At 31.8% G+C, this 135962-nt stretch overlaps 2 protein-coding genes across 2 annotated transcripts; one reads left to right on the top strand and one right to left on the bottom strand.

The window, feature by feature from the left end:
• Positions 1–20512: 20512 nt before the first annotated feature.
• On the bottom strand, positions 20513–107436 carry LOC129234121 (cullin-3-like). Its single transcript, XM_054868012.1, has 19 exons — positions 107284–107436; positions 103908–104105; positions 103116–103229; positions 97770–97930; positions 91221–91335; positions 78936–79115; positions 78306–78354; positions 73747–73895; positions 68027–68203; positions 66820–66990; positions 64125–64232; positions 57063–57187; positions 49976–50216; positions 47996–48113; positions 42282–42350; positions 36627–36699; positions 27242–27311; positions 26871–26977; positions 20513–21257 (listed from the first exon to the last, which is right to left on the bottom strand). The coding sequence occupies exons 1-19, from the start codon at positions 107335–107337 to the stop codon at positions 21233–21235; spliced, it is 2304 nt and encodes a 767-aa protein (XP_054723987.1). The 5' UTR covers positions 107338–107436; the 3' UTR covers positions 20513–21232.
• A 777-nt stretch (positions 107437–108213) lies between these two features.
• On the top strand, positions 108214–120355 carry LOC129234122 (transport and Golgi organization 2 homolog). Its single transcript, XM_054868013.1, has 7 exons — positions 108214–108454; positions 109976–110101; positions 112442–112556; positions 117016–117086; positions 117576–117735; positions 118514–118624; positions 119998–120355. The coding sequence occupies exons 1-7, from the start codon at positions 108313–108315 to the stop codon at positions 120134–120136; spliced, it is 864 nt and encodes a 287-aa protein (XP_054723988.1). The 5' UTR covers positions 108214–108312; the 3' UTR covers positions 120137–120355.
• Positions 120356–135962: the final 15607 nt, after the last annotated feature.

Below are 135962 nucleotides of genomic sequence, written 5' to 3'. Positions count from 1 at the left end.
CACGTCACTTGCTGTAAAGCTGGCGCTTGCCTACGTGTTGAAAATATAAAATATTAAACTAATAATCTTCTCAGAGATTTCAAGATGGTTAACAGCCAACGAATGCGAATTGCGAACGAAAAGGCTAGTAAAAATGTCACCCAGCGTGGAAATGTGCCAAAAACATCGGTATTTATTCATTATTTACTTTGATTTCAAAAACATACGTTTCATGTTTACATGCAAACAATACTTCATTGCAGTTTTATTTGATTCTGTTTACGAAATTACTGCAAGATCATAGTTGCGGTATACAAATCATATTTAGTACCCGAAAATTTCTTTTTCACTACTTAACCTTGATTTGTTATAGTTTCTCTGGTTTAGGAATTTTGTTTTACGTTAACATCAGGGGGAAGATTAGTTAAAATGGAATTCTTGGCGAAGTTTCCAACTGTTAGTTTCTTTTTTATTTTTATTTTTTTTTATCACAGAGACTGAGAGCTAATAGGATTAAAGCGATTGTAGTTCCCAAAATTTGACGATCCCGATTAACCCCCAATTTTCGTAATATTCCCAAAGTAAGCAGAATAATACAAAGAAAAACTAAAAAACGTGTTAACAATAAATTGTGATTTAATACCATGTGCTTTAAGATACTGATTTTTTCATTCATAATATAAGATTTTGAATAAACACCATTGAAATGTACTCTTTTATCAGATAAGCAATTATGTTAAGTATTTAAGAAACAAGGCTCATTGTTGAGAGTATTCAAACTTTATTCATCAGGATAATCTTTGCCCGAATTCTCTACTGGGTCACAAAAGTATTGAAAAACTTATAGAGAAATTTCAGTGCATCTAAACAAATGTGAATTGCTCGGGAACTCTGGAAATGTCTGGGGACAGTGCTAGCAGAGAAGGAAAATAAGAACAAATAAATAAGGAAAAAATAAATGAGATGTAATCAGTCCCATCATTTCAAAATTTATCCGGGGGAGAGGTGGGCAAGGGGTTGTATTCAATGCATCTTCTAGGACAGGGGGGGGGGGGGGACAAAATACATACAAAAATGCCTAGTAAAATTTTGAACACACAAGCAGCCACTAAATGACACCAATCAAAAGAGTACCAGTATGGGAAGTATTTCCTTTTGGGAAGCACCTTTTGAGAAGAAGTACCTATGGCTCCTCGAATTCTGATATTGAGGAGCTGGTTTACGACATTAGCTAAATTAAATTTTCAACAAGAAAATGTTATATCTAATGTGAATTTCGAAAGTTTTGAACAATGACTTCACTTCCAAATTTTTATCACTTATCTGTATATATAAAATAGCTTGTCCTCAGGGCCGGATTTAGGGGAGGGCAGGTGGGGCTACTGCCCCGGGGCCTCCACAACAAAGGGGCCCCACAATAAAATTTTTACAAAATATCTTAACTTTCACGAGTCGAAAATATCGGATATATACATATATCAAATTATTCGGATATATATCAATGTATTGGATATTTTCAAAAATATGATGATCTTTTCAAACGTTGATTAGGGGCCTCCACTCCTTCATTGCCCTGGGGCCTCCACACTTCCAAATCCGGCCCTGCTTGTCCTGACAGACAATCAGCGCACAACCAAAACTACTGAGGCTAGAAAGCAGAAATTTGGAACATAGGTTAGTTTCATAACATAAGCGCATGCTAAGAAAAGATTTTTGGAAATTTCAATTTTAAGGGGGTTAAACGGGATGGGGAACGTTCCACACTCATATCAGGGTTTCTGCTACGGTCGCATTTTTCGCAAAATGTGAAAAACACTATCTAAATTGCGAAAATTAAGCAATGCATTTTCTCTTTTTTGCTCAAATAAAAAATAAATTAGTTTTTTTAAATGAAGAAGAAATGTATGATCCTAGACAGGAAGCATGCATGGCGATAATCAACTTAATCTTTTTGAAATCTTAGCTAAGATGTTTAAACTACAATTAAGTTCAATAACTATTAGTCTTATCCAGCATTATGTCCCCCCAAAAACTGCTTTATTAGGAAGAGGGGACTGCAACGTTCTAAACACCAATCCTGTTTTCTTTTTTTATTTTATGTTTAAAAAAAATTGCTGTTGTACTTATTTCTTCAAGGATGTCACAAATGAAATATGAATTTTATTTTCAACTGGAGATGAAACACACTGAGGCATATATAAATATATGAGAATGTGTAACATTTTAGCATTTTGCTAACATTTTTCCATCAATTTTAGCTTTTATGCTAAAGAACTTTTGAACCCAGCTTAAACCCTGACTCATATGCAAAATTCTCAAGAACAGGGTCGAATCAGGTATTTAAAAACTCGAAATTCAACGGGGTTACGAATATTTCAGCCTCTCTCCGTAGGATGCTAATTAATGGAGATATTAATTAAAAACTCAATTTTACGACCACTTAAACATACGTCTATGCCAAGAAATGGTCCGATTTTTTCAGTTTTTGTACCGTTAGAAAGCTTGAAAAAAATAAACGTTTCAAAAATATTTGCAAGGACTAGAGCTGCGGACATCGAAAAATGACTACAAAAAAGGTTATAAGCATTTAAAGTAAAAATTAATTTATTTCAAAAAGAAATTTCTTCCTCCATGTTTTGCGCGAGATTAATTTTAGCTTGAAGAAAAAATGAACAATATTATTTGTCACCATATCTTGCTTGAGTATCAAGAAGTAAAATTTCTTGTAATTGATTTTTAACGCATTGGGGCTTTGTCTGTCGGGGCATTTAAAATAAATTCCCTTTTGATTAGTTTTCGCAAGTCGATGTTTTCATGTGTGATTTAATAGATGTCTTCAAAAAAAACCTGACTCTTACTGGTTTTGTCAGACTTATAATAAGAGTAAGCTGAGCTCATTCTTGCTGATGAAGAAAATTGGTTCAAACATGTATCATGTGACTGGTGTGGGGGATTGGCGAATACTTTGGCGGCATGGTTGCTAGATGGCGGTATTAAAAAAGTTTGGCACTCGACATTCATTTTAAGACGGAATCGTCTTTCATTAGTTTCTTTTTTCTTTCCCTGGTGCAGAGATTGAACTGTTTTTCTTTTAGTTATGAATTATTTTGACATTAGTAATTAGTTTTAGATAATAGTTTTCAGTAACTTTTATTTCATCTGGAACTGATCGTTTTAAGTGTAATGTTATCTGTTGACTTCAAGTATTCGGCGCAAACAAGTTGAAACAAGTTGCTGTGTATATTTTGCTGAAACATACTGCCTATACTACATTTCTTGCAATAGTGAAAGAAATTAGAGGATACTACGTTTCTAATGAATGCAGAAGGAATTTAGAATTTCAAAAAGTTGCTGTCTATGGAAGTTGTCCGCTGTAAGCTATACTAGATAGTAGCCAATTTAGAAATCTGCCACTGTGGTAAACTAAACACTGAATTATTTTCTCAGTTTACATTCTTAAATCAATATGATAGAAATAAGTTGACTTCTCAAAACGAGTTTGGTATTTCAAACTGTCTAAGTAGCGTCAAAGCATTATTAAACGGATGTCACCACAAACTAAGAGGAATCAAATTTGACAATCCTGAAAATTTTAAAATTTCATCATTGAAATAAGAGTTATTTAGAGATAGTATGTGTACCAGGGCCCAATACAGGCTGATTTTGCTACCGTTTTTCGGTACCTTCACAAAAAGCTTGTTTTGAAATCGGTACTTTCACAAAAATCAAGTAATAAAATCAGGATCTTCACGAAAACATTGAAAATTTCACAAAAATTCACATTTAAAAATTTAGAATTTGTTTCTCTGTTTAGAACAAAATTTACTCATAAAATAAAATTCTAAGCAGGTTTATATGAACAATCGCTTAAATAGTAACCTTTTTGTAGTATTTTAACTAATTTTTAGTTGTTTCTCGCCTAAGTGTATTTATTCAATATTATCGCAATCTTTTAACATCTGTTTTGGGGAACCGTTTTTCTCATAATTTCCTATATTGTACACATTACATAGCCCAATAAGCTGAAATTGTGATGGTATTTTTTGCACTGCTTAGGTTTTTAGCCCCCCCCCCCCCCTTCCCAAAAAACGAAACCTGTTAAAAATAATACTAAATGACATTTACACTTTTGGAACTAAAATTTCACTTATTCTACTTCTTTTTTACAAAACTTAAGATGCCTCTAAAAATTCACAAAATGCTGATAAAAAAAAAACTTTTACAAAAATAAAATGATGCAATACTTTTACAAAAATAGGTAGCGAGAAAAAAATCCTGGATTGGCCCCTGTGTACATAAAAGAGAACTAAAAATCAAGATTGTTTTCATTTTAAAATTGGGATCTTTCAAATTAACGGAAAAAAATTGTCGCCAACATTAAGACTAACTTGCTAACACTTAAAAACCTTTTTAAAATGCATATGACTTCTCTGAGGATAAAAAAATACTTCCAGAAGCTAGCAAAATAGTGTATAAAATGTATTCCTATGAGTTTCACTGATATAACTTAGTATTTAATAGAAATATTTATGAACTTCATATCGAAATACAGTTCGGAAAAGAATAATTGCAAGAAATGAAATAAAATGTAATAATGTTACTGCATACTTGTTAAATGTTACAGGTAATTCTTTTACATATTTTTCTATGCAAGGAAATGGGCAGCAGCAGTGAAGCATTTTTCTTGCACTTGGGTGTTATGAATAAGAAAATTAACTTAGTGCTTGGCAAACATGATTTCTTTAGATGTGAAAGACCGTCGTCTGCTACGATCAACGTTCGCCGTTGCCAGGATACCCACTAGTCACATGGTTTGGTTTGCGAGCAGCAAAAGGGTTGCCATAGCTCGGTCTACTCTTATTATTGGTCTATGGGTTTTGTTAATGTTATTTTTAAGGGTGACTGGTATGTTTTGTTTTAATGGCGATATTGAGGAATATTTCTCTTATTTCAAAGGGTGTTTTTAATGCTCTTAGACCTATTCTGATAAATATTTACGAAACTATTCTAAACGAGGAGGATTTTAAAGAGTTGTCTCTCTTTCAAAGCTGTTACCTTTATTATATCGGAGACATGTTTTTTTTTTCATTATACTGCCCTGCAAAGCACAGATGTGGTATCTGCACATATTATCAAAATTGAGTTATTGTCACCAGGTGGTCGTTAGTAATTTAATTTACCTAAATCTCAAGTTTTTTGGCGATTTGTAAACGCGAAATATTAACAAAAGCTTTAAGAAAAAAGTCGTAACTACAAATTTGCTTAGTTTGCTAAGGCAATTTGAACGTAAGTGACAAATACTAAGCCTTTAATGTGGTATCTGTGCAGTTACCACTTTTTTCCTTAGTAATTTGTGGATACGACTTTTATACCTTAGTAAAGCAGCAAATTTAATAATGTAGCAGTTTATTGTAACAGAGAATATTAAAATTAGTTTATCGTTGAATAGTTGATACAGGTTGATAATAAAAACTAATACAACTTTGCATAATTGTTAAAGTAAATATTCAGCTTTTTCTATTTAAATGGTTATTTAAAATGCAAATTCTAAAGATGAAATGCATGTAAAATATTCACTAATTCTTTCATGCAAAAAAAAACTCATTTCATTCTACGGCCAGTAACATTTTTATTTAAGTATCGTCTGCTGCCAAAATTATCTTCATGCTCGGTAAAAATGAATCTAGAAAATAAAACATTATTAAAAAAACACATTCTTTGAATATAAAAAACAGAAAATTGTTATGGATTACAGTTTTAACTGTTTGGAGTTTTGAAAATGGTATCTTTCAGAAGATAGATTCTGTTAGATTTGTATTACCAAATAAAGCGAAACAGCTAAGTCCAAAGAAAGCAGATGTTTTCAGTATTATTTAATGATACATTGAGCACGTTTTTCTAAGCTACTTTTGTCGTATCTGTGCAGATACCCCTAAAAATGCCTAGTAATTGTCACTTACGGTGCAAATAGCTTAATATATGGAAAGGTTTGAAAAGAAAATTTGTCGTAACTACATTTATTAATTTTAAATTAAGATTTTTACAAAAATACTCTCTTACAGTTTTTAGATAAGTTATTTACGAAACAACTACCGCAAGTTGAGCATTTAATTAAGTCACAAATCAAAGAAACGAGTTGTAAAACTTTTAATCATCAATTTCTCATTTTGCGCTCTACTGCAGATACCACATCTGTGCTTAGCATGGCAGTATAGGTACTTTACAGCACATTATTAATCTTGGCGAGTGTATTTGCTTAGCTTATTGTTTGCATGATTGATAAAACCTATGTAGAAACTACTTATTTATCAAAACCATGCATTATTTTATGATTGTACTTTTTTTTTGCAACAAAAAAAAAAAAAAAAAAAATCTTAGAATATAAAAGAAAATATAGATCTTAGAAAATATCTAAGAAACAAACAGGGCCGATCCTAGGGTGTCGGCCGCCCGTGTGCAAAGACCTACTGTGCCGCCCTTCAAGAGTAATTTGCATATTTTGACTAATCTTTGACGCCCATATAAATATTTCTTCAAATTTCAAAACCAAGTTCTAATTAAAAAAAGAAAAATAAATAAAAAGAAACAGAAGGTTGAACTTATAAAAATGAAGAAAAATTTTCTAGTAAGAAACTTCTTAGGTACAATTTATATTTTTGAAGAAAATAATAGATGCCAAAATTTACTAGTCGTAAAAACGCATTTTATAGTCTTTCTTCGGTGACATCAGTGAAAGGATGGAGGAGGGAGATCAGGGGAGGTGGGATTGCTCCCAGAAAATTATTGAAATTGGCGAATGAAAAATAGTTTTAGTAATCTTTGGTTGTGTTTGGTTGCAAGGAGAAAAGAGTCGGGTATATTCAAGGTGCATGGAGACATTTTCGAAATTGACGTTAAATATCGCTATTTCTGGAACTTTTTCGAGATTTCAGGGGAAAAGTAATGTTGGAGTTCTCTCCTAAAATTCTTTCAAAATTGAAATCAATTCGAAGCTATTTTTTGTGACCGTAGCTTAGGAAAAATCGCCGCTCTTCCCGAAAATTTTCCGAAACTGAAGCTTTAAATAAGCAGTTTTGGGTTATCTTTGTTGACGTTGCTAGAGGGAGGGAGATTCAATCATCTCCCATTGAAAGTTTTCGAAATTGAAGTTTAAAACGCAAATTTAGGCTGTCTTTGGTGACGGTAAGGGATCTGGCGGCTTTTTTCCGGTAATTTCTTGGCACTATTGTTTCAAAAACCCATTTCTGGCTATATTTGAAAACGATAGGGAAAACGTGAAAAAATTCCGAACCGAAATATTTTTCGAAACTAAAATCCATTTTAGGCTATTTTTGGGAAGGAAGGGCTTTGGGGCTCCCAAGCGGATATTTCTAAAAGCGCAATTTTATGCTATCTTTGGTGACGTTTACAAAACTGGGAAGCTTCGGCGGATCTTTCGGATATTTTTCGATATTAATACCTGAAAAACACAACTATAGACTTTTGTCCACCTCACTTCGACGATAGATGGGTATATGCCCTAGCGCCGTAAAAAGTCACATAAGCCAGGCAGTTCTCTTCTAGAGTTTTTTAAGAATTGAATTTCCAAAATCGTATTTTAGGCATTGTTTGATTACGATGGGACAAAGAGCGGGCAGGGGTTCAGTGTATCCTCACGAACTGTTTTTTGAAACCGAAGTCAATTTCAAACTGAGGGGGTGGGATTAGGGGCCTCTCTAAAGACGCTAATTGAGACTATCTTTAATAGTAATGTTTGGGAATGGATTTCGGGGCCCTACATCACAAAAATTTCGAAAAAGAATTAGGAAAAAAAAAATTAACCAATTTTTTGATGACATTAAGAAGGGCTGTCCTCTGAAAACACATTTTGGATTTTAAAGCCAGCATTTTCAGGCTATGTTTGATTAAGTTAAGTTGGAAGGGGTGAATCAGAGATTTAATTGGGTCCTTAAGATCGGTGGTTCAATCAGCAAAATTTTCCGAAATTAAAGTCCTAAAAACGCCATTTTAAGTCTTCTTTAGTCTCGTCAAGAAGGTCATGGCATCCTTTTGGATCTTCGTTTTGAAGCCACGTTTAAATTTACTACCCGGGGCAAGAGCCCTGATCTGAAACCGGGCAGTTCATGAGTGATTTTAATTCGAAAAAAATGCTGTAAAGGGGAAAAAATACAAAATTTTAGTTCATTCATATATATTTGACTCTCAGGGGAATCGCAATTTTCCAGTCTCTCCACGCAGCCGCGATTGTTGAAAACAGAATTTGTTGTTTGAAATGCTTGTGAGAGTATCTAATCAGTATAGCTTTTTTTTAAATATAATATATAAAATATGTCTTCATTGTTTAGGTCTATAAAAGCTTGGAGGGTAAAATTAGTGGCCCTGAGTGCTCCTTTTAGAAGGCACCCTTTCATGCTTCAGGAGGGGGCATTTCCCTCATCTCCCCTCCCCTGTATCCATGCCTGATTACCGGTTCTGTCATAAATTTTGCAACCAAATGAAGCATGTGTGTAAAGAGTAGATATTAATGGACAATGAACCAGCACAATGTTCCCTAACAATCTATTTTTCTTAAACTATGCTATGCTGTTGGGAAATCGGCACTTACTTTGATAATTGAACATTTAAAATTTAGCACATTTATTTGACTTATTATAAGTTATCTTTTGAGAAATTCTTGAGGAATTTTGCTTGATTAAAATAACTTTTTGATGCGGCCTGCGGCCGCCCCTTGCTTTGGCCACCCTTGTGCGGTGCACACTCTGCACACCTGCTAGGATCGGCCCTGGAAACAAAACTAATAAAATGAAAAGTAATTTTCCAAATAATTAAACCAAGCCATTTAAAGTAAAAACGTCCGCCAAATGAGAAACCCCAGTAATTCGCCAAATAAACTTTAAATGATCCATTAACATGTAAAATTATTTTCTAAATGAATATATCGAGTTATAAATAAATGCAAACGTTCCATTAAAATAGAAATTAGAAAAGACGGAGCCAACATGACGACAATGTAAGACTATTTTTTGAATTTTCTTTCATTTTAGTGGGTACGGGATACAGAATTTCCTTTTCGTCCTAGATATACTGTGTTTTTTAATTACGTTGTTTTTCTGCAGGGTAGTTTTCGTTTCAACATTTTCGCTAAAAATATTGGATCGCTAATTGGGGTGGGTTAGTGTAGCGCAGTTGTTTCGCGAGTTTGGCAATAAACAATAGAGTTGCGGGATTATTTTACAATCTAAAAGATATTGTAACTGTTGGTGAAATTTTGATAACTTCAATTAAATTTTTCGCAGGGCATCGCTGTGCGGGTACTGCTAGTCTATATATATAAAAGGATGTTGGTAAATTTGTTCCCTAAGATCTCAGAAACTACCCGGCAGATTTGGCTTAAACTTTCACCGTTTGTTCTTTTTGGTACTGGGGAGGTTTGTAGACCAGTTCGAAAAAAATCCGATTGATAGTTCCTTTTTTATTCTAATTTGTCCAAATTTTTGCATAACCCAATATGACGGTGAAAAAATACGTGCAAATATTAAAATTATGTGTCTATCTAAAGCGCTTTTTTTTCTGCTGAAGATGGCATCTGTTAGAAAGCTCTAAGTTGTATGAAAAAAGAGTTATGAGCTTTTTTGTTCCATGTTCGAAGGCTTTCCTCAATCCAATTCATTATTTAGTGCATCATCTCAACTCCCAGTTCATAGTTAGAATTGTTGAATGTTTTTGTGTTTCGTCTGCCTGTTTGAGGCTTTTCTCAAGTCAAATCTTAAAGTAAAGTTTTTTCCAGAAGATTGGCTAATAATAACTAGATTTGGTTGATTATTTTCCATTTAAACGGAACTTTAGTGTAATTAATGGTTTTTTTTATTATTTGTGCTTATTGGATTTTTTAATCATTATCCAATCTAACAGCAGAAACCTCGCCAAAATTTATGCAGAAAGATTTCAGTAGCGGATGCATTTGGCAGTTTTTTCAACCGTCAAGGTTTTTGAAGTCAAAGACTACGTAATAATGTTTGTCACCTTTCACCATGTAAACAAAATATCGTCAAAGAATTTTTTTACTGTAAAATAATCCAGCAACTAAATTAGGCAAATCCATAAACAGCACAAAAACTTCCATTATTGTGACTTAGTGCACAAATTCAAACCATCGCCAAATTTACTACTTATTTTGGAAACATTTTGGATGAAATTGTTTAGCGCCATTTTATGGTGATCAAAAGTATATTAGCATATGGATAAGAGATCTTAGCAATATCTCTTTCACAAAAATTAGTAACATACCGTTTTACAAAGTAAGGAAGGGGAGCATTATCCAAGGTATCCCAAAACGATTCCCACAAATTCGGTAACATTTTTAATCGCACCAAGAACTCACAATAATTGAAATTTTCCAAAATAACTAAAGCAAGTTTAAGGGGAACACGGGCGTGCAGCTACATTATTTTAAACAGTTCGTTCTTCAATAGACATACAGAGAAGGTAAGACTCCATTAAAAAAAAATAAGTATTAACTGATAAATCTTTTTAAGCATGTGAAGTTTAATTTCATATTTCGGAAATTCTTCAAATTTGTATATGCTTTCATGTTTTCGTTTCTAAATGAATTCTATTTTGCTCTTTTTACTTACTGCTACTTTAGTTTTATGAGTAAGGAAGAAGCTAGATTTTAAATCAGGTCAAAAAGTTTGTTTTAAGTTCTTTCACTTAAAGCAGAGGACAAATACAAGTAACGATTGTTTCTCATAATTATTGCTAACCCAGGCAATGCCGAGTATTTTTGCTAGTCTATTATAAAATAGAACTGGTGTAAATGAGTCGTTCTACAAATGCAAAAATAGTCGAGGTATAAAAATTTCAAAAAAATAAATTTTTATTATTAAAATATGAAAGTCATCTGCACCCGGTTTATTAATAAAAATAAGCATCTGAAGTCATTAGATACACTGCATCAACATCTAGTTTTGCTATTCATACTTTAAAAATGTTCAGTTTTTTTCTTTTTTGTATTGCAGAATTTTTGATGCAATAATCAATATTTTCATACGTTTTTAATCACAAATTGTGATGGGATACCACTTATTTCCTAAGCTTATCAATTAAAGTTGAATAAATATCCTTGTAAATAAAATAAAATGTAACAACATTATACAGTACAAAAATTGCAGATTACTGCCTACACATGTTTTGGGATTACAAGGAACCTCTATTTCATTGCAAAATTAAGTGAGCTTATACATGAAAAGATAGTTTGTAAGTTTACTTACTTTGCATTGAAAGTAATGAGCTATTAAATGTCGTTAAATCTTGTTTTGAAGTACCAATTGTAGGGATAAGTGTAGCACATTGAGTTATTGATTGTAGTAGATGTTTGATAGTCTGCAAAAATTTTATGCATTTGTTGTAACGCCGAGAACTATTCATCTAGAATGCCAACTGTAGTAATTTTGTCTAATAAATATTTCCCTTTAATCATTGTCATGTGTCCTTCGAGATTTTTTACTGCTGCTAAATACTTCCTTCTGATTGTTACAATTAAGTTCCAGTCAAAAATTTTGTTTTTTGCACTAAAACTTGAAAAAATTCAAGATGTCCCCCCCTCCCTCCCTCCACATATAACCAAAGGTGGTCTGAACTTTCGTTTTTAGGCTTCAATACCAAAAAAAAATTTCTGTTGAAGCATCACCGAAAATTACCGAAGGAGTACTCAAATCTCTCCTGTCACTAACATTACCAAAGATGTTCCAAAACCTGCGTTTTAAAGCTAACTTCAAAGTTTTTTGGAGGGATATCTCTGCTGCCCCCATGTGTCTCACCTAAATCATTCAAAATTGTCTTAAATTTAGGTTTTATGGCTTAAATTTGGAAAATTTTCCGAGCTTCCGAAAACTCCTCCCACTAACATCATTGAAAGTCTACCAATATTATGTTTCTGGAGCTTCCATTGGGAAAGATTTTCCTTCCCCTTAACGTTAGCAAAGGTGGTCTTACAATCATATTCTAGAGATTTAAGTTTCAAAAAAAATCCCGGGGATTGACATTGAATCTCTCTTTTCCCTGACATTGCCTAAGATCATTTAAAACTGTTTTAGCAACTATGATTTCTTAAAAATTTGGGGGGAAAAAATTTCCGAACCCCCCCCCCCCTTCCCATAGCGTAATAGGTGATAGGCAACAATTGCATTTTAAAAGATGCAATTTCAAAAAAGGACTGGGGGGAGCACGCTTGAACCTCTTTAGATACCAAAAGTTGTTTAAAAATCATTTTTAAAATTACAAATTAAGAAAATTTGCGGGATCATGGTCAGGCCCCGTGGAATCTCTCTTCCCCTTAGAATCACCAAAAATGTTCTAAAATTGCGATTTAAGAGCTGTAATTAAAAAATATTTCGTTGGGGAGCTCCCGAACCGCCCTTTTGTTAACATAATTCCTAGATATAACAATTGCGGTTTTACAATTACCCTCATACCTCTTCTCCCTCTAACATTACCCAAGATCGTCAAAGATGCATTTTCAAGACTACAATCCTTAAACATTCTGGGGCAGAAGCCCCTGTATTGAAAGACATTTGATATAAAAAAGAGGCCTTCAATTTCCTACACCTCCTATTTATATTTTGATTTCGGAATAGCCCTGAGAGCCAGATCATGCCACGGCAGCCAGGGTTTGATTTTTACCGGGAAAAACTGGTTTTTACCAGAACATGGGAAAAACTAGGTATTTATCAGTAAACCTAGGAAATACTATTAGCCCTTATTTATTTTCTGGAAGGCTGTGCTTTATTATGTTTACTAACAAGCATCTATCTACATATGTTATAGTTAATCATTTATTATTTTGTAAAAATATTAATTAGCAAATAACTATTAGACCATTAGAAAAATAATAATATGGCAGCTATCTATGAGTTTCAGGCCTAGATTTTTTCTTTTAATAAGGAGAAAGAGAGAGAGGGACAAGTTTTGTGCGATTAAAAACTTAAACTGATAATTCCATTAAATTTTCGAAATTTGTCTGTAGATTTTAATTTAATGTTAAAATAATTCATTTGTGCTGCATCTGTTATAGCAATGTAGATTAAAGTCTTACTGGACACACATCACACACTAAATTTTAATTTTTTAGACTGTTAAGAGGATACAATGCTGTAGATTGAAAATTTCATCTTTTGCCTTTTGTTTAACTACCTATGTTAGCTTAAAATAGACAAATTCATGTTTGTTTTGTTAAAAAAATTGAGCTTAGTCAGAAGATATTTTTTTCTCTCCAAGATGGTAAAAACCATGGAGAAAACAGGTTTTTCCAAAGGCAGTACGAACCACGATAAAATTGGTAAACACCACAGATGGTAAAAATCGAGCCAACCCTGACAGCAGCAACTTCTGACTTTAACCACTGATCCTAAAAGAGGGTTTAACCTTTTGACAGGAACAAAGACAGTCTAAAATAAGGTTTTTAGGCTATTGATCTTGGAAAATTTTCGGATCAGAGTTCCTAATCCCTGCTATTCTCCCTAATATCACTAAAAGTAACTTAAAATTGCATTTTCAGAATTTTGATTTCGAAAATTTACGGGAGGACAAAAGCTGCTTACCTGCCCCTTATGCCATTGTACCAAATAATCGAAAACCATATTTCTTGAACTTCAATTGCAAACAACTTTCCTCTTCATTGCATGAGGAACCTCTTATCTACCATTACCAAAGAGAACTTTAGAATGTGTTTTAAGAAAGGAAAGCTACTAAATTTCCATCTCCTTCCTATAAACTTGCCCAAAGAAAATTTGTAATAGCGTTTTTAAAGTCTCATAGTCAAAAATTTGAGAGCCTTCCGAACCTCTCCCAGCGTCATCAATCATAGACCTTATAACTTCCAAAAATTATGAAATACGTTTTACACTCTTTACGGTAACATAAAAGGTAATAAGTGTTGTCAACAGGGGGATCAATGGAACTCAATTGAATAACAACCCTTACTCAATGGGATAAAATTATACAGATAGATTGAGCGATGCTGTTAAGAAAAGGTATCTCTTCCCCTAGTTCATGAGTTAGGGTCACTTTTTAAAAATGTAGGCATAGTCTTACCTCCAATTTTACATTTCTCCGCTTGGTATGTCTTTTATCACTAGTCCAACAGAATTCGTGTAATCCGGGTTCCACTGTTCATATACTTTATGAATAACACGTCAATGTTAGCCGTAATCTTTAAATTGTTAATTGTTTAAGTATATAGTTGAAACAATACTTCCTGTTTCATTGTTTTCTTCAGCATCATCTCCCCCTTCCCCGCCATTAAAATGCTGGTCTGTATCTGCCCCTGGACTAAATCTTACAACTCAAGGATTCTGAAATTCAAAGTATAAAATTTTTAGTAAAGTAGCTACATGACACACTCAAAAGCTTTATTTAACAATGTCTGTATCTTACATAGAAATATGGATTTATACAGCATAAGACTTATTTAGAATGCAAAATAGTATTTATATTATCTTCATTGACATCTGAGTGTATATCATTCTTTTATTTTAGAAAGCACAAGATGAAAAGTATGCAGTTGGGCCCTGGCTTTTAGGCTTATTTATATTTGTGGTGTGTGGGTCTGGTAAGTTTTTAAGATTAGTATGAGATTATTTTACAATGTTGAGAGAGAATTTTTGTTGTACCATACATGGTCCGCATTCTGGCTAAAGTCTTCAAGTTCTCACAAAGAATTTGATGAACCAGTGATTAAGACTTCAGTTAGTTTTAAAACAATATTTGCTATTTTTCATTACCATTTAAAAGTTTAAATTGACAATGTCTTTTCTAAAATCTTTAAGATGATAGGTATCTTTTATTAAATGTTCCAGTTTTTTAAATCTCAATTAAACCAACTGGCAACAGCTTGCAATTTTATCAAGTGCAATATTTTTTCTTCAAAATTCCCTTCCCATTTTATATGAGCGATGCTTCAATGAGATGCATCGGACTTTTTGAAAGCTCACTTTTGCGTACCAAACAATAGCAGCTAAATGGGAAGTGACTTTGTAGTTTTCAGCAATGTGTACGGAATTCGAAAAAAAAAAAGAAAAATGTTGCTGAATCAGTTATGCAGCAACAACTATTATAATAACATAAACAAAAAATATTACTAATTGCAAAAACACATTTGAAATACATAATTAACCGAAACTGGTGTCGAAAATAGACCATCTTCAAATATCGTCCTTTTTAGAAACAAATACGAGGATTTTATACTTTATTGACAAATGAATTCTGTTTTTTGTACATTTGCAACAAAATAGTTGCAATAACAAAAAAAAAAAAGGATCTCTCTTTCAAAGCATTTAAAAACTTCTCATTCAATAGAAGTCAGTCCAAGATTCAAAAGCAAATTACTACTTTGTCTTTTTCCCCCAAGTACCAAACTGTCGGCTTGGATTGGCACCGTAAAACGCATTTCCTTGGCAGTCGCTCGATACAAGCTAGGGTGACGTGGGTTGTCATGGCAACAACCGTTCATTACTGTTTCTGCATGGATTATGACTTGTTGAATTCTCATGGTTTACTGTTTGCCAGATGGGAGAAATGTGCACAGGGAATCTTGGTCGAACTTGCACAGGTTTTACTAGTTTTGAAGATAGAAAATATTTACCAAATTCATATTTTGTGTCCTTAATGAGCGTAAAAATAACAAGTTATTATTTTTTAAATTTCTCTGCAGGAGCGCCCAAGCATTGCTTGGTTTGCTTAGGCGGACCACACGTCACTAGAATTCAGTACAGGATTGGTAGGATAGTGCTATTTGTTAGTCATGAAATAAAACAGAAAATATTAACGGTATTAAAATAACCGAGACCGGTTCAACGTGCCCAATCTCCCCCTACTATCAGAAAGAACATCTGAATTTTTCTGCAGCAATAAAGTTCATCTAAGCAACAATAATGAAACAAAATAGAAAATAAAATAGAAATATTCTATTTCATATTTTTCTGCAGCTATTTTTTAAATCTGTTGTTTGCCAAATTTATCTTTTATTTAATCTTCATATCATTTTCTTACAATGTATTGGAAACAAAATAATTTTCATAGTTTTGTTTTTAGAACTTTTCTTAAGAATCTGAATTTTTAGAACCAGTTCTGAAACTTTCTAAAAAATCCTATATTTCATACCTAATATAGAGTTGGTTTCCATAAAATATTTTTATGTACATTTTGTATTAACTTATGCAACCCAAGCACCGAACTGTAATAGTTCATTTTCAACAATAACTACAATGCATATTTATAGTTTGAAATTTGCTTTCATTTTTAGCGGTGTTCCAGCTCATACAAAGCATCAGGTTTGGATGAGGAGATAATGCTGGGCCAAATTTCTATTCCATGAAGAGAATGGACCAGTAATCTTTATACAAATATTTACATACATATATATATATTTTCAACCAGTTTCAATAAAATATTGTTTTCCGAATTTGAACCTTATTTTAATGACACTAAAATTCTTTTGTATGGAACGTTCAATTTTGTCGTCATAACTATTCCTGTGATTATTTCACTGTTAATTGTAATTATCTGATAGACAAATGTTTTTATGGTATTTTTTGTTAATAAAATGTTAAAAGTGACTTATCAGAAAGCGAATCACATCAAAATTTATATTCTTTCGAAACCTTTTATAATCTTTTCTTGCAATAATATGTATAGCCAGTCATATTAATCAGACCACTCCCTACTTTTGAAGTCTACATTAAATAACCAATTACAAAAGGCATGTGCCATCTGCAAATTTGGTAAATACATAAAGTATGCTGTAGGAATTCAGAACGCATTTCAGTTCTTGCAGTCATGCAAAGAACGGTTGTTATCTTTCAGTTTTGTCTTTTACTCTATGACAGGGGTTCCCAGCCCTGTGCCTGCAGATTGTCTTACGTGTGTGTCTGTCGCAGTATGACGACCAATAAAAAAAAGCCTATGAACTATTTTCTACATGTTCAATTAAAATGTTTTTCTTTGAAAAAACGAGTGAATTCATGACTGAATGAATAAATAAACATGGGTTTAAGAATTTATTAATAAAAGAATCAATCAATGACTATGTAAATAGATTTATAACAGAGTGAATGGATAAATGAAATCTGATCCTGTTTGCACTTGTCAAGTAGATATGTGAAACAACTGTTTTATTTTTGCTGTACAAAAGCAGAAATGGCATCCAAAGCTAAAAGAAAGCAAAATCTGACATATCTCTCCCTTTCATGCAAATCTTAGTCAATTTAATTTCTATATGGTTTTGATACTTCTATCGTATCATCGCTGATCTTCAGAATGTTTACTTCTTAATGGGCAGCCCAATAAGAAGGGTTATTAACCCTGATATACGTTGGGCTACCTTTACATTGATGGTGCAAATTAATTTCATGGAAATGACACCTGCCCTTGACAAATGGATAATTATGTTCACAAGGAAAATTCATATGGTTTTGAAGCAAAATAAAAAGAGGGGAGGGAGGAACCAATTTTTGGAGGGAAAGAAACCCGAACTTTTAGAGATTTGTGACAAAAACTTAAAATTTTACCCAAAACGGTGACTGCTAAGGAGCGGTAGGAGCATGAAATAAATAAGTGCAAAATATGGGGAGATACTTACTTTCAGAAAATCACTGTAGAAAATTGTTATAAATAAAATAATGAAGACTTGTGAATATCATATACAACTTAAAAACAATTATTGTAACACTTAACAGGCATAAACACATTACTCATTGAATAACAATCTTCCTCCACCAGATGATCCAAGAAGTGAACTTGACTGTAACAAAGCTATTAATGTAAGCCTAAACTACAAAATAATGTATTTGAAACTGAAACAACTCATTACAGATTTAAATGTAGCTAAAAAAAAGTTTTATTGCAAACATGGTAAAAGTAAGAAAGAGGAATTAAAACATTCACAAAAGCCTTTCAAATCAATAGTTTTATTAGTTTTTTTTACAATGAGTATCTAAAAGGATAATTTTAACATCTGAAATAATTAAAAAAAACTATACAGCTATCTATTTAAAACTGAATTAAATATTTATTATACAAGGTATAATCAACAAATATAAATGTAACATTATTAAAGTTTCATTTATTTTTGAGGGAAAATGAAGTTTTAAATCACAGAAAGAAATGACTACTTAAGAGGAGTTATTTCCCAAGTTATATTTCAAAGCAAAACAATCATAAGTAACTAAACTTAAACATTCATATGTCTGATATTAGTTTTTTTTTTTGTGTTGCAATATGTATTTTAAAAATTTTATTTACATTTAATGTTTAATTTATTTAAACAAGTCATATTGACTTTGGGGGGAAAAAAAGAAAAACTTTTTGTAACATTTTACATGAGTCAATACTTTTCTTAAAATAAAATAACATACAAAATAAAATACAAGATAAAACGTTTTAATTTCACAGTATATAAACCATTACAAGTAAATGTAGACATAAAAGCATTGTTTAAAAAAAAAGTTGTAACAGTGACTTGGAAAATTTCCCCTAAAAGTTTTTAATTACATAACAGAAGGGAGTCATTCCATGTCAAGTGACCTAGGAGTCCCCACTCGACCGTCTCCGATTTGGATGAAATTTAATAGAGGTGTAGAGATGTCTTGGAAACTAGCCTATACCAATTTTCAGCTTCCTAGTTCCAAATCCTGAGGATCTAGGATTCCTGAAAAATGAGATCCAAAATGGCGGATCAGCTTTCTGTGTCAACTTGCCAAGTTCAGATAAAGTTTGCAGAAATTTTTATCATGCTGGAAGCCTGAAATTTTAGGCACCTAAAGTACAATTGGCCGTTAATAAATTCAAGTATTTTTTTGAATTTGAGCTTGTTAGATTTTGTGCAGCATGTGCGTAAACTTGTGAAAAAGCACAATATGGAAAATTTTTCCTGGATTTTAGGTTGTCATAAAACCTGAACAAAAAGAATTCAAATGCTCGAGCTTTGTGATTCTATTGTAAAAATACTTGTTTTTAATGGGTTACAGTTACAGTGCTTAAATATTTATTTTCTAAAAGATATTGTCCTCCAAAGTGACTCTCAAAACCGTTCAAGTGAAAAATAGCCTATTTTCAAAGCGCTTTAGCTCAAGTTAGTCACCTCGCATCTTTTTTTCATTAAAACCATTAGAAAGAACAGATCTTTTCCTTTCAAAATAAGTTTTTTTTCCGATGGTATTCTTTCATTTAAGGATGAAAAATTGAGCTCGAATGTCTCTCTAAACGAACTGCCTTATTTAAGAGCAGGTTGTGGAAAATGTTATTACACTGGAAGCCTGAAATTTTAGAGGCTTAAAGTACTTTTGGTTGTTAACATGTTTTAGTATTTTTATGAATTTGAGTTCATTAACTTTCGTGTAGCACCCGTGCAAAGTCGCAAGACAAACGCAGTGGAGAAACTTTTCCCGGATTTTAGAATGTCATAAATTCCGAGCAAAAGTGATTCAAAAGCTCTTACTTTGTGATTATATCGTCAATATACATTTTTTAAGTGGCTTTAACTGGAGAGGGTAAATATTGATTTTCTAACAAATATTGGCAGATAAAGTGACTGTCAAAATCGTGCACATGAAAAATAGCCTATTTTTAAGGCGCTGTAGCTCAAGTTTGTCACCTTGCATCTTCTTTTCGTTGGTACCATTAGAACATATTTTTTCCCCATAAAAAGTTTTTCTTTCCGATGGTGTTCTTTCAGATAAGCGTAAAATAAAAAGCTTATAATACTGTTTGTCCGTATGAGTATTTTTACAATAGAATCACAAAACACGAGCTTTTGAATTATTTTTGTTCAGATTTTATGACAACCTAAAATCCAGGAAAAATTCTCCATATTGTGCTTTTTCACAAGTTTACGTGCATGCTACACAAAATCTAACGAGCTTAAATTCACAAAAATACTTGAATATATTAACGGCTAATTGTACTTTAGGTGCCTAAAATTTCAGGCTTCCCGCGTAATAAAATTTTCTGCAAACTTTGTCTCAACTTGGCAAATTGACACTGAAAGCTGATCCACCCTTTTGGATCACATTTTTCGGAGATCCCAGATCCTCAGGATTTTGAGATAGGAAGCTGAAGATTTGCATAGGTTAGTTTCAAAAACATCTCTACACCTCCATAAAGTGTCATCCAAATCCAAGATGGTCGAGTGGGGACGATTTGAAAAATTAGGTCAAGTTGACGTGGAATGACTCAAGGGGGAAAAAATGGCAAAACTATAAATCATGCTGACTGATATTTAAATAACATTTTATATATGTTTATTTACAATATAATACACTATGCAGAGCTGCTAAAAGCAGATTTCAATGTAATGCAATGTGTCTCAACAGCATCATGATTTTATATTAAATAGGTAAATTAAAATTTGAAACATTTTTTCAGTCCATGTAGTTCTTAATGGAATTAAATTGTTCTCATATAAAATCATGTTTGAAGTGTCAGTATAAATAGCAAAATGCTTGCCCCCCCCCCCCCCCCCCCCCCCCATCGACACAACTCTATAATTTACATAAAAAGGCTAAGGTCTACAAATTAGAAGCAACAGGATTAAATGTTTAATATCGGGGCCGATGCATTGCGAACTGCATTTCACTTATGATGTGTAGATTGCAATTACTTGTTGATAACTTTTTTGTTGCAATATACTACTTGTAATGAAGATATGTCATTACAGCCATTTTTTTCATTTTACTTTAAGATAAAAAAATAAAATGTTGCAGTAGCATTATTTAAATATAAAATGATATAGGAAAAATAGTTTTCTATATTGTAAAAAATTAAAATTGAAAAAATTGGCTAGATATTTTCAGTTCAAGGAAAAAACCAGAAGTTCATTACCAATTGCATCAACTTTATTTTTCAGGATGTCATAGAAGGCTATATTCTTTAGTTAACAATGCTTTATTTTAAGCAACCGATCTTCATGGATTGATTCGGTGAAAACTACATGTTGCCATTTCAGGTCCATAGTTCATGAGCAAAAAGGAAATATGCGTGTAATGTCAAAAAGAAAAAATACATATGCTTCCTTCTTCACATGGTTGAATCGATGCCAAATGCATGTAGTACATGAAGATTCAAGAAAACTTCCATATGCTTCTTAATTTACAAAGTTCAAAGTGAGCATATGAAAAAATTTTAAAGGATAACTTGTATCCCCATGATCATAAAAAGTTTATAACATTACAAATACCTAAGAATTTCTTCATTCCAGTTCTCATGCTACATAAGTATAAATTTTCCTAAAAGAAAATTAAAATTTTAAAATATATTTTGTAATAAAATAAAATTTCAGAGAATCATAATTATATACTAGTTAAGTTACATTTGATAAGCATATACAATAAATATATCACAGGAACATTGAAATTTAAAAAATACTGTTTTTCTTTAAAACAGTTAAAATTCATTCAAAATAACTTTTATTCAGGCATAACTAATCTAAAAAATAGTATCGTGAAATACTATTAATATGAAATATCTGTTTCAACCAAGAACATTTTCAGTCCCATTTTATTTTTCATTCCATTGCAGAAATTCCATTATAACAAAATTCTTGTTGCAACAAACAAAGATTTCAGTCCATTGAAGTTCGTTGTAACGGGATTTCACTGCATATGATTTTGGTATGCATTTTGATGTTATTTACTTTTGGATGCCAAACTGTTAGTCAAAATATATACACCAAACTATATAGGAGATAACTGCCATGTGCAGATAAAGGGCAGTAATGGCAAATTTTTCATTTTTTTGCATTTTTGTCATCTATTGTATGTTATCTTTATTGTACAAGCCTTTCAAAATAAGTATTCTTTCATTTAAGGATAAAAAATTGAGCTTGAAATTCTGTCTATCGTAACGAACTGCCATGTTTAAGAGCAGGTTGTGGAAAATGTTATTACACTGGAAGCCTGAAATTTTAGAGGCTTAAAGTACTTTTGGTTGTTAAGATGTTTTAATATTTTTATGAATTTGAGTTCATTAACTTTCGTGTAGCACCCATGCAAAGTCGCAAGACAAACGCAGTGGAGAAACTTTTCCCAGATTTTAGAATGTCATAAATTCCGAGCAAAAGTGATTCAAAAGCTCTTACTTTGTGATTATATCGTCAATATACATTTTTTTAAGTGGCTATAACTGCATAGGGTAAATATTGATTTTCTAACAAATATTGGCATCCAAAGTGACTGTCAAAATGGTTCACATGAAAAATAGCCTATTTTTAAGGCGCTGTAGCTCAAGTTTGTCACCTTGCATCTTCTTTTCGTTGGTACCATTCGAAAGAACATATTTTTTCCTATAAAAAGTTTTTCTTTCCGATGGTGTTCTTTCAGATAAATGTAAAAAAAAAAGAGCTTATAATACTGTTTGTCTGTACGAGTATTTTTACAATTGAATCACAAAACACGAGCTTTGGAATTATTTTTGTTCAGATTTTATGACAACTTAAAATCCAGGAAAAAGTTTCTATATCGCGCTTTTTCACAAGTTTACGCACATGCTACACAAAATCTAATGAGCTCAAATTCACAAAAATACTTGAATATATTAACGGCTAATTGTACTTTAGGTGCAAATTTGCAGTACAAACGGCTAATTGTACTGAAAATTTTCATTTTTTGGCATTTTTGTCATCTATTGTATGTTATCTTTATTGTACAAGCTCGCTTATTTGGTTTCCGCTGAAAAAAAAGCAAGAAAAAAGTCTAATTCCAACATCTTCCTATTGTTAGTATTGAACCCACCACACATTTCTGCAGATACTTCCGTTTACCTGCACAAGGCAGATAACTTCTCCGGAGCGACCACTCTCCATTCCTCAACAAAGTGATCGTTAATGGAGGATGGTCGCTCTAAAGCCGTTGTTTTTGAAAATGCAAAAAACAATAACAGAAATAGTGTATGTACCATTTACTGTATGTAAAGAACATTATGATGAAAATATAATTATATAGAGAAACTAAAATCTTTCTTGTATACTGCTTACATCACTTTTCCATTTAGGAACTGATTTGCTTAAAAGGTGAGAAGAGAGATGTCTGCTTTGAATGTTTTGTGTTTCTGAAACAACTTTTGTTTCTAGTTCAGTGTTAGTCTCAAATATTAATTATTTATGCTGTTACCGTTGATGTGATCTGAGTATAACATCAGCCTATCTATTTATCACATGTTTAAAAGAACTAAAAATAGATTCTAATTGCTGAAGTGACGAAGAAATTCCCTACTGCTATTCGTTAGCAACATTTGAATTCCACGAACAACCTTTTGAAAAATTATTTATCCTTATCAACCTTTAACAATGACAGACGCCTGACCTGCCACAAGATTTGCTAGTGTCACCTTTGCTTCCCAAAGGTGAGAAAAACTACTCCTCCTTTTTGTAATTTTTTGAGGCTCTGAACAGAGGAGAACAAAATGAATCTATTTGAAACGCCTAGATCAAGTTTTTCGTTATTCTGGTTTATTTCCACTTTTGTAAGCAAGAGAAAGCAGATATGTGTGCCCAGACTAAAATGTTATATTGCTTTCTTTTTGGTATCTCTCTTCTGGTTTTCTCTTACAGAAAATTCCTTCCTTTTTTAGAGCTGATTTTTTCAATTTGCTGGACATTAGGATAGGTTTGGATGGTCTCCTCCAGAGGGAGGGGGGGGGGGGGGAGAGACATTGCTTTAACTTGACTTGCCCTCGTACAATGCCCTAACCTAACACGCAGTTGCCGCCCCCTCTCCCTCTTTATGTTTCATCTAACACATCACCAGGGGCACCAAGAGGAAAAGGGAAAATCCACAGGTTCAACTTATGGGAGCCCAGAAAAGATTGCCAAGAGGAGAGATATCTGGGTTTGGGACCAGCAGCAGCATTATGCTTGAAGCTATTGCATTTTAAGTATTATTGAGAAAAATCTCAGTTATAGCATAAAGATATAAGCTCGTACAAATTTGTCAGGTTTATAAAAGGTTTGATCAAAGAGCATTACTCAACTTTGAGCAACCCTAAACAGGGCCGGATTTAGGGGAGGGCAGGCGGGGCTACTGCCCCAGGGCCTCCACAACAAAGGGGTCCCCACAATAAAATGTGTACAAAATATCCTAACTTTTACGGGTCAAAAATATCGGATTTATATATGTGTATCAAAATATTCGGATATGTATCAAAGTATCGGGTATTTTCAAAAATATGATGATCTTTTCGAACCCTGATTAGGGGCCTCCACTCCTTCGTTGCCCCGGGGCCTCCACACTTCCAAATCCGGCTCTGACCCTACAAGTAATCCTTTGCCCACGTAATTGATTTATCTTGCCAAAAGTAATTTTTTTAGTTCCACTTTTGTCTTTCAACACTTTCAAAAGACTGATTTTCAGCAAATAGATGGGGGACGTTCACTACTACAATTAACAAGAAAATTTTTTATTTTACCAATTGATTGCCACCAAAATAGAATTAGCGCATGTTCTTTCTGAGGTCCACCAATGGACTAATTCTCTCCCCTGAATCCTTGCACTGTTTTGAGTTATAGCAGTTATGCTTAAAACAGGGTTGCCACGGAAGTTCAAGAATGAAATTCCCTGACATTTCCAGGTTTTCCAGGTGGTTTTGAAAAAAATTCCAGGTTATCGATCTCCACCTTCATTTTTCAATATTAATATATACATCTCAAATTTTGATAAAACTTACCTCATTTTCAAACTTTACAAACAATGGTTAAAAAATTTAATTTACTCAAGCTGGAATAATCAAAAATATGTACTAGGGTGGTTCAAATTTTTTTTTTCTCTCAGGTCGAGTCTAAGACACCCCTTATCTTTTTTAAACTTACTAATAGTATTGTTCTGTAAAAGTTTTAGCTTCTTACTCAAATTTTAAGAGGTTGCTCAATGACCCCTTAATTTAACATTAGCCCTAGAATAGAAAAAGTCACAAATTTAGAAACATTTAATTTCCCCAGCTGTTTTTTTTTTTATGTAAGTAATTATTTTATTGCAATGAATATGCATATAACTCGTGTAAATTATAGTGTGTAACATTGTTTTTTCAGTTCAATGTATTTTTTTTAACCCCCTCCCCATATTTATGAAGTTTGGGGACGGGGGGTCGAGCACCGGCTTTCAGTTGGAATAGGAAGTTAAAATTCTTCCAGCATTTTACTATCCACAAGTCTAAAAACATTGAGTGGTGTCCTGTTTTCTAGGAGACCTTTTTTTTAAAGTGTTTTTTTGAACTACCCTAATGTACTAACACAAGTGAAGCAAATAACTGTAATAAAGAATTAATGTAAATGTAGCATATCTAATTTTCAATAGCGAGGAGCCACTGCCTTACATCAAGTGAAAGAACTGCGAAATTAACAATTGTGACATCTGTATCACAAAAATAAAGTTAATTGCTAAAATAATCTGAACTAAAAAAATATGAAACCTAAACTTTTTCAATTATTGCCTTCCACCCCTCCAATCCATTGAATTTACAGAGCTTTTAGACTTTGGCCTGTAAAAAAAAAATCAAGCATCTTTTAGCTTCACATATTTCTACTGTTTGTTGCTCATAAAACAGGGGTGCTCCCCCCTTCCAAGTTCAATGGCACAACCCCCCCCCCCCCCAATATTTCTGAACGCCTTAGCACTTTATTTTTAACCCTCATTTTTTATTTTTTTTAACCTATTTATTTTTAATTATTATTGTTTTGAAAGAAAAGTGTGCTCGCTCCTCCGCAATAAAATACACACACACAGATGAAAATAATAAAGTAAAATAATATGAGTAAATAATTTGAATAAAAATAAAGTAAAATAAATAATTAAAAATTCCCCCCTCCCCCCAAAAAATTGATGGCGCAACTTGCGCCATAATCACTTTTTTGGGCACCCTGTCATAAAGTTAAATTTTGAGCAATGATCAGAAACTTCTCTGATGTGCAGATTTTTTTTTAATCGGATTTCTTTTATTTTGAAAAAAAGAAGGGCATTGAAAGTCTTTAAAGATCACTACTAAAATACTAAAAGATTAGCCATACTTCTGTAAAAAAAGAAACTTTCTAAGTTTAAAATTGTCTAATGAACTAAATTTACAGAACAAAATTGTTTAGAAGAATACGATTTCATTAATCAATTAAAAAAAATAATATAAAATATGAAAGGATTATTGCAGCTCATTAAGAACTTCAGTCGCAGACAAAACAATGTGCTGTGTATCATAACAACTTCAGAACTGCTGACGTAAACAAGAAGCATTTAAACAGAGCCCGCTCAAACATGGAAGAAAAGAACCTTCTGAGCATGTCCGCTGCCCACTGCTATGGAGCACACGCCAATGGCAGAGAGTTGATAAAAAGAACTGCAGGGGGAAGAAGAAAGAGGGGAATGACAAAACGAAGAATGGGAATATCGGCGAAAAAAACAAGGTTGAAAGTTTTTTTTTTGGACGTCATAGACCGCGGGGCCGCGCTAAGAACGATCAAGATGATCAAGATCGATCGGAAAAATGCAATTTTTCATTTTCCCTGACATTTCCCTGATTTTCGGCCATTTTCATTTTCCCTGACAATTCCAGGTTTTCCCGGTGCGTGGCAACCCTGTTAAAAAGAAAAAGAAGTTCTATCACTCCACCCCTTGGAGTAATGAATTGGTGAGAAACACTGATTACCACTAATTCAGATGGAGTACATATATGGGCCATATTTTGTTCTATTCCACATAGTATGTTTTGCTCTAGAGTGGCAAGAGGATTTAAAAAAAAAAAAAAAAAAAACATTTCCAAACATAGGCACAGACATTTTCCAAATTTGGTCAAAATGGATTTAGCTATCTCTTAAAATGTATAAACCCATTGAAATTTGAAATAATTAAATATCAGTTTACCTGTCTTCTGCTGTTCTCGCAAGATATTCTCGTTCTATTAAACCTTCTATTCTTTTCTTAATAATAATAGGACTTGGGTAAAACCTGGACTTCAATTGTTCTGTTACCTAAGTTAAAAAAGGTGAAAAATCACTATTGAAGCAAACCCACATTCTTACATACAAAACTAAAATTTAAGAAGAAACAAAAGTAAAATGGATTTTTAACTTCAATTATAAACCTATGGTTATTGTAGTAAATATTTTCTACATTTTATGCACATTAATTATGATAAGAGAGATGATTAATGATATTTTAAACAGAATTCTTTGATGGTTCATTCAGATATTTATAAAAGATGATCACATTTAACAAAATTAAACAGAACTTACTTCAGCCACCAAAATGCTATGCGCCATCCGTTTTCGAGCTTTCATTATCCTCACTATTGCTGCTTCAATCGTACAAAATTAAGGAAAATTATTGAAATGTATAAACCAAGTTTGAAAAAAGAAATTTTTATTTGCTACAAAGTAAAGAGTACATAGAATTATTAAGAGTATATTTATTTAAAATATAATCTTTTGAAATAAAAATGTACATAATAGAAATCAGATAATGCAATTTTTGCTTCAATTAGTCTAACTTGGGATAGAAGTGAAGATTTGGTAGAAATAAAAAGAAATTTTGACATGAAAAAAAAAGGAAATTTATTAAGAAAAAAAAATCTCAAAGGAATAATGATTTTGCTTAGGGGATATGCATCTGCATAATGGCATATTTAAAATAAAACTAAAAAGATCTGTTCGAAGCACAAATACTGGGGTGGTCAAAACGAGGCACAGGGGCCATATTTTAGGAAAAATTCCAGGATAATGAATGTTCCTTACGTTATTTAATATCAATACAATTTTTACTGTAAATAAACCTAATTTATTAACCAAAAAATGCTTTAAAACATTATCGATAATTGTTATCAATATCTGGTTTAAGTTAAGACTAACTTGAAATTTAACTAGAAATGCTTTGAAAAGGCCAGTAATTTCCAATTAATAACTTTCATTTTTAAATCTCTGCAATTATTTTCTTAAGTTTGTTGCCCTTTCAATGCAAACATTTTATTACTCAAAACTTTTTCTTAGCACTTTTTCTTACTTTGCAACATTTTCCTATAGCATAATGATATGTACTAGAGACCATTCTAGCATAACTGAGCATATTATACAGGGTTCATACCCTTTAGGTAGAAAAAAATTCAAGCACTTTTCAAGTACTTTTCAAGGTAAAAAATTTTGTTTTCAAGGCAATATCATAAATTTGTACTAAAAATATTGTATGCAGATTTCATTTACTACAAACACATAGAAATAAGGCAATAATACAAAAAAGTATAGGAAAACAAAATTGCTTTTTCTACAACGAGAGACACTTTGGTGAAAAATCTACTGCGTTGAAAGTTTTTCTGAAAATGTTTGAAAAGTTTGGTCATAAAGAGAAGCAGATACCAAGAGGTTTAATTTTGAGGTTTTTCAAAGGTTGCAGGAGTCAGAGGTTTGTATATTTTCTAGAATCAGCAAATTAATACTTAAAAAAAGAAAAACCTTTCATAAGTGCTTTTAACTTTCATGGGAAGAAACTAAAATAACCAAGTTCAATGGCATTGCCAGAGAGGAGTTTTTGAAGTCACTCCCCCCCCCCCCCGGTTTCAACATTTATTTCCAATATCTATACAGTGGTTTATTACAATATAAGGGCGGTTAGGACAAAACACTACCCAGAAAGTTATTTCAGTTTGCACTATTAAGTTCTAAAAATATTAGGTTTGCAAATCATTTATAAGTATGCAAATCAATTATTCGTATGTATTTATTAGCTGTTCAGCCAATAAGGCATTTCAACTGTCCTCGAGTAAATTTAAAAAATAGGAAGTAAGAAAAGTTTATGAAAGTCCACAGTACAGTCTCTACACATCAAAATATACAAAAGCAGCTTAAGCAGTGATAAATAATCTGAATGCAAACTTGAGCCTATTCAGCTTTCATTGATTAACTTGCAATAGACAATAAACGTACAAGTTCAGATTTATAGAGCCATATTTCGAAATTGAAAAGATTCACAAGAAGTTGACATATATTATGACAAAAGTAGTTTTATTTTGGGAAAAAATGGGTTATTGTTGAAATTAGAATTTAAATTTAGAAAGGCAATAATATTCAGGTGTAATTGTGATTTGTGAGTTCATAAAAAATTACCTGAAAGTTTCAAAGAGCAAAATGGGGCAAGGGGGGGGGGGGAATAATTTTTAAAACTAAGACCCCTTTTACTTGAATATACATATGTACAACAATAGCTTTTGCTATGCATACAATTCATAAAATAGTTTATTAAGTCAAAATATTCTGCATAGAAATACCATGCCCAGTGCCTGTTGATAACCAGCAACAGGCACTGGGCCTAGCTAGGCTGGTACTGGTCAATTTATTAGATCCAAATGAAGATGAATGACCCTCCTTAAGCTATCTACCACTTTGCTGATTAAAGCCTCTTTCAGTAAGCTCCAAGTACCCACAACCTTAATAAAGTAGTAATTTTGAACATTTGAGGAAAAGGAGAAAATTGGAGATAAAAGCATAAAAACGAACACTACTGAATTTCAAGTGAATAATCATAACACAACCACCCCTGTTATACACCTTATTTATTTTAGCAGACATAAAAAAATGATGTACTTATTAATAAAATTATATAAATCAACTTTATGTTTAAAATACAAACTTTAAGTTAATTTGTTAGGTGCTCAACTGCTGAAATTTAAATTTTTTTTTTAAAAATCTGTTATGACCAAAAATTAGGTAAAGATAATCCTTCAAAATTACAAAAATAAATAAGCAAATAATTAAACAAGACCAAGGTAATAAATTCTTTAACTCTTTAGTTATTAAAATAAAAAATAAAATAAGCTAATCTGATGTAGCAGTGTCAAAATAACTACTAATTGCCAAAAATATAAAAATATTTACAAAATGCAAACGGATTGAAATCTCAAACAAGGGAAGCAAATTTTTGCGAATTAAGAGCCATTGTCTGTAAGGATCAGGCAGGTTGTGATTGTTGACATTTTTAATTTTCTTTATTTTTGCAAATGTTGTTCCTTATCATGAATGTAATGTTTGTGCAAAATATGAGCTTTGTCTGCCTTACCGTTTTTGGGAAATTAAATTTTTTAATTTAGGGGGCGTGGCACATTTTTGCGTGTTTTTCAAATTTGCAGATTTTAAAGTTCTTGTTGCTTTAAGCGCCCCTATAATGACATGGATTTTTAAATTCTATATTATTATATGGTCTTCTTAGATACTATTACAGCTGTCAAATCGGTGTCACTACGAGGGCGACGGCCACGAACTCCGTTTAAAAATGACCGAAAATGATTTTTTTTCTATATTCAAGGCCAATTTTCTCAAAGCGCCTTCATGATGACACCAACATTTTTAGATCATTTTCTAGCCACACTTACATACATCAAAAATATGTATCAAAATCGGTGTCACTATAAGGGCGCCAGAAGATATTGGAACTTTTATTCGATAAATTTCACAAAAACACAAATATTTAAAATCTAACTACAACTGTCGCCCTCATAGCAGAGATCTGATACTAAATTAGGTTGATAACCAACATGTTTGTCTAACATTTGCACAAAAAAAATCGGTGTCACTCCTATTATTTTTGGAAATATAATCGTTCGAAGTTAGTACGTTATGGCGTTTTTTAATATTTATTTATTTAATCTTTTCACCCCCAGATAGTTTTTTGAACATATTTATTTTTAATTTAATACAAAAATGTGTATCTTTTAACATAAACAGCTTTGAGCAGTAAGAGCGTCTTTTTCTTGAATAGAAAATGCCCGTTTTGATATAGGTACAGGCAGATGTATTGTGCATAATATGTCTAGATTATCATACCAATACTCATCTTGTTTTTTCAGCCAAACAAATCTATTTATTCCAATTGTTCTTGACATACATTTGACCTCAACTTGCAAATGGATTTTATACGAAAGATGTATAGAGAGAAGCTCTTACAAACATCTTATATAAATGCTTCAAATTTTCAACTAATAAATACCCCTGCATTGCCAAAAGTTCAATTTAATGAAATTGGATGGTCCCTATCTTTACGAGCTCAGTTCAAGTTCACTTCAAAGCAGAAGGAGTATTTATAAGAACAATTTACGATTGGTGAAAATACTGGGAAAAAACAACATCCCTGTCAAGTTGCACACTAGATGAGAAATGCAGTTCGTAACGGGGAAAAAACTGTTCGTTGCTTCCGAGTATTGTACTATGAAACAAATCCTATCCTTTTTTTCAATGGAAGAAACAAAAAAAAAAAAAAAACGAATGCATTCTCAATACATCAAATGAGAATATTGAAGAAAGCGAACATTCAGAATCTGAAACTGAATTTGAGGATAACTTAGACCAAAAAGAAGAAAACATTAAGAATCAAGTCAAACCAATTTCAGAAAGACGGTCATCTCTTATTGAAAACTGCTAATTTTGTACCACTAAAGCATGGGAAAACATGGTATCCCAGAAAAAGAGTAGAAGTTGACCATTTGCAAGTTTATGTCAAATGCATGTCAAGAACAATTGGAATAAATAAATTTGTTTGACCGGAAAAAACAAGACGAGTATTGGTATAATAGTCTAGACATGTTATGCACAATAGATCCACCTGGTACCTATATCAAAACGAGCATTTTCTATTCCAGAAAAAGACTCTCTTGCTGCCCAAAGCTGTTTATGTTATAAGGTACACTTCTTTGTATTAAATTAAAAATAAATATATACAAAAAAAATCTGGGTGTGAAAATATTAAATAAATAAATATTAAAAAAACCGCCATAACGTACTAACTTGGAACGATTATATTTCCAAAAATAATAGGAGTGACACTGATTTTTTTTGTGCAAATGTTAGACAAACATGTTGGTTATCAACCTAATGTAGTATCAGATATCTGCTATGAGGGCGACAGTTGTAATTAGATTTTAAATATTTGTGTTTCTGTGAAATTTATTGAATAAAAGTTCCAATATCAGCTGACGCCCTTATAGTGACACCGATTTTGATACATATTTTTGATGTATGTAAGTGTGGCTAGAAAATGATCTAAAAATGTTGGTGTCATCATGAAGGCGCTTTGAGAAAATTGGCCTTGAATATAGAAAAAAATTCATTTTCGGTCATTTTTAAACGGAGTTTGTGGGCGTCGCCATCTTAGTGTCACCTATTTGACAGCTGTAACAGTATCTAACAAGACCATATAGTAATATGGAATTAAAAAATCCATGTCATTATAAGGGCGCTTCAAGCAACAAGCACATTAAAATCTGCAAATTTGAAAAACCGGCAAAAATGTGCCACGCCCCCTAAACAAAAAAAAATTGTTTTCTCAAAAACGGTGAGTCAGACAAAGCTCAAATTTCGGATTTACATTACATTTATGATAAGGAACAACATATGTGAAAATAAAAAAAATTAAAAATGTCAACAATCACAAATGCTTTAAACTGCCTGATTCTTACAGACAATGACTCTTAAGTTTAATGTTGTCATATTTCCCATAAAATAAACTTATATTTTACTGAAATTAAACATAAAATATGCTAATCTACGGTAGCAAATATGAAAATTTGCTACCGTAGATGATTAGTGAATATATTTAAATATTTGCAAGATGCAAAAAGATTGAAATTTCAAACACGAGAAGCAATTTTTCGCAAAGTCTGAGTTCGTTCGACGTGGCATGTTTCCCATGAAATAAATTTATTTGTTTTTTTATTAAAATTAAACAAAAAATATACTAATCTAAGGTAGCATATGCAAAACTAACATTTGATTAGCCAAAATATTTAAATATTTGCAGGATGCAAAAAGATTGAAATTTCAAACACAAGAGCAATTTTCCGCGAAACCCGAGTAAGTTCAATGTTGTCATGGTTTCCAAATTAATTTCTTTGTTAATTAATGAAATCAAACAAAAAATAAACTAATCTAAGGTACCATATGTCAAAATATCTTTCGGTTGTAAAAAACATCAAAATATTTACAAGATACAAAAGGATTGAAATCCCAAACACGGAAGCAATTTTTCGCGATGTTGCATACTGAACACATGTTCAGAAAATTGCATTGGTGAAATACTTTTTTAAAACTTCTAAGCACAATTCGTTGATTTTTGAGAGAATTTTAGCACTAAGAAACTTTTTCAAGGTTTTAAAACTTTTTCAAAGTTTTCAAGCACTTGAAAATGACTTTTTTTTTTTCAAGCACTTTTCAAGGTTTTTCAAGGGCGTACGAACCCTGTTATAAGAAATCCCATTTGATTTAAGTCTCCCTCCCTCATTACAGCATGAATAACAGCATTTCGCCAGTTCATAATGCTACTTTTCTTTCAAATTTTTGACAAAAATACCGTTGCTGATACTACACTCTCAAAAAGTGGTGTGACATATTTTTAAAAAACATTGACATTAAAAAAAAAAAGGTGTTCAAAATTAAAGCATCAATGTTTTAACAAAAACCACAATGGATGTTTCCAAAACATCGACATTGCCACTATTCTCAACTGTAACATAAACATGGGAAAAAATTATCTGCATTGTGATAAAATCGTAACATCTTTCTTTGGAGAGCAAGGATCTATAAAAATTATAGTTCATTCTGTTTAAAAAGTAACAATATAATGCTATAAATATTCTCTGCAATGATGATTCTATTTAAAATCCATATTCTTAATACATAAGAATATAGAAAATTATTACACTATTCGTCTAAAATGGACTTTTACAATTTAGTATTTTTACAAAAAAAAAAATGTAACTGCTAATTAACCAATAATACATGAAATACACCACCAGATCAGTCAATTCTAGCCGAGGACTGCAGTTTTGTGCTTATTAATGCACTCATCAGCATGGCATAGGAGTGACTAAGCTGGAGGTGGAAAACCTCTTAAGGAAGCCAAGCGTGCCAAACTCAATAATAGTTAAAGTTGGCAAAAATAAATATATAAAGTCATTCTAATCCAGAATTAATTAAAATAAATTCCAACTATTGAAATGATGGAAAAACTTAAAGGATGCATATGGACTGAAATCTCAAACACACTAAGCAATTTTTGGCAAAGTCACTTTCAATGCTGGCAAGTTTCCAAAAAAAAAAAAACAAGTTTTAACCTATAAAAGCTAAAATTTTAAGGCGTTAAATTTTTATGATAATTCATTTCATGAAAAAGAAAGAAAAAAAAGGTAAATGAAGGCTATTAAAATGCTAGTACGATCACATGTACTTTGCGAAAAATACTAGTAATGCATGGCTTGATTTTTTTCCAAAAGAAGCAAAATAAAATGTAATGATATAAATCAGAGCTTCATAATTTACGTTTGTTTTTTTTTATAATTATTTATTTATTCATTTTATTAACAGTTTCACCTATCAGATGCAAAAATTGAGAGTTCCTGACATTTCGAGAAATTTCATTCTACTTTCCCTGACAATTCCCTGACCATTTTAGGTGTTTCATTTTCAATGACAAATCCAGATTTTCCATATTTTCCAGGTGCGTGGCAACCATGTCTTCCTTGTGAAATAAAACTGTGCCAAAAAAAAAAAAAAAAAAAAAAAAAAAAAACACCTAAAAGAACAACTCCTCCAGTGAAACACTACACAACAGATGTTGTAGAACATTCAGATTTTTCTCCACAAGGATCTTTTCATCCAGTTTTGGAAAAAATACTATCAAACAGTTTGGATGACGAGAAGCAATTAGAAAAAGGCTTGCATGTCTCACATACTAGTAACTAAGGCAGAAAAATTACAATATTGGTGAACATAAAAGGCTGAAATTGTAAACATATGATATGATGAGCGAAATCGGACATCAAAATTTTGTATGATTTTTGTTTGAAACTATTACATAATATAGCAACCATGAAATGCTTATTATTTTATTTTATGTATAGGAAATAAGTATTTGGATTATGTTTCTAACCTAACCAACTCAATTTCATGTTGATTTCAAATATTACAATTAGAGATGTAAAATTTCCGGAAATTTTTAAGTGGTGGAAAAAAACCGGTTTTTTTCGGGAAAAATAGGAAAAAATGGGAAATTTGATTTCTTTATGAATAAAATTTGGGTTTCTTAACAGTTCCGTGTTTCTTGTAACATATAAAGGGTTAAGTATTAAAAAATATATGCTATCCACACATCTTCTTTTTCTGCTTGACAGAAATACACATAAATGTAAGATTAATTAGAAGAAAAAACCTTTTTATTTTACTACTGAGTAGAGGGCTTTCATGGTCAAACCCAGAAATAAGTCAAGTCGTCACTCAACCAATAATATTGGCTAATGTGTGTCTAATCATAACAATTACATTTTCTATTTTAGATTGCCTTTGAAACTTCTGAAATTTTCGACTTTCAAACATGATTGATATTTTTTTTTTTGGAAGAAAAATAATACAATGTTACTTTCTGAAAATGAAAGCTATTGAGTTTTGATTTTTTTCCAATCCAATCTAAGTCCAAATCAAAACTAAACTGGTTTTTCTTAAGCTGAACCAAAATTAAACTGGAGTTTAAGTTTATTCACCCGGCCGTGCTAAGCACAGTAGTAAAAGTAGTCATACCAGCCCTTTTGAACAAATTTGAGTTATTGTAACCAAGTTGTTCTCTGTTTCGTATTTTACTTAATAAATAAAATGTTTTAGGATCATTTGATCAAGAATGACTCAAATATATGGAAGAGCTACACTTTAAAATACAATATCTCAGCTTGAGTCCAACTGCTAAGTCCCCTTTTTTGCTTAGCACGGCAGTATACAGGGTGCGGTAAAAAAAATATCGGACAAAAATTGTACCATCGAATGGAAGAAAGGTAATTTCATTTTAATGAGTACATAATTTATTTTTGTTTCTCACTTTATTAGGAAATAATTTACAATATATTAATTAGTTTATGTATTGTTTTTTGGTTTTCTTACAATTTTAAGCGAAATGCCTGCTATTTTAAGTTGTTTAACCAAGTAGAACAACAGTTCTTTTCCTTGTTGTACCTCGACAAACAGCATTTGAAACGGCATGCCGTTTCAAGTGGTTTGGAAATGATAGTCGATGTCCGAAAAGTGTACAAAAACGAACAGTGAACATTTCAGTTAATCGTCAGGTCATCCAAAAAAGATTCAATGAAATCCTCGGGTTTCCACGAGAGCAGTTGTTTGTGGGACTTTGTGACCGATAAGTGCGATAAAGGGAAAAAACAGCTTTAACAGAAGTTTTGCAATTTCCGAAAATTCAGGCATTCGTATGACTTATTCAGTTTTAAATCAATAACCACACACAGAAACAAGTATAAGTGATCCAAAAAATCTAACTTTGTGACTCACAACAAGAATTGCTTTGACCAAGTATTTAAACTTCTAAACTTTTCTTTCCTTTTTAAGCAGAAAATGAAGAACTAGTAAATACAAATGGTACCATAAAATGTTCTTGGCTAAAAGAAGATATAATATATGAGAAGTTTGTCAGTGTTAAGGGGTGAGGGGAAAATGGTTAGAGAGAAATGCTCTAAGAACATGGACAAGACAATTACTTGTGAGAAACATTGTCAAGAGGGAAAAATCAGTCAGACATCTTGTCTACTATAAGACGGTTCAAAATCTGAATAATAACAAGTATTAAAACATTGTTTAAAAGGGATATTCATGCTTCCTGTCTTCATCTACTTTACTTCGTGTTTCTTTTCGCTCCGGTTCAGATTCACCTTTAGCAGCAACTGCCAAAAAGAAAAGAAATTAAAACTTCCATTTATTATGTTCACCAACATAGCCTCAAACAGAATCTTTACTAATAATAAAGCTAAAAGTCCCTCTGTCTGTCAGGATCTCTGTGACGCGCGTAGCGCCTAGACCATTCGGCCGATTTTCATGAAATTAGGCACAAAGTTAGTTTGTAGCATGGGGGTGTGCACTTCGAAGCGATTTTTCGAAAATTCGATGTGGCTCTTCTTCTATTCCAATTTTAAGAACAAAAATATCATAAGATGAACGAGTAAATTACGAAATTATCATAACATGGAACCGTAACATGGGCACAAGCCAATTGGCGGGAAAATTCACCATACATTATTTGTAAATATATAGGTGAACCAAAAGACCTTTTAATTTACTATTACGGGCAAAGCCGTGCGGGTACCACTAGTTAAAAAATAAACTCATTTTACAGACAGCATAAATTTAAAAGTAGTTAACTTTTTCCCCTGAAGCATTTTGTAACCCCAAGTCTATTAATTTAAAGTGGATAAATCCAAAATTAAAAAATATCTTTTTAGTTAATTTGCATTGCATGGTGTAGAATGCAGAAGCACCACACATCTGAATTTATAGAAAAAAAGAGAGAGAGAGAGAGAAAAAAAGGGCTGATTTATGAAAGTACACAAATAAAATTTTACATAAAAAACCTGCTTTTGCTTTGCAGGCTAAAAAAAAAAACTGCTGCTAGTGCAGACTAATAAAATTACAAATTTGTAAAAAATGTACTACAGTTGTAGTAAATATTGATAAATACCAATTGTTTAACTGAGTAGCTAATTAAAAAAGCATCAAAACTTATTCAGATAGTTAACGACCACAAGGGTGTATCGAAAGAACCTTATTTTTGAAATTCTAAGTTTTAAGTTTATAAAAAGTTGCCAAAAAGCACACACATACAAAAAAAAAAAAAAAAACACCTCAATTTATATATATATATATATATATATATATATATATATATATATATATATATTTAATTTCAGGAAATGTTTTCTAAAAAAATTAAGTTGACTCATATAAACAATGAAATTGAATTTCATTAAAAAAAATGTTTTACTCTTTTGCAATATGTATGCCCCCCCCCCACCCCCAACTACACACACAGAGTACTCAAAAATATGAGTCTTTTGAAGTTCAAGTTAAAAAATTTTCATATGAACAAATTAACTACACTGTACGGAATGAAGAATGCTTGCATTCTAATCTAGTAAGCAATTTTAAAGTCATTCCGCATTTTACTGCAGTTTAGCTTTTTTCCCCCGTATAATTATTCCCCCCCCCCCCCCGCCCTGCTTTCTTTGAACTCATTTGGTCTTTGCCCTACAAGTGTTACTGTTCTGTCATTCTCAATTATTTTTATTTAAGTTTCCATTTCTTGTTTCATTTTACCTTTTTTTGCAACTTTGTTTTGCTGTTTTCCCAACATTTTTCAGGTTTTTCTCTTATTATGTTTGTACTGCCTTTCACATTATTTTTTTTTATATAAATTGCTTAATATTTGGTATTGCGCTTCTCATATATATATATATATATACTAGCTGCATTGCCCAGTCTACTTTGAAAATAAAAATTGTGTCAAGTGACGTATATTCAACAGTCAGGCTTAAATTAAAGAAAAAAACCATCATGCAAAATTTCCCCTCCAAACAATGATGACAGATATTAAAATACTTTTAAGAAATTTAAATGAGAAAGATGGATTTGAAAAGCGTAACCATGGAAACACAAAGTAAAATAAGTTTAAGAATTGAAAATGAGAAAGATGGAAATAAACAATGGATTCAAAAAGCGTTACCGTGGAAACGTAAAATAAAATGGTTAAGAACTTGAATAGAGAACAGATTTTTGAACTTCATTTAATTCGCTTGTAATTTTTTTTTCTAATGGAGACAGAGGGTTAAACTTTCGACCATAGGTCGAGTTAGATCTGGAGTAAAAAAAGTCGCTCTTTTCAGTTTTGTGAAAAAGAAAATTGTGAGACAATCCCTTCACTTTTTATTCATAGATTTAATGAAGAAAGTAGTGCCTAAATTTCAGCTAATTCTAAACAAATTCGAGCTAAAAATGCAAATAACTCCCGTCGTAATTAAGTTAGATCATTGAAACAAATTGTGTAGAACGCGGAAAGTTCTACTCTTTCCAAAGACATATAATATTAATATGTGCAAGTAATTTTTCACCCCCATAATCGGGAATTTATGAGAATATTGGGCCTAAATTGGAACCAAAAAGAACTATTCATCAAATTATTTTCGAATTGGTCTGCAAACCTTTTCAGGACTTAAAGGAACGAACTGTGAAAATTTCATCGAAATCGGCCGGGTAGTTCTCGAATTTTGCGAGTTCAAACACACAGACGCTTTTTGGGGACTTCATTTTATACTATGTAGATATATATATATATATATATATACAATGTATAAATACAAGATAAATATAAGTAGCAAAGAAAAAAAAAACCTTAACTTAAAAATGCACAAAGCAACAATTACAAAAAAGTTAAGAATAATAATGGTAAGTAACAAAAGATTGAAAAAAAAAGGGCACACACACAATTTGCATATTTATTACATCCTCTCCCCATATTTTACGTTTTCTAAATTTGGCTGCCACTTCAAAATATGCATTATTTGGATTTGTAGTGCGTTTGCCTAAATATCCATTTGGTGTTACTTTGTAGTTCTGGTACTTCATACTTCGAAATTTCCAATGCTGATGAAGATCAATCTCAAAGCAGTCTCTCTTTTCTTTGGCTTTGTTTATTTTTTTTATTCCTCCCCCCTTTTTTTAAATATTTTTTTTTTCAATCTTTTGTTGCTTACCATACATTACATACATACACTAGAGGACAGCGACAGATGTTGTTCTGTTCAAACTTTGTAAATTGAAAAGTTAAAAAATTTCAATAAATCATCAAGTGTTTTAATCATTTTGTTGAGAAAAATAAGTAAAAAGAAAATGTTTCAAGCTGCTTGGTGTCAGAATGTGTATATTTATTAGAACTTGATTTATCTAATGCCCACTGAACAGTTGTTTTGTTAACTATTTTATTATATGTATAGATTTTTTCTCCCATACTTGGTGGTTTGTTCCTTCAGCCATACTCAAAGGATAAAAAGTGTTCTCAGATATTAAGTGTGAAAATCCAACTACTCATCTAGAACGAACGGGAAATCCCCTGCAACATCCCCCATGTGAAAAAAAAATAAAGCAATCGAAAGGATATCGTGTAGAAAAATGATAAAGGTAAAAACAGTTCTCTGAATAAGCGAAAATCACTCATCCCCCCCCCCTCGATGTAAAATAAAATATATTCTTCAACTAAAATCACTAAAAACTCTTTGAAAATGAAAAACAATTGTTTGCAATTTGAAATATTTTGCCAAATAAACAAAAAATACAGTAAATTACATTAACAGTAGATCTAAAATGTAAACAAATAATCATGCAACTCTATTGTTTATGGCCAAAGTCGCCAAGCCACCACGTTAATGTAACCCAGCCGATCAGTGAGCACAGCCAACTCCGACCGATTAGCGGTCTGATCTTTTGAACGCAACACTTTTAAACTCCATATATTGCCTATTTTGTTCTTTCCACCAAAAATAAAGATATTCCACTGCACTGATCTTTTGTGTACAGAACTACCATGCTGTAAATTTTTCTGGAAGAAAATAAAATTTGTTTCGCCTTTAAATTCCATCATCTTTTCCTTTAATAATGTACTGATTAGTTATATAATCCTTAAAGTATTCTTGACATTGGTGCCAAAACTCAGATGGATTTTAGCGGAGAAACAAATGTTGCTAGGTACGGTACTTTGGTACTTACTGATCATTTAGTTAGGAAAACCTAAAGCACCTATCCGGTCCCAAGGTTCAACTACGATGACAGAACACATGTGTTGCGTGAATTCCAGTACTTTACTTTAAAATATATCACGGGACCTAAAATTGTTGCTTTCAAGAAATAAAGGCTTCACTCTCTCTCTCTACGATTTATCTATTCTCAATTGACATATCACAGTAGGAAATTTCATTACAAAAAGCAGAACTGGCTTTCTTATTGGCCTTTGGCAATGGGTTAAATATTTATTTCAGTTCTCGCTCAACAATAGGTTAAAATAAATATTAATCATTTGGGAGATATAACCATCCAATGTTTAAATTAATTAACAAAAACATTTCCGATTCTATCCATTGCCCTTCGAAACCATGCTTGCCACAACTTAACTACACTCCAAAAATTTGATTAAAATCGGTCCAGCTGTTTAAAAGCCTTATGGTGACAAATGTCCACACAGAAGATTTTTATATATTAAGATATATATATATATATATATATATATATATATATATATATATATATATATATATATATATATATATATATATATATATAATAAAAGTGAAAAATATTGAAAAGACCACACCAAGAGCCCATAGATGCGCAATGCAGCAAAACTAAAAAGCCAAGTAAATATAAAATTAAGCAAACAGGATATCAAATATTAAACAAATTATAAATAATAAATGATGATAAAAAGGAAAAATGCAAACAGCTATTAAGTACGTAATAGCTGTTTGCATTTTTCCTTTTTATCATCATTTATTATTTATAATTTGTTTAATATTTGATATTCTGTTTGCTTAATTTTATATATATATATATATATATATATATATATATATATATATATTAAAACTTCTTTTAATAAATTTTATAATAATACCTACAGTAATTTTTAAAACAAACAGTAATAAAATATTTTGATTCATTCCAACACATTTTTTAGAAAATAGCAAGAAATAGAACCCAAAGCAGCCTCTATGAATTGGAGCAGAGGGGATTTTTTTTCTTTTGAACTATTTCAAATATTTTCAATATTGTTTGCCATGATAACTTTCTTGAGTTATTGCAAATTTTGAGTTGGTTTGGGTAAGCATCTAGTACAACATGGGTTCTAGAGCAGCCGGCAACTTGATGTACTAAAATCATCATATGAGGCAGTGAGAAGCAAAGGGATTTAAGTGGCAAAATTAAAAATTTTGAGATAACCAGTACAAATAGTAGGTGAACCCGTACTCTTTCTTGGGGAAAGAGATAGTACTAGTAACTCTGGTAGGTATGGCTGTACGGCATGATTTAGAAAAAAAAATCTCAGTGAAAGCCTACCTAGGATGTTATCTTTAAAGTCTCAAAACGTGAAAATGTCTACTTACATCCCTTTGCTTCTCACTGCCTCATATGGTTTTTAGTACACAAGTAAATTCAATTCTACATATGTACAAGAAATGCCTTTTTTCAAGTGACAATTTGAGAAAAAAATTTTTGACAAAAGTGTTTAACGAAAAACATGACACATTTTTTTATCACACACATTTTCATTACACAATTCACATGACAAGAAAAATACATCATTGAATGCAAAAGGAAAGACCAATTTGTTGAAACTTACTACAGTGTTTTCCAAACCCTAACTGTTTAATTCAAACCCTTACCAAAACAAATATACTAGTAAAATTCAGGGAAAAAATATATGTACCTGCTTGAATTTTTACCCTATGCAGCCTAGATGTGAAGGAGTCATTTACAGTAAACTGATGACTTGGTTCTAAAAGAAAAACTCTTATTTAAAAAACAATGTATGTATGTGTGTATATATATATATATATGTTTAAAAAATGAAAAAAAAAAATTAATTTCCATAAACTGAAGAGAATGCAATTAATTTTGTGTCACTACTTTCAACATATATATACATATATATTTCTGTGATTAAAAAGTAAAGAAATAAGAAAACTTTTCATCATGTGCAGCATGAAAAAATAAAATAAATAGAAACCCCCACACCAACACATAATATTCGATTAAACGGGGTATTCAAACTTCATAATACATTTAAAAAATTAAAAAAAAAAAAAAAACAGGACACAATACGACAGACATATCAGAACAAAAAATCAGGACATTCAATTTTTGATATTTTTCAACGTACAGTGTGCACATTTTTTATTTTATTGAAAACAGGAAATATTAGTAAGGAAAAGAAAAAAAAAAAAGAAACACACAATGAAATTAGATAGTATAATGGATTCATAGAGGTTAATACAGATTTAATGGCTCAATAAGACATTGGGATAAGCTATAGCAATAAAATTGCATTTTTATTTTAGCTTGGAATTTATTTCAATTTTAAAAATTGAAGTTATAGTTTTAGGTAAAGCTTAATTTTTGAATATGGCTTTGAGTTAGTAACTTTTTTTATTTTAATTTATACAATTGTTAATCGTTAATAAACTTGTTGTTCATATTAGGACTTTTTCATTAGGGGAGACTGGGGATACTTGATCCCTAGGGATACATGATCTCATAGCCAAAAATGTACCAAAATCGAATTTGAAACCTGACAATTATATTAAAGTTATACTTGTACATAAAACTGGCAACATTTTTTTTTTCAGCCATTTTGTTTTAGTTCAAGAAATGATTGGCTGAATGTGTCAAGGGAAACTTTTTTTAGGAAAGCATTCCAAAGTTTACATTATCCGTTAAATACAACTTAAAAAAAATTCCAAAGTATAATGTTAACGTATAGACAGTCTTAAATAATTGAGACATACTTTTAGTAAATTGCCACTGATTGTTAATAATAGAACAAGTATGTTTGTAAAAATCGCATATTAGGAATACTTAATCCCTTCGTTTAGAGGGGTACTCTCCATATGACAATATAAACACAATGAAAACAATATAAATGTTGTTTAGTAAGTTGACATTAACTTTAAACATTCAAAACCATGTTAACATAATAAAATTTATCATAGTGAGTGATAGATTTAATCAATCACTGCAGCAAATATGCTAAACAATTAAATAATTAGTTCACACTTGTAACATACAGAACAACTCAAATATCTAAAAAAAATTAACTCTACTGATAAATTATGTTCTGATCAGCAAAATGAGCTTGAACAAGTTGAATTAGATGTCAAATATTTGTTTGAAAGGGAAAAAAAATGATTTTGCTATACTTAGATTTACAGTAGAAGACCATTATAACGCCGACCCATATAACGCAATTCTCTATAAACCGCACAACTTTTCAGAAGTAAACAATAGGTTTTAGAAGCTTAAAAAATCCTTCTGTTTTGCTTTGCAAACATAAAAATTGTTAGGCAAATTAAATTTTGAAAGTTTTTCATCTTCCCATCTTAATTCAAAGCTTTTAAATTTAAAATTTGTACTCATAGTAAACAGAAAATACCAGATGGCTCTTGAAAATGCAGCTGTTAAGCGAACCATGAAGCTAGCAGAAGTGCAGGATAATGCACTTTCTTTTGATTGTGAAACATAATTATTTGTGAATAACTAATTGTAATATTGGTGCTTTAATACTCATTGCAGATAAAACTCATTCTGAAGTGCTAATATATAGATATATTCTGAATGTTAGCTTCAAAATTTGTGAAATGATCTATATAACTCAAAAACCTGTATAATGCAAAAGCTCTGGTCCCAAGGTGTGCGTTAAAACGGTCTTTTACTGTATAACAAAAAAGTAAGTTGCCCATCATGTAGATCTATTAGCGAATATAATGCTAAGTTGGATTTCTAGAGTTTGAAATAAGTTTTCTAAATCGAAAAGGTAACATGCTTAATCAATCTATTTTTCCTGAAAAAATTGACAAAAGTGTAGTAAATGAGAATGAATGTGTTAAGTTGCATGCATCCAGATGGGTTGAGCTGAACTTTAAGAACACCAACAAACGAATTGGTAGCACTTGATTTTTCAGGTTTTGAAAACATATGCGAGGCTCCCATACGGTTATACTTTAACTGCCAAAGTTCGTTTTTTAGGGTAAGTTCTGCTTTAGACCGCTTTTTAACAATTTGGTCAGATTATATACTGATTTTACTTAAAACCATATTTTTAAAAGTATTCATTACGTTAAAATATACTGTGTGCTGAAGTCAGTTATGCCCAAACACATGGCCGCCTTTTTTCTATTGAATCTGACTTTCCCGGATTATTTCGCTTCAGAGACGTCATTAATTCTCCTTCAACCGCTGGCAACTAGCAAATGGAGAGGTTTAAAGGAGGAGTTATGACGTCAAATCCAAGCAGGGTGATACCAATATTTCTCCAGGGTTCGTACGCCTTTGAAAAGTGCTTGAAATTTCTTTTCCTTTTCTAGTGCTTGACAACCTTGAAAAAAGCGTGAAAGTTTTTTAGTGCTTGAAATTGGTAGAAAATCATTGGATAATGCTTGAATATGTTTCAAGAATATTTCATCAGTGCAATTTTCTGAACTTGAGTTTGATATGCAGCATCACGAAAAATTGCATCCTGTGCTTCCGAGTTCAATCTTTTTGCCCCTTGCTAATATTTTGCTATTTTTGGCAATCAGAAGTTATTTTGACATACGCTACCATGGATAAGCTTATTTTTTGTTTCATTTCATTAGATGATAAACTTACTTATCTTTGGAACCATGGCAACATTGCACTTTCTGGCACTTCGCGAAAAACTGCTTTTTGTGTTTGAGATTTCAATCTTTTTGCATCTTTTAATTATTTTGATATTTTGGGCAATTGGATGATATTTTCACATTTTCTATTTTCAACTAGCATAATTTATGTTTAATTTTAGCTATGCTTAGTCAAATAATAAATAAATTTATTTTTCAAAAACATGCCAACAGTGAACGTACTTCACGAAAGTTTGATTCTGGTGTTCGAGATTTCAATCCTTTTGCATCTTGGAGTTTTTAATATTTTTGGGAACTGGAAGCTATTTTGACATGTACTACCACACATTTTTTAATAGTATTTTTAAAAATTGAATGGTTTTTGTTTCTTTTTATCCTTATTTATTATCAAAAATACTCATAATGAGTATTTTCAATTTGAAAATATAGCTTTATTAATTGAACTTGCACATTTATTGATTACATTAAGTTATTCAGTAAATCAGACTCAAATTTACATTCAGTGTACTATTTATCACTCAAGCAGCATTTGCATATTTTTGGGTGTGGTGACTTTAATAAGATATTTTCTTTCTTACTGATTTTTATATATATTTAAAGACAGTTACAATACCTAAGTGGCAGAACAACTAATACATACATATGAAGAAATGATTTGGATACTTAGTATACTAATAAATGATGTGCAAACCTCTAATATTTTTGAACTTAGGCAGTAGCATAGCCAGAAATTACCTCCTGAGTTGGGTGTTTGGTCATAAACTCTCATATATAAACTATCACATTAGGGTTGGAAATATGTGCAAAAACCAAGGGCTCTGGGGGAGGAGACCTCTCACCTGACCTCTAAACCAGTGGCATGCAGGACGGGGAGGGGGCAGGAGGGACACCTGTTGGCACAGGCCCGAGCCAAAAGGTAGCCCAAAATTGGTGAAATATATGTAGAGTCGTAGGCGTAAACTACAGCCTTAAAAATTTTTTTATTTGTGACAAACCCCAAAATTTTTGTGTATGCCTCTGCTCTAAACTATGCATTCTTGTCTTGCAGTACCTTACATCAAAATTAATTCTGTTTAAACTGGTTAAGGAAAATGTTTGTAAATGACTATGTGTTAAGATGTTTCTTGTAATAACTGTATCTAAAAGGTCTTAACTAGGTATGCACTGATTCGTTGGTCACTTAGCTGAATTTATTATCTGCCAATTTTTCAGTTATTAGTAGAAAATTTACTTTTCAGTTAAAATTACTCTGTAAGATCGTTAGTTACATGCTTTCTGCCCCCCCCCCCTCCCAAATGTTTGTAAATAATATAATTCAATAGTTAAAAGTTCAGTTGTACAGAAGGTGGTAAGGAATTGTATCATTAAAAATTATTATTATGGTTAATTAACGAATTATCTTCACGCATTTAGCAGCAGGCAGCCAATTTGCCTTTTGGTGCTTCCCTGGGTTTAACTATGAATGGTCCTCTCAAGGTCCTCTTTTTAATCCTAACTGGTCCTATTTTTGATTGAAAGTGGTCCTCTTTTACCCTTTTCTATGGCTAAAATGTGTTGGGAGCCCTGCATAGGCTAAAATGTGTTGGGAGCCCTGCATATGAGATAAGCTTTCTTTTTTATAAGTACACAGATAAATTTTTCTTCCCTCTTTTTAAAAATTAATTCAATTGATAAAACTCTTGATTTTATTATTGCAAGACAAGATGTTTGCAAATAAGATGATTTTCGTGCTTGTCATCCTATTGTTTTTTATTTGTTGTAATTTTAGCTTCATTATGCTACTTTAGAAAAATTGTTAATTTTATTTATAAAACATAGTATTGTTCACAACTGTATTGCATAATAAGTAACTGATCAAAAGCATCATAAGTTAATTAAAGTTGTGTACATTTTTTTTTACAAATGTCTAGTGAAATTTGAAACTTATTTTGTGTTCACATTATTATAATCTAATAAAGAAAATTAGAAATGGTGTTATTTTTTAGAAACATTATGTTGAAAACTAAAATCCATAAATAAATTGCTGATTTAATGAAAAGTCGATGTATTTTCTAAGCGGGATCAAGTATCCCGCATGAAGGGATCATGTATCCCTTGATGTGGGGATACGTGATCCCTTTATGAAATTTTTGAAAAAAATTATTTTACCAAAACTATCTGTTTAATTTCAACTAAAAAAATACTATCAAATAGAGGAAAAATACCTTTGTTCACATACTTTTTAAAGAAAAAACTGATAATTTGCAGCAGAGAAAAAAATTGAAAAGATGAACCACAATAGAAAATGAATTTCTAGCTGTTTGCTAATTTATTAGCTTTTAATTATTATTCTTAGTAAAACTACTATTACTACTCATGCAATATGCTGGAGAATTATAACCCATCATTTCTTCTATACATATCATCGATATAGAAGAAAGTAACAATGGTAAAAAACAGCATAAATGAATAAATCTTATGCCGGACCTGCAAAAACTGCAAAATATGCTGAAGTGATTGAAATATTAAATGCAAAACCTCAGTTTTGAATGCAAGTTTTTTCAATTTGGCGCAGAGAAGTACAATTAGCCACCTTTTGTAGCAGCTTGGCGCAGCATCGTTGATAAAAGCATTTGGCACATCCCTGTGACTTAAATCAAGTTTTGAAAACTGAATTTTTAGAAAAGTTCAAAATTTTCGGGTTAACTTCAAAAATATGCAGATTTAACTTTTTAAGAAAAAATACATAAAATTATGAATAAGATTATAAATAAAAACATACAATTACCTATTTCTTTAGTTTTTGGAGTTTTTATCAGTATCCTCTGATTAGTTTTACCCATAGCTAATGACTGAAGAGCCCGTATTAAATCTTTCTCTGGAATATCTGTTTCATTAGAGATTTCCTATTGAAATAATTTAGCTGATTCAAAAATGCATTACCATAAAATAATTTTCTCTTTACTTAATTATAATATCAGGAAATAATAAAATGAAACTGTTAAATGCAATGATATATACAACCGATAAGTAAAATACTCTCCTGGGATGATAATCAGCATTATCTGCTAATTTTGATTTTTCAGTTGTCATTTTTGTCATCTATTTTACTTTAGATTTATCTTACAAATTTGCTTATTTGGCTTATGCTGAAAATAAAGAATGAAAAGAAAGTCCAATTTCAACATTTTACTATTGTTTGTAGGGAATCAAAAACGACTTTCTTCAAATATCTCAAAAACTCACTATTGTAGATACTGCCATTTTCCTGCCCAAGAAAATATCAAGAAACCTATGTTATTTTTATGTAAAATATTCACTTATCAAACAAAAACTTTCTCGAGAATTTAAAAAATTTAACAATCTAGTTCTAGAAAGAAGATACAGCAGTATCATCACAACTTGGGTGTACAGTATATCCCCAAGTTAACAATTGTCAAGGGAATGGAAAAATTAATCATTAAATCGAGGAGCATAGACATTCACTGCAGTCAAATCCATACCAGGGAAATATATTAAATTGAGGAAATTGTTAAATAGAAGTTTTTCTGTTCATATGATACATTTTAAAAGCTATATATCTTTTTATAACTAATCAGTATTTTCAACAGTGTCATTCCATGTCAGCTGGTAAATTTTTTATTTCATCTCCCTTCTTGAGGAAATTTTGCAAGTGTGCATTTTCTAACGAGAATTTTATGTATCTGCACCGTCTCAGTAAAATTTCCATAACACTTTTTGTAGAAATTTCGACAAGTTTTTGCAGCCAAATACAGCATGAATAATATACAAATAAAGTTATTCCAGATTCATTTAATATTCTACCACATACATACACACTTACTACTTAAACTTACAGCTTAATAGATTTGCATACAGTATAATTAATAGGAGAAATGGAACCGTTAATATGTTCTCTAAAAAGCACTCGTCTTATTAATAACACATAATTTAGTTAACTATATTTCTGAATTTAATAAAATTAGGCATAGCCTTTTAAATGAAGGTATACATCTCATAAAGAAGTCTGAAAATAATGTACGTAAATAAATAAACAATAAAAAATTTTGTCCTGAAAGGGTTCAAGATTGTTAGGTTTTTTTCCTATCCATTATTGTGTCCACGAGAAGGCATTTCGCTCCACTTTCTCGAAGGCGGAGTTGAATTTTATGTGGGGGTGATCGGTAAACATATGTTCATGCTTGTAAATGAGACAACCTTAACATTGGCATACAGTTTAATAGACAAAAATGTCGGTGTTCTCTACATCACTTGCTACATTTGTCGTTTGCTACTTTCGTTATTCTTACATTTTAAAAACTGCTGCTTTTACGACATAATGCTGTGATCCTAATATGCCCTCTGCTCAAAACAGCAGGCGGCATCAAGTGCCTTCTTGTGGAAAACGGACAATACTTATACTTTTTCTGTCTTTGAATAACCCCGAGAGACTCCCATCTGGTTAGTCATTGAAGTGGTAGGAACAGGGGGCCCTCGGGGTGATGTTTTTGAATAACAAACATTTTTGCCATTTTAATAACTCTCTTAATCTTTATTTCATGCTATCGTGACAAAGAAAGCTTATCAAAATGGCAAAAAAAAAAAAAAAAAAAAGCAAAAAACATTATTAAGAACATAAAAACATAACTAAATAGTTAATAATAATATGGGAAGACTCTTATCTGGTCCTACTTTTTAAATAATTTCCTTATATAGATTTTTTTCTTATAACACAAGAGATTAAATGATAGTAAAAATAAAAAATTACCTCATAAGTTAATCTTTCTCTTGCATTAAAAAGCATTAACACACACATCTGATAAGTAGACACTTGAATTATGTGTTTTCGAGGAGAAGTATTACGCTCAGCTGATGTTGGAACAATACAAGTACTGTCTTTCATTTCACCCTCTTCTTTTCGTGGGCCATAAAAAATAGCATTAAGATCCACAGATCCCAACTGTGGCTGTAAAGTTAACTGGCGACCGGAATGTTTAGCAAGATAAAATCTACAATTAAAAAAAATAAGAATATTTTACACTAGAAAATTAAAAAACAATGTCATCTTTAGAAACATGAAAGAAAGAGATGTTCCAAAATTCTAATGAGCTGCTAATAAGACGGTACATTTTGCAACCTTGTCATTTCATTGAGATAGTTTGTTTCTATCGTGAGGTTTATTAAGTAACTTGCGGTGGTCTAAACTACTGATAATTAGTCCCTCGAGGGACCTAACTAGGCTTAAAGATACTTGTGCTTGACCTTCAGCAAAAATGGGCGAACTTAAGTCAACCACAGCACAGCTATATAAACAGCCTGTATAACTCATGATGACGCGAAATCGGAAACGTCCCCCCCCCATCAATCAAATCTTTCTCGCAAAACTAAAAAAGCCTCTCAAGAAAGTACATGTCGCAAAACTTTGAAAACGTCCCTTGAATCAAGGCAAAAACAAATGCAACATGTTAGAGATGAAAATCGAATTAGTAGACTCTCTTTCTTTTGATGCTTTGCACAGGTTTATTTTGATGAGGACTACAATCTGAGTGTCTTGCATTCGTTATGCATAATATATTTTTTATTACAGTACAGAATACATATAAAGAACACAGGAAAGAATTTACATCAGAAAGAGAGGAAAGTACATCCGGAGCGAGGGTGTCTCTACATACCACCTCAAGTGGGAGAAGCAATTGCTTTAGACCACTCGGCCAATGAGACCCCAATTAGTAGACTCAATAAACAAAAAATTTCAGGCAGCAAAAACTACCTGCATTTGTCGCACGCAGGTAGCGTGAGACACAGTGTGCAACACCCAACGTGCACCGATTCCGAACTGACAAAATATGGCAACTAGTTGTTGATATGGCGAATTTTGATTACTGTCATGTGTTTAGTGACACTCCCAAGGTTAAGACAAATTGATTGGGTATACGCCCAAAATGTCGCGGCCAAAATGTCGCGGGACAAAATGTCGCGGCCAAAATGTCGCCGGCCCAAAATGTCGCCTGCCCAAAATGTCGCCTGCCCAAAATGTCGCCGGCCCAAAATGTCGCCGGTCCAAAATGTCGCCAGTCCAAAATGTCGCCGGTCCAAAATGTCGCCGGTCCAAAATGTCGCCGTCCCAAAATGTCGCCGACCCAGAATGTCGCCGACCCAGAATGTCGCCTGTACAAAATGTCGCCGGTCCAAAATGTCGCCGGTCCACAATGTCGCCGGCCCAAAATGTCGCCAGTCCAAAATGTCGCCGGTCCAAAATGTCGCCGTCCCAAAATGTCGCCGGCCCAGAATGTCGCCGGTCCAAAATGTCGCCGGTCCAAAATGTCGCCGGCCTAAAATTGGCTAGTTCAATTTGTACGAAAAATTTAAATGTATGTCGATGCTTTCCAGCATAAAAGTTGCGAAAGAATATTAATTGCCTTTCAAAGTAAGTTCCTTCAAAAATTCCAAACGTTTTCTCCTGTCTTAATTCGTAAACATCTGATTAATTCCAGGAAATTAATAGTTTTCAGAAAAACATACGTTTTTCTGTATACTATTACAAACGTAAACATGTGAAAGGCTGCTGCAACGGAATTCTCTTTCTCGTTTAATCTGATTAATAATAATACTCAAGATGTAACATAAAGGACCAAGATGTAACGCAAGGATTCAGACAAAAAATTGGTATGGAAGTAAAACTAAACTGTTCTAAGCGCGAATGAAAGAATAGTGAGGCGCAATTTGAATATGGCAAGAGAATAGGCGGTTTGTATTTTTTGAAGTAATGAAGTAAAAACAAATAAATCCTTCACTCTAGCATATTATTACGGTAGCGACAGGTCAGTCATTTAGGGGATCAGGCGGAATGGCCCACGACTTTGAATTTTTTTTTATATACAAGTGGGAGTGGTTTTTATAGCAATCCTATGAATTTTGCATTGGTTATACATACGCCCGTTATCCTCCCTCTCCCCTTTCACTGGAAAAATTCGAAATCACGGGCCAGGGTGGAAATAAAGTAGAAAAGTATCTTAATGAAATTTAATTTTCTCTTAGATTTATCAACATTACCCTAAGAACTGTAAAAAAAAAAAAAAAAAAAACTACGTTTTCAGTGAGATATACGTTGGTTAAAGTAAGATCAAAACTGCCGTGGGAACTCCCATCTCTTATGAGTAAAATTCTGAAATTACGTCGAAATGTTCACCGTCAAATCTTTTGAAATCAATGAAACCCGTAACTGCTAAAACAGGTGTCTTTCACTCAGATTTTTGAAAAACGACTCTACGCGATGACAAATATTTTCAATTCTCAACATTCAAGAAATTTATATATTCGATAGAACATCAAGGGACAATTTCAGAACAGCTGTTTTATTGAAGGTTTTCAATAGGATACTTTCATGCATGCGAAGTAGCGCTTGTCAGCTAATCACATTTTCCAATTTTAAATAGAAAAGAAAAAATTTCATAATGTAGGGTGAAATAACTGATATCAATGAGATTATTCAGATCAATTTTGACCTAGACTTATTTTTAAAATGAGTTTCAAAAAGTAATAGTTCCAGCTCAATATAGTTTGGTAATTCAGAAAGAAAAGAATATTGATAATAATAATAATAAACAAATAAGTTTTTCTCTCTCAGAAAAAATTGCTGTTTTAATTAGTGAATTTTTACTACGCAAATTATATAAGAATGCAAACTCAGTTTTTATTTAACACTCACGCTAGCTAAAGTGCTACAAAAATGAGAGGAATACACGGCTAATTTAGATTTTATTGATATCATGCTCAACCTCTCATATATAAATTCAGTATATTTTTCATTGTTTATTTAATTACACTGACTCACGTAAACGATTACGAAACTCAACTTAGAACGAAAATAAGGCTTGTTTTCGTTTAATTTCACTTGTATACTACATTTTTGTATGAATTCTCGCATTACTTCTTGAGATATAGCAGTCACATAAAACGATAAAAATTATTCTGTGATCCATCCTTTTGGGATGACTGAAGCCAAAAATAAATGAGCAACTCGCCCTTTAAGATATACCTGTAGCCCAAATTTTGTCTTAACCCTTGTACAGTAGACCCTCGTTTTACGCGGGGGTTATGTTCCACGGAAATGCTGCGTAAATCAAAACCGCGTAAATTGAGACCTAATATTAGTGTCAAAATAGGAATTAGGTTCCGTAGATTAAAAAAAATACTTCATTCTAGTGATGACTAATTGTATAATAAGTTTAATGTGTACTTATATCAATTTTTACGCACAATATGCATAAAGAAAACAAACTAATTTCGTCTTCTGTTTATGAAGAAGAGCTGACTATGATAGTTTTTTGGTAGTCATTAAGAATTTTTCCTCCAATTCTTTGCTTAGCATTAACTCATCCATGATCACTTGCGTCATTTCCATGATAGAATCTTCTTTCACTAACAAATCAGAAAGATCATTCCTATTGTCTACGGATGGTTCGAAAATTTTCAATGTGAGCGTTTTTGGTTGTGTGTCACCGGAGTCGGTATCCTCGTTGGTTTTGACCTCCTTTGTCACTCCTAAAAGCTCTTCTTCCAGTGAGTTCTGAACTGTGTGAGTTTAATCACTTTACTTCTGATGGAAAAAGCTCTGGAACCAATCGCATAAAATGTCTCCAAGGACCCAAGTTTGATTATTAGCACGCCAAAATGCAGTTAGTTACGTGTACTCTGCAATCTTTAGGAGCTTGGGTTTTGAAAGAGAGGAAAATGTTACCTGTTTGCATTGCCGCATCTGCGTAAAACCGAAACTCATCTGCGTAAATAAAATAAAGGTGTCAAATCTTCAACCGCGTATAATCGAAACCGCGTAAAATAAACCCGCTGAAAACGAGGGTCTACTGTATTACTTTTTGAGATATATCAATCACAGATAATAAAAAAGAAAGGAAAAAACATTCGATTGCTCTACCCTCTGGTGTTATTGAGCCCAAAATCTGTCCCCCGGCTGCTTCCTAACATTTTATTTGATTCCGTTCATCATTTTTTGAGCAATGACTGTCACGCATATCGATGAAAACTTTCAGTTACTCCACTATCTTGAACAAATTGACGCAAAAAACCACGCAGCCCTAAATCATATATGGGTACTTGCGGGTATCGTTCGAATTCTTACTACAGGTATTGACGTAGAATGTCCCTAAAAAATCGGTCACATACAAACGAACACTATTCTTGAAGAAAAGTTTAAAATAATTTAGCGAACGTCAGAACTGAACGCCGTCAGAACGTTTTACAGTTGGTAGATAGCGAGTCACAAGAAATAAGATAACGTAACGCTTGTATTCTATTTGTTTGCTGAAAAACAGCCGAGAGTTGCGAATCAAAACGGAATAATCTTTTTAGAATTTATCATGAAACTCAGTTAGTCCAGTCCCATTTTTAACGGAGACATTCATTAAAGGCAGTAACCATTTATTCTGCAAATTTGGTGTTAAACATCATTTTTGGACATTTAAATTTTTCTTACCAACTGAATAAACGAATTTTGGATCTACAACATTTTGGACAGGCGACATTTTGGGCCGGCGACATTTTGGGCCGGCGACATTTTGGACCGACGACATTTTGGACCGGCGACATTTTGGACCGGCGACATTTTGGACCGGCGACATTTTGGACAGGCGACATTTTGGACAGGCGACATTTCGGCCCGGCGACATTTTGGCCCGGCGACATTTTGGACAGGCGACATTTTGGACAGGCGACATTTTGGACAGGCGACATTTTGGCCCGGCGACATTTTGGCCCGGCGACATTTTGGCCGCGACATTTTGTCCCGCGACATTCCGGTGGCGACATTTTGACCCCAAACCAATTGATTGACGTAAGAATTACCAAAATTGGCCAAGGTGTTCAGCCTGTAGAACGCCACATAGGAACAGACATACATACATACTTATAAACACATTACCCTCCGTTGCGTCGCGCAAGCGCAGTTGAGTAAAAAAGATGTATTTGATGTGCTATTCAGAGTGAGAGGAAAGCTTGCACAACACAATTGGGGTAGAGTACAAAAGACATATTTGTGAACTAACAAGTAAAGAGGGCAGTAGTTGAGACAGTTAGACAGTGATATTAAGGTATGGTTCAAATCATAGTGGAAATAAAAAGAACTATTGTTTCTAAATAGGAAGGACCACAAACAGGGACGGATACAGGATTTCATTTTGGGTCATGGTGAATTCAAGTAACAACTTTTGATGATGGTCTGAAATTTTTGGAAACTATGAGGAAGCCCCCCCCCCCCCCTTCCCCATCCTGTAAAAAAAAATTCCAATTTGCATACAAAAATCATTAAAATAACCATTTTTAAAGTTTTTTTTTAATAATATTTTTTCAGTTTTAGAATGTGTTGACAGCTTTAAATTTTTGGAAACGGCAGCCCAAGATTTTCGAAAATTTCGGATCACAAACACCTCCCACGTAAGAATGTAGTATCACATACAGAGAATGTATGGCAATTTTCTTGAACTTAGGTTAAATTTAATTAAAATAATAATAATTAAAATAAATAACTTTGACCTCTGGCATTCATCTTGTAAAAGCCGTGAAGTAATAGTATGATATTTCCAGTTCTGACAATGAACTATGAATTTGTGCTGAAAAAAAGTTTTAATCCTGTTCAAATTTACATAGAGTGACTTTGAACGTTATGAGTTGATAAAACGTATAGCGCTTGTTGATATTTGTAGTGGAACACGAAATTTGTAGATCTGGGCCTGAAGTGAAGGATTGTTTAGCACAGAAGTTGTGATTAAACATTAACTAAATGACATAACAAAAAAGTTATTGCATATTAATTATAATGAAATAAACAAAAAGATAATAGCTTCTTACGACGGTCACTGCTCTTTTTTATATTTCATGTACTGATATCTCCGTAAAGAAGGTTCATTTCTTTCATATATCTGATTATGACACATCCATCTCAACAAATAAATAGCTTTATGTTGAAAATTAAAATAATCAATTATCCAACGTTTTGAAGCACAAAACATGCAAATTATTGCAGATAATTGATTATTTTAACATCCATCTTGTATGACGAAATATACTATTAAAACTTCACTTAAAAAATTGACAAAAATCTAATTTAAAATTAATTTGAACATTGATTAAAATGGATTGACTGATTTTTTTTTACAAACAAAGAAAAGTGCGGCTCAAGTCATTTCAAACCAAACTTTCCTACAAAAATATGCATGTTTTAATGTTCAAACTTCTGATAGAAAGTTAGATAACGATAAAAAATTCTCTACTTGGCTTGAGCAGCACTTTTCATTGTTTGTGGAGTTATTTTCTTGGAATAATTTAAAACTATAGGAATACATAAATATTGTCCTTTCTGACCCAGAAAAGTTATTTTGTCCCTTTGAGTGCATTATGAAAAGTGCTTAGTATTTTTTCAAAAATTTTGTTATTAACTAATATTTTCAGTAATTATAGTCCTACACAGATGAGACATAGCTAAGAATGCTCTCAATAAACTCACCTTTCAAACAAAAAAAAGAGTTATCAAAATTAATTTATCCATTTATAAGTAAAGTGCTACCGACAGACAAACATGTCAAACTTCTTACCCCTTTTCTTTTTGTGTCAGGGATTTAAAAAGATCTGCTTTTGATCAGTAGAGGCAAAAGACCATTTTTTTGAACCATACTATATTAAGATACATAAATACCTTTGCGTTGAAAGGTAAAGCAAGAAATAACAATGTCAAAAAGCACAAATTGTAGATTTCTGCAGTAATCTGCTATTTGTGCTTTTTGACGTTATTCCTTGCATACTAAATTACTTTTCATAAGTAGCTATCATAAACAAGAAAATACCTTCTAAATGCTTCAAAAGAATTTCTTGGAGCCATAGGTATGTTACATTTTGGTGTTGCAGCTTGCGTTGGCCAAAAACCAGTAGTTAAAACTCTTACGTTTAAGTCCACATTATATAAGTTTGTCTGTAATAAAAATGCATTAAAATTATTAAGAATAATTTCATTAAATATAGTTAATGAAACAAAGGAATATCTAGTATAAATTATTAAAAAATAAAATAATAGTTTAAAAAACTAAAAAACCATGCTTTCTTAGCAAAATGAACTAAAAAGCGAAAAATAATCTTTGGATGATAGTTGTTGACCAATCACTTAATTTTAATGTAATACAAAAAAGCGTGGGGTGCTGTCTACTTACATTTTTGCTTGGACAACAAATGGAAGAAATTCAAGAAAATTGATAAGAACCCCCTTGCTTTTTAGCGTGTTTTTTTAGTTTTTTATACTATTATTTTATTTTTCTGTTTTTTAGTCTTATGTTGGAGAATTATCAGGCGACGAAATTATTTATAAAACGAGTGTGAGGTAATATCTTAAAGTTAAGACAAGGGCACCCCGATGGGAAGCTACTGTGAGTCATGGATGTATGTTTGCGGAAATCACATTTATATTACTTTGAAAATTTGAGATGCATTTGAATAAAAGTTTTGTTCAACAATGGTCTAATCAGCAATGAATTTCCAATTGAAGGCTCACCTAAATTTTGGCATGAAATTAGTTAAAAACAAATATATTTTATGTTCTAATTGCCTTGAAACATTGGAACAAATTTTGTCTGATGCAGAAAAATTAAAGGTTTTTGTAGATATTTTTAAATAATTTTTGCCAGCATTTTTTAATGTATTTTTTAAAAATTTTCCTTTTTCACATTGTTGGATTTATGCCAAAATATTAATTAAAATTGGAGGAAACGAACAATTAAAAGAGCTAATTAATTTGATTATAGAATATTGCATTGTCATCGGGTCTGAGGTTGCGTGCCAAATTTCAAAAGAATCCGATCGCAGGAAGTGGGCGAAATTTGAGCTGCAAGATTCCGTTACAAGATACATACATACATACATACAGGTGAAGCTAATAAAAGCGTGCTAAAAACAGCTGCAAGATTCCGTTACAAGATACATATATACAGGTGAAGCTAATAAAAGCGTGCTAAAAACAATCTAATCGACTTTTAGCAAATAAAATGCAACACAGCTCAATTTCAGAATGGAAAAATAAATGAAATACGTGGAATAGATATTGAACCAAAACAGTCAACTTTTCAAAACACTTTATTTTAGCTAGTTAAAAAACATTGCGGGAAAACCAAAATTTAGGTCATTTGAAATCAACTGAACATAAAATACTTGATTTACTTCACATGAAGAAAACCAATCATATTTACCAAACTTAGGTCATTTAGACTTGCAATGAAGGTAAAAAAAAAAAAGTTTCTTTTCAGATTTAGTAAGAACCACGAAATTTGGGAATCAGAAAAGAATTTCAGTGGAAACTGCCCGTAGAGAGAAAACATTGTTTTAGTTAGCTTTTCCATTGGCTAAGGATAACAGCCCCTAAGAGTCTCCCCCCCCCCCCCCAAGTATTTTCTTTCAACAACATGATATTTGAATAAAAAGTTTTAACCTTTTAAAAGGTTATAACTTTTAAAATTACACATTATTATTACCAAGGAAAATTGTAACTTCCTTTATGGAATAAAAAAAAAGCTCCAGAAAAAATTGCTGAACAATGAGAAAAAGAGGATTTTGTATTCTAACAAGACAGAAGATCAGTGTAAAGTCTTCCACGAAAAATTACTTTGGAAGGCACGGAAGATGTCTAAATTTAGTCGAACCCCCAGCTTTTATCTCAAATAAGCTTGGTACTAAGATGTTTATGAAATTTTAGCAGCCTTAAAATGTGAAACTAGTTGATCAGTTGTAATATTTATGACAGAACCGAATGACCAGAAACAGCAACAATGGTAAATGCAATTATTTATTGAGTAAGCATACTAGTATGGTAGGAGAAGTTTATAATCTATTGATATTAACACTGTTTGGTGTAAGTATTAATACCATAAACTGGGGCTACTTGGACTCGAAATTTCATACTTTTTGCGAGTTTTACACTGAACGTTTTCTTAAACCCATAATGTGAACTGATAACCTTGTTTTTACCACTTTTCAGACATTCTGCTACCACCTAAAGCCTTTTTAAAACAGCAATTTTAACTCTTTATATTTTTTTCTATTTTTAAAAATTGGGTTCAAGTAGCCCCGCGTAGGGGCTACTTAGACCCCATTCGTAAATCCACTAGAAAAAGTTGTAAAACAGACGGTGGTATCCAGAAGGACCAATGATTTTTAAAAATAAACTCAAAGCTTTATTTAATATAACTTAAATTAATATAAAATCAACATATACATAAAAACATATTTTCAGGCAAACATAATTTCACAAATAGAAACAATCTAACTACAGCTAAAACTAATTGAAATGCACATTATTTAAACGTTATAAAGAATGAAAACCTCTCAATTTAATGGCTTGGGTGGATTTTTTCTCTCTGGTACTATTTAATACCTGCTCTTCCTAGCTACCAAGCTTGGAGTAATAGTCGATTACGTATGCGTAATTTGTCAATGGGATACTCCTGCAATCGTAATCATAATTGGACTTTTCTTGCGTAATCATAACTGTAATCTAAGTAAAATAAATCGTAATTTAGCCTTGTAATCGTGTAATCTTGACTTTCTGAAAGTGAAAACATTTAAGACGCCCTTTTACTATTGTAAATAAAGATAAGATACTTAAATAATAGTATAGAAAACAACTTCAAGCTATTCAGTGCTCGTCCCTATTTGCAAATGAGTCATAAATCAAGACCTATCTTAAGTAGTTAGTGTCTGTGGGTGCCTTTGACAGGAACGTCTTCCCAAATATTTAAAATCAGTCACCCTTCAATTTCCCCTTTTCATCTGTCAATGTTAGGCAAACAAGCAAAGCACATTGTTGCTTCAAAACCATATTCTAACAAAAAAAAAAATACAATATCAAAAGTACAAATTTTTTGTGCAACAAAAAGTTTTTGGTTTTTTTAAATATTTTCAAGAGAAAATAGTAAAACAACTGAGAAAAGATTTTGTCAAAAGAAAAGCGAATTTGTATTTGTGTTTCAGTGATTCTTTAAACACGATTTTGTATGTATTGCCTTTATTTTTGCTACATGACATCTGATCTAAACCCTGGTAAATAAGTTTTTTTATGTATGTTTTCAAAATAATTTTCAGCATTGTTTATCTTAAATTCATGTTTTATATGTTTACAGCTGATATTACTTCGTATATGAAAGGAAAAGGTTAGCATTGATAGATTTTATAAAATTTGTTTACATTTTTTTCATAAATAAATTATTTTAACACAAGTTTTGAAATTTAATTTATCTTTCTATGGTTACTTTTGAAAAGTGAGAATAATTGCAATTCACTGCTGCATTACAAGTATAATGTATAAATATTATTATAAAATACTCATTCATGCAAAAAAAGCTTTATGACTAAAAAGTGGAAATCAAAGCGAAATGTATTATGCCCAATCTTATTACTTCCTTTTACAGAAAAGGAAGTATTGTATTCGCAAAAAAATTTTCACTCAAAAATCGGCCTTAATTTCCATTTTGTTCACCCCCGAATGAATCTTGAGTTCTTTTTTGACCCGTCCACACGTGGATATACGCCTAGAAACGTACACACACACAAAATATTCACTTTGATGATCCCCAAGTTAATTACAACGAGTTTTCTCACAACATCCGTATGTGCATTTGTATGTACATATGTGTGTATGTACCTCGCATAACTCACAAACGGCATGTCCTAGAAAGTTGAAATTTGGTATGTAGACTCCTAGTGGGATCTAGTTGTGCACCTTCCCTTTTGGTTGCATTTCGATGTTCCTAAAGGGGTCTTTTACTCCTTTTTTGGGGGAAATCATTGTTGATTTCAATGCTAACTCAAGTGGTGTTATAATTTGTCAAACACTTGGTGATACATCACCAAGCTTTTGGCCATAAAATTTTGTCGCCAACTTGGCGATTTAATTTTTTTTTAATTTTTAAATCTGGTTTTAATTTGGCCAATGTTGGTGATATTTAAAGAGTTAACCACTGAATTACATTAAAATCGCCAATAATAGGGAAATAAATCTGTGTAAAATGTTTTTTTGCCCAAGATACTGTTGTTCCCAAGATACTAGGGGTGAAAGTATTTAGTGTTTCCTTGCCTACTCCAAGGCGCTATTATCATTAAATTGGTATAAAAGGAAGTCATGTGATCCACACATCAGCTCATTTTTTTTATGAGTGCCAAGTTGAAACTTTTTAGCATTTGTAAAAGCGCAATTTCTTCAGTTAGCAATTGATTCAAAAATGAAATCAAAGCATATGCAAATAGCTTATCAAATGATCATAAAATTGATCCTGTAGAGTTATAGGGATGTAACACTCAGATGTACCATTTTGCTAAAAATAATACTACCGAAGTATTTTTCAATTTTCCTGTCATCTGCTCCAGTTCAACGATTGTTTAGCATTGCTGGAAATGTTTTCACTCCTCAAAGAATGAAAGAAAACAGACATTTACGAAGCATTAACTACGCTTAAATGCATTTAATTCCTTTTTTTTCTTTTTCAACTGTTTAGTTCCAAATCTTTTATTTACACTATCAGCGTATTTTATTACATTTTGATTTTTCTGTGCAGAGAACAATACGAGGTTCTTTTTTTTAAACAGCTACATGTTAAATTAACTGATGTTATACTAAATAGTTGAGACTACAATGCTGAAATATACCATACTATTATCAGAAATTATAAACTCTAAACTGCTGAGCAGTTTATAAGTCGTTGTGTAATGCACACATACTTTAAAACTATCTAGATGTTTTTAATTTTCATATGTTGCTCCTTTCTTGTAACAGCGCCATAATTAAAAATACATTAATTAAAAAATAATCTTTTAGTTAATGCTCTATGGTAGTGGCAATTATCTCTATAATGTTAAATCAGAAATCATAATTTTCTACCATCACGTCGTTGAGCAAACGAGTGATATACTGGGTGTTCCGTTTTAACCTGCAAAAGCTTTATTTTCACAACCGTTAGTTCTAGATAAATACTTCCAACTGCAAAAATGTTCAAAATGAAATGCAGAGTTAAGGTATTAAAAGTTTGAAGTGAAAATAAAAAGAAGTCAAAAAATACAAAATTTTAACTTTTTATATAGGTCCCAGGTTCCTTAACTTATATTTAGGGAAATAATCTTCATTGAAAAATAATTCTAACACAAAAAAGTTTGAAGTTAGTACAACCAATATTTACTGAGAAATTAAACGCAGCATTTTGCGACTTACACTACTTTTCACTCCTAATCAATAAAACCTTTTGGGGGAAAATATAGCAGTGAACAAATGTTTAAAATTATATGTGTGCATTAAATGTGGCTTTTCAAATTGTTTGAGGTTTTGTAGTGTGTTTTTGCGTATCACGGCATAACATTTGCATTTATTTTTGAATAGCGATGAAACATATAAATACCTTATTTTTCTTACTTTGACAACCTTAAAGGCCGATAAGTTCTGATCTCATCTTTGGTATGTTCTGGCAAAACTTTAAAGAGGAATATCTTCTTGAGTTTTGGTTGTACAAATGTCAAATTTTTTGTGCCAGTTATAATTTTTAATGGAGAAAATTTCTCTAAATACAAGTTGGGGACCTAGGGCCCATATAAAAAGTTAAATTTTGTATTTTTTGACTCATTTTGATTTTTGCTTCAAACTTTCAATACCTTAACTCTGCATTTGATTTTGAACATTTTTGCAATTGGAAGTATACATCTAGGACTAACGGTTATGAAAATAAAGGTCTTGCAGGTTAAAACGGAACACCCAGTATATACATTACATTAGAAGTCTGCAAACGTAATCTAAATCATAATCGGCATATTATAATTATAATCAATTACGTTTTCTACCTAACCGAATCGCTGCCGTAATCGTAATTACGTTTTGTCAGAGGGTTATAATCGTAATCATAATCCCCTTTATTTCCTGCTCATAACCGCAATCGATTACATTGCTTCTTAATTGACTGCAAGCCTGCTAGCAACTAAATACTACAGGATTCCCAGGCTTGTTTTGTGAATGATCTTTTAATTTCCTTTTTAGAGTTGATATACTTAAGTCAAAATGGGCTGATGCCACTCTCTAAGACATTTGTCCAGAATTAGTTGAATTTGGACAAAATTGTAATTTTTCCTCTTAATAATCCGCATTATTTCCTACTTCAAAGGGTTCTCTTTTACTTTCGGACCCTTTTTATCCCAAGATCTGCAAAAAACAGGTATAAATAATAACTAACCTCTTTATTTTAAAAGATTACCTTACTTAACATAATTTAGTGATAAAATGTGTTTTGGGGCTGTTGGAACGCTGGGTTCAAGTAGCCCCATTTTAAGGCAACCAGTGCACTTTCACTTGCTTATATTAGTTACTGTGTTAATTATATAGCTATAACCTTGAAACACTGTTCTTTTATTGAGAAATAGAATGCAAACATAAAACTATTTTGACCTTGATGATATCAGATGTTTCCATGAACTTACACGTGAAAGTTTGCAGACACAAAAAAACAGCTGTTTAGACAACTTGCAATCATAGCCTCAATCAGAAAAAGACGGGAATAGCAGAAACTTTGTTTCATGCTCCAGTCTCTACCTAGTACTCCTACCTGTCATGGAGAAAGTTTTTTAAGTCCATACATTGAGTTACATAGGAGCAGGACGGATTTTAAACCTTTTTTTTCCATGGGTTCAAGTTGCCCCTGGAGGCTCAAGTAGCCCCAGTTTACGGTAAATGCTTTTGTTTCAACTTTTAATGAATACTTATATCTATTTATAACAGAGTTTCAACAACAAAATATTCAAAAAATGTTTAAATTAAAAAACTACCTTAGATTTGAAATTTCTGATTACATATTTGTTCAAAAAATAAAGAGGCGGGAGGGTTCAAAAATACTTACACCAGATGTGACTACATGAGCTTTAAATTCTTCCATCATAGTATTTGATACAGACATGTCTTTAAACATTCCCTCTAGCTTAGAAGTAAATTGGCATCCACATTCAGTCTAAAAACAGAAAACAAATATTTGATGCAGGCACTTAAACAAGTCTATTGCAATAAAACATTTTAAAGTTTACCCCGCTCATAGGAAAGAGAAAAATGAAATGTGTTCAGTTTTTTTTTTTGATAAAATGTTACTGCTTGATAATTCATGCTAGCTAGATAGTCTGGAAAAGTATTTTCTTCTTGTTTTAACCTACGCAGTAAGGATACTCCATTTTCAAGTACTTAGGATTTATTCCTTAATAACAATGGTACTCAATTGTGTCTAATTTTAACTGAATATGACAGGGTTGCCAACTGTTCCGGAATGGGCAGAGCAACTGTGCTGGTACAATCTGCAAAAATATTGACAACTTTGATCATTAGATTAACTACAGTAATTTCCAGAAAGCATTAACATAGTTGCTACTACACCGAAGAAAATACCGATCAAATGGCACATTAAAAAGAAAGAATTTATAGCATGTACTTTTATATGGCTCTATCTTCCAACTTTTAAAGAAAAAATTTAAAAGAAAACAGAATTCTGTCTCTAACTATTTTTGATTTTTCTCCAAATATCGGGAGCTTTTTGCCCAGTTTTTTTTTCTTTTCAAATAAACTCTTTACAAAGAAAGAAAATGAAATTTTATAATCATTTTAATGATCCAGAATAAACAAAAACCATATTTCTCAATAAAAAAATTTTTGTTCTCGTGATTTTTAAAAATGGTATGTTTTTGCGAATTTTTGCCATCTGTTGCTTTTATTCTGTACTATCAAAAAATATTTACAGGTTTTTCCTTTTTTGCTTCCTTACATTCCCTTTAAGGTTTCACATTACCTTCTTGTTTAAAAAAACAAGCTTTATTTTAATATAATCAACTGTACAGAGAAATCGCGAATAGGAAATTTTGTTTTTCTCTCTCTTTCTGAACAGTCGGCCAATTACTGTAATTAAAGCTTTTAATTAATGAGTAGATACTATATAATTGTATCAGAATAAGTCAGTTCTATCTATTTATTGTTTCAATAAAACAGTTGGACTAAAATCGGGCAATAAAAAGAAAAGTCAATTGTAAACGCTGCATAGGCAGGAAGGCCCACTTCTGAAATAAAATATATGATATTGCATATTAAAATACAGGGTTTCTTTCTGATTTCAGTGCAACAACATAAACTAGTACGTTGTAGTCATCACGAAACTTATTTCTATATCTTTCTTATAATCCTGATCCCTCCGCATGCTTGACGAGGAAGCAATATTCCCAATAAAAACAAAATTACACATGCAAAAACTTGATGACCATCCCAATGTCTGAATTATCACAAAAGCAAAGAGCGAAAACTGAAAGTTATTATAAAAGCTTTGTATGAATTTATTACAAATATTTTATTTGCTAACAAACATAAGATGGCAACAGTTAAAAATTTTAAATCATTGAGATAATATTCCCGATCTTTTCCATTAAATAAAAATCATGAGAAATACGCAGACCATAGTCGATAACGATTTATCTTTCTTGTTGTTACAATAAAGCTATTTTCATTCGCAAAAAAAAAATCGGCACCTCTTGGAGTGATTGGCGCCAAAAATAAACCAACGCCTGTTTACATATGGATTCACATTTATTCCAAATTTCATCCGGAACATAGCATTACTTCTTGTGATATGGCACTCACAATGGAAAAAAGAACATTGGATCGCGCCACCTCCTTTTCAGCTGTTGACACCAAAATAGAATCAGCTCTTATACCCTCTAAGGGCACTTTGTTTGATTCCAATCATTATTTCTTGAGATACAGCAATCATAATTGACAAAAAAAAACGTTCTATAGCTCGACCCCTGTTTGAGCTATTGACACCAAAATTGAATCAGCACCTGTACCTCTTAGGGGTAACGTATGGACCAAATTTTTTTTGATTCCACCAGTTCCTTCTTTTGGAGTAGCAGGCACGCATAACTCAAAAAAACGTCCCATTGCTCCACCCTCTTTGGAGGAATTTGCGCCAAAAACCAATGGCACAAGTTCACATAGGGGCACTTATATGTACTAAATTTCGTTCCATTTCATGCGGTAGTTTTTGCTGTAGAGCCACCACAAAAAACTGGTGTGACACACACAGACAGACAAGACATTTTCCAAAAATGGTCGAAATGGACTCGGCACACCTCAAAACATTTGAATCTGTCAAAATTTGAATGAATCGAATACTTCCTTCTATATATTGGATATAGAAGAAAGTAAAAAGATCTAAAAACCTGCCCTTAATGAGGTAAGATCATATATTCATGGAAATTTGGATTAGGAATCAGCTGAGGAAAATTAGTCATTCAAAATTTACTATTTCTGACCCATGGGACAAATTCTATAAAAAATGGATGGAGTTGTTTTAATATTAAACACTCTATATATAATCTAACTCCATATTTATCCTAACAAAGTAGTAATAATAATAACAATAGTAATAAAAAATGAATATATAAATAAGCAGATAACTGAATGGATTAAAATTACCAACAGTTACCAACTTTTCAAAATACTTACATAAATATATATATATATATATTTTTAGTTAAGTATTTTTACAGCAAAGTATATGTCACCTTCAATTTAGAAATCATATTCTTTTCAGAATCATCCGATACACTTTTATTCAACAATAATCTTTTGGCTAAGTGTTGTTTGTAATAACGTTCAAAGACATCCTTTTCTTGAAGATACCTGAACAATACCATTGTTTTGTCCAAAACTTGTTCTATTTCTTGCTCTGTCATCTGAAAGAATAAAAATCAATAAATCAAAAATGAAAATTTGACAAAAGTTTTATAATCTTTGAAAGGTAACCTGTGATCATTTTTTTTTAAACCTATTTTTCCCATAAAAGCTAATTACCATCTTACTTATTTATTTTGTGTAGGTTTCTGAAATAAGGGTGATGTGCGCCGGGTGCTGTGGCTGTTTTTTTCTCTTAACAAATTTTGACTGAATTGTTCAATTTGAATAGATTTTTTTTTTTCTAAGTTCAATAGATCTTTGCCAAAACTTTTGTCCCATGTTTTATTTTCTTCCCCTTTCTTTTTTATTATGTGCTAGATAGAGGGACATTTTAATCTTATAGACACAGAGAATATTTTAAGGACAAGCGGAAAATCATTATGTTTGTAACAGCTGAAAAATTCTTATTTTAGACTAAAAATGTATGAAATGAAAAATTTCAAAATAAATTTTGCTTTAAATGTTCTAAAGATTTCAAACAGCATGAATTTTAAGTTTTTATAACATGCTATTTGGAAAAAAACAAGAAGCAGGTTTTTTTTTTCAAATCACAAAATATTGCAGATTTCAGTTATTGGATAAGTTTTTTAAAGTAATTTAAAACTATTATGAATACTAATTGTTTACTTTATACTAAACTCTGCCTGAATTTTAAAATGGGAAAATTATTGTTCAAAAAAAAAAAAAAAAAAAAGAGGATTAATATTCTTTTCAACCTATTTTGACGATATCAAAATGCATAAAATGTTCATATTCATTTATGAGAGTATTAAAAATAAAAAAATCATACATGATATGCATAAACAATACAGATAGAAAGTTTCAACACAAAATATCAGAAAAATAAAGATGCTTGCATCTGAATAAAACGTGTAAATCATATTAGCTAAAAATTTAAAAGTGCAAACTTGAACTTTACAAAACAATAAAAAATAAGTAATATCCAATTTCATAAATCATATAAAAACAAATGATGGTGCTAAAATATAATAAGATTTAAGAAGAGCAAAACACTACATTAAAATGGATACTTACTCCTTTGACACCTTTTTTCAATTTATCATCAATGAAAAGGGAAAGATATTCTGGAGACTTGGGATTCAAATTAAGAAAATATTCAAAATCCGCAGCAATCATCTGTTTAAAGAATCTGTCACCACCAAATGAATGAAACAAAAAATGGTCAAATCGATCTTTAAGGTCCAAAAGGCTCTATAAAAAGGTGGGAAAAAGACAAAGATTCATTACAAAATACAAATAAAGGTATTATTTTCTGACTTAAAGATCAAAAAATAAATACATATACAGTAGAATCTCAAAAATCAGAGGCAATTGGGGTTCACGCCAGCTTGGATTACTGAAAACTCGTATTTTCCGGTTAAAATTAAAACCTTTAACTTTAAAAATTTACAATATTTGGACGACATAAGGAAGGGTGGCCTTTTATTTCCTTCCTCAATGAAAATGATCTTTGTCTTCACAAAAGTTTATCCTTCAAATTTCATATAAATTTTTATTTTAATTATCCTTAAAAACATTTGATTTGTCTTTTTCATAATGTCTAAACGTATTTGTGTATGTGTGTAAATTTGTAACTTAAAAAAGCATTTTGACTGCTTTCGAATCCATTTTGACAAAATTTGTCATAAGATTTGTATGCTAGAGCTTGCGTGTGTATGTACCTCCCAGAACACAAAACATAATCATAGAAGGTTTTAATTTCTTATGTACGACTTGTACAATGTCAAGTTGTGCACTTCTCTTTCTCTTGATCTGATGCTCCAAAAAGTGCTGTTTATTCATTTTTTGTGGCAAAATGATGTTAATTTTAAGAACATAAGCCATTTAACAATTTGTCACCAGTAGTCAATGAATATTTAATGCCATATAAGGAGTGTTGTTCAAAGATCTCTCAAAGCTTTTTTATCACTTTATTGTATGTAACTAAGGAAGTTTTACAATAGCAAAAGATTTAGTTTCAGATTCCAATGCAATATTTTTTTTAGATATTAAAAATATTTATAAAGTACCTTGAATTAAACGGAATCTTGAACTTTTGAGACTCGAATTTCCGAGACTCTTCTGTATATACAGTGAAACCCCTCCTAACGGACACCCCTTTAATGCGGACACCCCTCTTATGCGGACAGTTTTTAATTCCCCGGCAGAGAGACATTAAACCTAATGTATAAGGAACCTCTCTCGTACGGACACCCTCAAATACGGACACGGACACCCTTTTCGAAGTCATTTACATTGATATATCCTTTTTTGCGGATAGTATTTAAAACTTGAGAATTAAATAGCTACTCCATTGAAAGGCTTCATTTAATGCAAAGTCGACCAGCTTATACGGAGATAAAACAAATATTTCTTTGCAATTTTACTTTGCATCTACTGCGCAGCAAAAAATTTTCAGCTTGACACCGAAATGCATTTTTCATTCCAAAAAACATCATCAAATCGTCAAAAATAAAAGAAAAGAAAAGAGAAAATGATTATTCTGCAAGTTTCTGTCTGTATACCCCCACCGTCCCCCGTTGCCTTGTTCCTTTTCAGATGACTAACAAGCAGGCGTGTTGTGTCTAAGTAGAGCCGAGTTGACGCGCCATCTAACAAAAATATTTTATAGAGAGTAAAAGTAAAGCCAATGCAATATCATAAAGTAAACTTAAGGGTAAAAGCATTCAGTTGTTTCATCGTTCTCATTGAAATGGCTCTGAATACTCATCGTCAGCGTCGTACTCTTTCTCTTAAAGAAAAAATTGAAGTTATAGATTTCGCAGAAAAAAATAAAATTGGAATACGGAACATTGCTGAAAAGTTTGGTGTGGGACGCACACGAATTTTCTGTACATTAAAAGGAAAAGAGAAGTTTAAGAAAGAATGGTTCATAAATGGAAACCAAGAGAAGAAAAAAGATTTTCCTAAAAGTAATGCCCTTGCAGTGGATGAAATTGTGTTTAAATGGTTTGTGTCCGCAAGAAGCAAAAATATTCCGATTTCTGGCCCTATTTTACAAGAAAAGGCGAAAGAAGCAGCTACTGAAATGGGTATAGAAAATTTCAAAGCTTCCAATGGATGGTTAGATCGTTTTCGAACGAGACATGATATCGTTTTTAAAAAAATATGTGGTGAATCCATGGATGTGGATGCTGACGTTTGCGAGAAATGGTTTGAGAAAGTGCCTAGTTTGATTGAAAATTACGAGCCATGTGACATTTATAACATTGATGAGACCGGTTTGTTTTATAGAGCTCTGCCAGATAAAACCTTAACTTTACGGAAAGAAAACTGCTCTGGTGGCAAAATCTCCAAAGAACGCTTAACAGTTTTGTTGGGTGCCAGCATGGATGGTACAAAATTAAAACCAGTTGTCATCGGAAAAGCAGCCAGACCTCGGTGTTTTAAAGGACTGGATATAAAAAAATTACCTGTAGACTGGTATTCAAATAGAAGAGCGTGGATGACAACCAGTGTCATATCTGATTGGCTTGTAACTTTTGATAAGAAGTTGGGGAGAGAAAAAAGGCATATTGTTATTTTTATGGACAACGCGCCCTCCCATCCCAAAGACTTTCACTTGAAAAATATAGAAATAGTCTTCTTGCCAGCAAACACAACATCGAAATGCCAACCTATGGATGCTGGGATAATTCAAGCATTTAAAATTCAATACAGACAACTAGTTATGAAGCATTTAATCAATAAAATGGAAGAAACTAAAACAAGTAGCGAATTGTCCAAAACAATTGATGTGTTAGATGCAATCAGCTGGGTTAAGCACGCATGGAAGGAAGTTAAAAAAGAAACAATAGTAAATTGCTTTAATCGCGTTGGATTCAAAAAAGGATCTGCCACAGAGGAAATTGACAACGAAGTTGATTGTGACAATGATGGATCCGATTTGCAGTCGTTAATGCAACAAGCAGGGTTCACAAATGTGACCGCTGAAGACTATGCTCCCATCGACGACCAAGTTTTCACTGAAGAAAGCGAAACAGAAATTGCAAGCATAGTGTGCGAAATTAACGAAGATCATACAGTTGAGGATGACGATGAAGATGAACTGTCCGTAAAAGAAGACGTTAAAACAATTAAAAATGTTAACGAAGCTTTAAGCGTATTAGATGGACTCAGGGAATTTTCAATTAAACACAACGATCCTAAAGGACTAGACTTGGTACAAGAACTTAAGATACATTTCGAAAATGAAAGACTTTCATCGATCAAAACATATCAACAGACATCAATCGAACAATTTTTTAAAAGTACAAATTAGGTATGTAATTTTTATGCAAACCTGTTATTTAAATCTCTTTGAGTGTGCAAAACTGTAATATTTGAATTTAATCTGATAAAATAATTGTTTATTATGTATATGTTGGTAAAAACTAGTAAATTTAAAAAAATCTTTGCATATGAAAGAGTAGAATTCACACATATTTCATTTAAGATTTCAAAAAACATAAACAAATAACTAAAGTTAATTAAATTAAAAAAACCTCTGTAAAGCGGACACCCCTCTCTTACGGACAAAAAAGTTTGTCCCGTTAGTGTCCGTAATAGAGGGGTTTCACTGTACATACAATAATTGTTACAAGAGTGAAATAAAAAGTAATAACAATACCAACACATTTTGACTGGAGCACACTGGTAGCACTAGCATCTTTCAAGTTGATAAAACACTCACTTGAAGGCACGCAGGTAACTAAGTCTTTTGTAAATCAAAGTTTCAAAAAGGTGGAAAATGAAATGCAATAACTGGCCTGCCACAGAGTTCTGCTACTAAACAGTTGTTTTAGTAGCCAATAATATGCAAAATAGTCTAAGAAAGAAGTTGCCAGATGCAGAAAATAGTTTCTAAAATTGTTTAACTAAACAAAACTACTAAAAAAAAGCATTTGATCATGATAATGTAATAATACTCCCAATAACTTATGGCAGAGTGGTTTATAAGTGGGACCTTTCATAACAGGGCAGCAGACCTATATGCAGGCAAATTTTCAGAAAATTATCTGTTTAAACACGCCTTGAAAAAAGAAAAAAAAAATGCTTTCATGGTTAAACTTCTTCAAATGATAAAGAAATAAGTACTGACACATTATAGTATAATTTATAGTCTGAACTGTTGATAAAAGACAACACAACAGTAAAAGATAGACTGCATAAAAAGCATCAAGAAATGCCACATTCACAATTTTTTTGATCACATGGAAAATAGAGCTAGTTTTTAGAATGTAGTAAGGCAAGAAGAAATAAAAAAACAAAAATTTCCTGCATTTATTTAGAATACTAAAAACAGTTAACAGAAATAGATGTAGCAGAAACTTTTTGCAAAAACCACAAATCACAAAAAAATTACCCTCAACAAAAATCGTGATGGCAAAAACAAAACTTTTTTGTTCAAATATATGAAGATCAGGTTATTTCCAATTGTGAATATTTTTATTGCATTTCACTTTCCTCATTATTAAAAATGCTTACTTAAAAAAGCACGATAAAACGCTTCGATCCTCCACCCCTCGCCCACAAATTTAATTTTTAAAACTATTCTTTTTTTTTCTTAAAAAAAAAAAAAGGAAAATTGAGTATTAGTAGCCCCCCCCCCTAAAATAGCATCTATTTTTATAACTGATTGAAAATAGTCGTTTTTGCTCATATTTTGGCTAAAATAGTTGCTTTGCTTTAAGTTAGTAGCTTTGTTCGCTTTTTTAGTCACCAATGGCAACCCTGTAATAATCGTATTTATAATAGTACAATGTTCATACCTTTGTATGAAAGGATTCTGTTTTAGATATTTTGATTTTGTGAAGGTCATTTTATAAGGTCTGAATTAATATCAATAAATTTTGCTTTTTAATTCCTTACAATCTAATCACATTCATTTTGTATAAAGTGAATGCTATCTTCCATTTTAAAGAAAAAAAATCAAATCTGGAGCATTCCTCTTTACCCAGCACTTCAATTTATCATATTGATGATCAGACAACACAAAATTTAACAAAATGTCCCATAATTTGTTTCTTTAATTCTTATTAAAAGATTAGACTAAAATGTGGAAAATGTTAAGTGTTTCAATTTTTTATCTCTTAAAAGTTAATCTGAATTTTTTTCAGGAAAGTTTGTCTCTTGTATAAATCCAACTAATACCAGGTTTGAAAATGAAACTTTCAGTTTTATTTCCATTCACAAGCCAGGGCAAAATCTATAAATTTCACTGTTTTAGGAGCAGAATATAGAAATCTTTGGCCTCTATGCATGAGACTTAGGAATGTCTTTAAATTAAAAATTGCAATTTTTTTTTATCTTTGGTACAAAATTGGCATTTTCCTCCACTTTTGAAACAGAGTTTTAAAATAGGAGCAGTTCAGCACAACTGAAGCAGAAATACCAACTCAGCAATTGTGCACACTTCTTACAGCACAGAAAAGTATTCCTTTATTTATTTTCATTTTATTCATCATTACTTATTTGTTTGTTTATTTTTGATAGGTGTTTTATGCATTATTATGCAAAGTTTTAAGTTATGGTTTAACAGTGCTCTTTTCATATGATATTTTAAGTAAATAAAAATCTGAAATTTAAAACTTTTTAATGTTAGTTTTCTGGCGGTTCAAAAAATTGGAAACTTCTTGTCCTGCTCTAATTATTTATTAATGACTCAGTTATATCAGTATATCTATCTTACCAATAACATTGCTTAAAAAAGCAAAACATTCAGTAAAAGAAAAAAATTAACTGAGAGACATTACCTTGACAAATGTTAAAGCATCTCCTTTTCCTCCTTCATCTTCAGTGACAAGAGCTTTACCTTGTTCTCGCAAGTAAGCACTAACACATTCTACCATTGTTTTTAATCCGTCATGGACTCGACTAAAAAGTTTGTACATACAAGCAAGGTCTAAAACACAAATTTTGATATTAGTACGCACTACGCAATGTAGGAACATGTTTAACATTATTCACAATTATTTCATTGAAAATATGATTCTCAATATTCCAAATATTTAATCTTTCATATATAAAAAAATTAAAAAACATTCGAACAAAATATTTTAAAAATTTCAACTGTCTCCCTTCCTCCTCCTTTTTTCATCATGCTGAGTTCACAGTTTCTTTTTTTTTTCAAAATTTTTTTTATTAAAAGCGTTTTAATTCGATAATACTGAATAATTTCTGCACAAAGTTACAATTGAACTAAGTATTTCTTCATGTTGAATTAGATAATATAGGATGTTACCAACACCGAGACAGTACAGATGCTTTAGAAAAATGGTTTTTGGCACTTCAACAGTCATATTTATGTACAGTCAAGCCTCCATATATCTAACTTCCACATATCAAAATTTTCTATGTATCGAAATCCCAGCAAATTTCAATGTTCATTACAGAGAAAAATTGTTTCTATATATCGAAAAAATCACTTTATATCAATTTTTTTTTCCTGAGACATTCGTAGATCTTTTTTTTCACTTTAGACTGTTTGTCTCATGAAAAATGAAGGTTAAAGGAGAAAATTATGTTTACTAAAGGAAAGGTTGCTAAGAAACTCATACGAAATCTGGGTTTGAGGGGTGTGTAGATAGGTCGTTGTTCCGTTCTAGAGTTCTTAAATTCCCTCAAGTTTATTTCAAATCTTAGTTGTAACCAGTAACACTGTAAAATCAGTTTCAAGTTAACCTTTTTGTCTGTTGATTATCATTCCGAGTCTTTTTAGCTTCAGTAAAAATAATTCAAGTTAAGTAGATTGATTTTTTACTTTTCTCTCGATTACATTGTCAAAATGAAAATCCCCTCATGTTGTGAATCAAGTTGAACTGCCGAAGAATGAAGATGTATGAAGGCACAAAAATGTAATTTCTGTTAATTTTTCAATTATTAACTTTCGTTTAATCCAATGCTCGTATGAATTAGAAATTGGGTTTCATAGCACGAAAATTAGCATTAATTTTAATGTTTTAGGAGATTTTTATGATAAAATAAGATCGTTTCTATATATCAAAATTTCTATACATCGAATTTTTTTCCGGCAATTTGCTACTTTGATATATGGAGGTCCGACTGTATTTAAAATTATTTATATTTATTATTGCAGAAAATACAACAATTATATAGATTTTAAAATGTACATAAGATAGTCAATTCTGCTAATTCATAAGATGTGAACATTATGATCAAATTTTGTACATTACTTTACTTCTTTTGTGAGTGACTAGATAAACAGAAAAAGAAGGCTTTAAATAAAATTTTAAAAAATATAGCAAACACCTTTTTTAATAAAATTTAATTCTCATTTTTTATGATCTGTTCCTGAAGATGCGTGGATGTAAAAATATAGTACTTTCAGTATTTTTGAAAATATGATGTATAGTTACTTTATTAAAGTACTAGCTGCATTGCCCGGCTTTGCACGGTCTACCTCGAAAATAAAAGTTTTCAGTGACGCATATTCAACAATCAGGCTTCAATTACAGAAAAAAATACTACAAAATTTTCTGTCAAAATAATCATTCTCAAAGAAAGTAAACGACGAATCAAAAGTTCCCAAATAAATTAAACGCAACCCTCCGTAAATACAACTAAAATTTTTTTAATAAAGAAAGAAGCTAAATTGCCAAATAATAATCAATAGGGAAAAATTTTTACCTCAAAACAAAAACCAAAATTTTGTTTAGTCACAGCCGAAAAAAAATGTGGCAACCTTCTGAAAGTTAATTTAAACTGAGATCGCACAAACGATAGTTTTCCGGATAAGAAAATAGAGTTCCATTAGGCTTAAAAGTGCTTTTCAATTTTTTCTTGGTGATTTTACAGCCTTTTTTTTGGAATGTGTAGAAACTGAGTAAACTATATGGGTATTTTTCGCAGGCTTTCAAATGGGACCTGAATTAAAGAAATCATATAATTATTTCGGGTAGAACAAGCCATTTAATGCCATTTTCAGCCTTTAAAATTAAAATTCGAATGGTTCGGTCCTTTTTTGGCGTTTGAAAACCTCCTACATTCCTTTTCAGGCACCCAAGTACCTCCCTGCCAAATTTGGTCCAGATACGACGTAAACTGTGGTTTTGTATAAGGAACATACATACACACACACACACACACACATATATATATATATATGTATATATATATATATATTCTTTGTTTTATTTATATAGATTTAGTTTCTACTCATAAACAAGAGCACAAGATTTGAAATCCTAAATTCAGTAAACTGCTTTGTATTTTTATTGAAAATGTTTTTCTCGAAAAATAAAATTGCTTGAATGTGATAATTTAGTTTTGCATTTATTTGAGAGAAGTAGTATTCAATACAAGTTTTACAAAACTTTACGGATTGCTAACAAAAGGCAACAGGCTGCTGCAGCCTAACACATAAATATAAGTAATTGCTAATTGCTGATTTGCGCTCTTTTAGCTTACTCAGAAATCATTTGCAATAGGTAAACTCACAGAGCCCTAACTTATAACAGTGGCATAACGAATACAGGAGAACCTTATTAATATGGACTAATAGAAGATCCAGGTTGTTCGAATCAACGAAAGTATGGATTAATAAAAAACAACAACCTGCAAGTTGAGCCAAGGTATACAAACAGATTACTGCACACAGTAAAAAATGTATTTTGAATTCAAGAGAATGAAATACAAAACTGCATAAGAGAAAATTAAAAAATAGCACATGCAGCCTGCAAACATACACTATTGTGATAACTTGCCTTTTTTTTAGACAGTGTGTTTATGTAGGGGAATGTGAGGCAAAGTGAAGTAGTGAAATGCTTACTCTGTTTTTAGTGCTCTCCATCTGGTAGTATTTTTACCATGTCTCCTCGTATTGAAATATTTTGTTTAAGTCGAAAATTATTTTGTTATTATAAACTGATCAAGTTCTTGTTTTTAATATTTTAAATATTGAATGAGGACCAAATATTTTTTGCAGAATTTATGTCTTTACAATTCACCTAATTTTTATTTCATACTTTTTGTATAATTTGTGAAGTGCATATAGGGTAAAGCAGATGGGGGAAAGTGAAATAGTTGATTTTGTTTACTTATTCCATCACTTATTAAAGCACATACATATACACATACTAACTTACATATACATTTTTTCATTTAGATATTCACTTATTTATTCATTTTCTCATTAAATCCTTATTTTATTCCATATTTATTTATTTCTCATATACTAATTATTTTATTCATTTAATCTTTTATTAGCTGTTCATTTACTCTTTTATTCAACTTCATTTGATCAAAAATATTTTTAATAATCAAACAGAAAATATTTCATTTCTCACTTTGCCCCATGAAAAATAATAGTAAAAATTTTACTTTTTTTCTTTTTTTTTGAAGTTACAAATTGGCTGCCAAATGTAAAAAAAAGATTGTATAAATAAAATACAGTAAACAATTTATAATAAAATACAGTAAACTCCCAATTAATTGTGAATTCGGGAGACACAGTAACCCCAGATAACCAAAAACCACGGATAATTCGAATAACGGGCAACAAACAATACTTTTGTATACAATAGCTAAAAAATATAACACTCACACATACATTTAAATTATAGCATGAAACACTGCTACATTGTATCTACTAACATTGAATGTAAAAAATATATGCAAAAAGTAAAATCAAACAATAACAACACACAATCATAGGTTTAAAAACATTTAATGACTTCAAAAAAAAAAAAAAAAGACTCACGCATAATCCGACCGCTGATAATAGAGTTACTGTACATTGCTCTTTCTTCATGCACTGTAATTTTTAAAGCAAAATTCCTATCTGTTCATTTTGAAAAAGATAAGTTGCCTTAACTATTTCACTTTGCCTCACATACCTCTACATCTAAAGGCTGTCAGGATAACATGAAGTCTGGTTTAATAGGGTCTCAATTAATGAGAGTTTACTGTATAGTTGTACACAGAGAACTCAACCTTTTGTTACATACAGTTGTAAAAACATCAATTTTTGATATGGCTTTTAATGCACAAAAAAACTGAAGTTCTAATGTATAAAAAGTTCTGTACTAGGAGGCAAATGCTTTTTCCTGAAAAAGGAACATCACTGACACATTATTTAAAGTTTAGTAATTGTATTAAGATAGAAAATGACACTCAATACAAGAGTTTCAAAAAAGGCAACTAAAGTTGGCACCAACCTAACCTGGCAGCATCGTACTGCTGTGATTGGGATTTGTGCAGCCTTCACAATGCTGTCAGGTTAGGTTTGCCCCAACTATAGTATTTGATGATAAGAAAACAAATTTTAATAAAAAAAAAAAACAAAAAAAATCACCTTCAGTTCTTTGGTTTTTCAACATGTGGACAACACCGGAGTTTTCCATCTGCAATTAACATAAATTATTCATTCTCTTATTACATGAGAGCATCAAAAATTTTATTACCAAAATTACAGATTAAACATATATTTTTGGAAATAAATTTCTAGGAGTTTTCTAGGTTTTTTCAAGGTTTATCAAGTTTAGTGTCGCTGTTTTCAAGAGCTGACAAAAATATTAATAGTTGTACTGCACAATGAAAGAAAACATTTTTCCTGCTTCATTTTTCAAAACTTGGCTTTAATAAACTGGATAAAAAACTTTGTTTAATAGATCCATGCTTTTATTCAACTTATTTCAAGTTAGTAACTAATTTATGTCTTTGACGACTTGACCATTAAACTTTTTCATACTTAGAATGTCAAAGTGACAACCTCCTGATGTAACTTTCATACTAGATAAATTTAGCGGAAAAAATAGGCCCTGATAAACAAAATGTTGATTATCTAATATTCTAAAAAGCAGCAGACTAGAAAAGTATGAACTTTGGACTGCAAGGTAATGGCTCTGCAATGGCTACAGTGTTGCAATATAAAATAAACTACAAAGATAGCACAAGCAAAATTATTATGATGAAAATGAGTCACCTCTACAATGGTTTTCATATGTTTACTAATAAGTTCTTCTTCAACAACTTTCACAATAAGTTCTTCAGTAGATTCATCTAAACAAAGTTTGGCACGCTCTGCTTCTTCATTTATTCTTTGTTCTACTTTGTTAATATATACTGATGCACTATTTTCTTCCAAGAACTTTTGACTTTCCATCTAATTTGAATAGAAATAGATGTTTAAAAAAAGAACATTAAAAAGAAGAGTTTACAATGACGAGGGGAAAAAAATTAAGTTTAACAATTTACAAATGGGTCATTCCATACAGATTCAACGGATGAGTGCGCTCGACCATTTTTAATTTTTTTGAAACTCATACGCCAAAAAGATGCATATGAATGATGTTTAAAACCACTTTTATTTTTTCTCTAACCTTAACCCTTGATTTTTTAGAGGTCATCAAAGGTCATTTTCGTAGTCATAAATGGTACTTTTAGACCTTTGCATTTTGGCCCAAATCTAGTTGAATAACAATCATGGCAGAACATTTTACATTTTGATGTTAAAGTACATAAGCTAATAGTCTCACACACTGAGTTATGTAGCTGTAACTTAAAAATTAAAATAATGGCAGCAGGCCAAAGTTCAAGGTCAAATGTAAAATTTTTACTCATTTCAAAGGGTCCTAACTCGCTTAGGGGATGAAAACACAAAGTGAAATATGGCAAAAACTAATCACTGGAGTCACACTAATGATAAAATATAGTTGTAATTGTGTGTTTGTTTACCCTTTATAAATTACAGCCCCTCAAAGATCAAAAAATTGAGAAAAATGACATGTTTAGACCCCTGTAAACCAAAAGGGGGTGGAATTAAAAATAAAATTTCTTGGCCAATTGAATATTCCATTCAAGTACTATACATGTTATATATATTGTTTTGTGTATTTGGTTTTTAAGAAAGATACGGGTCTTTGAAATTCAGCAATTTTGCTAGTTAATTCACATACTAAAACAGAAATAAAAAGTGTGAAAACTTCATTGCACTTTCTTAAATTACATATAGTGTGCTCTATGTAATATATTATACTGGAAAAAGATATTTTAAGTATAAAAATAATTATTTTAATTTGATAACTTAGAAATATTTGGACATAAATGAGTAGTTCATACATGATTGACAGCTTAAGTAGTTAATTTATAGACTATATACACACACAAATTTTCAATACATACAAACATACGCTCTGTACATTAACTTATGTAACTTGCCTAAACACGTGCAAAAGCATTATTTACATAGTTGAAAGGAAAAAAAGGGGTGCGTTTTTCATTTCTTGCTCCAGTGTAGTTTAAAAAAAAATGAACTCAGTACTATAGTTCTGGTGGTGACACAGCATGTGGCGTACTGAAATACTTTACTCAAATACACAACAAAAATAGAAAGAACTTTCTTAATGTATGTAATCACGAAACGGATGTCAACTTGAGAGCTGAATGGCATTTCTATGCAATATCACAAGGTAATGGACATTGTAATAGAATCCGAAGAACCGTAAAAAGAATTGATACTACTAAAACTAGCTTGCTAAGAACTAATAGAAGTCACATTTTATTTCCTACAGAAATGTATACTTTCTGCATTTTTGCTACTAAACACTGCATGCATCCTTGTGAGTATTCAGTATATTAAACTAGCTGAAAAAATGCTGCAAGAAAGGTTTTGACTCTAAAAAATAAAATTCTCAATACAACATTTAATCACTGCTTTATGCCACCGTATTTAAATATTATCACTGTAAAATTATTGTCCCCCAGGAATAGGTATGAAGAATAGTGTGTTACTAAAAAGACTATCAAAAGAAAAAGCCCATTATTGGTAAAAAAGTTATTACATAGCTCGTGTTGATCACTAAATTTAGAACCGCTGTCATTGTCTTGTTCCTGGTACATTTTCGAAGTATCAAATTATGAATGTGCCTTGGTAAAGCATTCCAAAACGCCATACACTTGAGTCACCATTACAACTATAGGACTACTAGGTGAGTTCATTTTTTCAAAACTACACTCAAACAAGAAATAAAAAACGCACTTTTTAAAATTTAAATTTTGTACATATAATGTTTTTGCATATGTTTAAGGCAATTTAGATATGTTAACGTACAGAGCATATGTTTGTGTGTATTGAAAATTTTTGTGTGTAGATAGTCTATAAATTAACTAATTAAGCTGTCAACTAAGTATGAACTACTCAAGTTTTTTATACTTAAAATATGTTTTTTTTTCAGTATAATATATTATATAGGCGATTTAAGAAAGTGCAATGAAGTTTTCACGCCTTTTATTTCTGTTTTAGTGCGTAAATTAACTATCAAAATTGCTCAATTTCAAAGACCTGTGTCTTTTTTACAAACCAAATACACAAAATAATATATATAAAATGTATAGTACTTGAATGGAATATTCAATTGGCCAAGAAATTTCATTTTTAATTCCATACCCTTTTGGTTTACAGGGATCTGAAAATGTCATTTTTCTCAATTTTCTGATCTTTGAGGGGCTGTAATTTGTAAAGGGTAAACAAACACACAATTACAGCTATATTTTCTCATTAGTGTGACTCCAGTGATTAGTTTTTGCCAATTTTCATTTTGCGTTTCCGTCCCCTAAGCGAGTTATGACCCTTTGAAATAAGTACATATTTTACATTTGACCTTGAACTTTGGCCTGCTGCCATTATTTTAATTATTAAGGTACAGCTACATAACTCAGTGTGTGAGACTACCATCTTATGTACTTTAACATCAAAATGTAAAATGTTCTGCTATGATTGTTATTCAATTAGATTTGGGCCAAAATGCAAAGGTCTAAAAGTCCCATTTTTGACTATGAAAATGACTTTTGATGACCTCTAAAAAATCAAGGGTTACGGTTAGAGAAAAAATAAAAGTGGTTTTAAACATCATTTATATGCATCTTTTTTGGGATATGAGTTTCAAAAAAATTAAAAATGGTCGAGCGCACTTATCCGTTGAATCTGTATGGAATGACTCAAATCCAGTTGAACCTATCTATCTCGAATTTCATGGGAAGGAAAAAAAATAGAGATAAAGAGGTTTCAAGATACGTAGGTTTTGAGAAACTTATTGAAATTCGGAATCTGATGATGAAAATTTGAATTTTATACTAAAGACAATACATGCAAAAGATTAAAATTCTTCTGTGTTAGTTCTGTTAGGTATTTATTCTACTATTTTATACTAAGTACTTTATTGCAAATTTAAGGAATCATTTTGACAGTAATGAAATTTAAAGCAAACCTTTTTTCAAACAAAATAGTCTTTTATTGTTTTTTGTTGCCTGTTTCCTCTTGAGGTTGGCAATAGCTGAAAATCCATCTTTGCCTATTGGCCAAGATACTAAACTAGAGAGGCATTTTCATTTTTTTCATTAATGGATTGCCATCCAAAAAGTCTAGAATTTTCAATTATTCATCATTTGAAAGAATATTTAACTTCCTTTTCATCATGGGTGCAAGTTTAGTGATGTGTCCAAAACAGAAAACATTTTCAGCCCCCCCCCCCCCCCTGTTTGCATGCTTAAGGGAAAAAATTTATGTATAAATGATGTAGATTTTAACTATGCCAGTTTTGGAATCTGTGTTTGATTTGTATTTTAAAATCTCGACTTTTCTAACAACATGAACCTAGTTTAAATTGTAATATTTAAGTGTTTTGATATCTTAATTCCAAAAGCTTAAAAATTGGCAATACAGGACGTCTGAGGGCTCTCCCCTAGAATTTTTTTTAATTGAAATCCAAAAAACAAAATGGTAGGCCATTTTGATAAAGTTCAGGGAAAGAAGAGATTCAGCAACTCTCTACATCAATTTTTTCAAACTGATAGTCCCAAAATCACAATACTGGACAAACTTCAAAAATATTAGAGAAAGAGGGGGAGGGGCGCTGTGGGCTCTCCCCTAAATTGAAGCTTTAAAAACAAAACTGTACTCCATCTTTCATAACATGCTATACACTTTTTGAATGCAGTATCCAAGGGATGGAGTTCAGGAACTTTCCTCCGGCAATATTTCGAAATTGAAGTTACAAAAATGCAATTTTAGACAATGTTGAATTATGTTAGAGGTAAAAGCGTTCGGCGATTACCGCCATTAGTTTTTTTTACGATGGTAAACATTTTTATTGCAGCAATAAAATCGCTTGGGACATAAGATTTTCACTTTTGCAACATAAATCAGTTCTGATTGTAAAGTCTACCCATGATAGCGCCATCAAACCAGAAAAGAAAGAAAGGTGGGGGAAGGGGTATGGGCAACTAATGATAATGAACTGGCACCATTCCCCACACAGTCTTCATTTGAAAAAAAATTCTTTTATAAGATAGCAGGTTTTGAAATTAGCAATAAAAAAGAACGCTTCAGTGAAGTAGATATATTTTTTAAACGAGATACACTTTCCAATATTCATTAATTTAAAAAAAAGCAATAGGGGAACTGAATCCTCACCCCAGGGAGGGCCCCTAAATCACAACCCTCTTAAAGCACTAAAATATAGCCTGAAGTGGCGTTTTAAGTATTTCAGCATCGAAAAATTTTCAGGAGAGAACTCCCAAACCCCTTTCTCTGAGTTCACCACAAATATCCTAAATTTGAGTTTTTTGGACTTCATTTTCTAAATTTTTTCTAGGAAGAAAGACCCTTACCTATATATGACTAATGACCGTCTAAAAGTTTTAAAACTTTAATTTCTGAAACTTATTGAAAGAAGCTTCCTACTCCCTTCCCCCTTAAGTCCTCCAAAGATAGTCCAAAACAGAGCTCAAAATTTCAAAAACCAAAATATTTCTTGCTGGGCAGCGGAATACCCCCCCCCCCCTTATGTTTACTGAAGGCAGTGTAAGATTGTGCTCAAGATTTATTTTTCTATTGAAAAAGCAACTCCCCTCCCCACATCGCCAAAGACAACCCAAAGATTTAAGACTTCATTTTCGAAAATGTTTTGAGAAAGACCCCCGAATTCCCTAACTCTTAACTCGCTCAAAAATAGCCAAAAGCATGGAGAAATTTTCCATGCCCTCTGGAACTCCATTAAGTCATTTAAGTATAGCCTAAACTTCCTTAAGTCATTTAAGTATAAATCAACTAGTTTAATACATCAGCTACAAAACATTTTCAGATTAGAACACCAAAACCATCCCTCATAAATTCAGCAATGATTGCCTAAATTAATGTTTTTAAGTCTTCAGTTTCCAATTTTTTTTTTTTTTTTTTTTTTAAACCTCCTCCTCCCCACTTTTACAACATTAAAACAGCCTAATCATTTTTGACTTAATTTTTAAGAGTTTGCAGAGGAGAAATTTTGAACCACTCCTAGCTTCAAAATTGGCTTTCAATTCAGTTTATCAATATTTTATTCCAGAGCTCTTGAATATACCCCCCCTCCCCTTAGATTGTTCAAGATATAAACGTTTTAAGACCTCAGTATAATGGGTTAATTTGCCGACTTGCCCTCTTTGCAAGAGCAGGTTTTTTCGCAAACTTGTGTTGCCGTTATTTTTTTTGTTTTCCTTCTTTCTCCCCACCCCCATATTTCCAGTCCAGAGAGTGTTAGATTGAAAGACAGTAGAATTTAGCGATTCCTCATGTTTTAGAGTATTTTACCAGAAACAAGTCAAAAATGCAGGAACAAATGCCCATCGCTGTTTCAAACCAGCTTGAAACTTTCCCCCCGTTTCTTTCCAAAATTCCCATTTTGACTAAAATCTTTAAAATCCCCGATAGTTTCCGTTTTACCAGGGATGTGGACACCCTTTGCTGTGACGGAAACATTTCATCCCGTCAATAATCACTCTCTATCGGTGGTTCAGATTCAACTCTAAGACATTTCAAAAGCGGCATAATTTACATTTATGTGTATAAAGTTTGCAACAAAAAAAAAACGCAAGTGAAGAGGGCAATTCCACGGTTACTCTTGTTACATTTATAATGGTATATTTTTAGTTTTACATTCATTTTTAAGATCCTTTACGTAAAATCATCAACTTTTTTGCAAAATAATAAAGAAAAGGGCCTGCTTTTCCTTTCTATACAAGAAAAACATGATTAAATATTTTCGATTTTTTGAATGATTCATCTGAAGTATGGTTACTCTTGTTACCTAAAAAAGACATGAAGTTTGTAATGTCGTACGAAAATATTTTTTTTATCTAAACTATATAACAAAATTATGAAATTTTAAGCTTTTTCAAGAGAGGAAGGATTATTTATTAAATGACAGTAATTTCAAACATTTAAATTTTTATTTAAAATTTACTAGTAGAAAAATTCTCGGTTACTCTTGTTACAAATTATTGGTTACTCTTGTTACCCATACATTATATAATGTGATTAGTAGTTTTAAAGCATATAAGTACAAATAATATGCTTTTACTGGCATATTTATTTAATTGCTAGGAAGCAAAAATGATTTCTTGAATTAACAACAGTTGGATAACTTAGTTTTTTTACAATTTTCTCCCTTTTGTAAAGAATTTGATCAGGGACTTTAGGCCATTTCCAGTTGTTCCCTGCTGGAATCATCACATTTACAGAGTATGAGTCTTGGACTTATCTGGTTATTTCACCTGGGAAAAATTTGTTTTCATAATCAGCCAGCACCCATTCTCCGATCTTGTAATCATCATCTTCTTTTGCCTTTAGATCATAATGAGGAGTCACTATTTGGCCCTCAGGTTTTCCATTCACTACTTAAAAATTGTGTTTTTTTATCCCCATTATTGGAAAACTATCAGCAAAAATTGATTTCAAGTCTGAAAGGTTATTCCTTTCAATAATTTGTTTGGGCTCCAGGTTTATTATGTCAATTTTTGTTGACAGACTTGCTTTGATAAAATCTGAAGCATTGCGTATCATATAACGTCGATTTTTAGTGTTAAGGTTAACACCTCATTTTGCAGCAGCTCCTATTCCACCTACTGGGCCCTTGCCATGTGATGGGGGGAAGAAGTTCCATGCAATAATAACATTTATGTTTTTCTTGGATGTTAGTAAAAAAAATGTTTTAAGAGGACATCACATACTGGTTTTTGAATTGAGATGCAGGCTCATCAGACCACACATATGGCTTGGACTTCAATATGGCTTGGAAGTTTTTCCAAGATAAAGTCCACATAGGCAATCACAGTTTCGTTACTATGTGTCAAGTCATCTGACACTAGGACTAGTGGATGTATATTGCCATCATAATAAAGAGCTGATGTTAAAGGCTAATTTGTGACTGGTCCCAGTGCGCAGCTTGGATTTTGTCCTGAAACATACACTTGTAGTTTTCGGAAAAATCAATTTTGTATGAGTGACGTACCAAATATCTTGTTTAGCTTGCTGTCTTGTGGACTTAATGACTTGTAGAAACTTAATGTAGAATGCATATAGAACATATGAGGAGAATTACTATGATCTGCAAGAACATGTGTTATAGTTTGCTAGAGAGATTCTGATCTTAACTAATACTGAGTATAGTTGTTAGCATACAGAATAAGAGTTTAGATGTTTTATTGAGACTTTCTAGCATCTTGCTGTCATTGTAGTTAATAAAAGTTAGAAAAAAGTAACAAATGTAATCAATTAATTTAAATGCTTGTGGTTACTCTTGTTACAAAAAAATAACGGTTACTCTTGTTACAAATTTAAATTTTAAATAAGTATTAATATTTTGTACAAAATCAATTTTTTTATGGGCTATTAGTTGCATGCAAGTAAGCAGCGTATCTATATCAGTAGTTTTGATTTTGGAGAAATATTTATTGCTCAGTATAAACTTTTATATATTTTGGTTACTCTTGTTACATTTCAAACAGAAAATTAAAAAATATATATATTTTTTAAATATGCATTTTAAATAAATATTTTTTTAAGGGTAACCAATAGAGAAATACCTAATTATACTGTAAAAAATAAAATCCTAACAAAACAAATAAAATTGTGTTATAAATTTTAATTTTGAAATTTGCTTTGAAATGTCTTCATTTTTGATACAAAGAAATGATATTTTGTTCACCATTTTATAAAAAATATAGTATCCGAATATTTAAAATGTTTCCAGTTTATTTTTCTTTGGACTTTTTACTAAAAAACGATGTATAACACATCCATGTAGTACAAAGAAAAAAAATCACCTATCATGTCCTACTTTCCATGGAATTGCCCAAGAATAAACAAAACGATGATCGAAAATGGCAAGAGAAAAGGCTAAATTTTCAAATAGAGACAATTAATTAAAAAAATCAGGGAGAATAGCGAGCAACTTCGCAGTTAGCAATGCAGTGAGTTGGAAATAACAGAGCAACCTAAAAAAGTCAAACGGTGTGAGTCTAAAAGCCACTCCTCCAAAAGCACACAAACAAAACAAGCATATGTCAAAAATTCGAGAGAATGTCCATGTAAATTCGTGGTTATGGAACGGTCCAGTAATTAAAGCATATTTTTCAAACACTCAAGTTTTCTTTTTAAAGTAAAAACTGAAGGAAAATCATCGAATTTCTTTCCGTCCTGACCTCTGTCTCGGAAATTTTGTCCAAGACGGGAATCCGTCCTAAGACGGAAGGTCTTGCACCCATGCTTTTCATGCCTATACTCTTGGTGTTCTAAGCAATCACAACTTCAAGCAAGATATCAACCACAGAACAATACTTAAAAAAGATAACAGAGTGATACGGCTTTTAATTTGAATGACCTTTAACCAACTGAACTTGAAAAACTCACTCTACATGTCAAATCTGTCACCACATTGTCCCACTCTCAGGGTTCATACTCTATTTGGATGAAAAAATTTCATGACTTTTCCAAGACTTTTTCATGACTTCAATGAAAATTTTCATGACCTCGTTACATGAAGAGAATAGCACTATTTAATCTCAAACTTGGTAATATTTTGAAAAGAGCATTAGCAAAACGTCTAGTATATGAATGCCACAGCCTCATTGAAGCACTTACTCATAATGGAAAAAAAATAAGTGCACACAAAAAAACTAAACTATTCTTATTTGTCTTCATCATATAAATTTTCGTAAAGTAAAAATGCAGTGAAACAAATATGATGATGCTTAAATGTCTGTTTTTTTTTTTTTTTAAACAGGCAGAATGATATTGAATGGGACAAAGGTCATCACTAAGTTTCAATAAATTTGCTACACAAGTTACCTTTTAGTGTCAACAGTGCCTTTAATCATCCACTTAACTTGACAGTATTTTGGTTCTTTAAAGTAAAGCCACATAGTTTAGTTCTTTTTATGTTTTTAAATCAGATCTTTTTTGAAAAAAAACATTCAGTAATGAATCAATCTTCTGATTCAAAAGTATATTTGTTTTGTTTACAAATTTGCATATTTTCAAATGCATATAAATTAATAGGTTCAGAAATTCCAGAACATGTTTAACTCTTGATATTGAACGTAGTAGTGGGTCGCATGGATTATTTTGCGTGTCGTATGTTGGGATTGGGAACTACTATTTTAGAGCATTAGAATTCCTCTATTTCTGTATTCTATCGCTTGACTTAAGATCTTTATTTTCTAAAACATTCAACAAATTAAGATAAACTCTGATAAATTTAATAATAAAGTCCTTACGAGTGATGGAATCGAACTTGCATGCAGTTGAATGGCTTTTTTTTTTGAGTAGGCGTGGCAAAACTAAAAACGTGAAATTTTGCTACTACAGAAAATGAAACATAAGCAGTGTTGAAAATAACAGAAAATTCAAAATAAGTCCAGGCAATAAAATCACAAGGCAAAAAATGGCAAGCTGCTGCAACAGAAGTGGATGCAATGAGACTTCAAAATTCAGATTTGATTTTTGGAACGTTCAATTTTCCACTTTCAATAGCTTTTATGTGCTATACTGTTAAATCACTCAAGATTTCTAATGCTCTTTTAGTTACTGTTCCCTTCTCTTTGTCCAAGACATTTTTCCATAACTTGAAATAAAGTGCCATGACTTTCAATGAAAATTTCAATTTTCCATGACTTTTCCAGGTCTGAAATTCTGTTGTTTTTTTTCCATGACTTTCCAGGATTTCCACGACCCGTACGAACCCTGCATTCTCTGCCCTTTGCTCTGCTTCCGAGAAAGCACTCGAAATGACTGTCCTTTCGTTAGTCTTCCTAGAGAACAAACCCATACCTGGATGCATTTCTTCCTTTATTCCCACTGGCCTCTCTGCCCTAGAGGACAATGCTACTTTGCCTGTGTTTAAGGAAAATTGTTGTTTTGAAGATTACTTCGCTTTGAATCCGAAAATGACAGCATTCTGGAATTCGAGATATAGAGGTATTTGGGATTTTTTTTCGAGATAAACATGGAAAATACATTGTATTTTGCTAAAACTGCAGGGAAATTAAAAAAAAATTCTAGATAGACAAGATTTTGAGATAAGCATGCTCAAGATAGACAGGTTTGACTATATAGTCACAGCTTTTCGTAACAAAAATTCTTTGCTTAAAAATAAATTGCTTAAAGATAATACTCCAAGATTTTTAGTTAAAAACATCTACTTAAACCCGACTTTCAGTAAACAATTTGCTTTGCCCAAAACTTAATGAAATAACTGAGAAACAAATGATAGATCACTATTTAAAAGCCATTTGCTAAATCTGTTGACCAGGCATTTTTTATTGATTATGTCTTTTTGAAATGATTTTTTTTTTGATATTTTATGCATTTTACTTTTTTTTATTCAACCTGGAATGCTTATAGACATTTGCTTTCATTGAGGTTGATAAAGAAAATAAAGAGATTTGGAGCAGACATAGGTGAAATACAAATGCTACACAACACATGAATCAAGATTAAAAATCTAGAACATTCTGAAATCTAAAAAGCCATGAGCGAAAATGACCATGAGCGTTCTGGGTTTGGGGTCCCACACTGCATATTATATATATATATGTGTGTATATATATATATATATACAGGGTCGTTGAGGTAAATCCAGAATTTGTTTATTAACTGCCCTCTAGCGGTTGTTGAGTGCATATTTGCGAATAGGTTATCTAATGTGTAGTTCATATCATTACGAGGCGCGCGCATATAGACACGTTACAACAAGCAACAACATGAGCCGGGAACAAGACAGAAGAGCAGCGATCCTTGAGTGCCTTTGTGCCGGTAAATCACCAAAGGAGATTATTGAGTGGATGCTTCAGAAGTGCCCACCATCATGCACACCAAATTTCCAGCAGAGGTCATGGTCCTTGGGGTTATCAGCAGCGAAGGGGTGTTATGCCACCTCATTTCTTTGAAGAAGGTCTCAGAATCAATGCCGATGGATACATTCACATATTGGAAACAGTAGTCAAGCCCTAGATGGACATAGTGGCCGCCGGAAGAGATTATGTCTTCCAGCAGGACTCAGCACCAGCCCACAAGTCGAGAAAAACTCAAGCGTGGCTTCACAGTAATGTGCCCTACCACTGGACACCCGACTTGTGGCCATCCCGGACTGCAATCCTCTGGATTACTACTTTTCGGGCGTAGTTGAGGAAAAGGTTAACGCAAAATTTCATAATACCAAGGACGCGCTGAGAGCCACCATTACTGAGGTGGTGCCCAACGTGGACAGGAAGGAGGTGAAACATGCATGCGGTCGGTTCCGGTCACGTCTTGAGCGAGTGGTGGCAGCTAACAGCGGCTATATAGAATAATTTCTTTTTATAACATATTTTCTATAATATTGCAAAGTTGTGTACAAAATAAATCCTTTTTGTTTGCATTATAAGAGTTTTTAATACTTGTGTCCCATTTTCCGGCTTTACCTCAACGGCCCTGTATATACCTAAAGAGCAAGATGTAAAATCTTCAACTAAATTCGCTTCCTAAATATATCCTAATAAAATAGAATTTCTCGACTTTTATAAAATTGGCGAAATATATTCTCCAGAATCTCTAACTCCTTTCGTACATTTGTTTAACTAGATTTCACCAGCTTTTAGCTTGTTCTTAGAAAAATAGAGACCTGAAGTCTTTAAAAAAAAAAGACCTTTCTATTACATGATCATTCTGAAAATTTTAATCCAATAAAAATGCTATCAATATAGCTGAAAGCTCATGAGTGAAGGAATAGTTAAAAAGAAACATACTTCCAAAGACTTAAGTGACAAAATAAAGAGTTGAAAGGATTTTATACAAAATTAAAAAAAAAAACACATAAAACTAAAAATTATTGTAAAAAATTGCAGAAATTGTCAGTTGCTTTTAAATCTATTTAAAATGAAAAATCAGTTTAATTCTAAAACATGCATACATTACCCTGTAAAAATCTGCTGACTGGGACAGAAATGGTTTTTCGAAATCTTCTTCATAAACACATCTTGAATCTATGCCTAAAATCATCAGCATTTGACATGCATTTTTAATTGCTAACCTAAAAAACACAGAAAATACAGTGAAAAATAACATATTCATATCTTTATTTCATAGCAATAGACAATGCACATCAACATAACTCTCACAGAATAAGTTTAAATATAGCCAGGGCCACATTCAGTCAGAAAGATTTGCAGCAATTTCCGAAGGAATGTGAATCAAGTTTTATAACAGAAAAAAAAAACACTTTCATAGCAATGGAAAAACAAGTTTAGGAGCAGCAAAAACACATTTGTAGCAGAAAAAAGAATATATATTCTAAGAGCTTAAAACAAAAATTAAGGGACAAAAAATATATTTAAAAAAATTAGAAAAAGTTTTTGTACCTGAAACGAAGTTTATATAAGCAATAAAGGGAGCAATAAAGCCAGTGTTTAGAGCCAAAAGCAATAAAGGGAGAATTTAGTAGAGACTTAGAATCTCTACTAAACAAAATATTTTTAGAACTATATTAACAACTAGTGGCACCCCGCACGGCTTCGCCCGTAATAGAAAAATTAAAGGTCTTTTGGTTCGCTTGTATATTTACAAATGATGTATGGTGAATTTTCTCGCCAATTGGCTTGTACCGACGTTACAGTTCCACGTTATGATAATTTCGTATCTCGCCAATTGGCTTGTGCCCATGTTACGATTCCACGTTATGATAATTTCGTAATTTATGATAGTTTTTTTTTCTTAAAATTTGAATAAAAAAAGAACCACATCGAATTTTCGAAAAATCGCTTCGAGGTGCACACCCCCATGCTACATACTAACTTTGTGCCAAATTTCATGAAAATCGGCCGAACGGTTTAAGCGCTATGCGCGTCACAGACATTCTACGGACATCCTACAGACATCCTACAGACATCCTCCGGACAGAGAGACTTACTGCTTTATTATTAGTAAAGATTAAACTGCAATGTTATATAACAGTGGTGGCCTGGCCCGCCGGGACGTGTCTCGGTGCGCCCTTCACTAAAGCGCCCCACACCAGAAGGGGAGTTTTTTCAGTTATTTTAGAGAAAAAAAAAGAAGAAAAAAGAACTCCTCTTTGGGAAGCTATAGAATTTCTACAAGGGCGCCACCAAAATTTTGCAATAATCTCCTGTTAATGAGTTGAGGTTTATTTTGACAGGATGTGCTTAGTGTTTACAAACGTTCTTCACTTCAGACATGAATAACACACATACCAGTCACTACACAATTACGCTGTTCTCTGGGTAATTCTTGAAACATTTCAATTTGTCAAATTGTAAATAATTTCTGCATAAAATGTTATGAGATGTACTCATATAAAGCAAAAAAAAACGTTAAAATTTAAGATTAATCTCTTTCTTTCCTGTTTTTTTTTTTGTTGAAAGTTACAGAGAGAAAGAGTATCTATGATAGTACTGCCATGTGCAGGTAAACGGCAGTATCTACAAAAATGAGTTTTTGAGCTATTTGAAGAAACACATTTTTGATTTCCCACAAACATCAATAAAATATTGAAATTTGATTTTAGGCTATTCTATATGTTTATATCGAAACTAGCATTCCCGTGCCCGGCATTGCTCGGGTATTGGAATCAGCAGGGGATAACAGAGCTTGGTGAACCTTTACGAAAATCCCCTATAATAATTACTTATTACCTATTATTTTTTCGAATTGTGGGAGGGTCCCGGGCCCCTGGACTCCTTATATATATATATATATATATATATATATATATATATATATATATATATATATATATACCCTAGTCCTTAACCAATCCTGAACTGCCATTAACAATAGCTTTTAAAGTATTGATTTTCTTTGCAAACGCAGGTCGTCCACATTTTATTATTATACCTATGTTTAAGCAAAAACTTCTTTGTATACAACATTTTTTTTTCTGGTGCTAAAATGATTAAGCTACTTGATGAACTCACTCTGGAGCAAGTTACATAAAATTTGCTGTGTGAAAAAGTCTTCTCCTAAATCGATCACTGCTACTTTTAATGTATGACCTTGGTTATTGCAAAACAAATTTTTACAAGAAACTGTACCCTTCTAAATTCAAAAGGATTGTCGGTTCGAGATGATGTTCTTAAAAACTTTGTTTCCAGTGCTAAAAAAATGAAAGCAAAAGACAGCAACATTATTATTTGACTTGAAAGAAGCCTCGAAGATTCACGCGAGAAATAAAAACAATATCAAATTTAAAATTCGCTATCTACAAAAAGTTGAGATGAAGTACTGAATAATGATTTGAATGGAGGAAAGCCTTCGAAAATCAGGGATTTAAATTTCAATTACAGGTTTTAGTTTCACAGAAATTAAGGGGTTTTAATTAATTTCTCCCGAACTAATTGATATTTTGAAAAATCCTTTCTTAGTGGATACTTTCGTAATCATGTGGACATACTTGCCAAATTTCAAGTCTGAGGTTTCAGCAGTATTGGCTGAGCGTTGATATATGTATATATATTATCTCAGGACATTGATTTTTATATATTAAGATATTTTATTAAAATTTTAATTAAAGCAGATACTGCCCTTTACCTGCTCTTCGCAGTGTAATTTTCATGCACTTTTGACTGGTAATCAGCAGTAACTGCACAATGTACTATTGAATGACCAATAATTACAAATTCAACATAATACGGAGCAGATATGTCATTACGAAGTATATTTATTGCAAAGTGACTAATATATACATATTTTTAAAAATAAATAAATACTGTGTATACACTTGACATAAATAAATGAAATGTAACTTAAAAATAAAATAAAAATTTATTTTCTTACACAAGTTTTTATGCCATTATAAAAATAAATTAATAAATATATATGTATATTTATATATGTACATATGTTGGTTATAAATTTATTATTAAAGAAGACATAATATTAATAGGGTATCGACCTACATCTCACTTGATTTAAATTTAATCCAAAACACATTTACGTACCTTCTCAGATACCAGATATACTTGCTGATTTAAACAGTCCTTGCAACAATGAACTCATTTTTGTGTTTTACCTTTTTAAACACTGAATGCAAAAAAACTTCAGTATTTTTTTTTTTTTTTTTTTGGTGCATCTACTAAATCTTCTGTCATGTTTCTTTTTAATTCGAATTCATCAAAGTCGCGGACGAAGGGGGGGGGGGGGGCAGACATAGAAGTCTTCAGCTGAAAATTATTTTTTAGGAAATCAAATTCCTTGAACTGATTATATTCATGATCCACTATGTAAAAGAGGTTCCGGGAACCTCAGCGAAACTCAACTTTGACGATGTTCTCTACGTACGGTCTTGACATGGATTTCAATTTCCACTGAGATTGTCCTGCAGATGAAACCACGGAAGTTATTTGTAGTCATGCTGATGACAGTCATTTTGTTGTTGTTGGGGAAGCCACAACCTTGTTCAAAATCGTGAAAATCAAATATATTTACTAAAAATTCAAATACTGAGAACAAATAGTCTATAAGGCATATGTTTTGATTGCTTACGGCATTATCGAAAACTCCTTTATGTTCCTGCGTTGTAACTTGGCAACTAGAAGATTCTTTAGGCATTTTTAAAAGTACGACAAATTGCTTAATGTTCCGCACTTTGCAATAAAGCAATAAATCTCCATGAAAATTTAGGCGAAAGAAATGCTTCGTCTGTTAACAATGGCTCTCATTGAACTACTAAAAGTGCAGCAGCTTAGTATATACTAAAAATTGTGAAAAATATCTTCTGCGACAGAACAAAACAAATGGAACAGAATCGTTCTGTTGCTACACGTTGATTTATCGTCTGCCAACCATTACTTGTATTTACTCATATGTTATCTTCTATAACTGTATATTAGCAAAAACTAATTTTGTTTCATTGTTTTTAGAACACGGATATGAAGAATCAAAGATTCTTTTTTAAATGTTTGAGGGCTGTGAAATTACAAAACGTTTTCTTCGACTTTATTTGAAATAAAGTATGATTATTTTTCCCAAGTATCTCCCCTTTTTAAGTATCTCTTGCACTCAAAGATGAGAGGCGGTAATTCCCAAATTTTGCACAGTGATAAAATACGACCTGGTACGCATATCTACGTCTAATGAGAAGCAACTAGGAATCATTTTGAAAAACGCAATATTCTCTAAATTTGCCGAATCAAGGAAATTTTTGAGAGGTCACACAATGACCTCCCATCGGGGCGTTACTGCTTGAGTTGAGTCGAGCTAAAAAGAAATCGCGAAAACCGTTTATACCTCTTGGTTCAAGTTTTGGCGGCAATTCATTTATGTTCCATTCACCGGACAATGGTTATGGGCAGGTATAGAGCAGTAAGTATTTACTGTTGATTACCTGCATAATATAGCGATAATATCAGTTACTGATAATCACCACTGATAAAAAAAATGCTTTTATTTAGCGCTAACCAAATAAACATGTTTGCACCATAAAACTGAAGAAATATAGATTTTAAAAATGCGAAAAAAAAAAAAAGAAAATGGAAAAATTTGCAGTTAATGCCATTTACCCTCCCACGGCAGAACGATCATGGGCAAAAAATTTCATGAAAGCCAAAAAATTTGAATTACTGCCATTTGCCTGCCACGGGAGAAAGTTTCCGTTCTGCTGTGGGCAGGTAAAGAGCAGTTAAGTACATTCTGCCAATTACCTGCAAAATGTAGTGACAAAAGCAGTTACTGCCGTTTACCAGACCATGGGTGAAAGTTTCCTTTCTTCCGTGGGCAGGTAAAGAGCAGTAAGTACATACTGTCGATTTCCTGCAAAATTGTTGGGAATTCAATCTGATAGCTCAATCAAAACCCGAAGTTCAAAGAACTAAAAGCAGTATCTAAGCAAGCAAAACCAACTGAAAATTTGTGGAATGATCTGCTCGGGAAGAAAGGACATACAGACACATATTTAACAATTAAATAAACATTTTATTGAACAATAAATATGTCAAAATATGGAAATATTAACAAGTGTAAATAAAAAATTCACATTTCCCAACAATTTAATAAAAAAATCCCCCCAAACATATCAGTAGGAAACATTTCTTTAAAATAGTATCATTAAAGTTCCAGTAAAATTACATGACTAGTTTAATACAAGTACCACCTTGAGTTCAATGCCAAAAACAGAATAGTTCAGACGAACGAGTTAAAAGTTCATACCAAACACGCTATTCCTTCCTTAAAATCTGGCACAATCATGTGAGGGCGCGATCCACCAATTTGGATCCCATATAAAAATCGTCCGAGGCCATTCTATGCCACCATGTTGAAATAAAAAAAAAGAAACCTGTCCTCCCGGACAACAGGAACCATCCATCCAACGAACATCCAATCCAGTTCTCGAGCGTGAACCTTCGATGGCCCTGTTTACTAGGCCTTTTCTCAGCAAAAACGACTTGATTTAAACTCTCAATTTTAGAGAGAAAATCCCTTACTTAAAAAATCATCTCAAGGCAACAACTGGAACATGCCCGCATTTCTAGCTGGGCTCAACAAAAAACATCCATCTTTCAAAAAGAATCCACTCTACAACGTGGAACTCCGGAGCACACAGCTCCCAGGCACAATCTCAGCACCTTAGCAAAACATCGGACTGCAGTCACAACATGGTAAAACAATAAGAGGTGAAACAATAAGAGAATGATTGATTGAGAGTTCACACTTAAAGAGCATTCCCTATCTCCCTACTCGATGGCGTGACGCATATCAAAAAGCATGCATAAATTATATTGATGAAACTCAACACAGTTTACAATTTAAAACTAAAATCTTTAAAATTGTTTCCCACATGCATACAGCAAGAGTCTACTCAACGTCTTTCTTATTACGTCACATCATCGTGGCGAGTCAACAAATGCATGCAACGCATGCAGGGAATATTGGCTCTGGGAAACTATTCGTGCACCGGTAAATAACGGGATGACATTCTAAGTTCGAAAAAAGAAGGAAGTAAGTTTTGAGAACTTTTATAAACCTTCTAAAACTTTAGGAATTTCTCCAAGAAAAAAAAAATAATGGCTATAGGCCAACAAAAATGTTGCTAAAAAAGCAGTTAATGCTAATTACTACTGATAAAAATATGCTTTTTTTTTCTGGGGCAACCAAATATGAGTGCGGCAACCAATGTTTTTACCATAAAACTATAGCAATAAAGATTTCACAAATACAAAAAAAAAGGAAAATCGAAAACTCTGCAGTTACTGCCGTTTACCTGCATACGGCAGAGTACACAGCTCTATTGACTAATAGAGCCACATATGGTTAAAATTAGGCAGCAGAAACTTTACAAAATTTAAATAAATTCAGTTGGGAAAAATATCTAGCTAATTAATTACACTAACAGGTAAAACAGCATGATTTTTTTTTTGCCGTAATTATTGCATTCCTTTTTAGTACTGGGTTTCCTTACTGAAATAAATGAAATAAACCATAGGATGAAATTTATGACTGAGGGAAATATTTTACCTGTCAACTGCTTCACCTCTCCTTTCTCTCATCACCATATCCAAGAGAGTTTCACGCAAATGATCTCGAATGTATCCATGACGAACAACTTGATCTCGAAAAATTATTAAACCAAGGTTATAAACATTATCTACATTGTTTTGTTGAACATAGACTCGATCCTACAGAAAAAAAAGTTCCTTTTTCAGTAGCAGACATGATATTAAGCAGTAAAAAATTTGAAACAAATGTGATAGATTTCAATGAACTATCATTGAACAATGAATAATTTGAAGCATTAGGTCTTAAGGAACAATTAAATACAACATCCAAGATTCACACTTAAAAGCATAAAGCACATTTACGTCTAAATGAAAAAAAAATTATTCGCAGCAGTTTTACATTTTTAACACTTTTTTATCTACTTCTTTTAAGATCTTAATTTTAAACAATCGACATACCACTTTATTTTAAGCAGCCATCCTGTTAATTGCAAATACAGTAGAATCTCGAATATCCGAGTCTCAAAAGTTCGAGGTTCTGCTTAGTTCAAAGGTGCTTACTTTATATATTCAATTAATTTTTTTAGTTCCAAAAGAATTATTTTCATTAAAATCTGAAACCAAAAATCTTTTACGACTGTCTAACTAATTTAGTTAGTTACACAGTAAATAATAAAAAATACATTGAGAGGCTGGTTGCAACAACACTCCTTAAGTGACACGAACTATTCATTGACTACTAAATATGGATTAGGAGATGACTTGGAAATAACTTGATAAATAAAATTGACATTAATTAACCACAAATAATGTCTAAACATGCCTTTTGGAATACGCAATTGGAATGAAAATAGAAAATTTACTAATTATCTATATTAAACGAATTGTTTCTACAAAATTTCAAAACTTTTACAACTAACAGTTTTTGTGTTCTGCGACATATATACAAGCACATAGATATAGACGTAATGACAAAACTTATTGAAATGAATATGGTCATTGTCAAAATGCTTGCTTGCTTGCATACAAATTTGCACATAAACACGTGCACAGACAAAATTAAGAAAAAAATTCAAAATTTGTTAAAGGTAATAAAAAGCGAAATTCATGCTGAAATTTCAGTGATAATGTTTTTCGTGAAGGCAATACTTCCTCTTCTTTGTACAAGGAAGTAAAAGGTGCTCCTCTTATGTCATCGAAAAGTGTAAAATTTTAATCTGGAAGGATTTTGCGAACAACAAGAGTTTTCAGTAATCCGAGGTGGGTGAGCCCCAATTACCTCGGATTTTCGAGACTCGACTGTATGTCAGTATTGTTGCAATTTGTATTTCACAAAAGAACAAAATTCTTTTTTTACTTCTTCCCCACCAGAGGATAACTAATCTAAGGCATATGACTGGGGATCTGTCAACGTTCAGGTTGAAGAGCAGGTTAATTTTATTCGAACCCTGTTATTTAAATTTCTGGAAGCAGAACTTCCAAGCTAACATGACTCCTGTATGGATAGCTAAACTCCTCTTATTTCAGGGTAGTTCTCAAAAGCTGGGAACAAAAACATTGCTTTTGAGCCATTTTTAAAATTTTGGAATTTGAAATCAATTTTGCTTTTATTGCATAGCATGTACACCTAGAACATCATACACAAACATAAAAAGACAGCAAGTATTTATAAAAATTAATAAATAGCAAATTTAATGATCGGTCTGAAGGTAACAGACTTTGTACATCATCATAATGAAAGTTTCAGTTTTTGAACTTTTCCAATGAAAATTTTATCTATTTTTAAATTCTGCAATGAAAAATAAAGGATTTATGAAATACATGAATGACCTTATATACTGGTCTTAAAATAATAAAATTTTGTTATGGTTTCGTAGAATCCGAAAAAAAACCCCATTGATTTTGCCAGAGCAGGTGATAAAGTTGCCAAACCGACACTTTTGGCGAAAACCTGAATTCCTCTCTGGTAACCCTTTGCTTATTGTACGCTGTGAGTTGTCGCCAATCGGGGTTTGCTTGGCAATTTTTTCCGCCTTTGTTTACTATTCTTTGCGATCATAACTTGAGTTTCTACTGTTATTTATGTAATGTTTAATGCATAACGTATTAATCGTGCAAAATACCAATGGATTAAAGAAATTAACATTATAATAGCCTTTTTTATTAAGGTTACAAGACAGAAGATCATATTATAATATTGAATAAATGGACAGAATTATCGGCGTCTAGATCGTAACGCAATTTGGACATCTCACATATATCTTTAAGAAAAATGATTTTGCTTCAAAGATACTGCATAAAAACATATGAAAACACTTTAAAATGATTAACAATTGATTTTGAGGATCGAAAAATACCTTTAAAACATATAAATCATACATTTAGTACTCAAATAGCATTGTCAAGATCGTAACTTTTGAACATACATGAAACTTCCAACTTCTTTTTTCCTAAAAATTTTTACACAATAAATAATCAGTCTTTAATTTTTTAATTTGTAGAAAATATTATCAAAAAAGTATTCAGTTTGAGATTCATACCCTTAATTTTGTTTTGAAATGTTTGGAAATAATTTAAAAAATTTTTTTTTTTGATGGTACATTTGCTCAGTTAACATTTTGAAAGTCCAAAATTGTGCCTTTTAGCAAAGAAAATATTTTTTTAAGGGTATTTGAAGAGCATTTTTTCCATAATTTATGTCAATTCTTGTCTCTATACAGTATTATAATTTAACTGAAAAATTTTTGAGTCAATTAAAATGAAAGTTATTTGGTGTTGAAGCTTCAAAGTTGAGGTCTGTGTTTGTTCCCACCTTTTGAGAACTGCCCTTCAGAAAATTAACCTTCCAAAACAATGTGATTCAAACACCAAATTAAAAATACATCTATCAATCCTTTTTCCTGAGGAATCCATAAATTTGTTCTACTGGGAAAAATACCGGATATAGTATTCGCAGAATTCAATCTCTGTATTCCATTAGATGGTACAAATAGTTAGTTATACTGACAGCAAATTAACCGAGTTCACACTGATAAAGTTGGGATTTTCTGGTCCTTATAATGGAATGGTCTTTATAATGATCTTTGGCTGCCTTTTCAAGTTCAATTACAGGCTGAGAGAACAAACTGCAAGAAAAGTGTATAAATACATGATGTATTTCGGGATTAAAACTAACTTTTTTCAAAATGTTACTTGCACAATTTGTTTCTGAATAGAGGTAAATGTATGTCTTAGAAAAATAGAATTTTAATAATATTTCATAGAAATATTAAATTATTTTTCACATCATGCTTGAGTAAAAATGTTTGCATGATTTAATAATTAAAAACATAAGTGGCAAAGCAGTAGTACTGCCAAACTCAAATTCCTTGTGTAAAATTTCTGAAATTGCAGGCATCACGCAATGTGTTGCCGATATTTTAATTTGATTGAAGTCAATACATACTTAAATCACTATACATATGATGTACTGTCAGCCCCACAGAATGGAATATCCTCGGTTCAAGAAATATTATTTGATTAAGCAGGGAAATTTTATTTACCCTTCTAAATTGACAACATTTGTCTTAAAACGTAATAATAATAATAAATCTATAGCTATATAAAAGAAATAATTAATGTTATTAGGAAAAAAGTTTTTGAAACAAGCTAAATAAACAAAATAGTTTAATAATTACTATGTATATTACAAGTACGTAAGAAAATTATTAAAAGTAACTTACAACATGAGTTATGAAATCTTTGTTTAGACACCTTTTTCCAGTGCATAATTTTTTTGAAAAATTCCATAATAAGGTATTTTTTCTGATTCCCTTTTCCCCCTCCTCGATCACCCCATCTTACATTTAACATATATTAAATTATCATCATCTAAAATATGTATATTTATTCGTGTTATTCAATTTAATTATCGACTGCACTATTTTTTTTTTTTTATGATGAAGACAAAAGAAATTTGATAGAAGAGTGGAAACATTTTGATGGATTATAAATGCTATTTTTATTGGCTGTTGTCGGCGATAAATATTACTTTATTTTTAAAGTCGATTGTTCTTACTTATTTTTTTCTAATTTATTCAAAAATTTTCTCAGCAAAAATATTTGCGAAAGCTGATTAATATTATTCGATTAAGTGGGGATCTATAACATTGCGTCTATTGGGAAATATTCGGTTCCAGGAGGTTTTATTCGAATAAGCAGGGTATTTGTTTATCTGTTGCCTGATAAAGCGAGGCTGACAGTATCTATGAAAACAATATATAGATACAGAGATATGTTTTACGCTCATACAAGCACATTTTAAAGATTGTATTTCAAATAAAAATTTTCACATGTGACCCCTTTTCCAATAAAATTTAAAATATCACTAAGAATGCTGATTGTTCCTTAGATTTATTCAAATAGCATTACACTGATTTTGACGAAATAATTTCCTTATGTTTTATTTTACTTTCTTTATGAATTCATAGACAAACAAATAAGAATACAAAAAGAAATAAATAAGAGCACCAAATGGTGCCTGAAACAGGAGAAGGAAAATTTGGAACTAAAAAAAACTCCGATATCTCACTACAATCTCTATTTATTGTTCTGTTCAATTTTCCTTCAATCAAAAGATATTAACAATATATAAATATTAATTAACTTCAACTTAAATGTGTTTCAACTGAAGGCCATATGCAACACCCCCTCCCCCCACTCAAAAAAAAAAAAAAAAAGGCATTACAAATAAAAAGTAAGAAAAAACTGATTTAGCTTTTAAATCGAAAAATACAAAATGCCCCAAAGAAAAAAATGGAGAATAGAGAGCTCATTTGCCTGAAATTTAGTATGTTCCCACCAAAAAAAATAAACTTAATAATTTAATAGCTAAAATTAAGTTTTGCAAAATAAACAGCTAAAATAAAAAATGAGCTAGCTTGTGGCTTACGGGGCTTTTTTCCCTGAAAGTAGAAGGATCAGACTTTTGCAACAGTACATCCGATATTACAGTATTAAAGAAACTTTCCCATTATATTCAAAGAGCCAATTGGTAGAAAATCACATGACCATGTTTGCCATAAAAGCCAATACACTGCTAGTTGTAATTTCCAGAGTTGATGGCAATCTCCCTGTGTTTTCCAGTTTTATTTAAAAACTCTCTGAGAATGCCTGGTTTCCACTGCTTCCAGAGTGAGTGGTCACCCCGAGTATTTTAGTGCAATGTACAAAAAAAAAAAAAAAAAAAAAATCCCAGGTACATGGGCATTACAAAGAAAAAAAAAAGTAAAGAAAAAAACAGATGCTTTTTAAACCCTGGTAAGAACAATGTATTCATCTAAAATTACATTCATTTTAACAGATTAAATTGTATTATGATTCTTACCATGTACATCAGAATATCTCTTATCATAACCATGCTGGTTTGATGATCATTCCAGGCTTGATTTAGTGTTTGAAGAAAATTGTTTCTTAAAGATGACAAAACATCAACACGAACCTTCAAAAAAATTTTTAAGAAGTTACAAGGGGGAAAGAAATACAACAGAGGATACAAACCACAATTAAAACTAAAGCTATAAGAAACTGCCTCGTTGCCGGAGCTAAGGCCGAGTTGCAAACAAATACCAATAGCTAAATAATTCTGAAAAAAGGCTCAGTAAAAATAAGCATAAAATATATTTATTAGCGGATTAATAAAGTTTAATGAGCATTGAAAATGAAAAATCGCCAACATGAATGCAATTTTTCATGTTGGATTTTTTCCAATAGAAGTTCAAAAATAGAAAACAAAAGAACTCTTTAACAAATAAAACAATTTTAGGACTGTATTTTAATCTAATCATCATGATCAATATTAATAAGTAAGACATCATTGTTTGAACACTTGAGTAAATTTAAAAATGGCGGAAATCAAAATATTCGATTTCGGACAATTTTTGAAAATTTTACTTATTATTTGCCTTTGATCACAAGAGGGCTTAAAACAATTTTAAGCTAAATTGTTTCAAAAAATTGAAAATGTCATACTTTAGTGGGAAATAAGGAGACAACACAGAAAACTGAGAAGCTCCCATGAAAAATTAATTGTCAATTTGGCAGTATGAGAATGTTGAAGCAAAATGAGTATCAAATTAAAATAATTTTATAATTACAAACATATATTTAATTAACAAACCTTATTTACAAGGTGATCAGTTACAACTTCTCGAAGACCAGTATATAACCGCTCGCCATATTTATGCAAAACCATAGTGTATGCATTGCGGTACAACTCTTCAAAACTAAGACCACTGTTATTTTTCTTCTGGATTTCTTGGATGGCATTTTTAAGAAGAGACCAGATGTTCTGGACATATTTCTCATCCATCGTCATCTAAGAATCAATTTGCTCCATTAAATAATATTTATTACAAATGTTTTAAGAATAAGTACAATTTAATATTCTTTCAAAGTAAATCTTACTAGCTGTTCGGACTATTTCTAACATCAAAAATTAAATTGACAATTCCACAAAAATGTCAGTGTGAGCATTAAAATATCAACATTAACAAAGCTCTTAAGCATTGTATATTACTTGAAAGCATGAAATATATATTTTTTTAAACTGAATTTTAATTCATAATTTTTTCAATGAAAACAAACTGTAAGATACCTCTATGTCCTTTTCGGATTTTTTTGGGATGATTTGGTACATTTGTTATTAATCTTTTCCCTAAAAAAATGCTAACAAAAATTTTAAAAAAAGTTTGTGTATTTTGTTATATTCAAAATAAGTACTGACAATTAAATGTAATAGCACGAAACAATACACCAGTGTTTATAGTAAACAATACAATACACAATGGTGAAAAATGAAAGGAAAAAAAATATGTTCCCAAAATCAAGAAAGAGCTGTGCTATGGGACAAGTTTTGCACATAAAAGATAATGTTTCGATCGATGTTTTGCACAGCTAGCAGTGAGCATTCAGGAGGAAAAAGAAAAAAACAAATTTTACTTTTGACAAATTTGAATTCCAGCAAGAAAGAAAGAGGTTCTCGAAAGCAATAATGATTTACCTAAAGCATTCATTAAAACTAAAGCATAAATTATCCATACTTTCATACATTGAAAGTTTTATACATCTTAATGGGTGTTTTACATGAAAACTGGAGGCAGATTTGATCTCAATGAAGCTGAGAGGGCCAACAAACTGGTAGATAAAAAGAATTTATCTCATTAGCGAGTGTTCTTAGCCCAGCTTTAGGGCAGAGTTCTGCCTTAACCATCGCATAAGGGCGGTAACTTACTGCTAAATACGCAAGCTTTCTTTGCCTTCAATTCACGAGTTGAATCGCACCTTGCTGCGGATGATCGCTAGTAAGAAAAATTTACTTTATCTACCAGTTTGTTGGTGCACTCAGCTTCAATGAAATGACATTTACCTCCAGCTTGGTTATTCACTACTCCAGACCGATGGAATGAAACAGCAGTCTCTGGATATAACCATACTGTGGTGTATTGCATGTACTTTGAATAGGGTATTGAAAACAGTTGCAATGCAATATAGTTATGGTCTTGAATTGATAAATTCACTTCTAAAAATTTTGTTCAAGAGTACTTTTCATGACACATACACCAATGGAGTCTGTGCATCAATTAAAATAAATCACTTACTGCCCTGAAATCGCCACCTTAGGTAGTGGAACAGGTTGCTTGCCCCAGGAAAAAGCCTGCTCCATCTATATTGCTTAATAAACTTGAATGCAGCTCAATTTAGGATCAACAACTTCACTGAGATTGAGATAGGCTCATTTCTCATTGCAATTTAAATTATTTAAGTTGTTAAATATTTAACATTGATGGTGCTAGGCTAAAAGAAAAGCGTAAAGGTCAGGGTTCGGAAATATCATGATATTTTAGAAAATATCAAAAATATCCGATATTTTGGTATATATCCAATCCTATATATCCAATATTTTCAATCAGCACAAACTAAAGTCTTCAAAATAGTAAATGCATCCTCATATCACTTTATTTTTTTATATTGTTATTACAATTTGTAGACTTACAATTAAGGTTTTTTTTTTTTTATTATTTATGTCTAATATTTTATTTAACATTTTTAATCAATTTTAATGGTGTTAATTCAACATTAGCTGTTTTACTCATTTTTCTTGTTACTAAGTTTTTCAGTTATATGATTCAAAAATAAAAGATATGCATCAGTGCACAGTCAAAATATATTTCCTTTTTTTCTGGACCAATGTTTATTTAATTAGGCACTTACGATATGATTTAAAATTGTTACATTACTAATAATTTTATTAATATAAAATAAAAGAGGAATATTATATTACTTTGTTCTATTAATGATGTAATAATACATCATTAACATATATAACTTTTTGGTTATTTTTAATAATAAATGAACAATATTACTATGATTGATATAATTTTTATATTGAAAATACCGTAGTTGAAAAAAAATATAATGAAAATATCAAAACATCATGATACATTCAAAATAAATATTGGATATATATTGTGTTATAATCATGATGTATATCGACTGATATATATTGGGGAACCTTGATAAAAGATTCAAGAAATTTTCTCACAAAACATTTAATGAAAATAGTAACTGTGCTAGGAAGGGAATCTCCTTTCGATGATTACTCAAAAGAAGAAAGAACAAATAATATGCATAAAAATTATGCAATTAGTGATCATGAAAAAAAATGGCTCAGTAAAGTTTTGCTTTCCTAAAGGAGCAATAAAACTAGTAACAATTTGTGCAGAACTATAAGTAAATAATGATTCATAGGGGCATAGCAAATAGCTTTACGGTATAAACAAAAGGATTTTAAAAATAAATAAAAATAAAACAAATAAATGAAATAAACCACCAGAGCAAAATAGACTTTTTCGAAAGAAGCAGATACAAGTTTACAAGAAGTCAAAGAAATAGAATTCGTCTTTCACTTTGAATAAAACATTCATTCAGCATTTAATTAAAATTTTTAAATGGATTTAAAAGGTTAGGAAAACGGAATAACTAAACGTAATTCATTAAAATATGAAACATTTAACTTTAGAAAAAAAACACTGATGTTTAGGAACTTGACAGTATTTTAAATATACAAAATATTTTAAAGTCTATTTAAATGCTCTGTTTAGGGATTTAAATCAATTAGAACATAGTCAGCGAAAAGATATTTTACAAGACTATCTTTCAGAAAGAAATAAGGCAAGGTTCGGCATCTACGATGAATATAAATAATGACAAAAACTTATTCTTAGAAATAGTATCGATATTTTATCTCCCAAATTCGGCCATCACAAGGCAACAAGAAAATTTGATAAACAATGAAGATGGCATTAAAATCTATTCAGAAACCAGAAAAAGGATCAGAATATCATTTTCTCATGTTTTATTGATCAGCAATGAATATTTTAAAGTGAAAAAATATGAATGTTTATGATATTACGACTCTGTTTGGAAACAAAGTCCCAAATTTCCTGGCTTAACACTACATTTCTGCTATTTTTTTTCCATAAAGCACCACTTACTGGAAAAGCCCGAATACGCATTTTTGTATCTTTTTTCCCTTGTTTCAGGCTCATGCTGATTTTGACGGTTCTAATTTAAGTGAGTCATACAGAAATTTAATCTGAAATTTTAAAGTATAATCTACATAGTCTTGTCAAATAACCATAATGCCTTGCACTTTCGTAGAACAAGTATAAAATAACAACACTGTAGCCATATTTCTGTTGCAAAACAGTCATTTTTGGTGGAAGAAAAATAAAGTTTCAAAACATAATTTGAGATTTAGAGCATAAAATGTGGATTTTTGTCGTTAAAATTGAAATAAATGTGAAATTGGGGATATCATAAAGCGATATTCTTGTTTCCAAATATGCAAACTTGTTTTTTTTTTTAAGATAATTATTCTCATGACTTTTTTTGCTATTATGTTTTAGCACCTTCTCGCATTGAAAAATAGATGGTTAAATTAGGCTTTTTGATGTCCTCCTCAAAATTAGTAAAAGGTTTTACTTATTACCAATACTTAATTTTAACCGTAATTTTCAAAACTGATGTGCTTATTCAGCCGACATGGCTTGGCTCAATTGGCTGGCAGCTCGTGAGCCATCGTTGATAAAAGCCAATCATTGCTCTTTTATTCTCTTCCACTTCTTCATCTTCCTACCTTTCTCATCGGAAAGATTTTAATGTTTTCAAAATGCTTGAGACGAAAGTCTTTTCGCAACTCCAATAAACTATAGGGGGCGCTGCAGCTACTGTCTAATAGAGAAAGAAAAAGTTAAAACAAACAAATGCCGTAACTTATAACTTGCTTTGACGCTTTGTGAATGAAAGTAATTTTTCATCATGTTTGTCTGGTAAGTGTCGCCAGTGTGCGAACATCGTGGGCGTTGTTCGTGGGCGACTGATAAACCATTACGTCGGTTCAGTAGCCGCTCCTTGGTGTAAAAACGAAATCAGGAGCAGACGAAGTGAAATTAATATCCGTGGAAAGTAACTTTTCCTCCGCAAGCTTTCCTTTTAAAAGATTTTCTCCTTTTGCTCACATCATGTGCTTGTTATTATTCTATATTAACCCATTCGCAAAGGAAAATGAATATTATTTAATATTGACGAATGTTCGAGATGAAATTTACACCAGGCCCACAAAAGTAGCACATTTCTGGAAACAAAATCAAAACATCATCGGAGGTAAATGATTCAAGTTCAAACGTATAATTCGTTTTTATTGTGATTTTTTTCATAGAAGGTTCTGTTTGTTGAGTTTTTATAAAATTGAGTCTTTCTTTAATTTTTGTGTCATTATTACCAAACATATAACTACTGAAAAGTGAAGTGAGTAGACGTTGAATCTCGGTTATCACAAATTTGCCGTTTCAACTGTGCTTGCGCACGAACTTAGCTTTTTGGGCTTTCTGTTTTAAGATTTTGTGAATGTGATTAGAATATTTTTACAGCGATTTCGTGATATATTATATGAAACTACGGATATGAATACCTGATAATCTTTATAAAGTAAAGGGAAAATGACACTTCAATATTTATTGGCGTGAAAATATTTACTTGACGTAAACGTAAAACACATTGTGTACTTCAAAAATGATTGGAATATGAGTACATATGTCCGTCTTTTGCGGATATTTTACGTTAGGCGTAAACAGCAGTATTATACATTTTTATTTAGGTTGATGGTTCGGCTTTGTATTAGAAGTGATGCTGCAATTCTAGTACGCTCTTCTGAGGTTGAAAATTTGGCCCTGAAAAGGACCTTCGATAGAAAAATCAGACTCCGAATCCATTAATAATTAAGACTCAAAACTCAATCTTTACCGAGACCTAAAAACTAAATCAGAGAAAGCTTTGTGGTTTCTAATTTTTATCTGTTCGCCATCTCATATCAAATTTAAAATGTTTCTAATTAATTTTAGCAAGATTTTTGAAATCAGCTAAGTCTGCGCACAAGCGCATTTGAAATGGCAAATTTGTGATAACTGAGATTTAACGTCGAGTTGAAGTGTGCCTTTTAAATGATTGATTATCAAACAGAACCTCGACCCCTGCAATTATTACCCAGCATCCTTACCTATTCATGCCACAAGCTACCTTCCAGTTTTGTCAGACTTAGATTAAAGCTATGTGAAAATGGGTTTCAATTGCTTTCACACAAACCATGGTCTTCGTTGCAGTGGTATTATATTGGCTGTGGTGGCCTGATCGACAAGGCATTGGACTTGTGACTAGAAGTTTCTAGGTTTAATTCTAGCCAGTCGTAGGTTCATTGTCTTCGTTAATGGTGACTGAAGGACATTAAATGTGCTTATGGTAACAAAGTCCTCTCAGTGAAGCAATCCCTCTGGGGTGCTGGAGCAGGGATTGCTGGGTTTCTGGTATCAATCAAAAAAATCAGAGCCTCTTCAGGTCCTATCCTACTGATTGAAGATAGGTAAGAGGGACCTTGCAATGAAAAGCAAAATGAAAAATGGTATTATATTTAGGGTATCCAGGTTTGGCTTACATAAAGTACGGAAACTAACTATAGGTCAGCTAGCATTTCTTTAACTAGTCACATAATTGGAAAAAATTCTGTAAAAGTTATATTTTGAATATGAAATTGCTAGAAGGTATATCATGCTTATTAATATTAATTGTTAAACATTTATACATATTTTTAGTTTTTTGTTTATTGTACTTAATATATTTTATCTAATATAGGTGTGGATGCAGAACTTGGCAAAGAAGGGGGTACATGGCTAGCAATGAATCAAAATGGAAAAATTGGTGCTTTGCTCAATATATTGCAGCCAGATGAAGAAGTGTTGCCCAATAAAAAAGGCAGAGGTAAATATACACAAAAGCAGGTAGAGAGGAAACATATGTGGTCATTTTGACACACAGATGATTTTTCATGAGATACAAATTTTAAAGCGAAAGCAAATTCCTCGCCCTTGACAAGACAATTTTCCGGAAAGAATAGGAGAACATATGTATCACCCTTGTTATTGGCGTCTAAAAACAGTAGAAAGATAACGCGAACTCCTTCCCATAATGAGATTTTTTGGATAAGAAGTTCAGGGCTTAAGTATCTGCTTCGTTATTGACTATCAAATTTGGATTTGGGATTGCACTTACATTTACTGAAAGCCGAAGTTTCCTCACTAAACCATTCTAATCCTTGCTTTAAGAGGGCCATTGATCTTAACTGGGGATTGTAAATTGATTAGGAACCAGTCTAGCTGGGCCCAGAGCCTGTTGCTGGTCGTCACTTTTGTATTTGTTAGCATGTACAAATAACCACTTTGTATTTTTATTTTTCATTTTAAATGTGAAAATTTAAGAAAATGGCACCTTTGCTCTCTCTACTTCAACCAAAGCTAGTGAGGATAGGAAGAAACAGAGAAAGTTTCTTACAATTAAAAAAAGCTTTTATGCATTGTAATAGTATTTTATGTTGAATAATGCAGTTTTTATAAAACAAAATACTGTATCTTTAAGATTAATAAATGGTTTGTGCTAAAAAGTAAAATGGAAAATAACAATGTCAAAAAGCACAAATTGCTGATTACTGCAGACACGTGCTTCGGCATTACAAGAAATGCCTTTTTCAATGCAAAAAAAAAAAAAAAAAGCTTATGGATGAAAAAGCTTATTTCTTTTATATTGAAAAAGGCATTCCTTGTGACACTGAAACATGTGCCTGCAGTAATTTGCAATATGTACTTTTTGATGTCATTATTTCTTATCTTACAGTATCTTAAGTTATTTGTGTAAAAACAGTAATGTATAGTTAAGGAATGGTTTGAGACAGGTTGAGGGATGTTTACAAGTGTCAAAAATAATGTTCATCAAAAAATTATATAAATGCCCTTTTTCACTGAAATTCTGACTTTACCGGAGGGATCTTGAACCACATCTCTCGCTTAAACTTCACTGCTGCATCTTCTCCTTTATACAATAAATTTGGGGGGGGGGGGGGGGACCTACCATGTTAACATGACCTTTTAAATTATTTGTCTTTCATTTAGCCTGGTGATAAATTTTAAATTTTCCATTAATATTACAGAAAACACTCAGGTAAGTTTTCAGCTTATTTGTGTGCCACCAACTATATTCACTTGTGGATGTAGGCACTTAAGGATTTATTGTAGTGAACTGTTAGGAGTTAAAGTTGTTTTTTCAAACTGTGTCTTTATTTAACAAGTTGCTTGTTCTTTTCATATTACCTACTTGTTTTTTACTTTCTTCTAAATATCACAAACTAAAGACCTTAAATACCATAACTGCATTGAGATTTTTGTGTTAGAAATCCCCCTTCCTCCTTCCTTATTATTCAAACACATCAGATATATTATTAAATTACTTTTAAATATGAACTATTATCATTGGATTCTAATTAGCGGACTTAATTTTAAGTTTTTAAAAATCAATAACTTATTGATTTACTTAAGTCTTGAATACAGGCAAGAAAATCCCTGCTTATGGAAAATTGAATTTTTTAAATTTCATTACTCAATGCAGTTAGCATGTTTTTACATTTAAAATCTTTTTCCTATTTTTTCATTTTAGTGTTGCACATTTTCTTCTCATTTTGTACCTAAAGAGTAAAACTTAGTTTTCAGTAAAAAAATTGATGATATCACAAAATTTTAATTAATATCTAACAAATGCATTTTTTTTTATTTCTTGAAGGATGCATTGAAACAAAATAAAACTTTAAAAGTACAATTTATATAAAAATGGAACATTCAAGTATAGTGAAACTTGCATAAGTTGACCACTTGCAGTGAAGTATGTAAGTGGTAAACTTTGACAGGTGGTCAACCAGTAGAGATAGATATATATATATAACTAATTCTGTATCTGACAAAAGCAGTCTACTTTGACAGGTGGTTAACTTACAAGGGTAGACAAATTTGCAGGTTTTACTGCAGATTGCTCATATATTAGGATTAATATAACTGCTTTACTTTTCTAATGATGAGCTGTTAGAATCTTTTATATGTTGAAACTTTCCCAAGGTGACTAGTATGCAATATGCATACTAGTTCCCTATGATATTTAGAAAGGGTTCTTACAATATTTTTTTTTTTTTTTTGTTCTCCCCATATTTAAAACAGTTATAAAAGTTTTACATTACAGTTTCTTGCTAACTCCCTTATTGCCCTATGCATTTTATCTTAGGATTTTTGGCTGTTGATTACGTTGCTGGTCAGTCTGATTGCTTTAGTTATTTGCATGCCATAAACCAAGAAAAGCAAAATTATAATGGATTTTTGTTAGTAACGATGGATATTAGGTAATTTTCTTAGCTTTATATTTTGAATCTGTTCTTGAATTTTCTTTCTGTTCAGAATCATTTTTTGTAGATAAAAGACAAAATTGAATAATAAAAGTTTTATTATTGGTTATCTTTTTTATTTAAAAAAATCATCAATATGCTTTTTGAAGTTTTGTTTTACATTTTAATTTACCGATTTAGAGGGCAAAACAAAAGGCAAAATTATTAATTTTTATTTCCGTTTCCAGTGCATTTTATTCATTGACACTACTTTTCAGATGTACAGTATAATCACAATTAGCTGACACAGTAGTTATTTGCATGGGCCCATTTATGACAACATGCCTCTATGATAAATATTTTATTGGAGGCTCTATTGTGTGTGTACATTTTGACAATCAGAAAAAATGAGACTATCACACAATTAAATTATAAAAAATAATAATCAAATATTTGCAGATATAAGTTAATTGAGGAGGAAGAAGGGAGGAGATAAATCTTTCCTATTTTTAAGTGGCAACATTTGTTCATTTTTTCAGAGGGCGCGGTCGATCAGACAGCTCCCAACATTCGCAGCAGATCAAGACAAATGATGCTAAGTTTCTCATTTTTTTAAGAGGCAGCTATTGAAACAAAAAAAAAAACTAAAAATTGGTTGTAATTAGGGACTAATATAGTGATGAAGTATAGTTCTCATCTACAGGAAGTTTGCTCAGTACTTTTATGGAAAAATTCATTTTATTTCTTATTCCCAACTTACCGAATTCGTCTGCTAACGATATTTTATTTATTATGAGTAGTAATTTTTCTATGTCTCTAAATTATTGACTAGTTGAAAATGTAGAATTAATTATGTAAATACTTTTTTTAATTAATTGCAAACTTCGTGCCATATTTCAAAAACTAATTAAAGCAAATTATGTTTTGCTTTTACAAAATTTAACAGATAAAAATAAAATGTTACTGTTTTATTTGCTTAATTTCAAGTTGATATTTATTACAATAATTTTCTTCATGTATTCACATACTGCTTAGACCTAATTATTATCATTATTATTACTCTTGCATTTTTTCCAACGACCAAATCGAAAGACAAATCGAAAGAAAAAAAAAGACAAATCGAAAAAAATTCCAGAAACCTTATTTATTTGGAAAAAAAAGCATACAAAATGAGAGCGAATTGTGATTGCTGAAAACTTAAGCCTGCAATTATCTCAAAAAGCATCCAGGGAAATAATAGAGAAAAATAACTTTTTGGCAAGTTAAAATGAGTTACACCCAAACTATCTTTGGAAGATTGGTTTGAATCTAAGAATTTTTTATCTCAAAGGACTTATGATTCTTTTTACTATAATACAGGTGATTTTTACATTATTACTATGTTGAAAAACACCACATGAAAAGGTACAAGCTGCAGCAAGCCGGAAGCTTTTTTGCTGCGGAGCTATTCGCACTGGTGAAAAATTGTTGCCACTTTTACACTAGCGAACTCGTAGGACATGCGTCTCCTTCTTTCTACTCTATGAAGCTAACATAATGTAGAGTAGTAAAACAACTCAGTGTTTACCTAGTGACTAGACATAGTCAAGCACTGACTATTTTTTTAAAAATGTTGACAAAGAAAAGTAATCTTGCTGTGATAAAAGTACAAAATTTTTCAATTTTCTCATCTTTTTATCACTATTATAATATTTTTCAATTTTCTCATCTTTTTATCACTAATTAAGAAAGCAATATTATCAAAACATTTTTACAAAGTTCTGACAGGAGGTCAGGCCCAGGTTATCCGACACAAAAATATGAAAATCAAAATAAATCTATCCTTCAGATTCAAATTTAATCTGCAATAACTACCCTTATGACAAATCCAAAATCTAGCTGCTAGAAAAACAACTAAATAGAAAACAAAACTTCAGGTCTACAACCAATACTTAATGATTTCCGAGTTTTGTATCCTCCATGAAGTCTCTAGTAAATTAGGACATGAAATTAGGGCTGATATTTATTCATTTTTATTATGATTTTATTTTATTATTTATAATTATATGAACTAGCAAGCAATTACATGTAAAATCTTATTTTGTGATGATGTTTTCTCTAACAGTTGATATTGTATTTTAAATGAATAATTAAATATGAAAGGTAAATTGACATGTTTTGCTTGTTGGATGCTATTTTAATATTTCTGGTTGTCAATTAAAGGAGAATGAATGTCAGTAATTTATTTGCTTGCAGGAAAACTATTGTATTATAAATACTAATATCACACATAGAGTTGAAAACAGTCGGAAAGGAACAGGAAAATTTCGGAAAAAAGTTTTTTCCCCCGAGAAGGTTTATTTCCACTGTGGTCCGGAAAAAGTGATTTTTTTTCAACTTTTCAGGAAGTTTTAATTAAAATTTTCAACAAAAAAGTGATAAAATTAGAAATTTCTCATACTTATTGATGCTATTTCCTTCTCCTCCACCCCTTCCTTGTACGTTAAAATACTGTCTAATTTTGATAATGCAAATGTTTTATGATAATATAATTTGTATATAGGTCAAAAACATTTAATACTTTTTGCACAAAAAAAAAAAAATTCCACAAAATTATCTGAATAATATCAATTAGGGGAACTGCTAGAGGTGAGAGTATATTTTTATCCATTAGGGCTGGGCGATGTAGGAATTACTATATTATGATGCATTGACAACCTTGCATCACTATGTAAGCATTATTTTTTTAAGTAGCTTTACTTATAAGTGCTGTTTAAATTTTTAATTTTACATAATATATTCAAGATGAGAAAAATATAAATTGCGCCCAATACTATAAACAGATTCAGTCAGAAACAAATTATCAAAAAAAAAAAAAAAAAAACCAGCATTGTGAAAGTGCAAGATAACAGAAAGTATTAGACAATTGTTTTGAGATTACAATGAACCTATTTTTCAATGCAAAAAGAAGTGAGCTCATGGGAACAGTCTCATCTGCTTGCATTTAAAAAGGGGTTCCTTGAAGCACCAAAATATGTGTGTTTTGGTGAATGATTATAAGATAAAGATTTGTTCATCAATGAATTTTCCGTCAAGACTTTAACAAAATTGCATTTCCTGCAAGCTTTGAGAAAAATGGAGGTCTTGGTTTTCTAATGATACTTCCACAGATAGAACTTCCACACACTGAACCTTCTTTTAGCAAAACCAATATCCTTAATGAAGAATTTATTTTCCTTCTTCATGAAACAAACAAGCATAACTTTAATCACAGAACTATGTTTCTGCTGACTGTGCGAATCAAATGTATAGCTGTTGTGCTAAGCATAAAAGTGGAATCTACAGTTGAGCTCAAACTGAGATATTGCATTTTAAAATTTGGTTCATCCATATATTTGATTCAGATGTCCTTTTTTTTCGGAATTTTATTAAAAAATAATTCTTGATAAAATGACCCTAAAACATTTTATTTATTAAGTAATATACGAAACAGAGAACAACTTGGTTACAATAACTCTTTTTTGTTCAAAAGTGCAGGTATGTCTACTTTTTATTACTGTTCTTAGCATGGCCGTATAATTAACTGAAATTCCAGTTTAAATTTTGGTTCAGCTTTAAACACAATTATGCAGTTTTGTTTTGGGGTTTCTGTTAAGAGATAAAGAAAAACCAATTTCGTTTTGATTTTGACTTAGACTGGATTGGAAAAAATCATAACTCAATAGCTTTCATTTTCAAACAGTAAAGTTACGTTGCAAGGAAGAGAAATCGTAATTCTTCTTTTTTTTTTTTTTCAAAAAATATCAATCCTGTTTGAAAGTCAATAATTAATATTATTAATTCAAGTTTCAAATGCAATCCAAAATACAAAATGTAATTGTTATGATTAGAAATGCCTTTCCCAATATTATTGGTTGAACGATGATTTGACTTATTCCTGGTGTTTGACCAAGAAAGTTCTAAGGCTATTTTTTTCTAATTAAATTTACTTATATGTGTATTTCTGTCAAGCAGAAAAAGTTGTGTGGACTGCATGTATTTTTTAATGCTTAACTCTTTATATGTTCCAATTAAAATAATACTATTAAAAAACCCTATTTTTATTCATAAAAAATCAAATTTTCCATTTTTCCAGAAAAAAAAAACGTTTTTTTTTTCTGTCACTTCAAAATTTCCGGAAATTTTACATCTCCAGTCACACACACACAAAAAAATCCTCCTTGCTTTTACATACAAATCATTCAAATTTTTATTTCCTAAGTTTGGCAAGTATAACATAAACATGCAAGAGCAAAACTGCAGCTTGTTAATTGCATTGATCTTTGTTCAAACCAGGCAGTATACAAAATGAACATTTTCAAATCTTAGTTGATTACTAATTTAACTTATGTCAAGAATCACCATTGGCAGCTGTCTTGCTATTGGCACAAAACAGGTTCACTCTGTATTGAATAGAGCAAAGAATTATAATTAAAATTTATTATCTTTGACATTTCAGGTCTCTTCATGATCCAAAAATAGCTTATGTTACCAATGCTTCTTCAACACCACCAGTTCGTTTAAATCCTGGTAAGTTTTTAAACTAATTTAATAAATCAGCTACTTTGTTTTGAGGTACCTCTCTGAAAGAATAGAATTTATCACTGCAGTTTAGTTGTGAATGCCATTTTTTATTACTTTTGTAATTATTAATATGAATTTGTAATTAGTTACTACATTTAATAATGTTCGTAATGTTGCAAATTGAATTAAAATACTGTAATATAAAGCTAACCGAAGTTAGCAGGAAGCAGTGTTGAAAATGTGTTATATGTAGCTGTGCCACAAATCAGCTAGATCTAACATGTGACATTTTCAGCTGCAATCATTGGTCAGTTTGCAAGCATTGTCATTCAATGAGTTGCATGAAGTGTTTTTAGCATCTATGTGTATATATATAATTCAATGTCTCAGATTAATACATTTTGTTTGATGTAAGGATACTATCAATGTTTTAAAACACATTGATGTCATTTCTCTAGTTTCGAAGCATTTTCTAACACTGAATTGTTCTCCCAGGCTTCCATGCTTTTGGCAACAGTGTGACTCCAGAAACTCCATGGCCTAAAGTTATGAAAGCCAAAGAAAAATTCACAGAAATTGTTCAGAGGCATTTGTCTCTTAAAACCAAAGATGCCTTAGTTGAGGATATTTTTACACTTCTCAGAGATTCCACCAGGTATTTTTCTCCCTTGCACGCTTCTTTTTGATCTAAGCTATGTTTATTGCAGTATAACTTTATTTTAAATTGTCTAAATTTAACAATGGCTGGCATTGATCTGGATTTCGATGCTCTAATTTTAGGGTTAAAGCTTTCTCAATACCTTACAGCAGAAGCTGATACGGGGGGGGGGGGGGGGGGGGGGGGTCATAACTCCTTCCCCAAACCTTTGGGAATATTGTCCTCTCACATTGTATTCAAATACTTGAATAAAATGTAAACAATTGCAGTAATCTTTTCAATTAATTTTTTTTAGGATTAATGTTTGAAACTATTTCCTCTCACTGCTCGCGAAATTCATTAATTAATTACGTTTAAACTCTATGAGCTTCCGTAATCCTGGTGCTTTTTATTGACACCCAAGCAGTTTCAGAAATTTTTTGTGCACCGAACTGTATATACTCTATATTCTTCAGCATGCCCCCCCCCCCCCCCCCAAAAAAAAGGTAGTATGTATTCACCTGTCTTACAGTTCAATAATCAGTCATCAGTTGGCCCATCAGGCAACTTAATGAGTTTTTGCCAACGTGTCATCCTTACAACTTCCATAAGATTTTGAGCTTACTGCTTTGTGAGTTTTATATGTACACCTGCATCAGTCCTTTCTAACCTTTAGCTGGTAACTCACTTGTACACACATTTGTGCACTTTTACTTCTATTCTTGGTTAAAACAGTTTTGAATGCCTTTAAAAACTATTTAACCATCGGTTTTTTAATCTTGTCTCTTTATTACAGTTACTTATTAGATGAAAATATGAAAAAACAAGGCAAAAGTAAACCTTCAGAGTTTTTGGATAAACTCTCTGCAATTTTTGTGAACATTCCTAGTTCTAATTATGGTAGCAGGTAAGATTTTTGATTCATATCTATAAATCTGGACGTCTAATTGTTTGTCTGTTTGAAAAGTTATATAATTTTGCACCCCTTGAAGGGTTCAAACAAGATATCATAAAAAATTCATTTATCCCCGGGAAGGAGTTTTCTGCTCGGTTATCTTCAAAATTCGAACTACTTGTTATTCATTTTGAAAGTGATCCAAAGTTCTTTGCTAAAATAGGAATAAAACCATTACAGCTTATTTGACAGCTTTATTTTATTTTAGGCAGATGAATTTTGATTTTACATAGATGTATTTTTCGTCTATGGAACCTAACCCTTATTTTAACACTACTATTAAGTCTCAATTTAAGCAGCATTTCCGTGGAATGTAACCCCTGCATAAAAATGAGGATCTACTGTATTGAACATTAATAATTTTTCTAAAAAGTAAGGAAAATAATTCAAATAGCCATTTTAATGTTATAGTGGAGCTCCTTCACCAGTGCATGGCCACAACTCCAAAAGCAAATGTTGACGATAGCTAAGTCACATGGCTCTTGTCCATACTAAAACTGTCTTACTGAAGAAAAAAGCTCATCCTGAATTTGAAGTGATATTATAAACCAGTTTCATACTGAACAGCGTTTAACCATTGGGGTAAAATTAATGCATTTTAACCATTTTTATATCCAATAACTTGTTAAATCAGTTTATGCTCCAGTTCTGGTTTTTATACCCATTTTGAAATTTGATTGAATTCAGGAACATTTCCACCTACAGGTAAGACTAGGCAGCTGCCTAGGTTCTTAGGGGCTTCAAGAAATAGTTGTAATGCCCAAATATTAAAATTCTTTAAAAGTGCAACCACACATAATTGAAAAGTTATGGGAATTCATAAAAGGAAAAAAACATCCAGAGTTTTGAAATTTTCACCATTTAACTTGGCCCCACATTCCCCTAAACAGTTGGTTATAATATTTTTTTCATTAGAGAAATACTTTTCTCTTCCTATCTTTGTTTTTCAGTATGTACATCAAGTAAACGAAAAACCCAGAATTAATTTGTTTCCCTATTCTTTATTGTTTTAAAAGTAAAATTTAAAGAAAAATGACCTGATTCACCAAAAATACTCAAAAAATCATGCAGTCACAAATAGATGCAAAGAGTGCCAATTTTCGCTTGAGAACAGCACCCTTTCAGTTGCCACAATTTTCTACAATTGTTAAGTCTCAGTATAATATCTAATCCATGCATTGTTTCATGAACTTAAAAACTCACAGCTTATTTTGCATGCATTTTTATAATCTTCATAATCTAGCAAATTCTGGTTGGGTTCGTAAGTTAGTTTCTGCTGAAATTCATCTTCTAATTTTTCTATGTTTTTGATGATTGAATTATAGGTGTCACACAGTCATCATAGTGGATGGTTCTGGGAAAGTAGATTACTTTGAACATAGTCGTGCAGAAGTACCAAGCAGTGATGGAGATGCGACTTGGACAACAAAAAAATATTCTTATGAACTAGTTTGTGATAAATGATACACAGATCTGAACATTGAGATGCTTTATATTGCAGAAAACTTTATGTAACTGTTTGATGTATTTCCTATTTAGTGTATTATTGTGCATTGTTTATTGTGACAGAAAATATTTATTATAATAATTTCTGACTATTTGTCAATTTAAAATAGTATTTAACAGCAGAGCATTGTCAAAAGGTTGTGTTCAATCATTTTATTGATAATTAAAAATATTTTGTAATAAAACGCAGCAGATGTGGAACTGACTGACCCAAAACTCTGAAAAGTACTACATGCATGGAAAGAGTGTGTATAGATGTGACCCCAGTAGCAGAAACTTTCTAGCCAGCCTGCAACACTGTTTTGGGCAGTTGAAAATAATTTGCAGCATTATTATTGGTTTTATTTTAAGTTTTCATAAAATACACAAGTCCCTTGTAAAGGTCAAGACTCGGAAATTTTCCAACTGGCCAGTGAACACTAGATCTGAAAAACTTAGTGGCCACCACTGTTGCAGAGTTTTAAAGCATAAAAAGGGTGGGGGGAGGGGGGGGGGGCACTACTTTTATAAAAATAAATAGAACTCTGCACAGTATGAAAAACAATTATTCAATTCGTTTATTTATTTAAACGTGGAAAATTTAAGTTAAAATAGGTTTTTGAATATTTTTTTCAAAAAATGAATAAATAGATTATTAGTAAATAAGTTTGCAGGAAACTGCATTTTAGATGAATGTTTTAGTTTATAGCAGAGCTTCCAAAGCAATGACAGGCATCGCAGCGTTCCTATATTCCTATATTTTCCTATATTTCTGAAAAAGTTCCTATAATTCCTATATTTTCCTATATTTTCAGTTTCCGATTCCTTTTTTTTTTTTTTTTTTTTACTTTTCCCCTCGACTTTCGGCTACCGCCTTTTCCGCGATCCACGTGCAGCCGCCATTTTATCTTTCCTACTGTGCAGGGCTCCCAAATGGTTCGCTTTCCCGCCAAAGTCCGTGTTTTATGGTAAAGTCCGCTTTAGACTTTTGACATTATGGTCTGATTAGTTCGCTTTTATATTGTTTTTACTTAAATATCAGATTTTAAAAGTTTTTCATTTCGTTAAAAGTTACTGTTCTCCCAAGCACGCCGCCGCAGCGCGTGTTAAACAAAGTTCGTACGCCCATGAAAAACCTTGAAAAGTTCTTGGGGGGAAAAAAAAGGTCACACACACACATTTTCTAGTGTTTGAAAACCTTGAAAAAGTATAAAAAGTTTCTTTATTGCTTGAATTTATTTATTGTTTGGATTGTGCTTGTAATTCTTTTAAAAATATTTCATTAGTGCAATTTTCTGAACATATATATTCGATATGATTTATCGCGAAAAATTGCTTTCGTGTTTGAGGTTTCAATCCTTTTGCATCTTGTTAATATTTTGATTCTTTTTACAATCCAAAGTGATTTTGACATGTGCTTACCTTAGCTTAGCTTATTTTTCGTTTAATTTCAATAATTAATGAAGGAATTATTTTGGAAACCATGGCAACATTGAACTTACTCGGCTCGGACGCGGAAAAATGCTTCTCGCTTTTGAAATTTCAATCCTTTTGCATCTTGTAAATATGTTGATGTTTTCCACAATTTGAAGTTATTTTAGTATATGCAGTGGCGGATCACCGCATAGGCGCATGAGGCGATAGCTGGGGCCTCCAGCAAAGCAGGGGGCCTCGGAGCCGCCAAGTGTCACATCCTCAAAATTACGGTTTTCTATGGTAAATCCTCAAAACTCATGGAAATTTATAGATAATCATGGATTTTAGGAGCGGGATGATTGCTCCCAATAGAGATAGGGCCCCCTGAGTCTTAAGGGGCCCCAGGCTCCAGGTGACTTTGGTTTAGATTTTCTCAGGAGTTTGGATTTTCCTCATTCTTCCCAGAATTTTAGTACAAAATTGTATGTTTTTAAATACTCCACAAAACTATCAAGTACTTTCCGACAAAATGCACAGTTAGTCCTGCTAGAATAATTTTTACCGTTCCAAGTAGTTATTTGGCCACTTACTACTCGGCTGAGTAAAGAGTATGCATCTTGTTCAAAAAAAGAAAAAACACTATTGATTATGAAGATATTTGCTTTATTGGAATAGCCAAGGACAGGCCCGGATCTGCATACCGCAGATCCCGCAGTGCGGGGGGCCCACGTCCGTAAGAAGCCCAACGGCCAAGAAATTGAAGGAAAAATTTTTAAAAAAAACTAGCACTAAGTCTTATTAACGTTACAAATATACACTGCTGACCTCTCGGGAGGGGCCCTACAGATTTTGATGCAGGGGGGGGCCCAAAATTTATAGATACGGGACTGGCCATGGACGCGTCTAGAGGGGGATAGACCCCCCCCCCCCAAACAAACGATAATCAGTCGTCATTTGCCGCAGTATTATATCAGTCCTCAAAATATCCCAGTCGTCATGTGTGCGAATATGCCCGAGTTGGTGTTTTTAAGGCAAGCAGGACCAACTATACTATTCCTGAACCTATTCCACCTCCTCGAATGGTCACTTTTCTTGATGAACAATTATATTGCCCTTCCTTATCTAGAAGCGAGAACTTTCTTTACTTTTTGCAAAGTTTCCCGCTTTCTCACCAGTAACCAACCCGTGAGCCGTAACAAGATAGTTTTATGACGTATTTAGTTAAATAAGTAATTTGGAAAAGGCGGGAATTTTTTCTTTTTCTTTTTTGGAGGAAACGAAGAACGTTCGTCAAACGTTGTTTTGATTCACTCCTGCTCGTGAATGTGCTTTTGCTCTGTCTTCAATCAACGACAAGACCATTCTTTTTGAGATAAGTTTAATAATACGTTTTAATAACTTTAACTTTTAGAATTATGTTGCTATCATGGCGTTAAATGATGGTATGCTATGCTGGTTTGAATATAATAGGTTTAATGATACAAAGGTATAGCTTTTGAATATATATATATATATATATATATATATATATATATATATATATATATATATATATATATATATATACAGAGAATAGGAACATCTGTCAATTCATTGCAAAAACGCTTTATAAAATTGCTATAAAATTTTTAAATGCCTCTACTGCGAAAGTAGTTGATTTTGAATGTTCTCCTTCTTTCACTAGTGCCATTTGTTTGTAATATATTTTACAATTTCTATTTCATAAAGATTGATTTACTCTTTAAAGGCAAACATTTTATATATAAACTGTAGCTGGGGCGAACCTAACCTAACAGCGTCGTTATGCTATAATTCAGAATTAGACCTGCGCAGCTTTCACAATGCTGCCAGGCAGTGGCGGTTCGTGCCTTGAAAAAGTGAGGGGGACAGATCATGGGTGCCTTCGCCCCCCCCCCGCGTATTTATACGCAGAAAAATATGGTACAATCTTTTTTTTTTTTAATTTCAAGCTTTAAAAAAAAGGAAAATAAAAAAAGAGATAAATTATTTTCTGAAAAAAGTGAGGGATCTTTGGCCCCCTCTGTCCACTCCCACGAGCCGCCACTGCTGCCAGGTTAGGTTTTCCCCAATTATAGAAGTATTTCAGTTTTATTTTCAGGAGTGTACATTAGGGTGGGCCGAAAAAACTTTTTTTGGAAATCTGTTTTTGGATAGTGCGGAAAAGTTGCTATATGGGCCCGTTATTACCCATAAAAAATTTAGCTAAAGTTGTTTAATATTTAGCCGGCGCTATTTGACCTTGAAAAACTGAAAAAAAGGGCAAAAATGCACTTTTTTCAAAAAAAAAAAAAAAAAGATGGGGAAGGGGGGGGGGGGCAAAATAAAAGTTTGAAGCTAGTTTCAGCAAACAGAAATATCTGTCAGTGTATTAGTTGAAATCCTCAAAGACTTTTATACATTTCGTAGAATATTTAGCAACGCTCCTTTAAGACTGAAACATGGGAAAAATGAAAAAAAAAAAAAAGTAGTTTCGAAATAAGTAAATACTGAAATGTTACGCAGTACGTTACTTAGAAAAAACAGTGAAAATTCAATCAATTTTATGCGACATTTGTAAGCCAATTTTGAAAAATGCACACACTCAAATAAAAAATAGTTACATAAAATGCTAATTTTTAAATCTTCGGTTCCAATTGTTTCTCCTGGAAAATAAAAAGCGCTCAACTGCTTCTATTACTCCTAAGATTATTTTATAACTATTTTACGAAAAGAGAAAAAAGATGCCAGAAAAGTGAAACAAGTGTTGCTTTGGATGAGAAAGACACTTATTACGGAATAGGACGGTTGCACAAAGGGGCCACATTCATATTCTGGAGCTATCGAACAACTTCTTAGAGATCGTAAAAAAAAATTCGGTGGTCAAATTTGATAAAATTGACTGCAACTTCTGGTTTTGGACATGGAAGATATAAAAATTAAAGTACTGAACAACAATATTTGTATAGAATCTGTCTTGCAGTAAAAGATGGTAGTTGTCCTTCTAGCGTGGCTGACAGTAGCCCAGGCAAACTTAGTCATGCGCGATGGCTGACAACTGCAAACCGTTTGTTATGCTTGTATATAGGCACTCCAACTCCATCAGAAAATCTTACAATGCTTGTAAAGTATGTATTGTTAGTTTATGCTCCAACGTGGTTTGAAATAAAAATGAAACTGAACTGCCAGTATGGTGCCCAATATTTTTGGAAAATGATTTCTCTTGCAAGGCAGTTTCCAGATAACGTTAAGGAGATAATTTTCAAAGTACTCTCAAATAATGCATATTTCACTCATCCTGAACAGCTACTGTTGACAATGTTGTTTGAATCAAGAAAATACATTCGGGAATTAGCTGTTAGGTGCATTCTGAACTCTAGAAATAAGAAGACGAAGAGCTCGGATGGTGTACGTCTTTTTAAGAGTCCTAAACTCAATTTTGAAGCCGTTGATTATGTTGATTTAGTTGATTGGGCAAACTGTGTTGTAACAGAACCACCTCTTACAATGCATCTAAAAGACCAACAATTGAAAGAAATGTGCAAAGAACAGCCTACACAGTTCACTTTTTCCCTGTCACACGCAAGCTGTGCAACGTTGTGTGAAACTAATAACCGAAGCTGAAATAAAAGTTCGTGGTGAAACTGCCCGAGATGGATACATTCGTGCCAAACTTCAAGCTAGGAAAGAACTTCCAGCATTTGATAACAAGGGACAATATTATTCCAAAAAATAATATTCATTGTGCATGAGGTATTATTAAATCAAATTTGAAGATTTCTTTTTCAAAATTTTATGATCTCTATATGTAATTCTAGAAAATTTATGATACTATTGCGTGATTATAATTACTATGATTAATAGTGCTATTTAATTAATTAGTCTATGATTTAATTTTGAAAAATAATTTTCACATTCGTTTTTAAAGAAATTCAATATTTTTTCATTTTTCTTCAATTTTTGATGTCGGAAGGAAGCGATTAAATGCTCATTAAAATCAATGAAACATTTTATGGGCTCGAACTGGCTCATTATATAACATTTTCGGTGCATTCCAGCAAAATATTTGGAATTTAGTTTTAAAAAAAAATTTCGACAAAAATTCATTTTTCTCTTTTTTTTCGGTTTTTCAGTGTCAAATAGCGCCGGCTAGATATTTTTTAATAACCAAGAAATTTTTTGTGAGTGCTAACTAGCTCACTACGCAACTTTTGCGCGCTATCCAAAATTTGATTTTGAAAAAAAAAAATTTTCGGCTTATTTCGGCCCACCCTAGTGTACATATGCCATATTCTGCACAGGTAAAGAGCGTGTTTTAATGCTTTAAAGAAAAATGATGGTAATGATTTTAAAAAAAATTAAAAAACAATAGGCTTTAACGTTTACTTGTAAACTTCTGCAGAATAAGGATTTTTGAATTTTGAATTTCAGAAGAAAATAAATAATTCCAGGAAAATACAGTGAAAAATCTCAGAAATTCTGATGTTTCTTTCATATTTTCTTCATTTTGTAAACGTACTTCATTGATGACTAATCAAATGACCCTCGAAAACTTACTGGCCCTAATGTTACAAAATATGGTCTTAAGAATCGCCTTTTTAAGACTTAAATTTCAGTAAATATTCGAGCAAGGGTCCCCGAACTGCCTTCCTTTAATATTTTTAAAAAATCAAGTTTTTTAAACTACACTTAGAAAAAACTTATGTGGAATAGCCCCTGAGTAAAAAAAATGGCTGAAGCTCTTCTTACTACTATTATATATGCGAAAGTTTGTCTGTATGGATGTATGGATGTTTGTTACTCTTTCACGCAAAAACTACTGAACGGATTTTGATAAAACTTTACAATAATATAGCTTATGCATCAGAATAACACATAGGGTAGTTTTCGTAGCGTTATGGAGAGCAAAACCCCCTTAGGGGGGCAATAAAACACAATTTTTGTATAAATTCTCTAATATTGGGATGAAAAAATACTTGCACATATTTACATTATACATCCATCGAAAGCTCTGATTTTTCTGCTGAAGATGGCACTTGTTCGAAATTTCCAAGTAGAATAAAAAACGAGTTATGAGCTTTTTAGTTCCATGTTCGAAGGCTTTCCTCAACTCAATACAGTATTTAGTGTATCATCTCAACTTCCTGTCGATAGCGACAATTGTTGTATTGTTGACTATCTTTGCTTTTCGTGACTGTTCAAGGCTTTTCTCAAGTCAAATCTTGAAGTAAGATTTTTGCACAAGATTGGCAAATAATACATGACTTGGCTGTGATCATTTTCCACTTAAACGGAGCTTTAATGTAATTAATGGTTTTTATTATTATTTATGCTGATTGAACACTTACTCATTATCCAATCAACCAGCAGATCGCCAAAATTTTTGCAGAAAGATTTCCGTAGCTGATGCATTTGGCAGTTTTTTCAACGTCACTGTTTTTGAAGCCGAAGACTACGTCATAATGTTTCTCAGCTTTCACCATGTAAACAAAATATCGCCAATCAAAGAATTTTCAAAAGACTTATTTTACCGTGTTAAATAATCCAGCAACTAAATTAGGCAAATCCGTAAACAGCACAAAAACTTCCATTAATTTTCCTTTTTGCACAATTTCAAACAGTCACCAGATTTTACTACTTATTTTGGAAACATTTCGGAGGAAACTGTTTAGCGCCATTTTATGGTGAACAAAAGTATCTCAGCATCTGGCGACAACATCTCTGTAACGAAAATTAAGATATCGTTTGACAAAGTAAGGAAAGAAGGGGGGAGTATCATCGAAGGTACTCCAAAACGACTCTCGCAAATTCGGTAAAATCGCACCAAGAGCCCACAATGATTGAAATTTCCCAAAATAACTAAAGCAAGTATAAGGGGATTACGAGCGCAGCTACTTTTTTTTAATCACTTCGTTCTTCATTAGCCATACAGAGAAGGTTTTAGACTCCATGTTAAAAAATAAAGTATCAACAGATTAATCTTTTTAAATATGAGAAGATTAATTTCATGTTTTGGAAATTTGTATATGCTTAAATATAGTGCTTTCGTTTCTAAATCAATACTATTTTGTTCTTTATACTTATTTTTATTTTAGTTTTTTGGGTAAGGAAGGCATTCGATTTTTAATCACGTCAAAAAGATGCGTTTTAAATTCTTTCACTTAAAACAGAAAACAAAAGCAAGTAACGATTTTTTCTCATAATTATTACTGACCCAGGCAACGCCGGGTATTTTTGCTAGTAGGGCCATAATTTTTCAACAAATTTTTTCACGGAAGAGATTCAGCACCTCTTTCTCGAAAAATTGTTTATCATGTAAAGTTTGTCTACAATTGCGTTTTTGAAACTTCAATTTTGAAAATTGGGAACGGGGGGGGGGGGGGGAGAAATTGATTTCGATCTATTTTTAAAAAAGATTGATCGGGGGCACTTCCTGGGCTCCATGCCTTAACCTAACGTTAAAAAATATGACCTATAATCGCGTTTGTAAGGCTTCAATTTCTACTACTTTCCGTTGAGACACCTGCACCTTTTTGTCCCCAAACATCAGCAAAGAAAGTCTAAAATTACGTTTTTAAAACTTCAAGTTTCAAAATTTTGCCGGGGGAGAACCCCCGGACCCCCCTTTATCAGATCACCGATTTCCCTTTTATTATTATTTTTTTAATTTTTTTATTTTTATTTTTTTTAAGTGGCCCGCTCTCCTAAGACTTTTTTCTGGTTGCACCACTGAATTACATTTGCATTGGAAAACTGGGTAAAGCTGGGATTTTGCTAAGTGCCAGAAATCGGGACTCGGTGGAGATCTCCCCTTGCACTGACTAAATTACGAAAAAATATAGTTTTTTTTTTTGTCAGAAATGTCGTTTTTTCCCTTTTAAATAAGAATGTAACTGCGCCCCTCACCTCCTCCAAAGCTTGTTTTTTTATTTAAAAAGTTAAAAAACATATCATTTTCTGCATTGTTAATATTAATAAACTATACCGTTTTTGTTGTGTCAATAGAGGGCCTCCGGATCAGGCTACGCCTAGGGCCTCACAATCCCATGATCCGCCACTGAGTATATGCTACTTTAGTTTAGCTTATTTTTCGTTTGATTTTAATAACTAACGAAGGAAATATTTTGGAAACCATAACAATAACATTGAGCTTATTCGGACTTCGCTGAAAATTGCATCTCGCGTTTGAAACTTCAATCCTTTTGCATCTTGTGAACATTTTGACGTTTTTGGCAATTTGAAGTTATTTGGACGTATGTTTCTATAGATTGGCTTATTTTTCGTTTTATTTCAATAGTTAACCAAGGAAATATTTTGGAGACCATAACAATAACATTGAGCTTATTCGGACTTCGCGGAAAATTGCATCTCGCGTTTGAAATTTCAATCCTTTTGCATCTTGTGAACATTTTGATGTTTTGACAATTGGAAGTTATTTTGACATATGTTTTTATAGATTAGCTTATTTTTCGTTTAATTTCAATAATTAATGAAGGAATTATTTTGGAAGCCATGGCAACATTGAACTTACTCGGATTTCGCGGAAAAATGCTTCTCGCGTTGGAAATTTCAATCCTTTTGCATCTTGTAAATATTTTGATGTTTTCCACAATTGGAAGTTATTTTGACATATGCTACCTTAGTTTAGCTTATTTTTCGTTTAATTTCAATAATTAACGAAGGAAATATTTTGAAAACCATAACAACATTGAGCTTATTCGGAATTCGCGGAAAATAGTTTCAATCCTTTTGCACCTTGTAAACATTTTGATGTTTTTGACAATTGGAAGTTATTTTGACATATGCTACTATAGATTAGCTTATTTTTCGTTTAATTTCAATAATTAACGAAGGAATTATTTTGGAAGCCATGGCAACATTGAACTTAATCGGATTTCGCGGAAAAATGCTTCTCGCGTTGGAAATTTCAATCCTTTTGCATCTTGTAAATATTTTGATGTTTTCCACAATTGGAGGTTATTTTGACATATGCTACCTTAGTTTAGCTTATTTTTCGTTCAATTTCAATAATTAACGAAGGAAATATTTTGAAAACAATAACAACATTGAGCTTATTCGGACTTCGCGGAAAATAATTTCAATCCTTTTGCATCTTGTAAACATTTAGATGTTTTTGACAATTGGAAGTTATTTTGACATATACTACTTTAGATTAGCTTATTTTTCATTTAATTTCAATAATTAACGTAGGAATTATTTTGGAAACCATGGTAACATTGAACTTACTCGGACTTCGCGGAAAATTGCTTTTAATGTTTGAAATTTCAATCTTTTTGAATCATGTAAATATTAAAATATTTTGCCCAATCGAATGTTATTTTCCCATATTCCAACTTAGATTAGCATGTTTTAGGTTTAATTTAGTAGAAAATAAATAAATTTTTTTTATAGGAAGCATGCCAACATTGAACTTGGTTCGTGAAAATTTGCTTCTCTGAGCTTTCAATCGTTTTGCATCTTATAAATATTTTTATATTTATGGATATTAGAAGTTATTTTGACATGCTACGTCAGATTAACTCGATTAAATTTTTACTTAAATAACTAAAAAATTAATATTTTTTTGTTGTTTAATTCAAGCTTATTTAGTTTTCCAAACATAATTTTGATTATCATTAGCTTATTTTCGGTTATTACTGTTTTTTTGTGTGGGAGGGGGAAGGGTATTAAATTTAAACAATTGAGCACATAACATTTTAAAGTAGCGTCTGTATATGAAACTAAGTTGAATTATGTAATTATATGAAGTTGAATTTGTACATCATTTCATTGTCATGATGCCTGCTGCTGTTGTTGTCGTGTGCCAAGTAGGCTGGCAATTTGAGGTGCACTGCTTCACTTTTCCAACTGTAGAGTAATTTGGTGTGAAGTCCGACTTCTACAGTACACACATGCCATAAGGACCCGTTTATAGGGGACAAGGACAGGAGAGAGAAAGTACGTCCATGCCCGAGCCGGGATTCGAACCCGGACCTTCCTATCGCAGTCAGACTTCTCTGACCACTAGACAAGGCAGGCGGCATGATGCCTGCTAAAGGGGGGAATTTGTTCCCCCCCCCCCATAAAAGTTCAAAGCACTCATGGCCCTGCAATCATGGATTATTTTTTTTAATGTAAGCTTTATGATTCTTGAAAATATACTTTGAATATGAAAATTGCAAAACTATGCCTCATGTGATCTGCTTCTCTTTGTGATTGAGAATTTCAGACATTTTTAGGGAAACTTTCAATACAGTAGATCTGTTTGGTGTGTGATGGATTCATATCGGTGGAGAAGGGATATAAATGCTATTAAAGAAGCATTACAATACAGAAAAACACAAAAATAATTTTAAACTATAGAAAGATGAAGCACAGCTTCATCTATCCTTCAGTGAGACTACCAGCATCCCTGATTCAATTCAAAATGTATCATTACGCCCATTTAGTTCTATGGAGGCTGCCTTAAGTGCTGCGCTAAGTGCCTCCCCCCCCTCCCATCCAAATGTTTGTGTAAATAATATTATTCAATGGATAAAAAGATCTTGTGCAGAAGGTGATAAAGGAATTGTATCATTAAAAATCAGTATTATGGTTAATTAACAAATTATTTTCAGGGATTTAGCAGCAGGCAGCTAATTTGCCTTTTGATGCTTCCTTGTGTTTAAATGAATGGTCCTCTCAAGATCCTCTTTTTAATCCTAACTGGTCCTCTTTAGTCCTCTTTTTGATTGAAATTGGTCCTCTTTTACCCTTTTCTAAAACTAAAATGTGTTGGGAGCCCTGCATTAGTTTCTAGAAAAGTGAAATTTTATCTGCACAATTGCATTCGATCCTCATTGATTTGGAGGCTTTGGTATGAACTTAAAGAAACGGTTTTGATTACTAAAATGCAGTTTCCTAACGACTTCTCATTTATTTATTTTGAAGTAATTTAAAAACCTATTTTAACTTAAATTTTCCAAAATGCATGTTTTTGTAAACAAGTGCAAGGTTCTATTTATTAATTTTTTTTATGAAAGTAGTAAAAACTAACCCCCCCCCCCTCACTTTTTGTACTTTAAAACTTTGGGACAGTGGTGGCCACCAAGTTTTTTAGGTCTGGATTATTTTGCTTTAATGACCAAATATTTCTAAATCAAATATATATTTTACTGGGTGTCCTTCAAAGTCATGGGAAATCGTGGATTTCAACTATGATCGAATTTGGTACTGAAAAGTCAGGATTTTCAGGGGGGGGGGGAAATGGTCAAAAAGTATCATATCAGAGATTTTTCTGAAAAACAAAAAACACAGTATACATTTAAATTTTTAATTTCCATACATTTAAATTTTTACCTGAACACTTTTTTCTAGAAAAGAAAAGGAAATTCACAATAATTTCTTTTTCACAAAAATAAAGAAAATTCACAAAAAATATTTTGCTTTTTCGCATAACGGGGACTTAAAAAATGAAACCTGGATTGACCCCTGATATTACTGTGACATGTGACTTTGATTTCAGCATAGCACATGTTTCAACAACTTATAAAACTTTAAGTTTGGCTTTTACTGCATTGTCAAGTGATAACATAAATTAGAACAGAACTTCACGAATTTCATTCTACTGTACAGCTTGCCCATCGCAGTATCGGATCATGCAAAATCTTTCATTAAAAATTAGATTAGTGACACAACTATTTTAAGAAAGATTTGTGTTCATCTACAAAAAGTTTGGTCTATTTTTTTTTATTTTTAAAGAAGTATGCCTCAATATGTTTAGTACAAATTACAGTTTTATGCTCTTTTACTGTTTGTAAAATTGATTTTGTGTGTATTTGTAGACTTATTTATGCGTATGTATTGCACTTATGTCAGGTAGTGTAATTACATGTTTTTAATCGAATAGTAGTATTGCATTTTGAAAAAAAATGTCATACTGGCGAGCTTTGTTATCGAAATTCCTGTATATCCTTTTTTTTTTCAAAATATTCCTATATTATTTCGAAAAATTCCTATATTGTTTGCAGAAAATTCCTATATTTTCCATCGAATTCCTATATTTTTTTCAGAAAATTCCTATATTTTCCTATATTTTTGTTGGCAAATGTCACTTCTATCCCTGCAATGAGGATCAAATACAATTGTGTAGATAATCATTCACATTTTTCATTAAAATAATTTTTAAAAAAGCATGATTTATTGTACACTTTATGTTTCCTTCAATAGTTTGTATTGAGGTAAACTGGTCAAAACTTGATCTAATTCTGTTTTTGAAAACTTAGGCAAGTAATAGTCTCATCTATTTCCATCTTACGAATGACCAAACATGGCTTCTACGCAAAAAATTCATGATTATAAATAGATTTTTTTAATCTGCGAAGTAGTAATAGATTCAAAATCTTTGAAATAGTCAGTTTTTAGCACATTAGCCTCTAAAGCAATGAATTTAAGTCAACATTATAAAAATAAAATTTTGAATTTTTCGAGGAAATAATTAAGAATTATCCAAAAAAGGCACATTTTGCAATTTTCAACAGCATGCATTGCAATCAACTTCTAATTCTGTTTATGAAAACGTAGGCACTTAAAGAGTCTTGCGTACCAACATCTGGGAATGACCAAACATGGCGACTACGCCAAAAATTAAGCTCTAAATTTCTGAATTTGTAGCTAAAGAATAATCTTAATATATAAAAATCTTCTGTGCGGACGTTTGTCACAATAAGACTTAAACGGCTGGACCGATTTTGATCAATTTTTTTGTGGGTAATTAAGTTGTGACAAGCATGGTTTCGAAGCGAGATGGATCGAATAGGAAACGTTTTTGTTAAGTAATTAATTTAAAAATTGGATGGTTATATCTCCCAAATGATTAATATTTATTTTACCCTATTGTTGAGCGAGAATTGAAATAAATATTTAACCCGTTGCTAATGGAGAATAAGAAAGTCAGCTCTGCTTTTTGCAATGAAATTTCCTACTGTGACATTTCAATTGAGAATAGATAAAATGTAGAGAGAAGGAGTGAAGCCTTCATTTCTTGAAAGCAACAGTTTTTGGGTCCAGTGATATATTTTAAAGTAAAGTACTGGAAGAAATCGAATTTCTTTCACTAGGTTCATGCAAAACGCATATTTTTCGTCGTAGTTAAACCATATGACCTGGTCGGTGCTTTAGGTTTTCCTAACCAAATGATCAGATAGTACCGTACATAACATCATTTGTTTCTTGGTTCAAATCTATCTGAGTTTTGGCACTAATGGCAAAAATACTTTAAAGATTATCAAACTAATTAGTACATTATTAAAGGAAAAGATAGTGGAATTTGAAGATAAAATAAATTTTATTTTCATCCAGATAAATTACAACAGGGTAGTTCTGTACAACAAGATCAGTGCAGTGGAAGATTTTTTATCTTTGGTGAAAAGAACAAATTAGGAAAAATATAACGTGTTGTAATATTTCAAGTATTTTCAAGAACATGTTCAGTGACAACACCATTGCACAGCAATTTTGGCTCGGTAAAGACAAGGTGTCGTACATCATAAATTATGGAATATCACAGTACTTCCGGGAAGCGCTTTTGGAAGACATTAAAAGCAGCAGTGACATAACGATTTGCTTCGACAAATCACTATAGTATATTCCAATCTAAGTTGGCACTGAAGGGAAAGGTACGAGATGTGTTACTCCGCGATGAGAAGTAGTTCTAGTAAATTTGGAAGTTTAAACGGGTGTAAATTCATAAATGATGTGAAAAAAATAGAGAATGTATGTGGTTGAGACATATAGTTGAAGTTTTTGTGTGTTAAATATGCTTAATTTGTAAGAATTTGATTACAAAAGGAAAATCAAAGCGCTGTAACTCGACTTCTGTCTTGGCGAAGACTTGAGTTTTCAAGGTTAACCTTGGCGGGTTTCCTGTGGACCGACAAACCCCCCAGAACTCGTTTCTCCCCACTTCGCATCGCCCAAGGAAAAACATCTGATTGTCATTATGACTCTTGAAAGAACTCTCCACATTGTGGTCAAAGCATTTCCGCCTGGTCTGTTTTCTTATTTATGCTTTCCATGGTTATTTCCAAGCAGTTGAATACATTTTTAAAAACAGTTTTCGTGAGTAAGAAATAAAAAATGAAATGAAAATATTAGTTTTTAATTATTTACTTGCTGAAATTACAAATACATTGGGATTTTTTTCCCTTTGAATTTGAGATTTATTTACTTGGTAGTTTTAAATAGCTTTCGTTTCTTACATAATGAGCCCAAACTTCAAGAAAATTATTGTGAAAAAGTGAAAGGAACCCGAATTTTGTTTGAATGTAACGAATACTTGTTGTGTACAAATCCATGCTACGGCAAAAGTCTTTTTTTTTTCTTTTGGATCGTTTGAAAAGTTTATGGAGGAAAAAAAAAATTATAATGCTATCACCGTATGTACAGATACACTATTACAAATTTATACCGATGAACTGCTGGATGAAGAAGTTTTACTTTTTCATTTTAAATTTGAAACATACACATCTCTCTCGAAATACGAAATTAATTCGCTCCACCCACTCCAGGTTTAGAACCCCTAACTCAAATTAATTTTTTATAGGAAGTAAATTTACTCACTCCCAAAATGTACCTATAAAGTAGGCTACATTAACTACGCTAAGGTAAGTAAAATAATTTTTAATAAATTGAGTTTCGTGGTTAATCAGATACTTTTACAGTCACTTTTACACAAGTTGAGAGTCATAACTTTTCTATTTGCGTAAACCTCGATGCATTTTCGTTTATTATTTTTAACTTTTTTCATAAATAAGTTCAGCTTAAAATCAGGGGTGCCCACAGGGGGGGATTATGGCGCAAGTTGCGCCATCAAAATTTTTGGGGGGGATTTTTTTTCCAGAACTTTTTTTTTTCTTTAGAACATGAAATTTTTGAATTTTGGAAAGAAAAAATGTTTAAACTTATTCAACAAGAAATAGATGCATTAATAATACTTTTTTCACGTACTCTTCAGGGCCGTCGTCAAGAGGGGGGGGTGCTACACCCCTCAGTTTTTCAGAAGTGGGGCTGCCAATTTCATTTTAGCGATGAAAAGGAACGAAGAGAAAGAGAAACTCTTCGTTGTTTTAAAAAAATAAAATAGTAATTATAAATGAACAATTAAAATAATAGTGACAAAAAGTATTTTTTCTGTAAAATTTGAATAGAAAATGTAATTTTAAAATACAATTTTTGAACATCCATGATTCTCTTTTATTAAGAGTATCATTTTTATTAACGCAAAAAAAAAAAAAAAAATATATCCAGTACAGTACACTCTTACCGCAGAATGGGTATGTCTGCCTAGTCGGAAACGATGGGCTCGGCTCAAATTAAAGTATTGTGCATATAGTAAAATTAGCATAATGGGAGG

Source organism: Uloborus diversus, chromosome 1 (assembly GCF_026930045.1).
Source record: "Uloborus diversus isolate 005 chromosome 1, Udiv.v.3.1, whole genome shotgun sequence".
Classification (NCBI taxonomy): Eukaryota; Metazoa; Arthropoda; class Arachnida; order Araneae; family Uloboridae; genus Uloborus; species Uloborus diversus.
Note: the sequence above shows the minus strand (reverse complement) of the source record. Positions and strands in the feature narration are given on the sequence as shown.

Bases quoted from the DNA above. Each gene is read 5' to 3' on its own strand.
- LOC129234122 (XM_054868013.1), top strand. From the start codon at position 108,313: ATGTGCTTGTTATTATTCTATATTAACCCATTCGCAAAGGAAAATGAA. The intron at 108,455-109,975 runs GTAAATGATTCA...TATCTAATATAG, and splicing joins AAATCAAAACATCATCGGAG to GTGTGGATGCAGAACTTGGC. The intron at 118,625-119,997 runs GTAAGATTTTTG...ATTGAATTATAG, and splicing joins AGTTCTAATTATGGTAGCAG to GTGTCACACAGTCATCATAG.
- LOC129234121 (XM_054868012.1), bottom strand. From the start codon at position 107,337: ATGAGCCTGAAACAAGGGAAAAAAGATACAAAAATGCGTATTCGGGCT. The intron at 48,114-49,975 runs GTAATTTTTTAT...TTATTTCAATAG, and splicing joins GAGAAAGATTAACTTATGAG to GAAATCTCTAATGAAACAGA. The intron at 42,351-47,995 runs GTAATTGTATGT...TTTTTCTTTTAG, and splicing joins TCCAAAAACTAAAGAAATAG to AACCAAGTCATCAGTTTACT.